This window comes from Ascidiella aspersa, chromosome 9 (assembly GCF_963924565.1).
Source record: "Ascidiella aspersa chromosome 9, kaAscAspe10.2, whole genome shotgun sequence".
Taxonomy (NCBI): Eukaryota; Metazoa; Chordata; class Ascidiacea; order Phlebobranchia; family Ascidiidae; genus Ascidiella; species Ascidiella aspersa.
Window position 1 is genome coordinate 2,948 of NC_139455.1, and position 121,896 is coordinate 124,843.

The window sequence follows — 121,896 nt, forward strand, 5'->3', positions numbered from 1 at the left end:
CCTAACCCTAACCCTAACCCTAACCCTAACCCTAACCCTAACCCTAACCCTAACCCTAACCCTAACCCTAACCCTAACCCTAACCCTAACCCTAACCCTAACCCTAACCCTAACCCTAACCCTAACCCTAACCCTAACCCTAACCCTAACCCTAACCCTAACCCTAACCCTAACCCTAACCCTAACCCTAACCCTAACCCTAACCCTAACCCTAACCCTAACCCTAACCCTAACCCTAACCCTAACCCTAACCCTAACCCTAACCCTAACCCTAACCCTAACCCTAACCCTAACCCTAACCCTAACCCTAACCCTAACCCTAACCCTAACCCTAACCCTAACCCTAACCCTAACCCTAACCCTAACCCTAACCCTAACCCTAACCCTAACCCTAACCCTAACCCTAACCCTAACCCTAACCCTAACCCTAACCCTAACCCTAACCCTAACCCTAACCCTAACCCTAACCCTAACCCTAACCCTAACCCTAACCCTAACCCTAACCCTAACCCTAACCCTAACCCTAACCCTAACCCTAACCCTAACCCTAACCCTAACCCTAACCCTAACCCTAACCCTAACCCTAACCCTAACCCTAACCCTAACCCTAACCCTAACCCTAACCCTAACCCTAACCCTAACCCTAACCCTAACCCTAACCCTAACCCTAACCCTAACCCTAACCCTAACCCTAACCCTAACCCTAACCCTAACCCTAACCCTAACCCTAACCCTAACCCTAACCCTAACCCTAACCCTAACCCTAACCCTAACCCTAACCCTAACCCTAACCCTAACCCTAACCCTAACCCTAACCCTAACCCTAACCCTAACCCTAACCCTAACCCTAACCCTAACCCTAACCCTAACCCTAACCCTAACCCTAACCCTAACCCTAACCCTAACCCTAACCCTAACCCTAACCCTAACCCTAACCCTAACCCTAACCCTAACCCTAACCCTAACCCTAACCCTAACCCTAACCCTAACCCTAACCCTAACCCTAACCCTAACCCTAACCCTAACCCTAACCCTAACCCTAACCCTAACCCTAACCCTAACCCTAACCCTAACCCTAACCCTAACCCTAACCCTAACCCTAACCCTAACCCTAACCCTAACCCTAACCCTAACCCTAACCCTAACCCTAACCCTAACCCTAACCCTAACCCTAACCCTAACCCTAACCCTAACCCTAACCCTAACCCTAACCCTAACCCTAACCCTAACCCTAACCCTAACCCTAACCCTAACCCTAACCCTAACCCTAACCCTAACCCTAACCCTAACCCTAACCCTAACCCTAACCCTAACCCTAACCCTAACCCTAACCCTAACCCTAACCCTAACCCTAACCCTAACCCTAACCCTAACCCTAACCCTAACCCTAACCCTAACCCTAACCCTAACCCTAACCCTAACCCTAACCCTAACCCTAACCCTAACCCTAACCCTAACCCTAACCCTAACCCTAACCCTAACCCTAACCCTAACCCTAACCCTAACCCTAACCCTAACCCTAACCCTAACCCTAACCCTAACCCTAACCCTAACCCTAACCCTAACCCTAACCCTAACCCTAACCCTAACCCTAACCCTAACCCTAACCCTAACCCTAACCCTAACCCTAACCCTAACCCTAACCCTAACCCTAACCCTAACCCTAACCCTAACCCTAACCCTAACCCTAACCCTAACCCTAACCCTAACCCTAACCCTAACCCTAACCCTAACCCTAACCCTAACCCTAACCCTAACCCTAACCCTAACCCTAACCCTAACCCTAACCCTAACCCTAACCCTAACCCTAACCCTAACCCTAACCCTAACCCTAACCCTAACCCTAACCCTAACCCTAACCCTAACCCTAACCCTAACCCTAACCCTAACCCTAACCCTAACCCTAACCCTAACCCTAACCCTAACCCTAACCCTAACCCTAACCCTAACCCTAACCCTAACCCTAACCCTAACCCTAACCCTAACCCTAACCCTAACCCTAACCCTAACCCTAACCCTAACCCTAACCCTAACCCTAACCCTAACCCTAACCCTAACCCTAACCCTAACCCTAACCCTAACCCTAACCTAACCCTAACCCTAACCTAACCCTAACCCTAACCCTAACCCTAACCCTAACCCTAACCCTAACCCTAACCCTAACCCTAACCTAACCCTAACCCTAACCCTAACCTAACCCTAACCCTAACCCTAACCCTAACCCTAACCCTAACCTAATCCTAACCCTAACCCTAACCCTAACCCTAACCCTAACCCTAACCCTAACCCTAACCCTAACCCTAACCTAACCCTAACCCTAACCCTGAAAACATGCAAATACAACGGTAAGTTATTCTCTTGCTCTACTTTTAGTTATTTTAAAGATTTAAACAGAATATATTGGACTTTATTTTATTAAAAATTCAACTGTTTCTTCTTCTGTATAAACTATCAAACGATGAATTCTGCAACTGCGGTAATTATTATGTAACCTTATATTTAACATTTATTATTACAATTGTAACAGATGCTGAGTCAACAAATCAAACTGAGTTCGTCCAAGATTGCTTTCAGCTTTATCCAACGATGAACTTCACAACAAATTAACAGAGAGAGGTTCGTTAACGTTTTATTTCGTATATACAAACCCTACATATGTTTGACTCGCATGTTGTAAGTAAATATTTCCGGGCCGGATGCGCCAATGTAATTCATCCGGCTCGCCGCCTCTTTGAAAAACTGGACACTATTCCATTACGAATACTTTTTAACTACTTTAACTATTCCCAAGTGCGCTTAGCGCGAATGCTATTTCTACGTCCGGTTTGTTTACGTTTTAATGCTTTGAAATAGATATGCGCTTCTTTACCGTTGCGCCGTGGGAGGCTGCCAAGTGCGTCGCGAACAAACGGAAAATGTATTCAAAAATAGTGGGCATTCGGGCAAAAATCGGGCTAGCTTAGATCGCCAGCTGCGTCCTTCTTTAAAGATATTAACATTTTACTGAACAACATTAACTATAAAGGGCATCGCGTTTTCTTAAAGTAGTTGTATTACACTATTCACTATTAGTATGGTTGACGACGTGTGGACTCGAATTTTAAATCAATCAAACGCTTTTTTTTTCGCGCTTTGCGAAAAAGTCCGAGGCCCGCCTGATTCACAGTTAACTATTTGTGCGACCCGCAGAGACCTTTCTGAGCTTGGTTTTGGCCCGCGACTAGAAAAAGATTGCTTGATTTAAAGTAAAAAAGTTGAATTTTTTCTGGTAATAACATACAACCTTGTTAAACAATGCCCTAACCCTAACCCTAACCCCAACCCCAACCCCAACCCTAACCCAAACCCTAACCCTAACCCTAACCCTAACCCTGAAAACATGCAAATACAACGGTAAGTTGTTCTCTTGCTCTACTTTTAGTTATTTTAAAGATTTAAACATAATATATTGGACTTTATTTTATTAAAAATTCAACTGTTTCTTCTTCTGTATAAACTATTAAACGATAAATTCTGCAACTGCGGTAATTATTTTGTAACCTTATATTTAACATTTATTATTACAATTGTAACAGATGCTGAGTCAACAAATCAAACTGAGTTCGTCCAAGATTGCTTTCAGCTTTATCCAACGATGAACTACACAACAAATTAACAGAGAGAGGTTCGTTAACGTTTTATTTCGTATATACAAACCCTACATATGTTTGACTCGCATGTTGTAAGTAAATATTTCCGGGCCGGATCCACCAATGTAATTCATCCGGCTCGCCGCCTTTTTGAAAAACTGGACACTATTCCATTACGAATACTTTTTAACTACTTTAACTATTCCCAAGTGCGCTTAGCGCGAATGCTATTTCTACGTCCGGTTTGTTTACGTTTTAATGCTTTGAAATAGATATGCGCTTCTTTACCGTTGCGCCGTGGGAGGCTGCCAAGTGCGTCGCGAACAAACGGAAAATGTATTCAAAAATAGTGGGCATTCGGGCAAAAATCGGGCTAGCTTAGATCGCCAGCTGCGTCCTTCTTTAAAGATATTAACATTTTACTGAACAACATTAACTGTAAAGGGCATCGCGTTTTCTTAAAGTAGTTGTATTACACTATTCACTATTAGTATGGTTGACGACGTGTGGACTCGAATTTTAAATCAATCAAACGCTTTTTTTTTCGCGCTTTGCGAAAAAGTCCGAGGCCCGCCTGATTCACAGTTAACTATTTGTGCGACCCGCAGAGACCTTTCTGAGCTTGGTTTTGGCCCGCGACTAGAAAAAGATTGCTTGATTTAAAGTAAAAAAGTTGAATTTTTTCTGGTAATAACATACAACCTTGTTAAACAATGCCCTAACCCTAACCCTAACCCTAATCCCAACCCCAACCCCAACCCTAACCCAAACCCTAACCCTAACCCTAACCCTAACCCTAACCCTAACCCTAACCCTAACCCTAACCCTAACCCTGAAAACATGCAAATACAACGGTAAGTTGTTCTCTTGCTCTACTTTTAGTTATTTTAAAGATTTAAACATAATATATTGGACTTTATTTTATTAAAAATTCAACTGTTTCTTCTTCTGTATAAACTATTAAACGATAAATTCTGCAACTGCGGTAATTATTTTGTAACCTTATATTTAACATTTATTATTACAATTGTAACAGATGCTGAGTCAACAAATCAAACTGAGTTCGTCCAAGATTGCTTTCAGCTTTATCCAACGATGAACTACACAACAAATTAACAGAGAGAGGTTCGTTAACGTTTTATTTCGTATATACAAACCCTACATATGTTTGACTCGCATGTTGTAAGTAAATATTTCCGGGCCGGATCCGCCAATGTAATTCATCCGGCTCGCCGCCTCTTTGAAAAACTGGACACTATTCCATTACGAATACTTTTTAATTAATTTAACTATTCCCAAGTGCGCTTAGCGCGAATGCTATTTCTACGTCCGGTTTGTTTACGTTTTAATGCTTTGAAATAGATAAGCGCTTCTTTACCGTTGCGCCGTGGGAGGCTGCCAAGTGCGTCGCGAACAAACGGAAAATGTATTCAAAAATAGTGGGCATTCGGGCAAAAATCGGGCTAGCTTAGATCGCCAGCTGCGTCCTTCTTTAAAGATATTAACATTAACTGAACAACGTTAACTATAAAGGGCATCGCGTTTTCTTAAAGTAGTTGTATTACACTATTCACTATTAGTATGGTTGACGACGTGTGGACTCGAATTTTAAATCAATCAAACGCTTTTTTTTTTCGCGCTTTGCGAAAAAGTCCGAGGCCCGCCTGATTCATAGTTAACTATTTGTGCGACCCGCAGAGACCTTTCTGAGCTTGGTTTTGGCCCGCGACTAGAAAAAGATTGCTTGATTTAAAGTAAAAAAGTTGAATTTTTTCTGGTAATAACATACAACCTTGTTAAACAATGTATGTATATTAGTAATTAATCTTTTATGTTAAGCTAACGACAAAACTGAATTGCTATGGAACTATATATGTTGAATCGTCAGCAATTTAACTTGGTTAGCGCAAAGTAGTTTGCACCAGTGTCCAGTGTGTTTAAACCCTAGCTCAATTATTTTGTAAGTAATATATATGTCCGGTTACCTGGATGCCCTAATTTTTAAATTTATGCCCCTACGTCGTTAATTTAGTTTAATTTATACACATGCTCACGTAAATTCCTATAGTTAGAGTTAGACAACCTGAAACATGACTGACAGTCAAACTGCGTTAGCAAAAAAAATATTGAAAATACAAATTGCTTAACGGTGACCGGGTTGCGACGGCGCTCTTGCACTTTCCTCAAAAAGATATCTCCCAGCACCCACCGGATAATATGCATTTACATTTTTTGACTCACCATACACAAAAAAGAAACTAGCCCCATTTATACAAATTTGTAAATTTATTTACCTACTCACACACAAGGCACAAATTGACTTGACTCAGTTATTAGTTTTTAAGCAAAAACTGTACTGAACTGATACTGCATCTGTATCACTATCAGCCTTACAAAAATTTAACCTTAAAAAATTGAGGGCCAAATTTTTCCAGGGCCTAAGGCCATAGCCTTATTAGCCTATTGGTTAATCCGGCCCTGCTGTGATCGACTGTTGTGTTTACATTCACGCCAAAATTGGTCCGGCCAAAATCGGTCCGGCCGGATTTAAGGGTTAGGGTTTAAGGATAAATAAGTGATTTTGAAGGCCGGACCAGTTTTAACCTAGCCGGACCTGTTTTAGCGGCTGTTCCAACGCCAAAATTGATCCGACCGGGATCAGGGTTGGCCCCGGATTGAATTTCGCGTTACAGTACTGCTCATAAATGCTAAAAAAAACAAATTGTTAAGACTAAAATATTTTTAACAATTTTTTTGGGGGGGCATGGCCCCTCAGGACCCCTGGCTACGCATAAGGCTGTCAGTCATGTTTCAGGTTGTCTAACTCTAACTATAGGAATTTACGTGAGTATGTGTATAAATTAAACTAAATTAACGACGTAGGGGCATAAATTTAAAAATTAGGGCATCCAGGTAACCGGACATATATATTACTTACAAAATAATTGAGCTAGGGTTTAAACACACTGGACACTGGTGCAAACTACTTTGAGCTACCCAAGTTAAATTGCTGACGATTCAACATATATAGTTCCACAGCAATGCGCGTTAATGCAAATTGACGTAAATTTGTGTCGTCGTTCTAAACATTTTCTTGTCCCCAAACAACATCGTGAATGCGCCGCGACAAATAAAGTTTGCCGACTACTGCTGTAAACCGTTTGTTACTCGTTGTATATGGAGCCACGATATAAAGGTTTTGTTTGTTCGTAAGACACCCACATGATTGCAATAAAATCAATAAAAATAAAACGATAACACGTGTAAATAAATGTTTCCGGTAGCATAAGTAGAAAAGTAAATGCATTGCTTGTTGTTATTATCGGGATGCCTCCATATGAACTCTGTGACGCAACGGTTTGGATAGCGATGTATTTGTCGATTTTTTCTCGATAAATTAGCGCCTTATTCCTGTGTAGATGCGCACATAAGACGCTGGAAACATGATCCGTGTATAGATCTGTTATTGTAGCCACGATAATGTAAATCATTAAAAGCAGTTGTGCAATGTCGCATTACTAAATTAAAAAACCTTAAGTTAATTTAAATGACGTTGATATAATAAAAATTGGGGTTATAACACATCATAACCGTGATGTAAAATATATACAAGTTTAAAAACAAATTTGTCTATTCTATATGTTAGTGTTATGGAAGTTATAGCTTGTAAGTTTTTTGGATTTTAAAACAGCGATTATTTGGTGTATAAAAATAAGGTGTATTCGTGAAGATGCAGCTGGTTTGGAAACTTGCATTTTGTTTGTCGCTGCTTCTTTGTTATGGGAGCTACACTGTTAATGCAGGTAAAATAACTTTACGCTGTGGAGAATAAATAGTCCATATGTACAACTTTCTTCTGTGTTGGTAAATAAGTTGTCTATATAATACACTTATTATTTACACTTTTATGTGTTAGTTGCAGTGACATGTGGTGGAATGTTGTGCGATGAATACATCAATTGTTCGGCTTCGTTGTTTAGTGATGAGAGCAAGAAAGTGGAGTTTACTTCGATCGTCAACGAATTCCGCAACAAGAAAACATGCAAATACAACCGTAAGTTGTTCTTTTGCTCTACTTTTATTTATTTGAAAGATTTAAACATAATATATTGGACTTTATTTTATAAAAATTTCAATTGTTTCTTCTTCTGTATAAACTATCAAACGATAAATTCTGCAACTGCGGTAACTATTTTGTAACCTTATATTTAACATTTATTATTACAATTGTAACAGATGTTGAGTCAACAAATCAAACTGAGTTCGTCCAAGATTGCTTTCTGCTTTTCTCCAACGAAGAACTTCACAACAAATTAACTGAGAGAGGTTCGTTAACGTTTTATTTCATATATTCCCGTTTCATACAAACCCTCCATATGTTTGACTTGCATGTTTCCAGTTTTTAAGGCCTTGTCCCGGTGTACCGCCTGGTTAACCAATTTGTCCCGGATTTTTCAATTTAAGATTTATAACAAAAAATTAGAAAATGTATAGCCATTTAGCAATTCTTTTTTAAAACTAAGTATTACTTTTCATTTTTGGTTGGTAAGGCAATCAAACAAATTATTTTACCACACTTTTTTTTTTCAGCGGGTGTTAAGAAATACTTTTCTGGGGTGAGGTAGCTGGGGCTAGTTTCTTTTTTGTGTATGGTAAGTCAAAAAATGTAAATGGATATTATCCGGTGGGTGCTGGGAGATATCTTTTTGAGGAAGGTAAAAGAGCGCCGTCGCAACCCGGTCACCGTTAAGCAATTTTTATTTTCAAGGTTCGCAAAATTTCGCATTTAATGCGGCGGTTTTAATCGTAGCCAATTTTTAATTTCAAACGAGATTTTACTTTCGTTGGGCGCAGTATGGTACCAGGATTACGTATTTGCTGAATATTACGTAATGCGAACCATGGCTGCTATACAACTTAAGGTTTTATGTTAGTGAGTGCTTCCATATTGATAGGAATCAGGTGGCACTGTATAAAGACAAATTATATTGGATTCTCGTCAAGCTTTTTCACAACCGTGCTTCATCACCTATTCATATATGTCAATGGTTTTCGTTACGCAAAAGATGTTTGACGTGCTTAGCTGTAGGGTATTTAGTCGTTTCATTTCAAATAAGCAGACATTATTTTCAATTTTGTTTCAACAAAATGTAAAATGTTAGTTTGCGAAGACGAACAATTAGATGTTTCACAGTCACGCAGATAAATGCGATAATTTATAACACGCCATCGGATTAAATGCTGCTTCCACACAGGCTAAAGAATGTGACCCATTTGTGTGAAAGCATTTAGTCAATCCTTTTCAGGCACAATAAGCAAATAAAATAGTCAAGGGACGACCAACATATATGCTAATAATTAACGATTAGAGAAAAATGTTTTATTTAGAAAAAATTGAAATGTTTACCACTTTACACATTATTTAGATCTCAAGCCAGGATATTGCGCTAACCGTAACATGTTACCTTTTTGCATTTATTTTTGTTATTTGAGTAAAATTTGACCCAATTTAAATACAATGAAACATTTAGGTACGCACCCGATGACGAGTAACACAATGCTTGAAAGCCACGCGTTTTTATTTTAAAATTGTTGGTGGAAATTTATTACGGCCCGCCGAGAACTTCCTGGGTTTGGTTTGGCCCACGACAAGAAAAAGGTTGCCGAACCCTAACTTAGACAAACCCCCCTTAAAAATAGTTCCCTGAATAATACCCCCTGACAAAATATCAAACAACCGCAACCCCGTTAATTTAATTAATTGCATTAAATTATTTTGTATTAGGTCTACAGTAAGTTTATTTGCAGTGTTCAACATGCGCCCCGGATTGACGTTTCTAAAAAATGGCAAGCCTAGCTGAAACCCTTTGTTAAATATAGATGGCTTTTCTTTTCAAAACAAAGCGCATAATACCTACATTCTACAGCAGCGCTTCTCAACCGGTGCGCCGCGGCGCACTGGTGCGCCATGGAAGGTTGCCAGGTGCGCCGCTAGCAAAAGGAAAAAAATGATAAATAAAACATATATATATTGTTTACTTTCCTATTAAGCTTAGCTCATTGATTTCACAGTTATACTTAAAGTAGAAGACACAATAAGAATAACAAAGCAGCAATATCTAAATCAGATATAACCTATGATAGCATAGTAATGAGACCACCGACATAAACGCCAAATGTGCAGTAATAATCACGACAGAATAAGATCTAAAATAAAACATATAAGTCTTAAGGTGGAAACATTAAAACTTATTTCTATTAAGGAAATCAGTATGTTGACCTTAATTTGATTTGTAATGCTGATAACCCGCGACATTTATCGATCCAGCACACGTTAAACTTTAAGTTTTAACAGCAATTGTTTAGACTTGTGTATATTCAAGCAAATAATCCCGGCGCCAACCTGCGTCAGCAAAAAAAATCCTTAAAAATAAAAATTGCTTAACGGTGACCGGGTTGCGACGGCGCTCTTTCACTTTCCTCAAAAAGATATCTCCCAGCACCCACCGGATAATATCCATTTACATTTTTTTACTCACCATACACAAAAAAAACTAGCCCCAGCAACCTCACCCCCAGAAAAGTATTTCTTAACACCCGCTGAAAAAAAAAGTTTGGTAAAATAATTTGCTTGATAGCCTTTCCAACCAAAAATGAAAAGTAAAAAGTATACTTAGTTTTAAAAAAGAATTGCTAAATGGCTATACATTTTCTAATTTTTTGTTATAAATCTCAAATTGAAAAATCCGGGACAAATTGGTTAACCAGGCGGTACACCGGGTCAAGGCCTTAAAACCGGGACTGTCCCGGATAAACCGGGACGTATGGCAAGCCTAGTTTTAGCTGCTGTGTTGGAGATAACACTACTTGTAAAAATAAAGTTGAACACTGTAACCGTCTTGGAGTTGAGCAAGATATTCTCTGTGCATCAACAGAGCCAAGAATTCTGAATCTTGTAGCCAAATTTCAGAAGCATGTATCTCATTGGAGATAAACTGATATAAACTATTTCGCCTGATTTTGAGTTAAATTTTTATTAAGCAAAGGCTTGTAAATCTTAGGTTCATTAACGTAGCTTAAAAGTCTGTATTGAAGCATATAATGAAAATGCTTTATTTAATAAAAAGCCAACGTCACTTTAGCTAAAAGGAGGAGATATAAGAAGGTTACTAAGCACAAGTCGGTCTTATATTGCAGGTGTACCAGTCTCCACAAAGAAGTTTTATTGGTGGAAGAATGCTAAAACGAACCAGCTGGATGCCGGCGCTTACTGCAATGAAGTTGACCCACGAGCTAAGTTGCTAAAGATAGAAACATCACAAGAGATGGAGTTGGCTGGTTGTTTGGGGAACCCCTCATGGACGGGTCAGTCGTGTTTACCATTTCCTATTAAATCTGCACAAAACATAATATTCATATGCCAAATATATTATCTAACTTAGTTAAGCTGGTAAAACAAAGTTGTTAAACACATCGTTAAAAAAGTCGAAATCCTACCTACAACAACTGATGGCAAACAACGACAAAATTGTGCCGCAAATAACTAGTCACTCTCATAACGCAATAATGCCTGACAATAGAAACCGCAAAACTTTTGATTTACCGCGATGGAGTCAAACATGCGGCTCGTTACAATTTGTGCGGCTCGAGTGTGACGCAAAATACAAAAGAATTAATTATCTTTCCATGTTTCATTGGATTCAGTTTTTCTTTTTTCGAAAATGGCAAGTGCTTTAATCTTTATCGATCTAGGGAAAGTTTTCTATGCATCTAGTGCAGGGCGGTCCTACTATTATGACGTCAAAATTAAATAAATATTATAGAACTCCTGTTTGTATTAGAGAAGTGCTCCGCAATCGGTTTGCAGCAAAACCACGCCAGGTGTGCCGCGATAAATTAGACATTTTGTTACACTATAACCGTTTGTATTTGACCAGGTCTAACTTACCAAGGAGGCAACCAGACTTACAGCAGGAGTTTGTGGAAGTGGCCTGACGGGTCACCGGTCAATCCTGGTCTGCTGTGGGGGCCGATTAACGAGAAACCGGTTGGTGATCGGGAGAATTGGACTTGCGCCATCATATTGTCGTCTCAGTTCGCCTCTTGTCCTTGTTCATGGGAGTTTTTTTATCCTGTGTGCTACATCACTTCTACAGTTACAGGTAAAACGACAACAACATGTCAGCTCGTGGTGGTTCGCTCACAACTAAACTTCCGACGACAATAAACAATTACACGTCAATGCATTTGAACTTAATTGTCATAATCCAAAGCACGCCATTTGCAGCAACAACAAAAACAACAACAACAATAACAGCAACAACAACAACAACAATAGCTATAACCTCTACAGTTGCATGTAAAACAACAACAACATGTCAGCTCGTGGTGGTTCGCTCACAACTAAACTTCCAACTACAATAAACAATAACACGTGAATACGATGGGTTCTGTGTAAAATCAATTAAACATTGTTTTACTGAGCTGATCTGACAATAGAAAATAAGAAATTAAGAGTAGAAATCACAAGATGGTTGTTCATTAGCTTATCGGGAAATTCACCTTTACTATCTGGTGAACTTTCTTCTATCTCACTCGAGTATTTTTCCCCACCTTTAACATTTTGTTTTGTCATATTCCATTACCTGGAAAATAAGTTACCTTTATAATTTTTATTAGTACGTTTGATTACTGGGTATATCAATTTATTTGCAGAATTTCTAGATGCAGTCCCGCCATCTTTGAGTTCGGGGCAAGTTGGTCATGGAATGACAAATATTTTTCTAATCCACAATTTGTATTTTTTGTGCTTAATTATAAAACATAACGGTATGTAATTTAAAGCGACAATAGGCAACAATTAATTACTCTGTTGACCAAACCTTGTCCGACACCAAAACACTCCTAAGAACTCTTGTAATGTACAGCAGGAATGGTATTCCAATGCAAATTAATTCACATTGATTTGTTTATTTATTTGTTCACACCTATTATATGCTTTACGGGTAATATCGTTTCATTGCTTGTGCTATTGTGCTTTAAAATTTTTCATGCTTAGCTGTAGATTGTTTTTGCTGTTTACATCATGTTGGGGTGAGTTTTTTTTATGTCATTTGATGGCGTAGTTTTAAACCTGGGTTCTGCGGTCAAATTAATCAGTCCATTAAATATAACAAGCGTAGATGTGTTTTCACGAAAATTCAACTTAATTATAAGGTTTTAAATAGGTTCATGTTTATACTAATTGCTAATAATGCTCAAGCGAATGTTTGTAGACACATATTTGATATTTTAATGCTGTATTTTATACTTTGACGTTGGCCACGTTAAAAAGACAAGCGGGCCGCATGTATAGTTTAAAATTGTCTAACTTTTATCTGCTGCGCATTCAATCATTTTATAGATTAAATATCGTAAACCATTTTACTATTTTAAATCTTCATTAATTTATGAAGAGAAATAAGAAAGGTAAATCAGTAGTGACCTATTTTTTTTTAAATGGTTGTATTTAGAAATGCTTGTCCGCGCAAACGTTATGGAAATTAATGCGACCATTGCAGTAAAAATCATTAATTGTTTGACCATAATTTGTTTCAAACCAAAACCTTTGTCAAAATGTTGGCTTTTAACTTACAACAGGGGGATGTCTTAATGCACATTAACAAACGTTCATATTTTCATTGTAGGTTATTCTCTACATTGGTTATAATTTTTACGTTTTAAAAGTTTTTTTTCTTTTGTTGTGACTTTCATTAATGTATTGTTTACTGTTGAACATCGTTTTAATGCTTGTGTTATTCTGCTTAAATTTATTTGATGCTTTGCTGTAAGTCATACTTTTTTTACTCAATGCATAGACGTGATTTATTTTATTTTATTCATGTTGTTTATAGTTATCCAATTTTTAAAAGATTTCTACTTTGAAATCGAAAACAGTATTTTATTGATCATAGTGTATATAACACTTTTTAAAACCTTATTTTAAATTGAATCAACTTGGACAGAATGGTTTTCCGACACAAACTTCTGTGTTGGTAAATAAGTTGTCTATATAATACACTTATTACTTACACTTTTATGTGTTAGTTGCAGTGACATGTGGTGGAATGTTGTGCGATGAATACATCAATTGTTCGGCTTCGTTGTTTAGTGATGAGAGCAAGAAAGTGGAGTTTACTTCGATCGTCAACGAATTCCGCAACAAGAAAACATGCAAATACAACCGTAAGTTGTTCTTTTGCTCTACTTTTAGTTATTTTAAAGATTTAAACATAATATATTGGACTTTATTTTATAAAAATTTCAATTGTTTCTTCTTCTGTATAAACTATTAAACGATAAATTCTGCAACTGCAGTAACTATTTTGTAACCTTATATTTAACATTTATTATTACAATTGTAACAGATTTAGAGTCAGCGAATCAAACCGAGTTCGTCCAAGATTGCTTTCAGCTTTTCTCCAACGAAGAACTTCACAACAAATTAACAGAGAGAGGTTCGTTAACGTTTTATTTCATATGTTCCCGTTTCATACAAACCCTACATATGTTTGACTTGCATGTTGCAAGTGAATATTTCAAAATGTTAGTTGCATATCTTAAAAGTACTATGGGGTTAACAAGCTGAGCCAAGAGACAAGTAAATGTGAATGATAAAAATATATGTCGGATAATTTTCCACTGGTCACGGCGCATCTGGCAACCTTTCATGGTGCACTAGGGCAAGGGGAACACTAAGTACTGCAGATCTAATAACCCTAAATATTAGAAGTACTGCTATATGAAACGAAAAATATGCAAGACTTTTTTCCAATTAGTTTGCCCACGCTTTTCAAATGTAATGCCTAATTAGCAGGGCTGGATTTAGACCATAAGAGGCCCCAGGCTATTCCATTTGTGAGGCCCCTCCCTAATTTTGAGCTCAGAATTTCTCTCTGAGCGACATCACATGCCATTGCTTAATGTTAAAAATATAAGTGCATTAAACTCTTCGTCCTTTTCATTTTCCACATTTATGGGTGCAAATTGTAATTAAAAGAAGAACAATTATAAAATAAGATTATTGCTTGATCTAAACCAGAGCTTATCAACGTAGGCGGCGCGACCCCTGGTGGGCGTTAGAGAGTTACAAGGGGGGTTTTGCGTCTTTTTATCATTTGGGAGGGGCCTACGGCCCCCCGGGCCGGATCCGCCATACTAATTCATCCGGCTCGCCGCCTCTTCGAAAAACTAAACACTATTACATTACGAATACTATTTAACTACTGTAACTATACGCAAGGGCGCTTAGCGCGAATGATATTTCTACGTCTGGTTTGTTTACGTTTTGATGCTTTGAAATAGATAAGCGCTTCTTTACCGTTGCGCCGTGGGAGGCTGCCAAGTGCGTCGCGGACAAACGGAAAACGTATTCAAAAATAGTGGGCATACGGGCAAAAATCGGGCTAGCTTGGCGCTTTTTTTTCGCGCTTTGCGCGAACACTTTACTAAAAAGGTCCGAGGCCCGCCTGATTCACAGTTAACCTTTTGTGCGGCCCGCAGATACCTTTCTGAGCTTGGATTTAACCCGCGACTAGAAAAAGATTGCTTGATTTAAAGTACAAAAGTTGATTTTTGTCTGGTAATAACATATAACCTTGTTAAACAATGTATGTATATTAGTAATTAATCTTTTATGTTAAGCTAACGACAAAACTGAATTGCTATGGAACTATATATGTTGAATCGTCAGCAATTTAACTTGGGTAGCGCAAAGTAGTTTGCACCAGTGTCCAGTGTGTTTAAACCCTAGCTCAATTATTTTGTAAGTAATATATATGTCCGGTTACCTGGATGCCCTAATTTTTAAATTTATGCCCCTACGTCGTTAATTTAGTTTAATTTATACACATGCTCACGTAAATTCCTATAGTTAGAGTTAGACAAACTGAAACATGACTGACAGCCATATGCGTAGCCAGGGGGCCCTGAGGGGCCTCCGTTAATTGTACGGTGGGTAAAACTTTATTCACGGCCTTAACTCTTTGTGTATTACCGCGACAATACGATGAAATACGATTTGGAGAATATTGGAAAAATCGTATTTGGAGAATATTTGCTATTTGCACCTGTATAGTATGTTACTCCAATCCAACATATCAACACACAATTTTAAGTTGTGTAGGCCTGGTGTTGATATGTTGGATTAGATTTGCCACCTGATTTCGCATTTAAATTTGCGGCGGTAAAATAAGTTGTTTCTTAACAGCGTTAAGTAATTTTACTAAAGAGAAGCCTCGTTTTAAAATGCAAGTCGCACGAGCCCAGTTTAGGACGTGCCACTTCGCGCAATGAAAGTCTCACGCGCGGGACAATAAAGCGCAGCAGGCGGTAAGTCGCTTCGTCACTTCACAAGCTGGACAAAGCAAGCGAATATGAACGAATTCTGTATGAAAGTTTTTCTGCTGCTAGATGGCAGTCGTTAGCTACAAAGTGCTAAAACGCAATATTTCAGGTTTTTACCCCCCAAGCAAAGGCCCCTGGGAGTGCAGCCTCATAAACTTTTACAAAGCACCTACATACCACTCTACGCCATGTCTAAAAATTTAAAGGTTCTACGATGTCTACTTTTTTTTTTTTTGGAAACCATAGGAAACCATAGGAAACCATAGGAAACCATAGGAAACCATAGGAAACCATAGGAAACCATAGGAAACCATAGGAAACCATAGGAAACCATAGGAAACCATAAGAAACAATAGGAAACCATAGGAAACCATAGGAAACCATAGGAATCCATAGGACACCATAGGAATCCATAGGAAACAATAGGAAACCATAGGAAACCAAAAAAGAATAACGGCAAAAACAAGATATGTCCCGAAAACAAATTTTCGGCCCATATAATAACGGCAAAAACAAGATATGTCCCGAAAATAAATTTTAGGCCCATATAATAACGGCAAAAACAAGATATGTCCCGAAAACAAATTTTCGGCCCATATAATAACGGCAAAAACAAGATATGTCCCGAAAATAAATTTTCGGCCCATATAATAACGGCAAAAACAAGATATGTCCCGAAAATAAATTTTCGGCCCATATAATAAGGCGTAAATAGGACTAATACCTAATAGTCGTAAAATGACGAAATTGAAATCAGACCTAAATGGCCAAAATAAGGCCTATAAAACCTTTTGTCTAATCCCAAATCCAACCCATAAATATTACTGACTATCCTAATATTTTCAGGCCTAACCAAATTGCTAACATCCCATGAGCCAAAACAAGTGCAAAAAATCCGTGGCTAAAATAGCTGCGCCCAAATGTCGACAGCGAACGGCCAATGCCAGACAGGTGTCCCCCAATCATCCTATACCCTTTCTCTACAGTCTTAGGCGTTATTTTGTTCATTTAAGTCTTATTCAGGTTAACTTTTGACTTATTTCGACATGTTTAGATCTTATCTAGACTATTTTAGATCTTATTCTGTCGTGATTATTACTGCACATTTGGCGTTTATGTCGGTGGTCTCATTACTATGCTATCATAGATTATATCTGATTTAGATATTGCTGCTTTGTAATTCTTATTATGTCTTCTACTTTAAGTATAACTGTGAAATCAATGAGCTAAGCTTAATAGGAAAGTAAACAATATATATATGTTTTATTTATCATTTTTTTTCCTTTTGCTAGCGGCGCACCTGGCAACCTTCCATGGCGCACCAGTGCGCCGCGGCGCACCGGTTGAGAAGCGCTGCTGTAGAATGTAGGTATTATGCGCTTTGTTTTGAAAAGAAAAGCCATCATTACCTAACAATAGGTTTCAGCTAGGCTTGCCATTTTTTAGAAACGTCAATCCGGGGCGCATGTTGAACACTGCAAATAAACTTACTGTAGACCTAATACAAAATAATTTAATGCAATTAATTAAATTAACGGGGTTGCGGTTGTTTGATATTTTGTCAGGGGGTATTATTCAGGGAACTATTTTTAAGGGGGGTTTGTCTAAGTTAGGGTTCGGCAACCTTTTTCTTGTCGTGGGCCAAACCAAACCCAGGAAGTTCTCGGCGGGCCGTAATAAATTTCCACCAACAATTTTAAAATAAAAACGCGTGGCTTTCAAGCATTGTGTTACTCGTCATCGGGTGCGTACCTAAATGTTTCATGGTATTTAAATTGGGTCAAATTTTACTCAAACAACAAAAATAAATGCAAAAAGGTAACATGTTACGGTTAGCGCAATATCCTGGCTTGAGATCTAAATAATGTGTAAAGTGGTAAACATTTCAATTTTTTCTAAATAAAACATTTTTCTCTAATCGTTAATTATTAGCATATATGTTGGTCGTCCCTTGACTATTTTATTTGCTTATTGTGCCTGAAAAGGATTGACTAAATGCTTTCACACAAATGGAGTCACATTCTTTAGCCTGTGTGGAAGCAGCATTTAATCCGATGGCGTGTTATAAATTTACGCGTTTATCTGCGTGACTGTGAAACATCTAATTGTTCGTCTTCGCAAACTAACATTTTACATTTTGTTGAAACAAAATTGAAAATAATGTCTGCTTATTTGAAATGAAACGACTAAATACCCTACAGCTAAGCACGTCAAACATCTTTTGCGTAACGAAAACCATTGACATATATGAATAGGTGATGAAGCACGGTTGTGAAAAAGCTTGACGAGAATCCAATATAATTTGTCTTTATACAGTGCCACCTGATTCCTATCAATATGGAAGCACTCACTAACATAAAACCTTAAGTTGTATAGCAGCCATGGTTCGCATTACGTAATATTCAGCAAATACGTAATCCTGGTACCATACCGCGCCCAACGAAAGTAAAATCTCGTTTGAAATTAAAAATTGGCTACGATTAAAACCGCCGCATTAAATGCGAAATTTTGCGAACTCTACCTTAATTTTGCGAGGTAACATACTTCAAGAAGTCTTAAACCTAAAAGTAATTAATTTTACCTAATTAATTTTAATTAAGGCAAAATGCGTAATTTAACTTTTATTTTCACTCAGGCAATTGCTATTAAAGTTTTTCATACAATGCAACAAAGTATGTAACGAAAAGCAATTTTGGAACCACTCACAAACATAAAACCTGAAAGCAGATACTAAATCCCTGGATCATATTGCGTCGAATGTCAGTAAAATCTCGTTTGAAACTGAAAATCAGGTAAAATTAAAACCGCCGCATTAAATGCGAAATTTTGCGCAGGAACAGACATCAAGAAGTTTTTAAACATTCAAGTCTTAAGGTGGAAACATTAAAACTTATTTCTATTAAGGAAATCAGTATGTTGACCTTAATTTGATTTGTAATGCTGACAACCCGCGACGTTTATCGATCCAGAATTACTAACACACGTTAAACTTTAAGTTGTAACAGCAATTGTTTAGACTTGCGTAATATTCAAGCAAATAATCCCGGCGTCAAACTGCGTCAGCAAAAAAAAATCCTTGAAAATACAAATTGCTTAACGGTGACCGGGTTGCGACGGCGCTCTTTCACTTTCCTCAAAAAGATATCTCCCAGCACCCACCGGATAATATCCATTTACATTTTTTTACTCACCATACACAAAAAAGAAACTAGCCCCAGCAACCTCACCCCCAGAAAAGTATTTCTTAACACCCGCTGAAAAAAAAAAGTGTGGTAAAAAAATTTGCTTAATAGCCTTACCAACCAAAAATGAAAAGTAAAAAGTAACACTTAGTTTTAAAAAAGAATAGCTAAATGGCTATACATTTTCTCATTTTTTGTTATAAATTTTAAATTGAAAAATCCGGGACAAATTGGTTAACCAGGCGGTACACCGGGACAAGGCCTTAAAACCGGGACTGTCCCGGATGAACCGAGACGTATGGCAAGCCTAGTTTTAGCTGCTGTGTTGGAGATAACACTACTTGTAAAAATAAAGTTGAACACTGTAACCGTCTTGGAGTTGAGCAAGATATGCTCTGTGCATCAACAGAGCCAAGAATTCTGAATCTAGTAGCCAAATTTCAGAAGCATGTATCTCATTGGAGATAAATTGATATAAACTATTTCGCCTGATTTTGAGTTAAATTTTTATTAAGCAAAGGCTTGTAAATCTTAGGTTCATTAACGTAGCTTAAAAGTCTGTATTGAAGCATATAATGAAAAGGATTTGTTTAATAAAAAGCCCACGTCACTTTAGCTAAAAGGATGAGATATAAGAAGGTTACTAAGCACAAGTCGGTCTTATATTGCAGGTGTACCAGTCTCCACAAAGAAGTTTTATTGGTGGAAGGAAACAAGAATGAACCAGCTGGATGCCGGCGCTTACTGCAATGAAGTTGACCCACGAGCTAAGTTGCTAAAGATAGAAACATCACAAGAGATGGAGTTGGCTGTTTGTTTGGGGAACCACTTATGGACGGGTCAGTCGTGTTTACCATTTCCTATTAAATCTGCACAAAACATAATATTCATATGCCAAATATATTATCTAACTTAGTTAGGCTGATAAAACAAAGTTGTTAAACACATCGTTATAAAAGTCGAAATCCTACCTACAACAACTGATGGCAAACAACGACAAAATTGTGCCGCAAATAACTAGTCACTCTCATAACGCAATAATGCCTGACAATAGAAACCGCAAAACTTTTGATTTACCGCGATGGAGTCAAACATGCGACCCGTTACAATTTGTGCGGCTCGAGTGTGACGCAAAATACAAAAGAATTGATTATCTTTCCATGTTTCATTGGATTCAGTTTTTCTTTTTTCGAAAATGGCAAGTGCTTTATTCTTTATCGATCTAGGGAAAGTTTTCTATGCATCTAGTGCAGGGCGGTCCTACTATTATGACGTCAAAATTAAATAAATATTATAGAACTCCTGTTTGTATTAGAGAAGTGCTCCGCAATCGGTTTGCAGCAAAACCACGCCAGGTGTGCCGCGATAAATTAGACATTTTGTTACACTATAACCGTTTGTATTTGACCAGGTCTAACTTACCAAGGAGGCAGCCAGACTTACAGCAGGAGTTTGTGGAAGTGGCCTGACGGGTCATCGGTCAAACTTGACCTGTGGTGGCCGAATAACGAGAAACCGGTTGGTGATCGGGAGAATTGGACTTGCGCCTTCATATCGTCGTCTCAGTTCGCCTCTGGTCTTTGTTCATGGGATCTTTTATATCCTGTGTGCTACATCACTTCTACAGTTACAGGTAAAACGACAACAACATGTCAGCTCGTGGTGGTTCGCTCACAACTAAGCTTCCGACGACAATAAACAATAACACGTCAATGCATTTGAATTTAATTGTCATAATCCAAAGCACGTCATTTGCAGCAACAACAAAAACAACAACAACAATAACACCAGCAACTACAACAACAATAGCGATAACCTCTACAGTTGCATGTAAAACAACAACAACAACATGTCAGCTCGTGGTGGTTCGCTCACAACTAAACTTCCAACTACAATAAACAATAACACGTGAATACGATGGGGTCTGTGTAAAATCAATTAAACATTGTTTTACTGAGCTGATCTGACAATAGAAAATAAGAAATTAAGAGTAGAAATCACAAGATGGTTGTTCATTAGATTATCGGGAAATTCACCTTTACTATCTGGTGAACTTTCTTCCATCTCACTCGAGTATTTTTCCCCACCTTTAACATTTTGTTTTGTCATATTCAAAATAAGTTACCTTTATAATTTTTACTATGTACGTTTGATCACTGGGTATATCAATTTATTTGCAGAATTTCTAGATGCAGTCCCGCCATCTTTGAGTTCGGGGCAAGTTGGTCATGGAATGACAAATATTTTTCTAATCCACAATTTGTATTTTTTGTGCTTAATTATAAAACATAACGGTATGTAATTTAAAGCGACAATAGGTAACAATTAATTACTCTGTTGACCAAACCTTGTCCGACACCAAAACACTCCTAAGAACTTTTGTAACTTACAGCAGGAATGGTATTCTAATGCAAATTAATTCACATTGATTTGTTTATTTATTTGTTCACACCTATTATATGCTTTACAGGTAATATGGTTTCATTGCTTGTGCTATTATGCTTTAATATTTTCATGCTTAGCTGTAGATTGTTTTTGCTGTTTACATCATGTTTGGATGAGTTTTTTTTTATGTCATTTGATGGCGTAGTTTTAAACCTGGGTTCTGCGGTCAAATTAATCAGTCGATTAAATATAACAAGCGCAGATGTGTTTTCACGAAAATTCAACTTAATTATAAGGTTTTAAATAGGTTCATGTTAATACTAATTGCTAATAATGCTCAAGCGAATGTTTGTAGACACATATTTGATATTTTAATGCTGTATTTTATACTTTGACGTTGGCCACGTTAAAAAGACAAGCGGGCCGCATGTATAGTTTAAAATTGTCTAACTTTTATCTGCTGCACATTCAATCATTTTATAGATTTAATATCGTAAACCATTTTACTATTTTAAATCTTCATGAATTTATGAAGGGAAATAAGAAAGGTAAACCAGTAGTGACCTATTTTTTTTTAAATGGTTGTATTTAGAAATGCTTGTCCGCGCAAACGTTATAGAAATTAATGCGACCATTGCAGTAAAAATCATTAATTGTTTGACCATAATTTGTTTCAAACCAAAACCTTTGTCAAAATGTTGGCTTTTAACTTACAACAGGGGGATATCTTAATGCACATTAACAAACGTTCATGTTTTCATTGTAGGTTATTCTCTACATTGGTTATAATTTTTACGTTTTAAAAGTTTTTTTTCTTTTGTTGTGGTTTTAATTAATGTATTGTTTACTGTTGAACATCGTTTTAATGCTTGTGTTATTCTGCTTAAATGTATTTGATGCTTTGCTGTAAGTCATAGTTTTTTTACTCAATGCATAGACGTGATTTATTTTATTTTATTCATGTTGTTTACAATTATCCAATTTTTAAAAGATTTCTACTTTGAAATCGAAAAAAAGTATTTTATTGATCATAGTGTATATAAAACTTTTCAAAACCTTATTTTAAATTAAATCAACTTGGACAGAATGGTTTTCCGACACAAACTTCTGTGTTGTTAAATAAGTTGTCTATATAATACACTTATTACTTACACTTTTATGTGTTAGTTGCAGTGACATGTGGTGGAATGTTGTGCGATGAATACATCAATTGTTCGGCTTCGTTGTTTGATGATGAGAGCAAGAAAGTGGAGTTTACTTCGATCGTCAACGAATTCCGCAACAAGAAAACATGCAAATACAGCCGTAAGTTGTTCTTTTGCTCTACTTTTAGTTATTTTAAAGATTTAAACATAATATATTGGACTTTATTTTATAAAAATTTCAATTGTTTCTTCTTCTGTATAAACTATCAAACGATAAATTCTGCAACTGCGGTAACTATTTTGTAACCTTATATTTAACATTTATTATTACAATTGTAACAGATTTTGAGTCAGCGAATCAAACCGAGTTCGTCCAAGATTGCCTTCAGTTTTTCTCCAACGGTGAACTTCACAACAAATTAACAGAGAGAGGTTCGTTAACGTTTTATTTCGTATATTCCCGTTTCATACAAACCCTATACATATGTTTGACCCGCATGTTGCAAGTGAATATTTCCGGGCCGGATCCGCCAATGTAATTCATCTGGCTCGCCGCCTCTTTGAATAACTAGACACTATTCCATTACGAATACTTTTTAACTACTTTAACTATACCCAAGTGCGCTTAGCGCGAATGATATTTCTACGTCCGGTTTGTTTACGTTTTAATGCTTTGAAATAGATAAGCGCTTCTTTACCGTTGCGCCGTGGGAGGCTGCCAAGTGCGTCGCGGACAAACGGAAAATGTATTCAAAAATAGTGGGCATTCGGGCAAAAATCGGGCTAGCTTAGATCGCCAGCTGCGTCCTTCTTTAAAGATATTGACATTGACTGAACAACGTTAACTATAAAGGGCATCGCGTTTTCTTAAAGTAGTTGTATTACACTATTCACTATTAGTATGGATGACGACGTGTGGACTCGAATTTTAAATCAAACAAACGTTTTTTTTTCGCGCTTTGCGCGAACACTTTACTAAAAAGGTCCGAGGCCCGCCTGATTCACAGTTAACCTTTTGTGCGGCCCGCAGATACCTTTCTGAGCTTGGATTTAACCCGCGACTAGAAAAAGATTGCTTGATTTAAAGTACAAAAGTTGATTTTTGTCTGGTAATAACATATAACCTTGTTAAACAATGTCTGTATATTAGTAATTAATCTTTTATGTTAAGCTAACGACAAAACTGAATTGCTATGGAACTATATATGTTGAATCGTCAGCAATTTAACTTGGGTAGCGCAAAGTAGTTTGCACCAGTGTCCAGTGTGTTTAAACCCTAGCTCAATTATTTTGTAAGTAATATATATGTCCGGTTACCTGGATGCCCTAATTTTTAAATTTATGCCCCTACGTCGTTAATTTAGTTTAATTTATACACATACTCACGTAAATTCCTATAGTTAGAGTTAGACAACCTGAAACATGACTGACAGCCTTATGCGTAGCCAGGGGTCCTGAGGGGCCATGCCCCCCCAAAAAAAATTGTTATAAATATTTTAGTCTTAATAATTTGTTTTAGCATTTATGAGCAGTACTGTAACGCGAAATTCGCTCCGGGGCCAAAACTGATCCGGTCGGATCAATTTTGGCGTTGGAACAGCCGCTAAAACACGTCCGGCTAGGTTAAAACTGGTCCGGGCTTCAAAATCACTTATTTATTCTTAAACCCTAACCCTAACCCTAAGATCCGAACGGACCAATTTTGGCGTGACAGTACCACAACAGTCGATCACAGGCATGCCACACCTTCAATTGTCATGGATTGTTACATCATGAACAATGTAGCTATTATTACGTTTGCTATACATTAATGTAGTTTTACTACATTTAGACAGGTTTTTGCTCTTTCAATGACTAAGCCAAACAAAAAAGTTCAAACTTTTTGCCCCTCTCCAAAACTTTCGGCTGGCTACGCCACTGCTGACAGCTCATCGAAACGAAAGTGCAGACAGTCTAATGTTAGACAACGATTAATATAAAACTTCACTGTAAAGCATGAGGGGGGGATATGAAATAATATTGAGCACAAGGGGCACAAGTGTAAAAAGGTTGGGAAACAACGCAGGTTAGCAATACCAAGGCGTCTTATAATAAAATAGGTCGTCAACATTAGTAAATTCCAATTGATGAAACGTATAATTTACCACTTTAACGGTAAAAAACACAATGTCTATTAGTTATTTCAGAAACTTGTCAACTGCCGATACTGTTTTTTGCAGAGAAGACTACATCACTTTAGCATAGAAGCTTCCAGCAGAATGCGCGTAATAATTGTCTTTATTATGATGCAAACGACGTCATAAAGACTTTTACAACGTAGTTGAATACAGTTGTGTTTTCTACTCCGAAAAGTCTAATATATATATACTTTAGGTAGGGTTTAAACTTGTCAAGGTTTCAAAAGAATTGCAAACTTCGAAACCGAATTTCGAGGCCCCTGGACGTTGAGGCCTTAGGCTTCAGTCTGCCTCGCCTTTTGGTAAATCCGGCCCTGCTAATTAGCCACCAAGACATTATCAATGGGCCACAGAGCCATTTGAACAGATTCTACTGTTTTGCTATACTGTAGAATGTAGATATTATGCGCTTTGTTTTGAAAAGAAAAGCCATCTATATTTAACAAAGGGTTTTAGCTAGGCTTGCCATTTTTTAGAAATGTCAATCCGGGACGCATGTTGAACACTGCAAATAAACTTACTGTAGACCTAATACAAAATAATTTAATGCAACTAATTAAATTAACGGGGTTGCGGTTGTTTGATATTTTGTCAGGGGGTATTATTCAGGGAACTATTTTTAAGGGGGGTTTGTCTAAGTTAGGGTTCGGCAACCTTTTTCTTGTCGTGGGCCAAACCAAACCCAGGAAGTTCTCGGCGGGCCGTAATAAATTTCCACCAACAATTTTAAAATAAAAACGCGTGGCTTTCAAGCATTGTGTTACTCTTCATCGGGTGCGTACCTAAATGTTTCATGGTATTTAAATTGGGTCAAATTTTACTCAAACAACAAAAATAAAGCAAAAAGGTAACATGTTACGGTTAGCGCAATATCCTGGCTTGAGATCTAAATAATGTGTAAAGTGGTAAACATTTCAATTTTTTCTAAATAAAACATTTTTCTCTAATCGTTAATTATTAGCATATATGTTGGTCGTCCCTTGACTATTTTATTTGCTTATTGTGCCTGAAAAGGATTGACTAAATGCTTTCACACAAATGGGTCACATTCTTTAGCCTGTGTGGAAGCAGCATTTAATCCGATGGCGTGTTATAAATTTACGCGTTTATCTGCGTGACTGTGAAGCTAAAAGGAGGAGATATAAGAAGGTTACTAAGCACAAGTCGGTCTTATATTGCAGGTGTACCAGCTCCCACAAAGAAGTTTTATTGGTGGAAGAATGTTGTAATGAACCAGCTGGATGCCGGCGCTTACTGCAATGAAGTTGACCCACGAGCTAAGTTGCTAAAGATAGAAACATCACAAGAGATTGAGTTGGCTGGTTGTTTGGGGAACGGCTTATGGACGGGTCAGTCGTGTTTACCATTTCCTATTAAATCTGCACAAAACATAATATTCATATGCCAAATATATTATCTAACTTAGTTAGGCTGATAAAACAAAGTTGTTAAACACATCGTTATAAAAGTCGAAATCCTACCTACAACAACTGATGGCAAACAACGACAAAATTGTGCCGCAAATAACTAGTCACTCTCATAACGCAATAATGCCTGACAATAGAAACCGCAAAACTTTTGATTTACCGCGATGGAGTCAAACATGCGACCCGTTACAATTTGTGCGGCTCGAGTGTGACGCAAAATACAAAAGAATTGATTATCTTTCCATGTTTCATTGGATTCAGTTTTTCTTTTTCCGACAATGGCAAGTGCTTTATTCTTTATCGATCTAGGGAAAGTTTTCTATGCATCTAGTGCAGGGCGGTCCTACTATTATGACGTCAAAATTGAATAAATATTAGAAGTCCTGTTTGTATTAGAGAAGTGCTCCGCAACCGGTTTGCAGCAAAACCACGCCAGGTGTGCCGCGACCTCCTTGGGGTGTGTTACTTGCGTTTGTAAGGATATTTTAATAATGAGTCAAATTAACACGAAAAAAGCATCAAAGAATACAAACATACAACAATTGTGTTCAATCGCGAAAGTGGAAAGGGCTATTAATCTTACGCTTAAAATCCATAAAATATGATTGTAAATTTAATATTGGCATTTTGTGATTGTTTAGTTTGTCTTGGGAGCTAGTTTCAATGTCAGGTTTCATTTTCCGTTATTAAAATCTCTTGTTTTCTAATCGGCTAAGCTAATGCAAGGTGGTACAATTTTCAGGAATTTTTATACCGATCTTTTTCTCTGAGCAGCCAATAATATTTGCTAACGTTGTCCATTGTCAAATGGCATATAATTTGTAGGTGTGCCGCCGAATTGTTTTGTCTCTGTTGGTGTGTCGTAAGTGGAAAAAGATTGTTTTATTTAGAGCACCCTGATCTAGCCCTTAAAACATTAGGTCTTTTGGATCCTTAATTTATGGAAAAACGGCCGTGATGAATACAAATTAACATAACAGAGGTAACAAACCTTTGATAAATTAGACATTTTGTTACACTATAACCGTTTGTATTTGACCAGGTCTAACTTACCAAGGAGGCAACCAGACTTACAGCAGGAGTTTGTGGAAGTGGCCTGACGGGTCATCGGTCAACCTTGAACTGCTATTTTACCGGGCTAACGAGGAACCGGTTGGTTATCAGGAGAATTGGACTTGCGCCGACATAGCGTCGTCTCAGTTCGCCAATAGTCGTTGTACATGGGATTTATATCCCGGGTGCTACATCAACTACACAGTTGCAGGTAAAGCGACAACAACATGTCAGCTACGATGGGGTCTGTGTAAAATCAATTAAACATTGTTTTACTGAGCTGATCTGACAATAGAAAATAAGAAATTAAGAGTAGAAATCACAAGATGGTTGTTCATTAGCTTATCGGGAAATTCACCTTTACTATCTGGTGAACTTTCTTCCATCTCACTCAAGTATTTTTCCCCACCTTTAACATTTTGTTTTGTCATATTCCATTACCTGGAAAATAAGTTACCTTTATAATTTTTACTATGTACGTTTGATTACTGGGTATATCAATTTATTTGCAGAATTTCTAGATGCAGTCCCGCCATCTCTGAGTTCGGGGCAAGTTGGTCATGGAATGACAAATATTTTTCTAATCCACAATTTGTATGTTTTGTGCTTAATTATAAAACATAACGGTATGTAATTTAAAGCGACAATAGGTAACAATTAATTACTCTGTTGACCAAACCTTGTCCGACACCAAAACACTCCTAAGAACTCTTGTAATGTACAGCAGGAATGGTATTCCAATGCAAATTAATTCACATTGATTTGTTTATTTATTTGTTCACACCTATTATATGCTTTACGGGTAATATCGTTTCATTGCTTGTGCTATTGTGCTTTAATATTTTTCATGCTTAGCTGTAGATTGTTTTTGCTGTTTACATCATGTTGGGGTGAGTTTTTTTATGTCCTTTGATGGCGTAGTTTTAAACCTGGGTTCTGCGGTCAAATTAATCAGTCCATTAAATATAACAAGCGTAGATGTGTTTTCACGAAAATCCAACTTAATCATAAGGTTTTAAATAGGTTCATGTTAATACTAATTGCTAATAATGCTTAAGCGAATGTTTGTAGACACATACTTGATATTTTAATGCTGTATTTTATACTTTGACGTTGGCCACGCTAAAAAGACAAGCGGGCCGCATGTATAGCCTAAAAATGTCTAACTTTTATCTACTGCGCATTCAATCATTTTATAGATTTAATATCGTAAACTATTTTATTATTTTAAATCTTCATGAATTTATGAAGGGAAATAAGAAGGGTAAACCATTAGTGACCTATTTTTTTAAATGATTGTATTTAGTAATGCTTGTCCACGCAAACGTTATGGAAAATAATGCGACCATTGCAGAAAAAATCATTAATTGTTTGACTATAACTTGTTTCAAACCAAAACCTTTGTCAAAATGTTGGCTTTTAACTTACAACAGGGGGATATCTTAATGCACATTAACAAACGTTCATATTTTCATTGTAGGTTATTCTCTACATTGCTTATAATTTTTACGTCTTAAAAGTTTTTTTTCTTTTGTTGTAATTTTCATTAATGTATTGTTTACTGTTGAACATCGTTTTAATGCTTGTGTTATTCTGCTTAAATTTATTTGATGCTTTGCTGTAAGTCATACTTTTTTACTCAATGCATAGACGTGATTTATTTTATTTTATGCATGTTGTTTGTAATTATCTAATCAACTTTGGACAGAATTGTTTCCCAAAATTTGTTTTAAAATCTAAAGCGATTATGTCCAGTTTAAACCTAAACAGTGATGGAATTATATATTATGTCACAGCATTGTGTTAATTTTAATGGTTGATTTTTACACTTTATTGTGTGTTTTGTTAACATTTGTCAGCCTTACTTTATGATTCGCAGTTTTTTATGCTTGTTTTATTGTGCATTGATTGTTTGCGGGTCGGTTTTAGGTCGTTGTTCGAGTTTCAAATCAAATATTTAATTATTGTGGGGTGGGGGGTTAATTAGGATTAATATAAACAATACATTACCCCTTTAATATTTTTCATGTCGTCAAACAACAATCTTGAATGCGCTTCTCACCATTACAGGATCCCTATAAAAGTAATTTCGGTTTGGGTTTAAAACCTTTAATTTTATCACTGAATATTTATTCATTTGTTGTATTTTAGAACTTTTACTAGCAACCGTACTATTCTCTAAATTGGAATAAGTTAGGATTCTTTACATCTTCATTTCTTTAAATTTGTGCGCAAAAACAAAGTAAATGGCATAAAAAATGCATTATTGTTTTGTATTTTGAGCCTGTTGTTGTAAATAAAATGTAGTGTGCACAATCATTGCTGTATTGTATCAGCTCAGCGTTTCTATATTCGGCGTTTGCGATGTATTGCGTCACTACCTGTCGGATCGTGACGCCTTTACTTTACCGAGAAGTGACTCTAAATGCCAACGAATCGAAAAAACAGAGCACTGTACATACGCATTGACCAATGTATAGGTTTTACATATTTGTCAATAGATTTCTTGTAAGTAAAGGAAAAACATTCTTGATTAACGCTAATTCGAAATTTATAGCAGCTTGTACCGAATAACCTTTCCAACGCGGTAAAACCGAAAGTCGTGTTCATGTTTTCGTTTAAACGCCAACGAATAGAAAATCACTGCACTGGGTATATCGACGAATCTATAACTTTACATATTTTTAATCGGTTTCTTTTGAATTAAAGGAAAAACATTCTTGATCAATGCTATTTGTAAATTTAATACAGCCGGTGTCAAACACTTAACGCGACAAAATATAACTTCATGTTAATGTTTTATTGATAGGTGGATAACAGTAATATAAGCATATCCAAGAAATTAATGTTGTTACTTAATGTTGTCCGAGCTTTTCCAACTTAGAGCTCAAGCAATGCGCTCAACCCTCAACGATTCAAAGTTTTAAATATGGGTTTCTCAAATTATATCATGTCAATTATTTGCCAACATTATAACACAATGCACAAATGTTATAAGGTGATATATAACACGCATTATTTGCACGTTATGGATGTATTTTTAACAATATTTTTTTTTATGATTTATGCGTTAAATCTCGCAAAGGAATTAGAAGTTGGGAATAACAAAGCAATCAAGCTCAGTTCTGCTGCCACAGAATTTCTTTGTTGAAAAAAGTATTAAACTGCGAAATAATATGGTGATCAATGCGTTTGGTAAGCCTCAGCGCAGTGTTTAAAGGTGGTTTAAAAATCGTGGGTCAAGTGTAATTTTTTATCTTTTGTGAATTTCCAAATTATCTACGCCAGGACCTAAGGATTCAATTAGTGCATTAATTGCCACGTACTCAAGGTCTAGATATCTGACTTGTCAGCCTTTGGATGTCCTTATTTTCGTAGACCTTTTTGGTTAGAAATGCACTAAACGGATCGGGTGTACAATGAAACGCGCCTACAGCAAGAAACTGGTGGGCGACATCTAGCTGTGGCTGGGCGACACATTCTACTTAAACGTCAGGACCGTCGCTCTACTAACTCAGCTACACGGGCTCAGAGAAGAGTACGTCGAAGAACGTCGCCTGCTGCATCATGTTTGCAAAACTAGTGTGCTATATCTACTTTAATAAACTATAATGACATTAACAAACAATGACTAATGGTACCTATTAAAGCAAAATTTGTTTAATTTAATTTGAACTGTGGTAAAATGTGGTAGTATACACTATAATTGTAGTGAATCCATATAAAACAAAATTAAAACTGTTTATTAACTGGAATAAATTACGATTTGAGTGACCAGTATAGGTGATTCCCCTCTATTATTTAATATTTCAAGGAAATTTTCCAAACATCAAAAAGTTTTTCGATAAAAATTAAAGATGGATATTTATTCGGAAGATGAAACAGAAGGGCAAGATGAAAAATCTCAATCTTCATTCTTTAGTGGTAGGGACGGAGTAATCTTTGCAATAGACTGCTGTAAAGGTAAGACAAAACAAACTGGTTAGATTCTAGTCCAGCGCCATTTGCATTATTAAAACATGTCGTAAAATGTCAGGTATGGATAAAACTTGTTTCATTAATGTTTTACTTTTATGGTGTTTAACCCCATTTCCGTCAGTGTGCACAAAATGCTATATAATGTAGATTTTCATACTGGACCCTCTATTAGTTTCTAATAAAGCATTTCTGTTTATGAGGTTACAGCAAGGGTATTACTAACTACCGAAACAATTGAAAATTTTGGCATTGTTTAGCGGAGATTATAGTAAAAGTACCACGAAACACAGTCTTGAGTCAGACCAATATATATTTGGAATGACGAGTTTCCCAAACAATATGTTTTAAACCATATTAATTGAAGCATTTAAATATTTGTTTGGTCAATACATCCATATTTACCTAATGGATCACAATGCACTTGGATCAATGTCTCACGTTACTTTCGTCCAATCAGACTTCACCAGATCAAACTAGCTTTGTTGTTAAAGAGTGTCACCTCATTTCCAGATTTAGAATTAGACAAATAGGCTACCAACAGAATATTTATGAAGTTATTTTTTTTCTTCAGAGATGTTTGATTTGAATGGAGACGTTGAATCACCATTTGTTAAAGTTATCAGCGCAATCCACGACATGTTTCTCAACAAGATTATATCAAGCGACAAAGATCTTCATGTAAAATTGTTTGTTTATTGCTGTATGTGTTTTATTGTTTTCTTTCACACTTTAACTAAAAATAATTTCTTAAATAGAAGGACTATAAATTTGATTAGAACCATTAGATCAAAAAATTGGTTATTTTTTTTAAATGACAGCCCTAACAAAGAATTTTTTTACAAAATAATAAAATACTTTTGACATACACCACCTAGTGAAAAGATAAATACATGACAATGTTATTACTAATAGTTAGCCAAGTGTTTTAATGTAATCTTACCATAAGCTATATTGTAACACAGCACATTTTTGACTGATTTTAGTAATGGCCTTGCAAAGGCACCTAATATATTATTATTAGTAGGCCTATACCATAATCGTTGGTCAATTCTACTTAGGCATGCCTTGTTTGATTAAATCAACTGAATAGCACAAATAAGATTGTTTTTTTTCAGGGTATTGTTTTCTTTGGTACAGAAGAGAAGAAGAATCCCAGTGACTTTTCCCACATTTACGAATGGTCAGAGTTTGACGTGCCCTGCATTAAAAGTATCATGCAACTTCGCGATATGCAAACTGTTGAGTTTGATGATTTCAATAAACAAATTGGCTTCAAACCAGGTGATTATAAACACAAAGTTCTAGCTCTAAATTGTATCGTTATTAATGGTCATACCTTGAAGACTGTTGCCTGATTGTCTTTAAATTAGTACAAAAAATATTTTAATTAATGAAAACTAAGGCTCAGAAGTTGGTTGAAAACAAAACAAGTCCGCCACTCTTGCCTTTGGCCTTGAAAGTAAAGTCCAGAGATAGACTTTGACCTAATAATTGACTCCTTTGAGTCTTAAGTCCGCAGCCTTGGTACATTTATTATAATAATTAAAAGTTTGCTGAGCTGCTGGGCATTCTACCTATTATGAAATTGTTTGTCTGACCAATAATAATATATTTTTGTATAAAACAAACAACCTCAGGTCTAACGATTTCTTAGAAGTCAATCAAAATTCTGTTACTGCCAGGCATTGTATAAATTATAAAATTGTTCGTTAGATAAGTAAATTTTTTATTAGTGTCCGACGAACAATTTCATAATTATGTGGCCCGAAAAAAAAAAAATTTTTTTGGACAGATGTTGTTTTTGTCCGAATTATGTGGCCCGAAAAAAAAAATTTTTTTTTGGACACATGTTGTTTTTATCCGAATTATTATTTTTTTTTTTTTTTTTTTTTTTTCAGTCAATTTTTATGGCTACCTTTTTGACAAGGAAAAAAACATAGTTGGAACATGAAATTTTCACAACTGTTAAATACCCTCCCAAAGTTGTTTCTAATATAAAAAAAAATTGCCTAGGTTCTAAGGGGTGGTTTTTAGGGGGGTAAAACTGTCATTTTTTGTTAATTTTGGTTTTCGGCACTTTTCAGAGATGAAAAAATGTAAAAAAAATCTGATATATTTATGGATGATGGATACATGACATATACAATGCTAAGTAACAAAATTTTAAACATTAGCCTTGAACTGTTTATCCGGGGGGTCAAAATGCACAACACTTTAGGAAATTTCAATGATATATTTACACTAGAAGGAAATGACATAAAAATCTGAAAATTTCACAAATGTTAGAGAACCATTTAAAGCTGATGTTAAAATAAACATTTTACCTCTTGAAAATAGGGGAGTATTTTAGGGGGGCAAAATTAAAATTCGGCCATTTTTGTGTTTAGAGGTATCTTAAAAACTAAAGAAAACATTGTTAAATAGTTTTCAATTATAAAGACAAATTATAGGTTGCTTCACAGCAAAATTTTGACCTTCAACTCAAAATAATTAACCCATGGGGGAAAATAATTAACCAAAAATATAGAAATTAAAGTGATTTTGTGATGGAAAAAAAATTGCAAACAAAGTGGTGTACACTGCCTGGCAGATTTTTTATTTAAACTTGCGGCGGTAAAATATGTTGTTTGTAAGAGCAATAAGTTAATTCACTAAGACGAGACACTTTGCACAATGGATGTTGCACGCGCTGGACAAAAAAAGCACAGCAGGGAGCCAGCCGCTTCGCGGCCAGAATAAAGCAAGCGATATGAACAAATTTTGTATTGAAGGTTTTATGCCGCTAGATTAGAGTAGATAGCTGTAAAGAACTAAATCGAACACATCACACTATTGATTTTTGTCCCCAATTAGAGGCGTATAGGGGTGCAAGAAAAAATTGTCAAATATTTTTCAATTATAAAGACGAGTTATAGGTTTGCTTCGCAGCCAAATTTATATTAAGACCACTGGCAATCAATCTTGTAAAAGTACACCATGTCCAACCTATAACACGCAACTTCGGGCCACATCCGCTTTTGGCTGCTAAAGCACCGAAACTGGAAGCACAACATTGGGAGTATATGGACACTGACAAAAAGACCCGTTGAAAGAATATAGAATAACCAAGGAATAACACCCTGGTAAAGTATAGTGGAACTGCGCTATACCCCCCCTGGTATAAAATAGTAGAACCGCGCTATAACCCCCTAGCAAAATATACAAAAACCGCACACCCTGTCTAGTTTTTTTTTTTTTTTTCAGTCACTTTTTTATGACTCACTTTTGACAAGGAAAAAAACATAGTTGGAACATGAAATTTTCACAACTGTTAAATACCCTCCCAAAGTTGTTTCTAATATAAAAAAAAATTGCCTAGGTTCTAAGGGGTGGTTTTTAGGGGGGTAAAACTGTCATTTTTTGTTAATTTTGGTTTTCGGCACTTTTCAGAGATGAAAAAATGTAAAAAAAAATCTGATATATTTATGGATGATGGATACATGACATATACAATGCTAAGTAACAAAATTTTAAACATTAGCCCTGAACTGTTTATCCAGGGGGTCAAAATGCACAACACTTTAGGAAATTTCAATAATATATTTACACTAAAAGGAAATGACATAAAAATCTGAAAATTTCACAAATGTTAGAGAACCATTTAAAGCTGATGTTAAAATAAACATTTTACCTCTTGAAAATAGGGGAGTATTTTAGGGGGGCAAAATTAAAATTCGGCCATTTTTGTGTTTAGAGGTATCTTAAAAACTAAAGAAAACATTGTTAAATAGTTTTCAATTATAATAGGTTGCTTCACAGCAAAATTTTGACCTTCAACTCAAAATAATTAACCCATGGGGGAAATTAATTAACCAAAAATATAGAAATTAAAGTGATTTTTTGATGGAAAAAAAATTGCAAACAAAGTGGTGTACACTGCCTGGCAGATTTTTTATTTAAACTTGCGGCGGTAAAATATGTTGTTTGTAAGAGCAATAAGTTAATTCACTAAGACGAGACACTTTGCACAATAGATGTTGCACGCGCTGGACAAAAAAAGCACAGCAGGGAGCCAGCCGCTTCGCGGCCAGAATAAGGCAAGCGATATGAACAAATTCTGTATTGAAGGTTTTCTGCCGCTAGATTAGAGTAGATAGCTGTAAAGAACTAAATCGAACACTTCACACTATTGATTTTTGTCCCCAATTAGAGGCGTATAGGGGTGCAAGAAAAAATTGTCAAATATTTTTCAATTATAAAGACAAGTTATAGGTTTGCTTCGCAGCCAAATTCATATTAAGACCACTGGCAATCAATCTTGTAAAAGTGCACCATGTCCAACCTATAACACGCAACTTCGGGCCACATCCGCTTTTGCCTGCTAAAGCACCGAAACTGGAAGCACAACATTGGGAGTATATGGACACTGGCAAATAAGACCGGTTGAAAGAATATAGAATAACCAAGGAATAACACCCTGGTAAAGTATAGTGGAACTGCGCTATCCCCCCCCTGGTATAATATAGTAGAACCGCGCTATAACCCCCTAGCAAAATATACAAAAACCGCACACCCTGTCTAGTTTTTTTTAGTTTTTTTTTTTTTCAGTCAATTTTTTATGGCTCACTTTTGACAAGGAAAAAAACATAGTTGGAACATGAAATTTTCACAACTGTTAAATACCCTCCCAAAGTTGTTTCTAATATAAAAAAAAATTGCCTAGGTTCTAAGGGGTGGTTTTTAGGGGGGTAAAACTGTCATTTTTTGTTAATTTTGGTTTTCGGCACTTTTCAGAGATTAAAAAATGTAAAAAAAATCTGATATATTTATGGATGATGGATACATGACATATACAATGCTAAGGAACAAAATTTTAAACATTAGCCCTGAACTGTATATCCGGGGGGTCAAAATGCACAACACTTTAGGAAATTTCAATGATATATTTACACTAGAAGGAAATGACATAAAAATCTGAAAATTTCACAAATGTTAGAGAACCATTTAAAGCTGATGTTAAAATAAACATTTTACCTCTTGAAAATAGGGGAGTATTTTAGGGGGGCAAAATTAAAATTCGGCCATTTTTGTGTTTAGAGGTGTCTAAAAAACTAAAGAAAACATTGTTAAATAGTTTTCAATTATAAAGACTAATTATAGGTTGCTTCACAGCAAAATTTTGACCTTCAACTCAAAATAATTAACCCATGGGGGAAAATAATTAACCAAAAATATAGAAATTAAAGTGATTTTGTGATGGAAAAAAAATTGCAAACAAAGTGGTGTACACTGTCTGGCAGATTTTTTATTTAAACTTGCGGCGGTAAAATATGTTGTTTTGTAAGAGCAATAAGTTAATTCAGTAAGATGAGACACTTTGCACAATGGATGTTGCACGCGCTGGACAAAAAAAGCACAGCAGGAAGCCAGCCGCTTTGCGGCCAGAATAAGGCAAGCGATATGAACAAATTCTGTATTGAAGGTTTTCTGCCGCTAGATTAGAGTAGATAGCTGTAAACTAAATCAAACACATCACACTATTGATTTTTGTACCCAATTAGAGGCGTATAGGGGTGCAAGAAAAATTGTCAAATATTTTTCAATTATAAAGACAAGTTATAGGTTTGCTTCGCAGCCAAATTTATATTAAGACCACTGGCAATCAATCTTGCACTGACAAATAAGACCCGTTGAAAGAATATAGAATAACCAAGGAATAACACCCTGGTAAAGTATAGTGGAACTGCGCTATACCCCCCCTGGTATAATATATTAGAACCGCGCTATAACCCCCTAGCAAAATATACAAAAACCGCACACCCTGTCTAGACATTGTTTCTCAAATTATTTTTATATTTTTTTATCTCACAGATCATCAGATTAGCAATGTGCTTTGGGCATGCCTGAACATGTTCAGTGGAACTTCATACAAACTTGCAAACAAGGATTTAATAATTTTCACATGGAATGATCAACCTCACTTCGGTAAGCTAGGTTTACGCAATAAGCTGAAAAAAAAGCAATGCTAATGTATGATTCTAAATTAAAAGAAAATCATCTATGAGTAGACATTATTTTGAACATTGCAAAAATCTCTTTATTTTAAAAAAGATATTCAAAGCATTTACAAAATGCTTTCTTATTCTAATTGGGCTTTAATATTCATTCTGTGTCTAAAAACAACTTGTAGTCATTATCTTAAGATTTATTTTAAGGGTTTTCAAAATGCAACCTACTGCTGTATGGTTTTAATATTCTTACTACGTTTTATATTATGTTTAACATCAGCACTGACTTTTAAAGTTGTCTCTTTCTGGGCTCATGTATACATAAAGTTTAATCAACTCTCTCATAGTGGTAATCGTATAGGGTAGTTTAGATTGTTTAAGGGGTTGATGGGTTGGTTTTGGCGATCATAACGACAAAAACAACAATTTTTTTAAGGGCAATTTCACTTTTGAGGGGGCATTTTACAATTACTAATAATCTGGCATATTTTGCTTTTGCCATGAGTATATTAATATATAAATGATCGATTCTATTTTTTATAAGTATTGTAATATAATATATTTTACATTATCGGTTTGCATAATTTTTCAGGAGATGCAAATGCTTGCAAGAGAGCAAAGGCCAAAGCAAGCGATCTCCACGATCATAACGTCAACGTGCAGGTTTTGTCTTTCAACAAAAACTTTAAACACAACCTGTTTTACAAGGTCTGTTATTGTTTTGACATATCTTTTTAGCCATTTTTTATCATGTTGGTAGACTTGCTATTTCAAACCTTTTTATAAAATACTTGTTGTGTTTGTTAGTCAAGAAGCGCTTCTTTAAAAACAGTGGTTTATTAACTTTTTACATGGCGACCCCGTTTTGCTTCTTTGAAAGAATGACGAACCCCATGAATTTTTTAAACAATCAATTTATTTTAAACCAGCCGACAATAAATACTCTAGCAATCAAATTAGTTGTTATAAAAAACTACTTAAATATAAACTGTCAAATGACCTAACATCATTAAAATTCTGAACGCTTTTGTTCCAGCAAACATACTTATGAATGAAACCATGTAAATTTGTTGTACAGTAGTTTAAGTTGGAAAAACAACAACATATAAAGTCCTTACTTATAAAATAAAACCATCTTTTTAACCCTATAAATTGCCTATGGAGCCTACCATTTGAACATACCCTAAATGCAGCCGATATTGTTTGATTGCAGGATATTATATCGGACCCTGATGGTATTTCTGAACTTTCTTCGAATCCACTTGATTCCATTACAAACCTTTACAGCTATTTACTTCAGAAATGCACGAAGCAGAGACCATTAGCAAGGTTGGTGTGTTAATAGTTTTGTTCTGACTTCTCTGTGTCAGTTTACACGGTAATCTTTATAATTTGAAGTTTAAATTAAGAGAATGAGACCATAAAGTTATTCCATTTTATCTGCTCATATTTAATAAACTTTTACTTTGCATTTTACCTCGGCACGATGCTGAAACCAAATGTTTTTGTGGAAAAAAAATATAATTTGTTTGTTTTAGAGCAGTGGTTCTTAACTGGGGGGGGGCGCGTTCCCTATGGGGCGCCGAGCAATTCTAAGGGGGGCGCGAGCTCGACTTCAATATTTTAACTGTTTGCAGTGATTTTAATGGTTTCGTTTGGGTTAGGCATAATTCCTACATACAAACTCTGTTTTTCGCCAACTTTAACGTTAAAACTGCCAAAAATTTTCTTCTAGTTCCTTTTTAGAAAATCCACGGTATCACCGCCCTATTAAATTAACTTATAGATAAACGATAAAAGCTATCGCCCTTTCGGACTATTTTCCATCCATATTTTATATTTGATAACAGGCTATAGCAACAGGGGAGTCAAACTTTTTTTGTGTGAAAGTATATTGTTTTTGCAATATTACCGTTGTATTGTGTGTCGTTACATCTTTTGAAACGCGATAAATTATTTGCGCTTGACATTTTTTGCGCTTGACATAATACAACTCTTACAACTGTGGAGTAAATGCCTTCGCAACACGTTTGTCAAAATCAGCTCGATAAAATCAATGTGTCGAGCTAGCGCAATTTGTTGTGTGCCCAAAGATCCGAAACGCCTCTTTTCTTCTATTGCAGTTTAGCCAATTCGACCAAATAAAACTCAAATTTTTTTCGCGCTTCGCACAACCAACGACACCCTTCACTATTTTCCTGTTTTCTTTGTGATATTTAATTGCAAAATGTCGAAATATTATCATAGGGGGGTGCAAGGCATGAGAAAATTACCAAAGGGGGCGCGGCTGAAAAAAGGTTAAGAACCACTGTTTTAGAGGAAAAGTATATTACAGTGTGATATATCAATAGAAACGAAATATCGGAGATAATATTGCTAAATCAATGTTTTGGTCTTCGGTTAAATCCTTTAAAATTGATATAGCTTCTGGAAACTTATTACACAATAAAAAGTTTAGCTCTTATTATGCCACTTTTATCCAGGGTGCCTTTACAACTGGCCGAAGGTTTGACTCTGTCGGTCGGGGTTTACACGGTGACACGACGAGCCACTAAAGCAGCGGCGGTGTGGCTTGACAGCGCCACTAACAAGCAGGCAGTGTCAAGGACCAACCTGGTTGACACAAACACCGGCGAAATCCTCATGCCAAGCGACATTAAACTCAAACAGGTGGATGACATTTGGTTTTGCAAAATACAGTGTTGTTTTATGTGTACACCAAATAAACTTCGGAAATTTATTTAATATGTCGAAAAAAAAGTGAAAAAATGTAAATCTACATTAAATTTAATGTTTAGAGTTTGGACAGTTGTAGTGTAACTTATATATGATAAAACATTCCTAATACAACAAATAAACCATAAACAACTCATTTACCATGTAGCAAACCATAAATACAATCAGCTTATTTATAATTGTTTAATTAAAACGTAAAAACTTTTATGTCTGCAAAGTTACATTGGTATTTCTGTCAATAATTTATACTGTTCTTTAAAACGGAAAACAAGGTTTGTTTTGTTGGATTTGAATACCCAAGTTAGTTTGTTGCAGGTCGCATCAACAATATTATAACATATTACAACAACCACAGGCAACAATATATTTTTTGCTGATTTAATAATAATTCCTTTGCTAGTAGAATAATTTTAAATTATTTTTTTCGGTGAAAATTGGTAATTTCGTATTTTGTTTCTGAACCTGTGCATTCCCTTACAAACCTACATCTGTATGTGTGTGTTTGTGTTCCATATGTCTGTATGTCTGTGTGTTTGTGTTCCATTTGTCTGTATGTGTGTATTTTTGTGTTCCTTCTGCCTGTATTTGTATATTGTTGTGTTCCATCTGTCTGTATGTGTGTGTGTGTTTGTGTTTTATCTGTCTGTATGTGTGTGTTTTTGTGTTCCATCTGTCTGTTTGTGTGTGTTTTTTGTTCCATCTGTCTGTTTGTGTGTGTTTTTGTGTTCCACCTGTCAGTTTGTGTGTATTTTTGTGTTCCATCTGTCTGTATGTGTGTCTTTGTGTTCCATCCATATGTCCATATGTCTGTATGTGTGTGTTTATGTGTTCCATCTGTCTGTATGTGTGTCTTTGTGTTCCATCCATATGTCCATATGTCTGTATGTGTGTGTTTATGTGTTCTATCTGTCTGTATGTGTCTTTGTGTTCCATCCATATGTCCATATGTCTGTATGTGTGTGTTTATGTGTTCTATCTGTCTGTATGTGTCTTTGTGTTCTATCTATCTGTATGTGTCTTTGTGTTTTTGTGTTCTATCTGTCTGTATGTGTTTTTGTGTTCCATCTGTCTGTCTGTATGTGTGTATTTTGTGTTCCATCTGTCTCTATGTGTTTTTGTGTTCCATCTGTCTGTATGTTGTGTATTTTTGTGTTCCATCTGTCTGCATGTGTCTTTGTATTTTTGTGTTCCATCTGTCTGTACGTGTCTTTGTGTTTTTGTGTTCCATCCTTCTGTCTGTGTGTGTGTTTTTGTGTTCTATATGTCTGTATGTGTGGGTGTGTGTTTCATCTGTTTGTTTGTGGTCCATTTGTTTGTTTTTGTGTTTTATCTGTCTGTCTGTCTGTATGTGTGAATGTGTTTTTGTGTTCTATCTGTCTGTATGTGTCTTTGTGTTTTTGTGTTTCATCTGTGTGTTTGTGAGTTTGTTTTTCGTTTATATGTATGTGCGCAGACTTGGGCTGGAAGGGACGCCGTGTTCGAAAAAGAGGAGGTTGAATCCATGAAGAGAATCGAACAGTTTGGTCTCAAAGTCCTTGGATTCAAAGCAAGGAAGAAAGCGATAAAGTTCGAGCACCACGTCAGAAACGCTCAGTTCATTTACCCCGATGAAGATAACATTAAAGGTTGAAAACTCAACTGTAATCCAACTGTTAACCAAATACGTAGAATAGCTTTTGTAGGTAACTTTTTTATGTTTTCTTAAAGCTAAAGACAAAGTTAGGTGCGTAGCAGACTTTTATTTTAGCTTTTTAAAAATACTATAAGAGGTAGATCATTTCAGTTTTTCCAAATAAGCCTAGAATTAAAATAATCAACTTCTCTAAAAATATAAATTGGAACTGAAATCGCATTTATACAATTGACTATCAATTTAGTTTAAACCGCAATTTATTGTCACAAAATATTGATGGAGAATATTTACTTTTTTCGAATGTCGTTGGACAAAACAACAATTAGAGCACACAAGCAGAATACAAATTAGAATAAGCCACATTTATCTTTAATTCTTTGTATTAGCTGACTAAAATTATCTAGTTGTGCAAGTCTGCTTTGTAGAACAGGAAGCGTAATTATATAAATCATATTTTCATATTTACAGCCAACTTACAAAATCGAGTGTAATAAATAAGAGGGAGTCACTTTTAGCCTCTAGTAGTATTGGTCCTTATTCCAATGTTTTAATGATTTCAGGAAGCACAGCCCTGTTTGCAGATCTTCTGACCAAGTGTTTGGAAATGGACGTGGTCGCCATTTGCACGTGAGCAACTATTCAATCAAATATTTAAAAATAAGTAGATCGTTTAAAACAGGGATGGCCAAACTTTTTTCCCAAGGAGCAGGACAACATAAGATTAATGACCGCGATCCGGATACAGTTTTTTTGTCGCACTTTATTTACTTGATTATCGTTAAACAAAGAAAAATGAAAAAATATGTCTTATTTTTGAAGTGAAATATCGGCCAAACTTTTACGAAATATGTTTATCAATAGAAACAAAATATTGGCCGATATAATCGCTCAACTGATATGTATCGATCTATCTTTAAATTATAGAGTCCAGCTCCACCTTTAACATAAAATTGTGTGACACTTTCATAAATGTACGTAAATCGAATGCTTTTGTTTTGATTCCTTTGCCTGCATAAAGCAGGATGTGTTTTATCCGTAATTATTATTGTCCGTAGTTTTGTTCCGCGAGCTAATTCCGCTCCACGCTGCGTCGCTCTGCTGCCCCAAGCGGAAGAAAACGACCCAGAAAGTTGTGAGCAAATTAAGCCTCCGGGATTCTACGTCATATTTCTGCCCTACTCTGATGACATTAGGTCGGTGTTAAAATAAAACAAAATTAAATAAATGTCGGTGTTGTTTTAAAGAGGCAAAAACATACGTTTGAATTTTTTATGATGTTACCATCAAGGTAACTTAAAAAATAAATAAAAGTTTTCCTGAAGCTAGCCAGTTTTTTCACAAGGCCTAATTTTCGCAAATAAATGTATTCTGTGTTAAAATTCAAACTCATGACCTCGGAAAAGTGCAAAATTTACAATATCATGTGTGTTCGGATATAACATTAAATGTAAAACAAACGTTGAAGCATAATGGCTGAGGTTGTAGTTAGACTTAGAATGAATATCAAAGTCAATGTAGGGGACACTTTTGAATAAATTTTAACATAATGGCTGGAGGTTCTCACTACGTCTTGAAAACGTTGATTGTCAATTTAGGTTAATTTTTAAATATTTTTAAGGGAAGTCAAAATGGACACAAACGTTCCGAAGGCGAACCCTGAACAGATTGCAGCGGCAGAAGCGGTGATAAGGAAGCTTAGGTTCACTTACAAACCGGAAAACTTCGACAACCCGGCCCTGCAGACACACTTCAGGAACCTGGAGGCGATGGCACTAGAGAAAGACGAACCAGAACCTATCGAGGACCATACAAGTGAGCTGACCGCATTATTAACTCTGATCAGCTGGTATCTGCTGCCGAAACGTCGCTTTATAACTTCCTTTACATAAGAAGAGCGATTTCCATCCAAGTCACCATGTTATTTATACTGTTTATTTTCGAATTATATTTAAAAACACGCCGAGCGATACAATTTTAAGTCTTTTAAAACCTACGAGTTTTCTTTGAAAAGTCTTGAAATGTATTTTCCTAAAATTGTCTAGCAACCTTGTTTCACCAACATAAAAAAATGTCAGTTTCAATATCGCTTTTAATTTTTTTCCTTGTCCAATGTTATTATATTTCCCCTTGTAAAAAATCTATACCTGGATTATTGTGTGGACGCAGTACACTCTAATGTGTTGTCGAAATTTTAAATGTTTTTTGTTAGAACTCGTTGCTTCTAGTTCATTAGTTCGAAGATCAAGATTTACGAGAAACACTTCCATTGTTGACACCAGTGCTGTTCACAAGTCAAATGACGTTATTCGCAATCAAGTCATAATTAGTAAAAGTCAATTCCAAGTCAAGTCCTTGTCGTAAAAATTAAACAATAAACTATTAAAATTGGTAAACTCGTCCGATTATGACGCAATAACTCAGCTAATTAATAACAAAAACGCAACATATAGTAAGAAAATCGTTTATGTGTGAAAATTGCGATAAATAGCTCAATTTACAAAAAAAAACTGCTCGAAAACCCTTCATTTCAACCCAAGTCATTTTGCCCAAAAGTCATTGACTTGAGTCACAACACTGGTCTACTTCATTGTTCCTTTGTTCCAGACCCGGACTTTGATAGGATCGAGAAGAAGGCGGGAGATTTGATCCGGAACTTCAAGGATCTTGTCTTCTCTCCAGGATACGATCCCAACAAAGTGAAGAGCAAGAGGAGGACAGATGCGGATGTTGCTGGTGGAGCTCCTGCTGTAAAGAAGCCCAAAGCAGAGCTGTCGCTGGTAAATTGGGATGTATGCTTCGATGACCTGATATTTCTTCTATCATCATATTTTTTTCACAAATGATTTCCTGTAACAAAATGTCTATTTCTAGACGTATTACCTGGGCTGTGAATTTGGTTAAAAATAACCCGAGTCCGTTTTTTGCCTGTGTTTCAACCATATACGTAAATACTTAACTAAAATACAGAGTATGTACAGCCATCCACTCATATGGGTGCCATATAATTCATCTACCCACAATACAAGGTTGGAAAATATTCCATAATATGCTATTCCACCTTTACAATTTTAAGTTTGCGACCATATCTTTTTCAACTCGGTACTGCGCATGCGCACGTCGGACTCGATAGTTTCACCCAATCTGATTTGAGTCTGAAGTCCGACTTCAGCAAAATAAACCGACTCCGTCAAGTCCCGACTCCACAGCCCTGGATAAAATACACAACTTTTTTGTTTCCAGGACGAGATTCAAACGCACGTGGCCAACAACACTCTTGGTAAGCTCACTGTTCAAACGCTCAAGGAGGTTTGCAAACTTCTCCACATCAAAACTGCCGGAAAGAAGGCCGACGTCATTTCCGCAATCACTGAACACGTGCATTCCTCTTTTTAGTATTTTTTAATAAATTATATAAACTTTAATATTTTGTTATAATATATATAGTTACATTATACTAGTGAAAAGTACTGTAGTTAGAGCAACGAGACTACCAATATTAGCTAGTATTATTGGAACGTAGTATCATCGTTAGTTAATGCAGTGCTCTTCAACCTTTGGTTTAGGAAACCCTTAAAGTTGTTGTGACAAACTCCTGCACCCTGTTTACTTAAAATGCAAACGGAGGTAAAAAGCGATATGAAACATCACTATGCAATATGCATATCAATATCATCAAGTAAATTAAACCGAGTGAAGCTGCCGAAGTTTTACACACTGTCGGTGAGAGTTATTGTCACTGCAGGCTGCTTGCGAATACTTTTGCATGTGATAAAACAGCACTCAAACAAACTTGAGATATTAATGTTTCATTACAAGTTTGTCGTGCACCCTTGTGTACCTTTTCATACTGGTGCACCCCATGCACATTTTGGTGCAGCTTAGGGTTCACCGTGTAAAACGGTTAAAGAGTACTGAGTTGGAGGAAAGTGTGGATATTCTACAAAAGTAGCCTAATTCAAAAGAACCTTGCTGCTCGAGATCTTCGGGTGGATTGGTTTATCCCTTTTTTACTTTTTATTGATTGTTATAATTTAAGGATTCTTTTGGAAAATATACTGATTATTATTTTTCGGATGTTCTAAATTCAGCTAAAGTGGCAAACACGTTGTGACGTCATCTCTTTTTATGCCCCCACAAACATAGGCCTTTTATATTGATAAGCATTAGTCCATTATTAGTGCAAGTGAGTTTAAAATAGAGTCGTTATAATTTTTATTACGAAGCACCTGCGCTAATACCGGAGTAAGAAAAAACAACACAAACGTGAAGACAACAATATTGCAAACAGGAAGAAAGTGGCGTCGTAGCTTCCAAATGAAAGTAACTCTCATCCGTTCACTTGTATAGGTCAAGAAAGTTCCTGCAATATCAACAATTTGTCATGAGCATCTTATCTTGGCCATAGCTACATTTTGTCAGAATACAACATTTGTTGTACCACAGCGTTTGTCATCAACCTATTGGTCGCTAATATTGTGTGGCCGACTGCAGTAGTTCATATGGTTGGATTTCTCGAAAAATCCCAAAGACATGATGGCTTTAGCCTTATATTAATTAAATTCTAATTTATTAAAGCTATTGTCTCGTTTTTTTTAGAGATAATTGGGTCGCCAAAGCGCCGCTGTTGAACGTACGCTTAGCATTTGGCGGAAAAAAAGGCGAGAAATACTGATTTAAATGTACAAGTAAACGTCATGCCTGGGTGGATGATATTTTCTGAGTTGCGAGTGTTTTTAACAAAATCTCATCCACTCACTTGTGCAAATAAAAGAGTAGATACGATGTTGATTGACGCCCCACTAAAACTTCTTCCTCTGTCATACATTCGACACGATTGTCGTCGTAACAATGCCATTTGTGAGTTGACGGGTTCAAAAGAACGTCACTCACGTAATGACCTGAGTAAAACAGCAACATGGTAACTGACATGTTTATATTGGTTTCAGTGGGTGTCCAGGGCGAGGGATATAAGGTTTTGTTGCGAAAATCAACACTATGTATTTAAGTTTCACCCCGGAGTGTTCTGGATAATTTTTGCATTACATAATATACTCAGTTAAATCTACTCACCAACATTAGAAGATCCGCCTTTGTGGCTTACAACGCTGACAAGATGATAACTGTTAGGATCGTCTACGTCAACCAAAGGTTGGACATCAGTCTGAACACAAATGTTTAAAAACAAAGTTAAAATCTTAGCGGGACAACGCTCTAAGTCAGCGGTTACGTCATAAAACAGTTAACTACAAATTTAGCTTTTTAGCGTTTATAAGCCACGCGGTCCAACATGCCATAGTATGCATAGCGTTTTAGGGGTTAACCAATTTAATAAAGTATAACTTTTGGGGGTGCATAGCACGGCGGCCCTATGATGCCATAATGAGAAAAACTAACAAATAAAATTAGACACAACATTTTCAGGATACAGAACAGGAATATATGGCCACTAAAAATTGCTCAAAGGCTCGCAGTTTGCCGAGCACTGCTAAGTTATTTTACTAATAAAAAAGAATTGTTATCCAGCGTATCGGCGACCTGTTCAAGTCGCCTACATAAGAGTGAAATACACCAAGTTATATTACATTTGGTTGTTTGGAGATAAGTTCTTGCGTTGATTTTGTGTTTGTTCCATTAGTAACCTCAGTAGAGTTAGAGTTGGTTTGTGGATGTGGGGATGTTTTGGTCTTTGGTGATGTTGAGTGGCTCTGGAAAAACAAATTGCCGACAATTTTGCTTTAAATTTGAGGTAGGCTTTCTTAAATGTTAATTGGTGATCATTGCGGCAAATTGAAATACAATAAAATATAGGAGGGTTTTTCTTGGATACCAAAGTAGTTTAAATCGAGCCTAGTATCGGACGAATACCGATACCACCCAAGTATCGGACGAGTACCGATACCACCCTAGTATCGGACGAGTACCGATACCAGCCTAGTATCGGACGAGTACCGATACCACCACCTGGTATCGGACGAGTACCGATACCACCCTAGTATCGGACGAGTACCGATACCACCACCTGGTATCGGACGAGTACCGATACCACCCTAGTATCGGACGAGTACCGATACCACCACCTGGTATCGGACGAGTACCGATACCACCCTAGTATCGGACGAGTACCGATACCACCCTAGTATCGGACGAGTACCGATACCACCCAAGTATCGGACGGATACCGATACCATATCTTAGCATCAGGTATCGACCACGATCCGATACTATCGGACATCCCTAATATAGATTTGAGAAATATAGAGTGTTGAATTAACAGAATTTAAACACAAACCCACCGAATTAAAAACCGGGAGTTCCCCGTCATTAACCTCCGACTCATCCGACAAAAAGGCGTCCAGTTTGGTTGACCCAACCGTTGTGAAAGATTCTGCCGAGTTGTAACCCACTGAAGCAGAACCGAGCTGCGAAGAAAGTCCAGAGTCGTCTGACGTCATAACTGACGTCAAAGGTTTGGTGGCTATGACGTCACTGGGTTGTTTGTTGCGACACAAAACTGTTAGATTTTCGTTGGCGTCTTTGTCGCAAGTATTATTGTTGTTGTTTGTTGTTGTTGGAAACAAGTTGCTGGTATCATTGTTGTTGTCGTTGTTGTTGTTTGTTGTTGTTGGAAAAAAGTTGCTTGTATCCTTGTCGTTGTTTGTTGTTGTTGGAAATAAGTTGCTTGTACGGCCGAGTCCAAAGTCAAACACTTTTCGATTTGGATTCTGAAAAACAAACATTGATTTACAGAAGAGATAAAAATGGTGTTAAACAGATTATATTTAGTTTTGTATGTCGTCTTCGTTCATTTTTCGTCGAATATATTTTCAAACCTGATAATATCTTAAACTTAATTCGTCTTTGGGGCTTATGAGGTCAACAGTGTATGCACATTTCCAACAAAACCTTCCATGTGAATTGTTAATTAAAGTTCTATTTAACCTAACACACTTTCACAAAAAGTGTAAAACACAAAGTTTATGGGTTCAACTCACATTAAACTAAATATATGTTTAATAGTCCACATTCAGTAAAAGAAAACAAACGCCTTAGAAACCTTATTTCCGAAGTTTTCTCCTTCCAATGATAGCTGCATTGCAATCATCATCTAAACGTAAAACATTTAATTAACGCATAGATATAGAAAACAGAAGCATACATAAGGAAAGTTTTAGGTTTGGCGATTACTTAAGAGCTGGAGAATGTTAGGGATAGAGTGGCCGGCCCAAAGCAAAACTACTAAACTAAACCAGATGCCTTAGGAGAGCTTACTAATGTCAGTCGGCCTCATCAGGGTTGTAGTACAAGCAAGGCAAGGCTAAATAACACTAGCCTGCTGTAAGGCTCCAACTCACGACCTCCAGTCATGATTGTTTCTAGACTCGCTCCCCTCTGAGCCTGTGTAGCTCGGTTGTTAGAGTGACACCCCGGTATGACCGGATTTTTCTAGCCTGACCTTGCTGGCACTATAATTCTGATGAGGCCTGCTGATTTCGGTAATAACCTTTCCCTTCGCATGTTGTGTTCTGCATAATGTTTGCCCTTATCGTTGATTAGTAAGACTCCAGAAGGGCTTGATCACAGAATACACATTGTGGATGTATCTTTCAGCAACAGAACTAAACCAATAATAAATATATAGTTACCTGATCCTCTTCTGTCATACATTCCAGGTTAGTCTCTCCCTTGAAACAAAAAATATTGTTTATTAATTTTTATAAACACAGCAATGCAACTCGCCCCTAGTGAGTGCTGATTGAACCATCCGGACAGGTGAGTGCCCTGTTTTTGTGTTGTTATTATGTCTACTGGACTTAATTTGTTAATCTATGACAAATTTAAAATAACGGCAGTAACAATAGAGTTTTTTTTGTTCTTTTTGGCAGATTTAAAAAAAAATTGAATATAGACAACGTAAAAATGTTTTAGATTTTCATCTTACGGTAATGTCATATTTTTGGTTATCTACGTTTAATTCCTTGTTACTAGTGTTTTCTCCGCTGGGTAAGATTTCTATTATTCCATCGCTGTCCAAAACTTTTGACAATTTGTTGTTGTTGCATTCTACAAAACGAGGAAAAAACAAAAAAATAAATTTTAAATTGACATAATATAAATATTGGTAAATTCGTAAAAAACATCAAACATTAAAATTTTCGAATTGTATGCATATTACATAGAGTTCGTCAAATTAGAAGTTGAATTATTAGAAAACATGAAAATAATCCCGATATAGCCGACTGATTTCATGAGACCTTTCCGGAGGCATCGTGTGTATTAAGAAAGATGTTGCTTTACGGAAATGCTATACGACTTCTCGACAGTATAATTTTGAACAAAATTTAGTTATACTGGTATTTCATCATCTATAATATTTACTTACCTGGATTATTTTGAGATTTCCTTTTCGCACTTTTTACAAGACTCGGAAGACAACTGTAAAAACACAGATTTTATAAAAATACAAAAAAATTCGTCGAAAAACTTACTCGAATTCGTTGTCAGTGTCGCTACACAGGCTTATGATTTCTGGGGTAGGTTTGGTCGGGGAAGGATGCAACTGCAAAATACTTTGATCAATGTTCGTTGGATCAGGTTGAGCTTGAGGGTTGCTGAAACGCTTGACGATCACAGAAGTGGAAAGTACAACTGGTTGCCGCAGTTTCTCGCTGTGATCGTTCGCTTGGTTGTAAGAGTAACGTTTCAAGTACATCATGATTATCCTGCAGTAGGAAAAAGATTTGAAGCCAAACTAAACAATATCCTTATTATTATTTTCAGGGGAATATAAAACACTGTCCCTAAAAGACAATCTTTCTAAGCCCATATATAAGTAGGTATCATTTTGAACGTTTCGAATAAGTTAATGAATAGAGAGTTGTTCGAAAAAATGACACGTTCTTCTGTATGGGCTTAGATATTCTTATTACGTCTTACTAAATCCTCCAACCATTATGCCCCTAAATCTTTCTACTTTTTAACGCTTCGGGTATATCATGATTACCCTAAAGTTAGGAAAATTGGGTAAAGGTAAACCAAATAATTTACTAATAATTACTTAACTAAAGAGCTTTTTTTTTAATAACAGTGTCCTAAAAACGTATACATGGTTGGCAGTAAAATACCGTTACCATTTTTAACTATATATCTATTAAATCTTTTTTATTTTTCATTGGGTCCTTAAGTCATTTTTTTAATTCCTATAATATTGAACTGTGTAAACAGGTGATGGTTAGGGTTTCTCATGTTTTTCTTTTAGGTTTTCTCATGGTTTTCTCATGTTTAAGTAGTTAACCTCGGTAGTTTTGTGACTCTGTGCGACACAGTTGCCTGGTTTGTCTTGCATTTCTCACACGAATATTCGATACATTCATCTTCAAACGCAGCGTCCAGCAAATCTTGGAGCTGGATCTCTCCCGCGCTGTGGGCAGACCTGAAACATTTGGTGGTAAAACGATAAAATGTGACGTTTATGTGCTGTAATGCAGCTGTAGTGTTTAAAAGTTATGCAGTAACCAAATTCACAAAATAGTAAATTGCATTTATTTTAGTTTATTTTGTTTAATTTGTGGAAGGTTTAAAAAGCTCACTTTTGTTTTATTTCCAGTGGAAGGTCGTACCAAATGTCGTGCGCATTTGTCACAGATTTGCATCTAAAATATAAACACTTTTAAACTAAAGTATGTCATTCAATAATAAAAACATAAAAAAAGAAAACTGTTTTTAAGTGCTACAAAGAAATGTGGCATTACGTGTCACAAGTACCTGGCAAAATCTAACTATTATTAAATACTTTTTTAAATATTTGCAAATGCTGTGGAAAGGTTCAAATTTTGTTAGATTAACCTGTTACATGTAATTTGGTGAACGACTGAAAATGAGAAATTTTGAGCGACCGGGCGTTTTTGTGCCGATTCGTCTTTTTCGTCGAGCACAATTCTAGGTTTGTTGTTGTTGTTGTTGTTGTTGTTCGACTCCTCAACTTGCTTTTCCTTGCTCAGTTTGATAACCTCCTCTTCCAAAACGTCAAGACACAGCCTTAAGAACTCATGGGCATCCTTTGTAAAGATAAGACTAGTTCATGTTTTTTTACCGATAGGAACTGATTTGAAACACTTTGTTATTTAATTCGAGAAGACAAAATTCAATTTAAATAGTTTATTTAGTCTACCCTAAAAATTTAAAGAAAAAAAATTCGGTAAGACATTGAAGTGATTTTATATCAAAATAAATTAAATAAATCCTTCCTTATTGAGGGAAACAATCGGAGAAGTATAAACACCACCGCTTATTATTATCGGGTATCGGCTCCGATCCGATATTATCGGACACCCAGTGTATTACAAAGGTACGAACATGTTGCGAGAATCCGTGGAATTGTTTTGCGCTTGCGCTGATAACCTGCTTCACTTTCTTCAACAACAACCTTTTCTCGAGATTGCTCGCAGATTTGAGCTTCATCAATTTCACCATAGTCCTAAAAAGTATTGAATGTTGGCATTTAAACATGGGGCACTTATTATTATGTTTTGAGATAACTAATATTTTATTTTAACTATTTGTGCCCCACAATTTCACACAAAAAGCAATTATACACCAGGTTAAAACGGAATACTACATTTCACTTACATCAGTAAACTTCCGTCTGTTTCAGTAATTAAGTTCTTGAGTTTATCTCCAAGCACAAAAAGATCATGTTGAAATGGCAAAAGACCAAATAGGGATTGTAAGGCTGAATTCATGTAGCAAGTGTTGCCCAGGTTTTGAAAGCTGAAAAAAACACGGTAGTTCATCGTAACAATAACATAGCACGAATATCTGTAAGTTTTTTTTTTAGCAACAGATAATAAGTCAGGAAACAATTTGTGCAGGAAACATAAAATCGGGTTTAATTTTGAACAGATTATATAAAGGTTTATATAAACTGTTGGTATCTACGGACGCTTCCTTATTTTATTTTTTTTTATTTTCCATGTATTTACCGTTGTTCCAAAATAAATTTAAATCTAAATCTATCTATCATAACTACATTTAATCAAAAACCATCTGGCAATTAACGTTGAAACGTTTAAGAACAGAAATTACCAAAGGATCAATTTTGATCAATAGTTCAATTGTTGATTTTTTTCTGTAGGTTTTGTGTCTATACCCTGAAATATAAACTCACAAATAACCAAGGATACATTTACCATTAGTAGCAACAGCAAGTTGTATATGCTACTAGGGATGTCAGGTACATTCTGATTGTTCAGGGATGTTGTTTTTACTTTAGCATTTAGAAGTTTAATTGCCTCCAGTTGTAAACATCCTATTTATAGAAAATTCTTCTATTAAGGCAGAAACCCGCGTAGCATCGCAAATTCAAGCAGAAAGTCCAAGTTAATTTGGTTTCGGATCAGCACCGATGCCGCCCAAGTATCGAATAAGTTCAAAATCACCACTTTGCATCGGGTGTCGGCTTCTACCTATTATCGGGCGACCCTGTTATATATTTTTAGCAGGATATTATTTGAACTCTCTTACCCTTCGCCAGAATCCAGGAAACTTAAATTAGCGGTGTCGGTCAGTGGCTGGAACGACAAAGCGTTCTCTTTATTTTCATCATTGTTGTTTTTGTCTCCAAGTAAGCTTTCTTGCCTTGCGTCAACACTTTATTAAAAAACAAGTATTTAAGCACAACAGCAGTCGTCAGTTAACCTATGATTAATATGCTATGGACACAAAAACATATTTAAAACTTTGGAGCATTATGGAAGTTTTAGTTAGACGTAGTAGGAATATGAACGCTCATACAGAAGTAGCAGCATTTTCTTCATAATGTTAAAAATGAATAGAGATAATCCAAATGGTCAAAATGTTACCAGCTTTTATAAAAGCTTTCATGTTCCTACTAGATATTCAAGACGCATTTGACTTACTCTTTTTTGCCAAACTGGATCGATTTTTTGGGAGATGCGCTGAGCACCAAAGATCTTCGGGCTGCACTGCCAAATGCCTACAACAGTCAATGTTGGTTAATAATAGTCTTTATTTAATAGAATTTGTTTATGAGTAAATATTACAAAAGTTGGTGCTTTTTTTCGTAATGCTGATATCTCAACGTAAAAAAAGATTTAAAAAAAAATACACAATATATTTTTTAATTTCTATAAAACTCAATATAAAGCACCGCCAGAAGTGGTTTTAGTCCTTTAAACTTACAACATACTGGGAGTTTGTTTAGTAGGATATATCTGACAATGACATACGTGTCTTTCAGCCAATGTTGGCAACTTACAGTGAGCTGAGCAGATTTGGTGGGAGTGAGCATCCTTCTGTTTGGAGAAGGACTTGAGTAGATTATTCTAACTTTGTCCATCTCGCTTGCAAAGTTTGGAGTGGCACGCTTCGAGCCGTAGAATGACTTCTTGCTCAAACCTGAAACAAGAAAAAAAAATACACTTGAACTGGGACCCTTAGGGTAACGGCCTATCATTGCCTTGAAAGGTGTCAACTGTAACTGTCGTGCGCGATTCAATTTATTTTACGTAATGATTGTGACCACAAAATTGTTCTCTATAGCATGTTTAAAGACAATCAACTAAATAAGAATATTCCAAAAACACAATTTTTGTTGCAACTATTTTACCAGAAAGTGAGTTTTCTTGCGGCGGAGTCGTGTTCTCCTTTTCTTCTGTGCGATTGGTGGTCGCTCGAGCATGACGAACTTCAGCATGAGCTTTTCTGAAAATGAAAACATCATGTTTTTTTTTACTGTGGACAAATATATAGGTCTGACTGATCATTTTTATAAAAAAGCAATCTTTAATAATTAGATAAAAGTGTTTGATCAACCATGTTTAAATTGTCGATTTAACCAGTAAAACATAAAATCCAAGTCAGTTTTTAAGACAAAATAAATGATTTTTTAGATTTTTTGTGATTCTCTCATGTACCTGAATTCATTCAACATTTTTTTGCTTGCACTTTTTCTTTCTTTTGATGGTGATTGTAGTGGAGGGTGATTGGAATCTAGAAAAACAAACTATGTATATATATATATAAACACTGCATTTAGTTGCTGGTACTGTGGGAAAAATTCCTTTTCTCACAGAAAATTTTAAAAAATTATTGTATTACAAAACAAACATAACAAGCATCTATGTTTTTTAATTTTTAAATAATAATCAATAAACCATTTTTTTCACATTAACCAAAATAATGACCTTTTTTAATAGGGGTTAAATTTCCATTTTCCTGTTCATGACTTGTTGGCTTGGCATCAAGGGTTTTCCTAAATAATTAAAAGCTTTTTTTTAGTTTATATAGATAGAAAATAGCTTAAAAAAGTAGGAAATACTCTTGCTTGTCGTATAATTAAACTGCGGAACAGGCTCTAAAAGTTTTTGTTAATTAAATTAGTGTATTGTCGCATCTAGTTGAATTTATACTAAAACAAAAAACAATTGTGTTTGGATTGTGTTGCTTGTTGCAGAACATTTGTATTTAACCAAACTTACCTTTCATAACTTTCACTTCGGTTATGTTCAGCTGGAGATTGCAATGGTGGTCTTACAGGGCCTGCAATAAATTGTGTTTTTTTACTCAGCAAATGTGTATAATACATAATTGGTAATTTTATGCTGAGTTGAAATACCAATATCTGTTTTGAATCAAAACATTTTACATATATTGTTTGTTACATACAAAAGTGTTTCAGTTACGCAATCCAACATTAAATCAATATGGTTCTACTTGATTTTTTAAGCTCCCGAATAGAGAACAACAAATGTACGCTATATTCTGACCACAAACTCAAAAAACATATTGGTGAAAGTAACTATGATAAATTGCTACTAATAAACACAGGAATTAAATACATATTTAGTAAATGTATCAAACCAGCTAAAGCAGTTTACTTACTGATAGGTGGACTTCTTTTCTTTGGGGTTCGTTGCGGTTTTGGAGAACAAGCTCTTATTGTTTCTCTCGACTGACTTTGTCGTTTTTGCGATAGTTCCCTTTTATGCTTCTCATCTAAACGTATATGCAATTTATTTAATTCGTTTGGAAATACAATGCTTAACAATTAATTAGCTTTCCAAAACTGCATGATATATACCAGGGGTGGGCAAATGTATTCAATGGAAGAGCGATTTGCAAAAAATAAAACTACCAGACAGCCACAAAATTATTTCAATACAAAAACGGTAAATAATGTAAGTTCAGCCATTATAACAGAATTGTAATGTAACAAAACCGTTTCAATGTAACACAACAATAATAACGGTAATAGCAAATTAATGAAAACCTTAGCAATGAAATTGTGTTGACTTGCTGTTAGCTAACTTTTTTGATCTATGCCTAGTGTTACGTCATAAACAAAATGCTGGCCTAAATAAAAAAAATAAAAAAATAGAGACGTTCATCGACGGCACTCTTGGTAGCCGTTACAGTTTTGGGGGAATTTTACGATTAACCTAGAAGAGCCACAAAAAACATGCTGACAAGCCGCAGTTTACCCACCCCTGATAATATACAATTAAATCTGGTTAAATTGTAAACATCACCAACGTACCAAGAAGTAATGCAAGGTAATTTTGAATGTTAACTGCAGAATTCTTTTTCACGCTTTGCAAGCAAAAAGTTGAGCGCTTCGTGTGTGAGATGATCGTTACACGTCCGTACTCACACTGAACTTGAAACTTGTCCATTTCAAGATGAAGCTAAAGAAAACAAATTATGGTTAAAGTGGCTGGTGGTTTATAAACGATCTTAAAAATAAATTCCAATGTTCATTATGATTTTTGGCCCCTCTTAATTAAGGTAAGTTTAAAAGCAAAAACATCACTACAGTAGGACTAATTTTAAATAAAAATAGCAAAATCAAGAAAAAACTTTTTACCGGAATGTCAATTATCTTTCCATATTTGAAAGCCACTGTCATGACATGTTCAAAATCCACCGAAGCATTTTGGTTAAAAGAGATGTTCGCTGACTTCCAGTCTCTGTCGTACATACGACTTGCCGGCCCCGATTTAAGGATTCGAAACTGCACTTCGGATGCGCAGACATGGAGTATCCAACGATTTGGCATTTTACTTTTTAGTTATAAATTTAAGTCTGACCTATATGGATAATGATTTTGTGATGTTAAATAAACATATTAAACCAGCAACACTATATATTTTTTGCTAGATATGAAAGTTAGGTTTGTGCGAGGACACAATAGTAAAACTTGACTCACCCGAACCCAACGTCGCTCAGTCGCTGGTCTACAATCCGACCAAAGTTTCGTCCGGGTTTTCATATTGCTAACATTATTTGGGTTTGGTTTTGAAAAATCGTTTTTTTACTGTGAAAATGTGGTTGGATTCTAAACATCACTCGTACTTTTAACAGCACTGCAATTATATAAAGTAATAAACATATTTTTCAATCTTGTTTTTTGGGCACAATTCGTTATTCTTAACAGATCTAGTCAATTGTTGGCAAATAAGTATAATCATTAAACAGGAAGAGATTTTTCATACCTGTTAATTCTAACACCACATATTAAGGAAAAAACAGCAAATAGCGAAGAAAACATTGAACTACTTGAGATAAAAATGCGTTTTGCAAAAACTTTCCCTTTGCCGCGAAATTTCGTCACGCATGAGTACCTTTGTTAAAAACAAATAAAGCAATACATAGAAATCATACTCATTAAATAAGAGAAATAACAGGGATGGCGAACCACTGTCCCGTAGGTCACAGTGACCCACCACAGATTTTTAACGACCCACTTGTCTTTCTAGAAATACCGAAATGTTTTTAATCATTTCCATGAAGGGATACATGTAAAAAACACTTCTTCGTTAGATAATACTGTTTAAATTAGGGCGGGCAAATCTGTGGGTCGTACAAAAGAGTTTCAGGGTGACGAGTAGGCCTTCTTTAAAACCCTGGTTAAACCAATAAACCATGCTAAAAAGTATACATCGTGTAACTTTCCAATTTCCGGACATGGCGTATAGTGGTATGTAGGTACGTATGAGAGCTTGCTTGGGGGACAACATCCTAAAATACTGTAACCAAATCGTCTCAGCTCTTTTTAGCGATCGACCACATAGCTATAGGGGACGAAAATTCATTTTCGGGACATATCTTGTTTTAGGGTGACGAGTAGACCTACATTTACATTAACTGCACTTCAACAAATCCGTGCAGAAAAACTAAAAGCATTTTGTTTATCGCTGTAAAACGTAAAGGGTGATGATCTTTTAAGCCTAAGGAGTTTAAGGGAAGTTAAGAGTTCGCAACATAAAAGTTCTAAAAACCCTGGTTAAACCAATAAACAATGCTAAAAAGCTTTCTGCTGAACTCCTGTAAACCCATAAAAAATGCTACAGCATTTGGTACGTATTCAACTTCTTAATATTTGTGGGAATCCGAATTTGGAAATCATTCAAAAACCATGAATTACCAACCCAGACAATAACACTTAAAACCACGCAGCAGCAAAGTTTCGCATTAAATTAGCAAATAATTAAATATATGAACCACTTTTTCTGCATTTTGTAAGGATTAAGGTTATGTTTGTGACCCGCGCGAAGAAAAGGTTCGCCATCCCTGATATATAACATAGCAATTTGTATTATCAGTTTGTAATATTAAAAACTGTTTGCTGCTAATACTTTTCTGTAAATGGCGATTTTTGTTTTACTGGATAGCAGAGGAGGATTCACTCGTTGGATTGGCAAAATTGCTGGCGGCGATCAAGCTTAAGTGCATTTCACATAAAGCGCCTACATTGTCAGTTGTTATTGTTACTGTTACTTTGTCTATAAATACATTGTTTTTGAATTCAGTCAGTGTAAACGTAGTAGGTGTTTTCGCCGATCAAAAGTTGATGTTGGTTGTTCTGTTATCAACAAATGAAAGTGCAGCAGTAATCGTCTAAGAGTGAGACACGCAATTCACAGGTCAAGATGCTGATAGGTATTGTGTTCTGTGTTTTTGCGTAAAAATTTTTAACCAACCATTCTTGAATGTGGAGTATTTATTCAATTTTTCATCAAACCTTCCTGTTGGCCACTCCAAAGGAAGACTGTACACTATATTTACAAACTGGTTTAGGTGGATTTATTACTTCCGATGGGATAATTTAAATTTTAAATGTATCTATATAAACGCTTTAATAAATTAAAAACAGTTTATTTTGGTGGAAAATTAGTTGCTGTAATTTCACCGCCTACAATAAATATAGGGAAACAGTCATATTTATATTCATAGAGATCGCCGAAAACAACCGGTTTCAAACTTTAAAGAGCCACCTGCGGATTAAATGTCTCATTAGCGTAAATAACGGCTTGATAATTGGAACTTTCTCTATCAAAAATAATCCGTATTTTTTTTTAATTATTGAAAATGTTTTGTACACTTATAAAACTTAATTATTTCTTTTTCGTTTCAAGCGAATCCAAACCCGTTTTGTTGCGGTTGGGTGAATTTGCTGTAGCGAAAAAATTAATAAACTTATTACGTTTACTAAGAAACAGGTTTGCTTTAATATTATGGGATGTATTAGTTTTAAAAGTAATAAACAATTAAAATAAACATTATTTGAGTAAGTTCAGGAATTTGCTTAGTAGTCCATTGAAGTTTAGAACAGCAAGCGTTGTACTAATTGTATTTTTTTCTGTTTGCTTTCTTACTCTTTCGTTTGCTGCAAATGTGTTGGTGGTACTCAGCAATTTGCTTGTGACTACGGTATACCAAGAAAATAAAAGAAGTTTTGTAGCAAACTTGACCATCGCATATAATGTGCTACAAGACAATAAGTGGCGCTGGTCTAGAATCCTACCACAACGTTGAAATGATTATTAAGCAATGCATAATATGTGGGTTAGGGTGTCGGTTAGTGTTTGGGTGTGGGTAGGTCAAGTAATATTGTTTAACACTATTACTGGACTCACCCAAACCCAAACGCTAACCGGCACCCTAACCCAAATAATGTTCGTTGTGGTAGGATTCTAGACGAGCGCCCAATAAGTCCCTGGTGGTTTATTTTCAGCCGCGCAAGTTTAAGTCGAAATTTTATTTTCAGCCGCGCATTTTTTCAGCTGCAAAACATCTCCCCCCACAATATCCAAAGTTTCCAATCTGGGTTTTCACTAGATGGTTCTCTACAAGCAATTTGTTTGCACACTTTAGTAACTTGCACACCTAAATTCCAGGAAAAGGTTGAGTTGTGCTAGATTACCGAACCTCAAGTGTTCAAAAAACATGATTGCACATCTGCATACCTCAAAATTTAGCGCTTTACGCACTACATCACGGCTTGAAGTGCCACGAAATGCCAAATGGCACATTTATAACTTTTTTTTAACAACATATGTTAATCTACTATTTGCTCTGAAGTTAGTTTTAATTGTCTCCTAACCAAAAAGTGTTTTCTTGTTGGTGAAATCTTGTTATTTTTGGCATTAAAATGTTATTGAATTCTTAACAGGGTTTTTTATATTTGTCTACCTATTTTTGTTTGTCAAAACCTAAAGTACTGTATCTTTTTTTTTTTGTCCCAAAGAAAACTAAGCAGCTTCAAAGTTTCATATCTCTGCAAGTATAATGTAAGTTTAACACTGAGATATACAAAGAACACCTTATACCAAGTGGATGGATTACAAGCTTGACGTTCTTTGATCAGCTAAGACATAACTTTTCCATGCAGAGATTCTTGACTTACTACTACCCAAGCACACATCAGACTAAATAGCCACCTATTCATGTAATTAAAATTGGTTAATTATGAAAAGATCCACTCATATGAGCTAGAGTTAACCGCCCACAAAAATGTGGTTGAAAAATATTTCATCCTCTATATACTTTTTCTTCATGATTTATGCAGTCTTTTGAGCGAGGCAGACTCCAGACTGAAATAAATTAGCTTATTTTGTAGAGTTGGACTCAGGACTTACTACCCGAGTGCGCCATGCACTTGTACACCAGCAAATTTAAAGTCTAATAGGGTTGTTTTCTTTCAGTAAATGACTTTACAACCCTGCTGGATTTAATGTACTTTTTTCCTGTTGGGCTTTCTTGAGATTTTGCAAAAATGCTCCTCATGTTGGAATATGGTACAGATTAATTATTGTTGAGGGGTAACCTTTAATTCAATGTGCCTATTTCCTGCAGCAGCATTCAACCAATTTTAATTTAGAATTTGTAGGGTCTGGTACACTATAGTCAGGATGCTTCTTTCTTAGTCTTATGGTTTGATCTTTGAGTTACTTAGTTTCTGGGACCTAATTGATTGATATGTTGTTCAGCTACACTTTAGGAATGAATTTACCATAATTTACAATGAATATTAAGGAATTGAAGTCAACTTATGGGCGTTTCTTTATTTGTTTTACATTTAGCGGAAGCAACTTTACGTACAATATATTGGCTTCAATTGTTCTGTGATTTTTTTTAAAAGTGTAGTTCTGTTGACGTAAAAATATTTAAATCCCAATTTAATTTTTCATTATTCTAACAGGTATACATGTTAAACTCATGTATTGGTTGTTGTAATGGCTAATTGCTAATCACATTTACGGACTTAACAAATTCACAAAACTCCACAACATGGATGGTTTGGAATCCAGTCATTACCTCAATGAACTCTGGGACCTACACAAGTCAAGGGTAAAACATTTTATAAAATTTATATCAATGTTAAAATTGTAGACTGACTTTTGTAAAATTAAAAGTTGTGTATTAAACAGTTTAGTTCCAACAGCAATAGGTTGTTGTTGCCGTTCAACATTTCTAATGAAAAAGATTGATGAATCTTTTGTACAAACAAATGTTTAATCCCTTTTATTTATTCCATGATTCTTATTTAACACAATAAGAAGCGTGTGGCTAATGATGGAAAAGTCTGTTAATCTTAGGCAAAAAAGCATTGTACACACCAGGGTTACTATAGATTTAGGAATTGCACTCGCCAGTTGGACGAGTTCCACCAATTATCACTCGACTGAAAGAAGTTAGTCGCCAAAATTGTTGCTATGCCGGATTGCCGTCTGCTTATTTATACATACACAGTCTTTTTACAGGTCTTGGTTGTTAACAAGACTATTAAATGCGTAGAACTGTTTACCATGTACAATACACTGATTTATTTCTGTAGCTGCACAAGTGTGTATCATTAGCATTTTATGCAATAATTGGCCTAAATTCTCTCGATGGCGCAAACTCACTCCAGAAGGGCTGATGAACAATCCAGTTTGCTTTGACGATCGCCAATTGGGCGATTTGGTGTCCATTAGCACTCGCCAAAGTTTTGTGACCTCTAATTAACGCTCGTTATTTATCGGTAATATTATTGTTTTGTGCAGGGTGACCGAGCTAGTCTCCTGCAGTACCTTGAAGAATTTATTGGGGTTTACAGAGAACTTCTTATTTTCAATATCGATGGACCTACTCAAAACGTAAGTTTAACAGATTCATTATCTATTTTGTATATACTGACCATAAATATGAAAGTTTTAAAAGCATGCTGATGTTAATTTTAAACATTTAGAATGTATTATGTAATTTCTGTAATGTAATAATAAATTACATTATGGAGTGATATTATTTATAAATTTATTTTATAACCACATGACAAATTATGTTTTTGTTGTAGTCTAGACACCCCTTCACAATCCAGGCAGATCACACAATCAAACTTGACCATCTGCCGTTAAGTTTGCTTCAAGTAAGTGAATGATTTTTATTTTTCTTTACACACCCTTTAGCAATCTAAATATAAAACTAATTGTTTGTTTTTAGCTTGTACAAAATCAACTAATGATGCTACAAGACCAGAATGATTGTCTGGCTCTTAAAGATGTAAACTTTACGAACTACTTTGTTCAAGTACTCATTGTGATATGCAGGTATATCTTAAATTTTTGGTATATGTTTTTATATTTCTCTTATTATGATTTTTTTATATGAAAATTTTAATTTGTATTATAAACATATAATTGATAGATTGACAATTTTACTTTACTTTTTGTCTTTCAGCTTGTGCCTAATTAGAAAGCAAGCAGTAAATAAATTAGTAAATTGTTTTTTGTTTGTAGATCTCAATATCAATCCTTTGCTAAAACATCTTCAGTTATTGTTGGCCATGTTGTTTTTATCGCAACGCAAGTTGTTTCTATGGTAAGTGACGGCAGTATATAAATGAAAGGTATGATGTCAAGCTTTTATTTCAAAAAAGTGTCCAAGTCATTTTCACAGACTACTTCAATTTATAACCATACTATATTTATAACAATATTTACTAAAATGTTCTTGTTGCCCAAGATAAATGTTTGTGTTAAGCTAGTTCTTACCATGCCAAGATGTTAGCTAATTAATGTTATGTCTACGTTTGGCAATCCAACATATTTCACCAACATTTCCAATTTAGTTTTTCTCTATAAATTTCTGACCACGCCCTTTAACACATATTTAAATCATATGCAAAAAAATAAAAGATGTTTAGTTTTATAAAGCTGCGTTTATGTACCAACGCTAGGTGTTAAGTGTGCTATGTTGCCTTAAGTGTTCACCGGCAAACTCCAATAAACCAATATTTGTTTAGTTGGAAAATTCCCCGAACTTACAAGCGCGAGATGTTTCTAACCTCAAAGATTTTCTCGGCAACGTGCTGCGTTTGTTCGAGAGATTGTACGACCCACAATCTAAATGGAGAAGAAAACTCAAAGGGTAAAGCTGTATTATTTAACACTTTTTACACATGTACCACCTATTTTTGACATTTGACACGGTTATACGAGTTTGAATAAAATTGTAAAGCGAGGGCATTCACAAAAACATTTAAGTATAAGGATATGCAAAACAAACTATCCTCAATTGACAAACTAAGTCCAAAATAAACCTAGAAATCCTTAATCTGCTTGCTTCAGCCTGGTAACATAGGTATAAATCAATTGATTTATAACTATCATGGCTTATAGGCAGAATTTTCTTTCGAATGACAGAATCTGCCTGAATTCGAACCGTGGAACACATCAATGATAAATGAAGTAGAAAACTTTGTAAATTGTATGTTTGTTACTTTTAGCAGTTGTGGCTTGGGTAGTGCATCACGTGGTTGGAACCTATTACATTGCACTTCCTCTGTATTTTGTCCTGTTTTTAGATTATAATGATTCCCATTTAAAAGTTAGATGTTTTATAACATAAAAATAAACTTGTTTTCAAGTATATTTAATTGTTGTAGTGGCTTCTTGAATTTTATTAAATTTGCTATAAAACCTTTTATTTTGTACCTAACAAAAAATTGTTCAATATTTTAACTGAAGATTGTTATTTTCAGGTTGAAAGTTAAATCACACAACAATAACATTGCACCTTTAATCAATGCAGAATTGATTCCATTCTTTTATGGTAAGAAACCTGTGTTATCTTGTGGTTCACCTTAACGATAGGCTTTTTAGCCTGGCATATTACCATTGCGTCTGCTATTGATTATATAGATTTACTGAAATTGGAGTATGTCAGTTTAAAACTTAACTGGTTTGTTGACCTCAGGCTAAGTCATACTCTATGCTTGTGTCCAACTAAAATGGCTTGCAATAAAAATTATCACATGTTTAGATTGTAGCCAACCTCTCGTTGTTAACTTCCAAAGAATGTCGATTGGAGTTTTTATTTAGAAATAGGAGTTTTATAAAACCTGGCAGTGTTTTTATAATGAAACTGCCCATTTCAAGGTTGATTATAAATGCTTTTATGCAGTTCCTTTTGAAATGAAATGCATAATAAAGTTTTTGCTAGTTTCAGACATAAAACAAACTTAAGTTAAAAGAAAAATGGATGCCTTAAAAATAAAACTGGCCGCACATTTAGAATGCTGCCCAGCTAAACCAGATAAAAATAATCATGACAATCGTACAATCGTTAAAGAAGTTCTCAAAGTTAAACAAGCATTGTACTTAAAAAACAGGTATTAGGATGTGGAATAATGTTAAGCTATGTATATTCACTGGCAGATTTTTTTGGGTACATAAAAACTCATTTTAAATATATTTCTTAATTGTAATAATTGTATTATTTTTTTTTTAATTATTAGTTTAAAAAGTTCATTATTTTCCTTGCAGAGAGCCTTCAAATGCATGCCGTTAGTTTGGGATCAGAACTTCAGCAAAACCTGCTGCACATGTTTGGCTCGATACTTTGTGGGTCGTCTCGTAACGCTTTGCTTGCCACCTCCGCTACTACCCTGGAAATATTGCTCGGGTGGATATAAGTTCCTTGTTTCCTTGTATGAAATAAATCTTGGTTGAGTTTAAGCATAGAGACAGACCGATACGATAAACTGTTTAACCGATAATATCAACCGATATTTCAGCTTCTACCGATATATAGCTATCAGTAAATTTAGCCGACATTTTCCCATAAAAATATTATATAGTTTTCCCATAAAAATAGATAAGATTATTTTTTGAACTTATTTATGCTTTGCTTTTATTTTCATAGCTGACTGATTTTACATAGTATTTTATTTAAAGCATTATGGGTTGTATGATACCATAGGAGATAAACTGAATGTTGTATTATATTGTCGATTAATTTAAATTTTAACCATATTTTAGGTTTAAAAAACAAACACATATTGAATATCAGTTGGTAAAACCTTTAAAAATCTGTTAACGGTATCGGTTCAAAAACATGATGTCGGTCGATCTCTACTTCTAAAGTAAAATAAAACTTAGCGGCATTAATCGTTAGACCAGGTCAAGGATTAACCAAACTGCAGCTTTTGCGCTAGATTTGACCTGTCGGTTTATTTCTTCAGGTCCACAGCATACTTTATAAAACAAAATGATTTAAAAAATAAAATAATCTTTAAAGTAATTTCAAGCTAAATTACAATTACATAACGCCATGTATTATTATGATAAATCATTATGCCATCCTTTAAGTTTAAGTAAAATAAGGTCAATATAAAATTTTAATTCTTGCCCGCGATTTTCAATTGTTACATACCTGGCCCTTATAAAACAATGTTAGTAACACCTGAGTTGAATAATAAAAAGTTTATATTCATATAAAGGTAACATTGTGATTCATAAAATTGCTGTTATTTGTTTTCACTAGGATTATTTGGTGCACTTTTTCACAGTTACAACAAACATAAGTGTATTTAGATTTATAACATTAGTAACTGGAATTATTTTACTAATGGTTCGACAAAGTTCGCCAAACTTTTGTCATAAAGTGCTGGATAACTGTAAGGTTTGAACATCACAGGTCAGATTACTATTAGGACTGCGATCACAAGCCGGACTTAAATATTTGGTCAATTTTATTAACTTTATTATTGTTAAGAAAAGTAAATTTAAATATGCAATAAAAGTGCTCCATAATAAATTGTCGCACAGTTTAGCATTTCTTTAAAAATTTAGTGTTGAGCCCTGCTAGATTTAACACGGTGGTCGGTTGTGGTCCACAAGTCTAGTTTAGTCACCTCTCGATTGCAAGTTTAACTATTTACTTCAACTAAAAAAAATCAACATTCAATTCTATGTTTAATTAAAATGTAACCAAACATACTAATTTTTATCAGGTACCTTACTCAATATATGGGCCTTTCGTCTGACAAAGATGATAATAACAAGAACACAGCTGTGGGTGAAGATTCGAAGACCCACAGCGAGAACGTGGATTGTGGGACGAAAGAGATTGAGAATGCTCGGTTATTATTGAGGCTTCTTATTCAGATGGTTCATGTTCTGCACAATTCTGGACCTGACCATGTAAGATCTATGCTATCTGCGAAGTTACTTTTATTATTATTGTGAATAGGGGATAGCTATATAAAAAGTCATACTTTCGAATACTTATTCGAAACCATACTTACTTTTTTTACTTGCATTTGAGGAGTATTTTTTGTAACAACTTCCGTGAACCTTGCCCCATTAATAGTTTTAATTATACAAAAAAAAATAGTTACATAATTTTTATTCTAGTGATTGTTTAATTTAAATCAGAAAATATTTATCTAAAATCCCGAAGAAAATTGCTAAGGTCTTTTGGAAAATCGTTTGTTGCAATTGAATAAGATACTTTTTAGTGTTGAACAAAGTAACGAAGGGATCAGCGAACAAGCGCAATATGGTTCAGTTGACTTTCAAGGTATAAGGGATTTAGGTTATAACAAAAAAATGAGAAATATTGAAGATAAAGTTAATTAAAAAAAATACGCAACTAAAGCCTCGTAATTTCATTTTCCCCTTTTAGTGCCAACTTGATGTGAAGACGATTGTTGGCGAATATTTTCAACTTCTGTCGAAAGCTCATTCGAAGCCCGACTTGCAAGTAAACATGATAAGTGAGTTGCTGGTTAACTTCGAATATAGAGTTAAAAACCAAAGTCTTTAGCTCTTATTCATCAATTCTATTTTTGTCAGTTGGCGTTAACATTTGATGAAAATAATTGACAAGGCATGTTTTTCACTGTAATTTTTTTGTTAATTTTACTTCCGAAGATTCCCAAGGTACTGAGTTATAAAGCCAAAAAGGAAATTCTTTCAAGTTTTGTTTCACCTTTTTATAAGTGAGGTTTGATTCGATTTCAGTCGCATTATCTGGTGATAGAAGTGCTTATCGAAACGTCGTCATCAAGATCTCCTTGACCTATTTGGATATGCTATTCCTTGGCTACATAACAGACCCGTGCATAGCGCACATAACTAGATATGTTGTTGTTATTATGAAGGTTTTATTCCCGAGTTTCTTTCTACGTTGGATCGCCCAGCTCTCCAAGTGATGTTGCTCCAGCACGGATGCCTAGATCATCTCAAGAAAGTCTTGCAAAACTTCACCAAACGTAAGTCCAATAATAAAAAGTTTGCTTCTTAAAAATGCGATTTAATTCCCAGCCTAAGTCATCAGTTGCCCAAGTCAAGTCTCAGTCAAATCAATATTACAGCAAGTCATTTCAAAGTCAAGTCATTGATATAAAGTAAAGGGTTGACATTTTAAAATTGACAACTCGTCCGATTATGTCTAATAACTAGGGCGATTATTTTTTGACTTGTCAAAAAAAGTCAAAATTTTGTCAAAATTTACACGTTAGGTCAAAAACGTTGTTAACGACATTTTTGCGCGTTTTTGCCAATTAAAAATAAATAAATTACTAATAAAAAAAACGGCCAATTTTACAAAACTTAAGATATGCAGAACTATATTCTTCAATTATTTTTGTCACAACAAAGTCCGTTTTTTTTGGTGAAACTCTAGCTTCAAACCGCAGACATCTCCGCATTGTGTGGGTTTAATCGATTTTCCGGCCACAGATTGCTTTAAACCGCCCACGCTTAAATGGTGAAATGAATGCTCTGCTCGCTAAAAAATCAATGTTTATAGAATCCAAATTAAGTGACTGAGTCGTAGAATAAAATCAGCTGTTTTCAATAAAAATACCAAACCCCTAATGCTCGATAAAATCGACATTTCGTTGTTGACAAACGTTCTGGTAATACCTCAATGCCATCATCTGTGTCTGAAACGTTTGTGAACATCGAAATGGTGTTTATTTGTCAAGTATTTTATTAAAATTACCAAGAAAACCCATGTTTTGTGCTCCAAGCAAACAAAGCCAAACTTGGGAGAATATGTTCGATAATTTTGGGAAATGTACTTGGCACCATTATTATATAAAGTATTTGCCGCCTCATATTTTCAGCGGTTACTTGTTCCACCCTTCGCTAGCAAAGAATGCTCCAGTCTATATTCGCCAAAGGCGTTTATTTAAGTTGCCATTCAACGCAGATACCCAGCTTTTGATAATTGCTGCCAACTGTTGTTAGAGCCCAGAAAAGTGTTTCTCGACGCTTTGGCTGCTGCCAACAATTGGTTCGCGTTCACTTCTCCGAGCTACATTACAGATCCGTGCATGGTTCACCCACATTTAACTTATGCCCCTCAAGAAATTAAGACCGTGTCCAAGATATGGCGTCTTAAGTACATATTTTTAGTTTTCTAGTTGTATCAATGGTTTTAACTGTTGAAAGAGGTATGCCTGGTGTAGCTCTACTTTTTTCCTGATACAAACATTTATTACCTTAAGTTAGATGCAGTAAATCCAGGTTGATATTGCGATTGGATTATCTTCCAATCCACCGCTTTAATTCCTGCATATCGACCCCCTTATGTTGGCTGACCGACCCACGCCTAATGCAAGCGGCACAACGAAGAATAAAAAGCGCTTTTTAATTCGCAAAAATGTGTGTAAACGCGATTTAATCCAGTTTTCTTGACTGGGTTCTAACACCGGTTAATTTTTATTGTTTTAAGCTGCCTTAAAATGGATGTTTTTACCTTTCTTTACACCTTCTCTTTCTTATTTCTTGTACAACAACCGGTGGCCCGTAAAAATAAATTTGTTCTTACCTTATTTACCCGTGTTTTCATTCGACACGTTTCCCAAAGAAAAATATTTTTTGACTCACGCCTAAAATGGCTAAACGTGGACCTAAAAAAGCTATTTGTTAAAACCTGTACAATGCTTTAACCTGGCTATACCAAGGGCCACCAAGCTACGGCCCGCGGACAAGATCCAACTGCCGATCCAAACTTCAGCCCCCGACATGCTCCTGTTACGATCCGAAAATATGGAACTTGTTTCATTAATTTCGAGAATTAAATTTTTAATAAACAGAAATTTCATAAAACTCGGTTTAAATTTTGGTAAATATTTGTTTTTTCTATTCTTTATTATAATCTTATATAAGTGAAATAAGGTGAATCAAATTTTAATCTAATTTTCACAGTTTTTCAGCCCGTTATAAATAGTTTGCTTAGTGCAATAACTTCAATAGAACTGCTGATAAATTTTAAATTATCGCCACTATTTCACTAAGTATACAATATTAAAATTCTGCTGAAGTTACAAAAGTAGTTCATATATTTAAACTGTTACAGATATAAGAGAAATCTCGTTGACGGACTCAAGCCTTAAACCGAGATAAGAAAAACATCAGCGTCAAATAAAACACAGTTCGGAATAAAAACAAAATAGGGTCAATACCTAATAGTCGTAATAACGTTTGAATTTTACATCCCCTTATAATTGCAATCTTAACCCAATTTCTAACCCCACCTATTACCCACCCCTGAAAAAGAGGGGCAAACAACTTGGTGCCAAAACAGCGGCGCGCTATTTTGTCCGTTTACAACGTATTTCGACAATTGTTCTTCCGGCAAAAAGTTTATGAAGTATCAACGTTTCGAACACATATTCAGGCAATTTTCTTCAGGGCAATATTTATATTTTTTTTTTCGATATATTATCGGACGCTCACCCGATATTTCACCGCAGGATCGGCCCGAGGCCCCAGTGAAGAGGGTGACAGGTTCGGGGTCCAGTTCGTCAACATCGTCAACTCGCTAGTGGCCGGATCCATGAGCGCCAAGGTACTTTCCCTTCACCCACAATTGTTTATCATCATTTCTGTTTGCCTGACATTTTGTGTTTTTTTGTTGTTTTTTTATTCATTTAAAAATTACGTTTTTTCGGGAGAGTATCTGGAACAAGTCACTTGATTAATTTTTTTTTTCACCGACTTATTTTAAATGACTTGTTCACAAAACTTAGCGAACCCAACTTACCTAAATACGACCAGAGATTCAAAACACCATATCTGCAATGACAATGACTTAATTAACTTCAAAATTTTCAATTTTAGTACAAGTCCAAAAAAAAAATAAAAATAAAAATAAAAAAAAAACAATACGTTATATAATAATATTAAGAATTATTTAGTTTTACTATGTAATATAAACCATGTCACACCATTATATTTATGTGGTACGTTCCGTATTTTAACAATAACCAGCGTTTTTTAATTCAACCTTAAGAAAAACAATATATTACAGCCAATTTTTTTTTAATTAAGGTATTTAAAATAACAGGTGGTCATTACTTAATGGCATCAGGCAACATTCAAACCTGTCAAGGCAATTGGCATCTTGTGATTTAAAAAAAGGCAATTTGTCAATTAGTGAAATCCTTAACCTATAAAGGTTAAAAAATCGGTAAAATTTACCCCTTACAATTTTTTATTTTAAAGTTTTGTTAAATAAGGAGACTTTTATTCGTCAAATCCATTTCCTTTAATGTCAGTTGTTTTTCATCTTCAGTTTTATTTTATTTTGCATCTTTCATTTTTGTTGTTCTGCATGTGCGTGTTGTGGTTGCCATGCCAACAGGATCAGTGCAGTCACGTGCTCGATACGTCATTCCTCTTACGTCACTTCAAGGTCATTTGTTTGCCCTCCAAGGAGCTGTTTGTCTCCCTCTTGCGGATGGTTAGTCGCTGGCCTCGTTCGGGGGAATACCCCGAGTTGTTACTGCAAAGAAAAACTTTGCAAATTTAATATACATTGGTTTTGGCTTCATTTTTATTCCTTAAACTTTTTTAAATTAAAAAAAACATTTTATTTCATTTTATTGATTTGTTTTATTTTTCGACCTAACTTTCTACTTTTACCTACAGAAATATTATTTTGTAATGATCTTACGAAACAATTTTATCTATAAGCTGTAAGCTTTGCTATAATTGACGTTTTTGTTATCAATCTCATGACGTATCTTATGACGTATTTATCCAGGCTGTCGAAAGTGATGACGTCATGTCGGTGCCTCGGCCAATCAAAAACGTTTTCATTATTTTGATGCTGTTTGATTGGCTGCCCGAAATCACACAGGTGAGGTTGAACGAGTGTTGTGACTTAAGTTCATGGCTTCACCTAAACCCACTGAACTCACTCGTCTTAAATAACTTGACTTAAATTAAAATGTTTAATCAGTAATAAAAAGGACAGTAACAACTTTTATGTGTATATTACATTTGAGTTGAATTTGGTTCCAAGCCAACTGCTTAATGTAAAAAATGCTGTTTGTTTCATTTTTTAATATTTTTAACTTGTTTATTGCGAAAGGCCAGAATGCAAGGCGTTCACTAGTTCTGTAAGTTCAACAATCCCATTTACGGCAAATAACGTAACTTGTACATAACTTCAGATTGGACTTGACTTGCTAATTTTCTTACATGAATATATAGGCGGTCAATATTGCTTTTCAAGTATAGAGTAACAAATCACATTATATACGATTGGTGTATATGTATCACCCGCTAAACTCTTTCTAAACTTCACCAGCCTTAATTTCACAGGCAACTCTTGTATTTATGAGGTTGGTAATAACTACTGAATAAACAATAAACTCAAAGTTTAAAAAACCGAGTGAAACCAGGATCAGACATTTTTAAGGAATATATATATTCCGCCTATACTTACATTAAGCAGAAACTTACTGCCAATTTTGGAATCCATAAAGGTACGCACTTTATATAACTACTGCCATGTTTGTATGCAGCCCGACAAGCAAGTTTGGTTGTCGTCCATATTACTCCGCCTCTTTACCTCGTGCGCCGCCAACAAGATATTGGCCGGCCACTGCAAGATTATAACGAAACTAGTCGGTAAGTCTGTGATAGTAATTTATTTCTGAACTTTGGCAACTTTGGAGTAATAATGAAGTTTTTAGAAGTAAAGGACTGTGTATTGAAAATCCTAATTCTGAACTTCATGATTTCGGTCCCGCCTAGCTACTTTGTTTAAAAAATGATTTAGTAAAAAAAAGTTATCTAATAAATGTCACATAAAAAAAATCCTTACTTCTACACTGTACTATGATTTCATCATTAAATTTGCGGCCAGATTCTGTTTTGTTTTTCATTCTGGTTCGATAAAAAAAATAAAACGACGACAGTAACTGTGCTTTAAATAACCCTTTTTATAATATTTTCAACGTGTTTTGCCGCAGCTTGTCTGATCAATCATCCCAACCTTGACGAACAAACGGTTCTCAACCTTCTAACCTTGCTGGAACGACTCGGCTCGTTCTCGGTGACTCCCCGACAAACACTCGCATTCTTCGAGATGTTGAGGCAGGATTCTGCAAGCCACCAGCATATGGTCGGTATAAGGCTTGTTTGAGGTTTCATATTGGATGTAATGCAATGCCAGGTGTTGTGCTTTATTGAAGGGCTTTCATATATTCATTCTACGTCTAAACACAACCTTACAGCATTATGCTTTACATTTGTTATTTTTTTAATTTGTTGTATTATGTAACAACCATGCCGTTTGTTGAAGAACAAGTACTTCGATCGAATGCTAACAAGCCTCTCTGTGATGTCACACAAGGAGTTGGAACATAGGAAACCCTCCTACTTTTTTGACCTCCAGGAAGAAACATCGGTAAATATAATCGTTGGAAGATTTCTAGAATATCTAAACTAAAAAAACATCTATAATTCAAACCTTACTTCCCGTTTTCTACCGCTGCATCATTAATAAGTTGTCACTATGGTGTATATTAACAAAATATTGGTAAAATATAAATTAATAAATAAATCAAGATCAAACTAAGATCTTTCATCTCTTATGCGCCTGTTTTATCGTTCGCTGTATAATTTATTACCGCGCTTATAAATCAATGGAATGGGAGGGTAACGATTTATTTTTGTTGTTCCAGGGCATCACGGCCCCCACGATCAAGAAATGGGGGGGCAACGGTTTCTCCCTTCACACGTGGGTCTGTTTGGGGTACTTCCCCTTCACCCATGGGGCCAGACGAAGGAGACAGTTGTACAGGTAGCAAGCGCTTTTTGTGAGATAAAAAGGCGTAATGAAATAAGTTTTATGCGATATATTGTGGACAGCTGCTTACTATTGGGAGTTATTTAAGACAACCATATTAATATTTTACGGATTATCGTTTAATCCAAGATTTTTTTTTTTATTAAATATCGAACTTCTTGCCGCAGTTTTTCGACCGACAGTGGAACCGGGATGGAAGCATTCTTTACTCAAGACTGCCAACTTGTGGTGGCCGTGAGCACCAAAAAGAGCTACCACACGGTGGCGCTAAACGAGCATCCGCTGACTGACAACAAATGGGTGAGGGGTGTGGTTAGGGCTTGGTCACCCCAACAAGTGGGTGAGGGGCGTGGTCACCACAACAAATGGGTGAGGGGCGTGGTTAGGGCTTGGTCACCCCAACAAATGGGTGAGGGGCGTGGTCACCCCAAAAATTGGGTGAGGGGCGTGGTCAACCGCAAAAATGGGTGAGAGGCGTGGTCACCCCAAAAATTGGGTGAGGGGCGTGGTCAACCGCAAAAATGGGTGAGGGGCGTTGTTAGGGCGTGGTCACCACAACAAATGGGTGAGGGGCGTGGTCACCACAAGAGGTCGCAAATGGGTGAGAGGCGTGGTTAGGGCGTGGTCACCACAACAAGTGGGTGAGGGGCGTGGTCACCACAAGTCGCACAAGGGTTAAATGTCCCAGTAGTTTATTAGAAATTGACAAAGTTATTTTAAAAGGAAACAGGTCGTATATTTTTTCTAAAAAATTTCGGCTCCTCAAACTTAATAACAAGAGGGCGAACGTAAAAAAGGTTGGGAACCTCTGTCCTTACCTTTGCAAAAACACATGGTTCTAAATAGTACATCCTTTACAAAGTTATTCCAAGAATCTTTTACCTCGCCAAGACGAGGTTAGCAAATAAAGCAGAGATTTGAGCTCACGACTGAATATGACTCATTTAAAAATAATAAAAAATCTATTTTGTTTCTTTTTAATTTGTTATTGAAAAGCGGATAAAAATATTGCAAAGCGCAATAATGCCGAGGAAACAAAAAAACACCTTTAATTTTTCATTTTATGTTTTCTTGGTCGTATTGTAGTGATTTATGTTGTATTTTGCAGCACTGCATCCAAATAGTTCACCACCCAGCCCGTAAAGTGTTTGGGTTCAACGGAACGTTAACTGTTCATATTGACAACCAGCTGAGAATGACAACATCCATAAGGTGACGAGGTTATCTTATTTTGATTGACTTGGGAATTAGGTAGAGTTTACGACACTGAAGAAACGCATTCTATATATGTCGCGGTACAGTTTTGGGAGCAACACGTTATCAATAACACAAAAGTGAACATAATAAGGGTTGCCACAAAGACTCTTCAAAAATATTTCAATGGCTGGGTCTTACTTTGTTTATTGAAAAGTCTTTTAAAAACCCTGTTTTTCCGAAAGTCCTTCAATAACTAACAGATTGAGCAAGCATTGGCGTATGGTTGTTTCTCGACTCGTTCCCTTCTGAGCCTGCATAGCTCAGTTGGTAGAGCGACGGTCCCGGCTTGACCGGAGGTCGTGAGTTCGAACCTCACCGCAGGCCAGTTGTTTTTCTAGTCTGCTCTGCTTGCATCACAGATCAACAGATTCGGTGAGTCTGCGATGGCTTGCGGTCCTTCAATAGTTTTTAAATTTATTTTATAAAAGTAAAACCTTCAAATTCATTTTTTAATCCCAATTTTTTTTTCAGGTTTCCGAGTCTTTCTTCGACCTTGACCTTGTGTCACGTGGGTTCGTCGGGTCATCGCACCAACGCGGGTATGACGTCATCAGATGGACCTCAACCCAGCCGCAAGTGAGTGACGTAGTAGTGACGTCATTTCGATCGCTCGCTTTGCAGAAAATGCCCCCTAATGGTCCAATCGGTATTAATGATCCAAATTACTTGGGAGCAATGTTTTCTAGGCTGGTATTTCGCTGAATTGCGTCATAGAAAATAATGCGTTGCTTTGAGTCCCAAATCGCACGCTTCGAACAAAATGTACAAGATTTTACAGGAAAATTATTCATTCATTAGAGGGGACTGAGCCCCCCAAGTTTCATCTAGTAGCCCATCATTGCCAGTATAGACTTTCGACTTTAAAATAAAATGGCATTAATGTTACTATTTGTTCGTTGTTCGCATGTAAATCGGTACTTTCCCCTCCAGTGAGAACAATTCTTCGAACGCCGATCGCGTGGTTACCATTGACAACGGTTGCCAGGACGACGTGTGGGGGCAGGCGACCTCGTTGCTAGGGCAACTGGGATCGGTGGTCGTGTTCAATGAAGCGATGAAGGAATCAAACATGACGTGGCTTTATAACGCAGGTTTGTCAGATTGAAAGTTGGCATTTTCTGAACACGAACGGAATGTTTTGGTTTAATATACCTTCACAATAAACCAACTTCGATGAATTTGGGTTCGAAACCCTTAATTTATCGACTGATTCGAGCAGGCTTTATGTGTACAGGGCCGTTATGGTTGATAAAAAAACAACTTCCAGAAGGGCTGAATCACAGTTTTTGTAATATGCACGTATTTGTATGTTTGTTTTACTGATAATTTAATTTCAGTCATTTTTTTGTAAAACAAGAAACCATTTTTGGTGACTGCTGTTTAGTTTAAAACAAACTGCCTTTACGACTGCCCAAATCCCGAGTCCGAAAACTGGTAAGGTCTCAAACTGTAAATTGTAAAGATGGACTAGCATATGGTGGATATTTACCAACCATGTATTGTGTAGGTGGATGAATTGTTATCAGACACCCCTATGAGTAGATTGCCAAATATAAAAAGTAAAGAAGTAAACTAAATGCTGTAGAATCCGACCAAGATTCTGGGCGAAATCAGCATATTTTGCCCGGGGTTGGACCCTATTGTAATGGCTGGAGTTAGGCTAGGGTCGTTTTTAGCCGACTACGCAGGCCTTGTCTAAACAATCAATGCTGTTGTTGACACTAAACCACCCAAACATGTCTAGATGTCAATAATTCGAATTGATTTTCTGCAGGTCTTGATATGTGGAAGTCTAACCGGTCGGGGGACAGCCCCTTCGAGGAAATCCCCTCTTCGAAGATAGTGTTGTACTACGAGGCAAAGGCGTGCTACAAACATGTGTGTAAAGACCTGGCGTGCAATATTCCTCCTAAGGATGGAAGGCTTACTGGCCACAAGATCTACACTTGGGACATCAAGGTTTGTCTACACAATGCTACTTCCACTTGCAACACAGCCACACTCTTGAGGAATGATGTTTTTGGGTTACCATCTTGGTTTAAATCCATAACGGGTTTTGTTTGCGAAGCATTTACTTACAACTGCTATCAGGTTTTGTCGGAGGTTGTTGGTTCGAACCTCACCCCAGGCTAGTCTTTTTTTAAGAAGGAAATTATTATTAAAAATATATTAAAAGGAATTTCTTCCCCCAAAATATTGTAGTTTAAAAATGTAGTAAGTCAGCCTAACTAGGGGTCACCAAACTACGGCCCACGGGTCAGATTTGGTTAATTCTACTGTCCCGCGGCATATTTACATAAATGAGATAAAGTACAGAAATGTTGCGATTTCGAAACTAAATTTTGATAAAGGTTTAAATTGAACCAAAATTGTACGACAGAAAATGTTGTATCCGCCCGCATTTCGTCAACCTGTAAAGTTGTTCGACCATTTTGGTAATAACTTAATGAATCCTGGACCAAGTTAAAGTGTTTAAAAGTGACAGCATTCAAACATGGCTGATTGTCGACCTTGTGCAAATGTGTTCAGGATTCGATAAATTGCATCGGTGGGATGGCGGTCATCACCCCCCTCCTCGAAGTCGTGCACGCGCGTCACATTGTCAAGTCGCCATCTGTCTGTGACGTCACAACAGACAAACACAACGGAAGGTATTTAACCGTTTGTTCGTACTTTTTAATAAACAAGGAGTTGGAATTACGTTTGCTTCTTTAACGATTTCTAGAAAAAAGATTTTTATGAAACGTAAGTATGAATAAAAAAAATAATAGTATTAATAAGAAACTCGTTAAAAACAGTGTATTTCTTGTGGTATGCTGAAAACAAAGAGACCAAACTATCCACAAAAAAAATCTGGCCTTTTGAAAAATCGTTAGTGAAAAAAAAACGTTTATTTTGTTGTTTTTGATGAAAAATACGTTATAAATTATCATATTTTGTGTTTTATTTTAGCTCCACCGAATTTGAGGAAATGTCGCAAGAAAAGAGCGAATCAGGTAATAACAAAAAATAAGTTAGAATCGAGTTTCGAAACCGATTCGATATTATCGGACACTGTAATCTTTAAAGTTGTGCATTCTTCAGTGACGTCCAGTTACCATGGCAACCCGGTGGCCAACTGCTTTGACGTCATCACCAGCTTTCTGACGAGCAGCAACGATTCCGCTAGGTGGCACCACATAAACGCTGACGTCATGATTCGGTGCGCTAGTTTCGCCACTATCGGCGCCCTTCTACAAAAGGTGTGGTCACGTGATTAGTATTGAGATAAACCAGAAATAGTTTCAACTTTAGTTTAAACCAGAAAATATTTTGCCAAAATATGACCGTACGCCTAAAAGTGATTCTTTTTTTTAATTGTTGGCAATTGATTTAAAAATAAAAATAAAACCGTACCACCTTTTATAAGTGAGGGCATATTTCAGTCACATTTCGTATCAAAACATCTTAATAGTCAAAATGATGTTGATTTACTTTTTGGCTTTGCAATTTGTTATTATGCTACATTCCAGTTCCTTGCATATTGTACCTAAAAAATTCCCTAAGAAAGTAAGGATTATAATATAAGTGATACATAATCGCAAAAACTCAATTTCTCCTCAGCTTCCTGTCGTTTTACTCGATCAATTCCTGCTCAAAGCAATCCAGAACCTAGTGAACTCAACCAACCGTGACCACAGCAACGGAACTACCCTCATCACTGACGTTTACCAGTACATTCTATTCGACTTCAGGTTGGCAAACAAATGTTTACTTTTTTACTTAAGTTTTAAATTACACCATCTTATAAAACCTAATTTCAGCAGCATAAAGTTTGTTTTTACCTTACATAATTTTAAACCATGTTTTTATGCTAGTTTGACCATTTTATTAATAATAATTCAAAATTTATGTTTCCTTGCTAGTTTTCATTACTTGTACAAGTTGTTGTTAATCATTCAAAGGCACATTATGCACGAATTGTAATGTAGCTTGAGCAAATCGACATTATCTTATAAAAGCCGCTTCGGTTAATGCGACTGAAATCTATCCAGAGTTTTGTAAGTCAGGATATATTTCAGTCAGATTAACTGAAGATGATACAAGTTTGTATCGAAACTTCTTTTTTGAAATGACGTCGATTTACTCGACTTTTTTGGCTGCGACATTCATATATATTGTTAAAACTTATTGCACTTCGAGATTGACCATTGTTACGAGTGCAAGCTTGACCCTTATTAACCCCTACTTGTTGTGCTGATTTGACCCCGATTAACCCCTCTCCCCCTAGGATCTGGTCACTTACCCACCCGACCGTCCAGTACAGCTTGGTCCAGTATCTTTCCACAATCATCAAGGACAACAAGAAATTGTTCCGATCAACTTTCGGGGTTCAGTACATCCTCGACGTCATAAAGACTTATTACTGGTGAGTTGGTGATAATACTACAGTGGTCGCGTATTCCCACGGGCGTGAGTTCGAAGCTCACTTCAGCAAAACAATTATTAACGCATTGTAGAATTTAATATATATTGATACCATAATTATACGTTCGAAAGTCTTAGTTAGAACGACTGATTTCCATATATGTTGTTTTAAACTATTAAAGCCTCCTAATATTAAATAATGTCACAAACTTTGAAATTGAAACAACTTGTTATATTAGACTGCACAATGTAGGAAAATATTTGGTGACTTATTGCACTCCAACAAGAGAGGCTGCTTATCAATGGGGTAAACTCGAAAATTCCTTAAACCGCTCCCTTTTTGTCGGTGATTCCCCTACTTACCCCCAGCAACGAAAGCATGGGTGAAGACGACGCTCGTATCCTCCGATCTTCGCTGCTCGGCCTCGTCAAGTATTACGTCACTGATGACATCACCGCTGACGAAATGGAAGCCTTGATCAACTTTGTGACGTCATCGAACGCGGAGAACGAGGCGCAGGTTGGTTCTAGTCGAAACGATAAAATATCGGTCGGTACGATATCGGTTGAAAAAATACTTTAAAATTGATTTATACGTATTTCGAGGTTTTGTTAGTTTTACGAGATAGACCACAGGGCACTGGTAGTAAACAATAAAAAATTGTCAGAATAAACACACCGTATGCTCAGAGTTTAAGAATTTATTCAAGTTTATTTTTTAAACAAAAGTTTGAAATGCATTAGTTGCTAAAGTTTCTAAAATATTTCTACAGTTTCATATCCTCACTCCTAATTTTTGTTAAAAGGCTTTGTGTGTGAGTTTTTTAATTGAAATTTGAAATGTTAGGTTTTGGTATAGTTTTTCTATGACAAGTGCTTTATTCTGTACTACAAAAAAACTTTAAATAATTATTGGTTTGTTTTCAGATTTGCGAGATCCTGGACGTGTTGAAGACGTTAATGTTGAGCCAGTGTAGAGAACAACTTTCCAACCTTCTGTGTGAAGCGAGGTTCGCCGGATGCATTTACTCTATGCTCGGAGCACAAGACTTCGCAAACTCCATCAAGGCTTCTGTGTGCGAGGTATTGTTGATAAACATGTAGAAATACTTGGGATTCTGATTTGTTTAGGGTATTTGTTTGGATCTACTAAAACTACAATGCAAAAAGGTGGTTATTTTAACGTCTCATATTTCTACACAATTATCGTCTGTTGGCCCGTTTTTTTGGTTTGTATTCGTTTCTTGTTGTACATTTCAATGAATTTTATTCTGAGCAATCAAATTAAGAACCACCCAGAGTTTACATAAAATGCAAACTTTTCCTTCTAATTATCCTCCAGCTCCACAAATATCGACTCAAACCAATAACCCCTAACGCCCGAGTAGGGATGCCCGATGCTTGACATTGTATTCCGATGTTTTGCGACGCGATCGACTACCAAATGACTCCAGTCCTAAGCACAGACAATCAATAAAGATTAAATTGAAACGTTTTTTTCAGTTTTTTGCCCAAAATTTGCTTTATGGTTACATACCTAGCTACCGGTTGTTGACCTAATGTTGAAATATATATTCATTTAAAGGCGAAATCTCTGCCTTGAACCTCAAATGATTGCAATAATTCCGATCTTAATTTGGTATCGTATCGAGACTGATACCGATAGTGCCAATTGGTATCGGGTATCGGCTCCGATCCGACATATTCCGGACATCCCTAATCCTGAGCGGCAGCCACCTTCAACTGTTAATACTCCATGCATGACCCCGTTTAACCTTTGAACTTTTACCGATGTCTTTCCAGTTGCTCATTCTTCTCTTTAAGTCGTCACGCATGGTCGAGAAGCACAAATCATTGTTGCGTAACAATGGGATTGGTTTCCATGGCATTATGTGGCAACTGAAGGACGTTCATTTGCACTCTGACCTCTGTCAGTTCATTCTTGACATCATACAGCTAATAGGTGAGCAAAGATGTTCTGATAAGTGTAGCTCGCAACAAAAGCTGTTTGTTGTTGTATAATATTATGGATTGCGACAGTGTTGTCTTGTGTTGATTCAGATTGTGACAATGCTGTGTTGTGTTGATTCAGATTGCGACAATGTTGTGTTGTGTTGATTCATATTGTGACAATCTTCTGTTGTGTTGATGATTCAGATTTCCACAATTTTGTGTTAATTTAGATTGCGACAATGTTGTGTTGTGTTGAGTTAGATTGCGACAATGCTGTGTTGTTGATTCAGATTGTGACAATGTTGTGTTGATTTAGATTGCGACAATGTTGTGTTGTTGATTCAAATTGTGACAATGTTGTGTTGATTTAGATTGCGACAATATTGTGTTGTTTTGATTTAGATTGCGACAATGTTGTGTTGTGTTGATTCAGATTGCGACAATGTTGTGTTGTTTATTCAGATTGTGACAATGTTGTGTTGAATTAGATTGCGACAATGTTGTGTTGTGATGATTCAGATTGCGACAATCTTGTGTTGATGATTCAGATTGTGACAATGTTGTGTTGTGTTGATTTAGATTGCGGCAATGTTGTGTTGTGTTGATTCAGATTGCGACAATGTGGTGTTGTTGATTCAGATTGTGACAATGTTGTGTTGAATTAGATTGCGACAATGTTGTGTTGATGATTCAGATTGCGACAATGTTGTGTTGTGTTGATTTAGATTGCGACAAAGTTGTGTTGTTGATTCAAATTGTGACAATGTTGCGTTAATTTAGATTGTCACAATGTTGTGTTGTGTTGATTCAGATTGTCACAATGTTGTGTTGTTTTGATTTAGATTGTGACAATGTTGTGTTGATTTAGATTGCGACAATGTTGTGTTGTGTTGATTCAGATTGCGACAATGTTGTGTTGATTCAGATTGTAACAATGTTGTGTTGAATTAGATTGCCACGGTGTTGTGTTGTGTTGATTCAGATTGTCACAATGTTGTGTTGATTTAGATTGCGACAATGTTGTGTGGTGTTGATTTAGATTGCGACAATGTTGTCTTGTGTTGATTTAGATTGCGACAATGTTGTGTTGATTCAGATTGTGACAATGTTGTGTTGAATTAGATTGCCACAATGCTGTGTTGTGTTGATTTAAATTGCGGTAATGTGTTGATTCAGATTGCGACAATGTTGTGTTGTGTTGATTCAGATTGTGACAATGTTGTTTGTGTTGATTTAGATTGCGACAATGTTGTGTTGTGTTGATTTAGATTGCGACAATGTTGTGTTGTTGATTCAAATTATGACAATGTTGTGTTGTTTAGATTGCGACCTTGTTGTGTTGTGGTGATTTAGATTGCGACAATGTTGTGTTGTGTTGATTCGGATTGCGACAATGTTGTATTGTTGATTCAGATTGTGACAATGTTGTGTTGATTTAGATTGCGACAATGTTGTGTTGATTTAGATTGCAACAATGTTGTGTTGTTGATTCAGATTGCGACAATGTTGTGTTGTTGATTCAGATTGCGACAATGTTGTGTTGTTGATTTAGATTGCGACAATGTTGTGTTGTGTTGATTTAGATTGCGACAATGTTGTGTTTATTCAGATTGTGACAGCGCCACATTCATCGCTGCCCTTCACGTCATGCACCGAAGTCACGTGAATCTCAAGCGCTCGGCTTGCCAACAGTTCCTCACACTCGCTTATTCAAAAGCTGCTTTTCTACAGGGATGCGTACAACAATATGGTTGGCAGGTAAGGTCGACGAAAACATATTATGACAAGCCACAGCTATGTCTTGCTACATCGGAAGTAAAACGTAACAACCTAGATTGCATGTTCGACGTTACACTAACAGTTTTATTGTTATTATTTAAATGTTTGTTAAAATGCCTTATTTACAGGAAGCTTTGGCGAGGTTATTTATCGATGGATTTTCGCCGCAACATAAGGTAATTACTTTATTCAACTAAATTTAACCCTTTAACCAACCCTTCTGTTCACTTACATTTCTCACTTATAAATGCTCATAGTAACAAAGTGTTACGCTTGGTTTTTCCAGAGGACTGCAAGTCAAACAATGGAACGAACCGAATCCACCATTGAGGCATCTAAGGCTGAAGTTTTGGAAAAAGTCTTGAAAGGTTCGTTAGAAGTAACTCAGTTAATTAAAAGTAAATTCAATTAACTTTAATTTGAATTTGAAGGTAACGTAAACAAAGTTGATTTAATTTTAAAAGTCACCAAACTTTAAAAAGTAAGTTTTCATCTACTTACTCATTTTAAACAACCCCCGATAACAACACTCTCAGATGTCATATCTGTTTAAATTTTACACAGTTCGCGACAAAATAAACTTACATCCCTAGTGCTGGTTAAACTACTTTGTAGGGAAGGTTTTTCTTTATATGTACTGACCACTACGATCCTTGCAGGCAAAACAGCAAACAACAACCGTGTTAGCGCCTCTAGTGAAAGGTAAGAAAACCCAGAATAAAACTCGTTCTATTATCGCGTGTTTTTGTATATATTTAATAAGTTAAGTTTTTATTAATATATTTCTTCCGTTTCTATTGTGTTCTCGTAGTAATCTGTTGTTACAATTTAATTTGGCGTCAAGGTTTCAATTGTGTGATTTGGTTGGGTCACAACTGCAGTAACTTCATATGGTTAGATTTATTGAAATTGGTTATTAGCAAGATTACTCAAAAGCATAAAAAAACTATGAGAGTAACACAAGACATCAGTCATATTAATTAAATTCAAATTTATGATATTTGTGCTTTGTTCTCTTACAAATGAGTCAGTTCGTTGGACTTGGTCGCCAAAAGCTTCGCTGTTACTTATCGCTTGGCATTTGTGTTGTGGCGGAAAAAGGTTTAGAAACACTTTTTTAGGGCCACGATGAAATATTTAAAACTATGATAATCACGAAGTTTTAATTTTAATTTTTTTAAGCTGAATTAAATTAGCGTTAGTTTTATTCGCTTTTAAAAAGTTTTCGTTTTTTTGAAGCCCGACTCCCAGCAATGATGACGTCATCACTAATAGTCCCAGCAACGGATCTGCCCTGTTTGACCTTGACACGGTGAGAGAGCGATTTTGCTAATTGTTGGTGGGATTCGAACCCAACCCTCGGAACTTTGTTTCAAAAGGATGAGCAGTTTACTGTGGTGGGATTCGAACGCCAACCCTCCGAAATCTGCTCCCATTTAGGATGAGCAGTTTACTGTGGTGGGATTCGAACCCCTACCCTCGGAACTCTGCTCCCATTTAACCTGTTATATTTAGGATGAGTAGTTTACTGTGGTGGGATTCGAACGCCAACCCTCGGAACTCTGCTTCCATTTAACCTGGTTATATTTAGGATGAGTAGTTTACTGTGGTGGGATTCGAACCCCTACCCTCGGAACTCTGCTCCCATTTAACCTGTTATATTTAGGATGAGTAGTTTACTGTGGTGGGATTCGAACGCCAACCCTCGGAACTCTGCTTCCATTTAACCTGGTTATATTTAAGATGAGCAGTTTACTGTGGTGGGATTCGAACCCCTACCCTCGGAACTTTGCTCCCATTTAACCTGGTTATATTTAGGTTGAGCAGTTTACTGTGGTGGGATTCGAACCCTCACCCTCGGATCTCTGCTCCCATTTAACCTGGTTATATTTAGGATGAGCAGTTTACTGTGGTAGATGCTAGCGAGGCTCGTATGGACGGTGATGCGGTTGATCTTGCGGTGGAAAGCATATTTCTTCTTGTATGGAGGGGAGTTCGGGGATCTTCAAACCAGGATTGGATGGTGAGGAAACTTAATCGGATAAATGTACAATTCACTTCCAACATAGTTTTTACTATGTTTATCGTCATGAATTCAAATCGACTTTTTAATTAGGTTATTATTTCCAGCCGCAAATAACGTCATTAGATTTTCAAAAGCGTCGCCAGATTTATGACATCATTATATCCACTATTACCGTAACTTGTTTAATGACGTCACATTGTTTCCAGAAGCTTCGGAAAATTCACTTAATGACGTCGTTATTCAAATTAATAACGAAAGGTTTATATAATGACGTCATCATATCACGATTTTTTTGAAATGTTATTTAATGGCGTCAGCAACGCCACAAGATTTATTTAATGACGTCATAATATTCCCAGGAGCGTCGCAAGATTTATTTACTGACGTCATAATATTCCAGGAACGTCGTAAAATGTTCGCGGCACTGGATGAGGTCGCTAGAGAGCACCAGTTGATGTTGGACAGGTCAAAGGTCAAGACCCGGGTCCTCGAGGCCTGTCTGGAGGCCGCACTCAGTGACGTCAGAGAGGCGTCGGGCTCCAGTGGTTCCAGTGGGGTCAGCTTCGCCGTGGCAAATGAGAACAGCGAGAAGTTGATGCAGTTTATTTTCGGCTTTCTGAGGGGAGAAGCGGAGGGGAATCCCCAGTTGTGGACAGAAACTGTGAGTTTCTAGATTTTATTTTTTTACAGTTTTGTCGCCGTCTCTGTTTGTTTTTTATCTTTTGCCTAAAGTTTGGAATTTAAAATGCGATTAGGATTTAGTAAAATAATGCTCATTTGCTCTAATGATTGTGTGTGGGTCCTAAATGTTGCAGAACCTATTGATTTACTTCAAACTAATGGAAAAAGTGATTTGAAGTAGTTAACATTCAAAACGTTTACAAAACACATTTTTTTATGTGCGCTTTTATATTTTACCACGTATTTCAACAACCTTCATCCATTATGACGTGGACAATGTACATTGTTTAAACTCGAACGTTGAAACAATGCGAGATTTTTCGACCTACTTGTCCAGCTAATGGAGAACGTGTTCGCGTTGTATGACGCTCTGCTTGTATGGGAACACCGTTCCGACACCTCGCACGGCAACGAGTGGGGGGAGCTGGCCCGCATCGGGATCAACCTGCTCCTCGGTTGCCTGGCAACCAGCAAGCTCGAGATGGTTGCTATGACGTCAGCTAAGCTGCACAACCTGCTCCACTCGCGTGAACCTTCGTGCACAGGAGAGGTGTGCTATGTGCTGGAAGCTCTGCACGGATTCGTCATACAAAGCGTCAAAGGTCCGTGCATTAACTTGGTTTATATTGTGGTTTATGTAGATGATAGCTGAGCTGATGCAAAGTATTTGTTAGTTTTTTGCCTCTCGCTATTGCTCCATTTCTCGCTTTTGCGCGCGCATAATGGCGCGACGCATCGCATACGCACACTCACTTAATTAGGCGTGGTAGTGCGCGCCTCTCACGTAAAGAATGCAACTAGCTTCTAGCCTTTGGGGCCAATTTAGTTGATATATAAAGCCTTTGTTTTGCGGTGCTTGGTGCAGTCACCACCAGCATCATTACTGAAGACACTATACACGCCAGACATCAAACTTTGAAAACCTGCACCGATTTCTCTACTGTTTTGATTTGTACCGTGCGAAAATTGTACGTTCGCTATTGTCCTTGTAGACGCAAGCAATAATAGAAAGAAGTGTTGAGTATTGCAAAGCTTGATTTCTACAAAAGTTTTCAAAGTCTCCCGTCTTACAGCTGGTGAGGTTGTCCCGTTGCACCGAAGTGCATCGTACGAAGTACCGTCGCTCGGCAATAAGTGCCCGCGACTCCTGTTGTCCCGTTGCACCGAAGTGCAGCGTACGAAGTACCGTCGCTCGGCAATAAGTGCCCGCGACTCCTGTTATCCCGTTGCACCGAAGTGCAGCGTACGAAGTACCGTCGCTCGGCAAGAAGTGCCAGCGGCTCCTGTTGTCCCGTTGCACCGAAGTGCATCGTACGAAATACCGTCGCTCGGCAATAAGTGCCCGCGACTCCTGTTGTCCCGTTGCACCGAAGTGCAGCGTACGAAGTACCGTCGCTCGGCAATAAGTGCCCGCGACTCCTGTTGTCCCGTTGCACCGAAGTGCAGCGTACGAAGTACCGTCGCTCGGCAATCAGTGCCTGCGACACCTGTTGTCCCGTTGCACCGAAGTGCAGCATCAGTGCTTTCGACACGCTCAAAGTTCAGCACGTTGTGCCGTTCGCGCTCTTTGTTTCCGTTGTAGTAAAGCACAACGTCCGTCGTCTTGTGTCACCACGCGTCGTGCCTGCAGGGCTCTGCTGAATTTCCTGCAGCATTAAGTTTTTCATTGCCCGCTCTGACCCGAGGCTTCTCCATTGTTACCTGAAGTACAGCACATTGCGCATACACCATGGATCCCATCATTGTCGCATGGCAAGCGCTAAACCGATTGTACGTAGACGTCGAAAGTGAGATGAAGCAAGCCGAAGGTCGCCCTACAGTCATCTCGTTGTTACCGGATGTCAACGCCCAATACCTTCACCTTATGTCTCTATGTGGCAATATCCTCGACAACCAAGTCGTGCCAGGATCCAGCTCTACGAAAGCACAGTGTATTATTGGCTACACTGAATTTCAAAAGCGCGTGCAAGAGTGGCTTGACCTCGTGAGAAGTTCTTCCGCCGGCCCATTGCATACGCCGCTGCCTGACAGCCCCGCTGATGATGCAGCTCGTCGTTCAGTCCGAGGAAGCATCACAACAAGAGCATCGTCGAGGCAAAGCAGCACTCGACAGCGGGAGAGCCGAAAAAGGTTGGAAATGGCACGCCTTACTAGAGTACACGAAGAGGAACGTCTCGCGTCGCAAAAGCAAGCCGCCGAGAGGCAACTTCAGCGTCAGGTAGAAGAGGCGAAGGAGGAGGCTCAACGTCAGGTAGAAGAGGCCCGGCGTCAGAACGAGGAGGCGAAAAGAGCGGCTGAGCGGAAGACCCAACGTGAACGAGAGGCATTGGAGCTTGAGTTTCAAGAAAGTTTACGCGAGACTCGTCATCGCCACGAGCTATCGGAGCTAGAAGCTGCCTGCGACGAGGAGGAATCGAACTGCGGCTCTAGTCGTCGAAGAGGGCTCTCTCTATGTAACTATTCGGATTCCATAAATCCGATTAACCCTCCAGTGTCAAGAAAAGAAGAAGCTGCGGAGTCCAACTGTGGTTCAACTCGCCGAAGAGGGCTCTTGCAACGCAACTTTTCAGGTTCTATAACTCCGCTTCTTCCCGCAATCGAGTTTCCGCACATATCTTCTTCTACTCCCAGATTGAGCGGTCCGGCTAGTCTTGGCCATGTCCCCCGTTCAACTCTTTCTGCTTCCGTTGCAATTACGACGTCAGAACGGTCGACAGTTCCAGTTTTCACTACAACAAGCCACGCACCGGATTTCCGCTACGTTACCCAACGCTCGACCAGATTTCACCCGACCGTCGACACTTTTCGTTATAGTCCTCCGAATGAACCCCGACACCTTCAAAACCCCTCGAAAAGCTTGTACAATACGGGGTCACGCCCACGTGATCACACGAATCATCCACGTGATCACACGAATCATTGTTGCAGAGGTGAAGTGGGCGAACGCTTTCTACCGAAACCTATAGTGGAGAAGTTCGACGGCGATCCGATGGACTATTGGAGCTTCATCAATCGATACACCATACATATTGGCAGGAAGGTCGATTCGTTTGACTTGAAGCTCAACTACCTTCTGCAGCACTGCCAAAAACATGTTTGCGATAAGGTAAAGCATCATGCTGTAAACCGGAATCCGCAGGATGCTTTCGAAAGTACTCTACAAGATTTATACAACCGCTACGGGCAGCCACACATAGTAGCTCGTCGCTGTGAAAGCCTTCTAAACGAACAACGAAAGCTAGCTGCTAACGATGCCGAAGGTCTAGAGAGATTCGCCGTCCTTCTAACCAACTGCTGCGCAGCTCTTGAGCAAATACGCGGCGCCTCTACAGTCGATTCTGTTGGCTTTATAACGGCCATAGCAGCAAAATTGCCAACTAAATTGAGGGACCGTTGGGTGACTTTTTCTCTACAAGTACAAGATACAGCCGGTCGAGTTGCAGCGTTTTCAGACTTTTCCGAATTCGTCAACCTTCAGAGTAAGGAGGCCAACTCAACTTATGGAAGAAGTTTTTTGGCGGATCAATACAACAAAGATGTAGACCCGCATGGCAACAAAGCTGCCACCTCCAAGTCTAAGCGACAATTTGCTACAACTTACACCACCGTCGTCGCACCAACTTCTACTGAGAGCGAGGCTGTTCGACAATGTCCACTTTGTGAAAAATCCCATCGCCTGGAGAATTGTGAAGAATTTCGTAGAAAGGCCATCTCCGACCGAAAAGAGTACTTGCGAACTGCATTTCGCTGCTACAGATGCTTGCGCCACGGCCATACTGTTCGAAACTGTCGCAGTGACGTCACTTGCAGTCAAAGTGGCTGTAGAAGCCGTTTTCATCATTTTTTGTTGCATTTCGTCAAGACTGAACGTCCCAATATCACAGAAAAGATCGCAGCTCGTCAAAGCTCTGCACGAAGTAACTGCCTACATTCTTTATCGAAGGATGCGGATACGAAGCAACTTTCTGCTTATCTAGACATGGTTCCAATATGCGTTCGTTATGAAGAAAAAGAAGTTCAAACTTATGCGCTGTTAGACTCCGGTTCTAACACGACGTTTTGCGAACGAAAGTTGGCCAGCTTACTGAACGCTACATCTACTGAAAGGTCAACAAGCATCCACCTAAGCACGTTGGGTTCCGAAAAGCGGGAAGTCAATACAGCGTCTATATCGCTATCAATACGCCCCTTGGATGGCAGTGGGGAGATCTTCTTACCGGATGTGTTGCTCATCGACCAAATCCCCGCAAAGCCAACTGTTGCCCCACCTCAATACGAATTGGATCGGCATGAATACCTTCGCGGTGTTAATTTGCCATGCATTACTGGCGGGTCGGTAATGCTACTGATCGGCAACGACAACGCCCTTGCTCATCGTTGCCTGGAGAGTCGTTTCGCACCAAACCCTCGTTATCTTCCAGACGCTATCAAGACACCCTTAGGATGGCTATTAAAGGGACCTTCACTCGCAACTCGATCAACCGAGGATAGCGCTAACTTCCTGTTAAGAACATCGGGTATACCACGAGAGGTAGACGAACTTGCAAGCGCTATTGTCAATGACGAGGAAGAAGTTATTCCCTCTCCACACGAAACTGACGTAACGCACGTGGATTCTCTCATGCGCTGGATAAGTAACCACAAGGAAGCGGCCGAATTCGGTTTACAGTATTCCAGAGAAGACGTTGTAGCTTACAACATGATGTCCAGACTGGTGGAACTTGTAAACGGCCATTTCCAGCTCCCTCTTCCATGGAAGAACGACTCCGCAATCCTCCCCGACAGTATACAGATGGCACGTCGACGATTGACAAGTTTAAAGAAACGCTTATCAAACGACGCAAGGCTTCGCCAACAATACATCGAACAAATAAAGTGTCTACTCGATAAAGGATATGCAGAAGAAGTACCCTCCGATCAGAGTGATACAACGAGTCGCACTTGGTATTTACCGCACCATCCAGTCATAAATCCACGGAAGCCGGACAAGGTTCGAGTCGTCTTCGACTGCGCTGCAAGATGCCAGGGAATCGCCATCAACGATATGCTAATGAAAGGTCCTGATTTAGTGAACTCCCTGGTTGGTGTACTGATGAGATTTCGGAAAGGCCGAATTGCAATAGTGGCAGACATAGAGGCCATGTTTCATCAGGTACTTGTCGCGCCTCGAGACCGTGACGCTCTGCGGTTCCTTTGGTGGCCAGGAGGAGATATGTCCAAAACGCCCTTCCCACATCGCATGACCGTCCATATTTTCGGCGCCCGGTCTTCTCCCAGCTGTGCAACATTTTGCTTGCGCCAAACAGCCAAACAGTTCGGCAAATTATTTCACCCTGGAGTTGCGCAAACCGTATTGAAGGGTTTTTACGTAGACGACTGCCTTGCCACAGCAAACGACTCGACTACAGGAGTCCAACTAGTAAAAGACTTACGAAAGCTACTTGCTAAAGGCGGATTTAAACTGACAAAATGGCTGTCAACAAGTGATGACGTCATGGAATCCGTTCCCGTTGAAGAAAGGGCAAAGGCTGTACAGGAAGTAAAACTGGGCGAAGCAACGCAGCAGCGTGTATTGGGAATCATATGGAACGTAAAGGCCGATGAGTTTCAGTTCGAAATCAGCTTCCCCGAACAACCTCTAACACGCCGTGTCATGTTGTCCATCACAAACTCCTTATTTGACCCGTTGGGGTTCGTAGCGCCGGTCATACTCGAAGCAAGGCTGATCTATAGAGACCTCTGCCATAAGAAGGTAGATTGGGACGAACCAATAACAGGCTCCGAAGAACAGCGATGGAATACATGGCGCCACAGCCTACGTCATCTTCATGACGTAAGGGTTCCTCGTTGCTTCGAACCATTGAATATCCGTCCTTGGACAGGAACTCAACTTCACTTTTTCGCTGACGCTTCCAATTCTGCACGTGGCGCAGTCTGCTACTTACGAAAGTTTAATGAACAAGGTGACGTCAAATGTTCACTCGTTATGGGAAAGTCCTTGCTGTCGGGTGCTGGAAAACACACTATTCCAAGACTGGAATTGGAGGCTGCACTGGACGCCGTGAAGCTATCCCGCCGTATCCAGGAAGAATTGGAAATCCACGATTGTCCATGTATCTTTTGGACAGATTCCTCAATTGTACTTCAATCGTTAAGAGCAGAAACCAAGAATTTTCCGACATTTGCACGAAACCGTCTATCGCAAATCCTCGAACATACGAAATCCTACGACTGGATGCATGTTCCAACCGAATTAAATCCGGCCGATCAAGCTTCACGAGGAATGTGCGCCCAAGCTCTGGTAAAGTCTGGAATGTGGTTCAACGGTCCGCCTTTCCTACAGCTTTCTCCCGACAATTGGCCGAACCGTTTTGCCCAACCACCGACCGCTTCCCCGCAATATGAAAGCTTCAACCTCGATAAGACACCAAAGCAAGTGTTCCTGTGTACGTCCGACGTCCCGGCTACCGATCGCATAATCTTACACTTTTCTTCGCTCTACCGTCTGAAGGTTGCCGCAGCGTGGTTCTTACGAGTGAAATCATTTCTATTGTCCCGAAAACGAAACGAACCCGAAGCCAGCCTTGATTGCTCACCCCTTCCTGTTGAAGAGTTACAGAGAGCAGAAGAAGCTCTAGTGAAATATGTACAACACGAAAACTTCCCGCAGTGGATGAAGTCCGCGGTGCCTAGACTAATGGGAAAGCCCACGCCTCTCTACAAACTTAACCCAAAATTGATAAACGGGGTATTACGTGTAGGAGGAAGGCTGCAAAAGGCACAAATTCCCTTCGATTCCAGACACCCAGCAATTCTCCCACAGCTTTCGCGTCTCGCATACCTCATCATCGACCACGCACATCGAAACATAACCGGTCACTCTGGCGTCAATCACACGCTGAATGCTTTGTGTCAACACTACTGGATTTTAAACGCCAGAGTAGAAGTCAGTCGCGTCATACGCGAGTGTTTGTTTTGCATGAGAAGAGGTGCCAAACCAGGGGAGCAGTTGATGGCCGACTTGCCCATTGCTAGACTTCAAATCCGACAGCCACCTTTCTCCCATACCGGAGTAGACTACTTCGGACCGTTCAAAGTTAAACATCGAAGAAGTACTTTGAAACGATACGGATGTATCTTTACGTGCATGACCACTCGTGCAATACATTTGGAAGTCGCCCCAGACCTCACTACGGACTCTCTTATCAACGCGATGAGGCGCTTCATTTCCAGACGAGGTCCAGTCACCAACATATATTCCGATAACGGAACTAACCTGGTGGGAGGAGAAAGAGAACTGCGTGAAGCAATACGAGAATGGAATCTGGTTCACGTACAGACCTTCTTCAGGCAACGTGAGATTAATTGGCACTTCAATCCTCCGAGCGCTAGTCATTTTGGAGGCGCTTGGGAGCGTATGATTCGATCGGTACGCCGAGTTCTATTGGCAGTGGCGTCCGACAAGCAACTTGACGACGACGCAATACACACACTGTTCATAGAAGTTGAAGATGTCGTGAACTCCCGCCCATTGACGAAAGTTCCATTGGAAGCCGGAGAAGACCTTCCTCTTACTCCAAATCACTTGCTGAAGATTAACCCTGCGATAAGCCTTCCCCCGCTCGTCACCGATGCAAGCGACTGCTACACCCGACAACGCTACCGACTTGTACAGTACGCCGCCGACGCATTTTGGAGGCGCTGGGTAATCGAGTATCCGCGTACTATAATTGCAAGAGGAAAGTGGCTAGACAGAAACGGAAACTTACGACAGAACGACATCGTTCTAATAATGGACCACTCCACTCCTCGTGGTCGTTGGCCTTTGGGCCGTATCGTTAAATTGCACCCGGACAAACACGGAGTTGTCCGCAGCGTTGATGTTACCACATCCGGATCAACATTGACCCGACCAATCGCAAAACTTTGCGTCATCCTTCCAGCAGCCGCAGACGATGACCAGTGACGATGATCGGAAACGGTGATCCCCGATGTACATCCATTATCCCTGACGTCCATCCATGCTACTCTTTGAGTAGCAAACCTCCACGCTACATCCGTAGCAACGAACATTACGCTAGCCGCGAACGGCAAAACTTTGTTTTTGTATAAAAAATATGTTACTTATCGTACCCTATTTTTTGGGGGGAGTTTGTTAGTTTTTTGCCTCTCGCTATTGCTCCATTTCTCGCTTTTGCGCGCGCATAATGGCGCGACGCATCGCATACGCACACTCACTTAATTAGGCGTGGTAGTGCGCGCCTCTCACGTAAAGAATGCAACTAGCTTCTAGCCTTTGGGGCCAATTTAGTTGATATATAAAGCCTTTGTTTTGCGGTGCTTGGTGCAGTCACCACCAGCATCATTACTGAAGACACTATACACGCCAGACATCAAACTTTGAAAACCTGCACCGATTTCTCTACTGTTTTGATTTGTACCGTGCGAAAATTGTACGTTCGCTATTGTCCTTGTAGACGCAAGCAATAATAGAAAGAAGTGTTGAGTATTGCAAAGCTTGATTTCTACAGTATTATTGACACTTCTTCGACACCTGCTCGCTTGGCTTCCAACCCCTTTTCTTAACAGTAACAATATTCAGGAAAATATTTTCACCAGTCATCCCACCATCTTGAAAATATTAAAACTAAGATTTGAGTTGCGTTTTGTGACATGAAACCACAACCCTATCTAAAGATCACATGCTTTAGACTCCGGTCACGACGTAACTTTGTGACGTCATCTCTAAAAATATTCGTGCGTTCCGTCAAGAAAAATATTTTCTACTTTTTTAATACAAAGACGTGACCAGCAACTTAAACCTTAACATTTCGATTTGCTCTAAACTATTGTGTATCGTACAGAGGACAATTACGTGAAGGAGTTCGTTGTTCCGATCATCCGAGATCTACTCGACAAGAATTATGAACGACTAAGCATGGGGCCGCACCTACCGGGGCTTCCCCCTACCAAGGGGAGTCCCCGCTTCTTCGAGGACTTTCTGGAATATTGTTCATCCAAGGAGTGGAAGGCGTTCATCAGCAACTGCGTGAGTTAATCGAATTAACTGATGTTTACTTGTACATAACAACACATACGTACTTTACAACTGGCAATATGGGAAATTAGAAGCTGACACACGTTTAAGTTGTCCAGGGTTGCCACAAAGTCTAAATCTTTGCAAGTTTTGAATTCATTGTGTATTAAAAAGTTGTTAAACACGTCGAGCGTGATTTTCTGCGTAAAAGGAGATCAATTTCTCCCAAGGGTTTTTAGTAAATCTCTAATCGTTTCGTACTTTTAAAAGCTGATTGGCATTTTTTTTAAATCGGGCGATAACCGATACTACTACGAAAATTATCGGACAATAACCGATACCAATGCAAAGTACAAGACAAATACTGAAATTACAACAAAGATCGAACAATTACCACGTAAAATGTCATACTTATACACATCGATACTAACTTCAAAATATCGGACGAATGCCGATATTTTCGACCCTGGATCTAATCCTCAATTCGATCGTTTTATTGGTGCCAGGTCATGCAGAACGCTCAGCAGTTCCGCACCAGTAGTTTCGCCGACCTAACGTCATGTGTGACGTCATACGCGGAATCTGCGTCCGACGAACTCAAGGTTTCCCACCACAAGAGTGCGCGAGAGAGGGGAGAGGTCAAGCTCAGGTTCAAAGCCGAGGTGATTGTCATCAAACAATCTATTGTTCTAGTTTGAAGCTGTTTTATGATCCCTTATTATTCATTATCCCGGTTTTAATTTTTTTTTTTATTATTATAATTAGTGCTTCGTTTAACAATGTTTTATTATGAATTTTCCAATTATTAATTTTTAAAAGAAACCTCTTAGTTAAAAACTTTTTCGGCAAGGCTTCTATAATAACTTTTACTCCATATATGGATTTGACTCACTGCTTTGTTTGTTGAACTTCAAATAAAGATGAAACATTATTATTTTCACTCTGCGCGTGTCAAACAATTTGAATGATATATGGTTAATAATTTTAGGTATTCTTTCAATTAAAGAAAGTCTATTTTTTTGAGTAAATTGCCAAAACGTTTGAGATTTTATATTTTTATACTTCTGTTATTCATCTTGCTCTTAATTTGATTTTTCTTGGTACATGTGCATATAATCATATTCCTAATGATTCCCAGTTCGAGTCTGACTTGTACAAACGGCAGCAACATGAGGAAGATCGTCAGTTGAGGATCGGGAAGTCGCTCCACAACCAGAACACAAACGTACTTCGTCAGTGGAGAGCGACCAAGAGGTTCCTGGCCAGCGAACGCGGGCTCTGGAGGGACAGGTCAGTGACGTAATGTGTTCTTGTGATTACGTAATATGTTCTTATATTGGCGCAACATCTGCGTCGTAACTTCATTAGGAGAAGTGCTTCTCTGTAGAACACATGATGACGTAGTTGCGGGCAATGGGGAATAGGGACGTCCGATAATATCGGATCGGGGTCGATACCCGATACTAAGTGGCAGTGTGGCTGAGAAAAAAACATTTTTTGCTCGTCCGATACTAGGGGTGAATGAGTTGGGGTTGGGGGGTGACTTCGTAACTTTGACGTAATAACGTATATTTTTAGAAATGTTTATTTATAACTGTCACCTAAGCAATGTTTATCCTAAAGTAAACACTGAAAAATTTTACTTTGTTTAAATTGAATTTATTTATTTATTTGTTTGTATTCGTCACTGAGTAAATAAAAATATGACATAATACATTGAAACACAAAAATAAACAACGGTTATTAACATAGTGAAATGATAAAAGTAACAGTGAACGGCTTCTTAGGGTCACAACCCTAGAGGTGTTAACGTAGATTGTCCCTAAAAACACAAAGTGAGACACTAGGAAATTAAAACGTGTTTGTGATTCTCAATTAGTACAATTTTTCTTGCTCGTTGCTTCTCGGGCGTATTGCATGTCAGATGTCAATGTATCTACTCACAGTGTATATGATCATAATTTACAAAAAGGTTTGATTTATACGATTTCCTACCCCAGTAATAAAGATTTGCAACCAAGCCAGTGTTCCGATCTAAACCCGGCAAAAAACATAAATAAATTTGACCCATGAGGCTAAAGTAGTAAATGTGTTAACACTACATTCAATGTGCGATAATGTTTGCAGGAACCCTGAGAAAACCTACTGGAAACTTTCAAACGCCGAGAACTTTTCGAGGATGCGACTCAAACTTACTGAGAATTACAACTTCGATCTTCACGAGGACGCAAGCAGGCTGAGAGACAATCTCGCACCAACCGTTGTCAAGGTAAGCCCTTGGTTAAATATCAAACTTCAAATAATTGATACAAACTGTTGAAACACTCCCCCGTCAAACAGTTCTTTAAATTAAAGCTGGAAAACATATTGCCCAGCCAATGAAGCAAAACCGTCGTTAGTTCGAAGATTTGGTGATCTCTTAATTCTTTGAAGGTCCATGAAATCTTTCTCTTTTCTATTTTATAAAAGTTGCGAACGTAAAACCAGCATCGAAACTTGAAATTTGCTCTGAAAAACACTAAACAAACAAATAAGCACCAGAAGACCTTACTTTCAGTTAACACGATGCCTGTTATCAACAACATATTCACTCAAACCCCAAATTAACAAACAAACAAAAAAGAACAGTAGTTTTGTTACTTAGAATTGTTGCGTGTCTAGTCCATATAATTCATGTAAATGTGTTTCTAATAATTTTAAATCCTATTCCTTTAAGCTATAGTTATTTTAACATAGTTGATTAAAATACTTATCGGTCACCAAAGCCAAACCTTAGAAACCGCGTATAATCTATTCTCAGGTTGATTTGTCGAACCAAGGAGCGCTTGTTCCCGCCAGCGCGGTGCTGCCCTCCAGTGACGCGTCAAAGGAGGATGATAGTGTTGGTGACGAGGATTGGAGTATGCTGGCTCCAAACATCAGGTCCAACAATATGTTGGCAAATACCCGCCTGTACAAAACTAATGAACCTCCTAAACATTTTGGATTCTGATATTAAATAGTTCTGTTAGATTTGATTTTAGGTCTGTTCGAAATGAACCTTGAATAGTAATTAGCTAAAAAAGTTAGAGTCATGATTACTGTTCCACTTATACGACTTTAAATACGACATGTTGGACAATAATTATTATCATCATCCGATCCAAAAAAACGTTGTTACCACGACATTAAAGCAAAGTAAAGTTGATAATGGAGCATGCTTTTGCGTTAGGAAACCTATTTATCTTCATTTGTCAAAATCACCTCCCAAGTATAAACCTCTACGTTGGATAACTATGGCTTGAATACGAACGTCAATCGGCACCGATGACACCTGAGCTTTAAACCAATTCATATATCGGTTATATTCAACCACAAGTTACAACCGGCCCTTTAAATAATGACTCGTGTGTTATAGCGCCTCCAGCGAGGAGCAGGTTGCCAAGGAGAAGCAAGTGACGTCAGTTGATTGTCAGCTTGTGACGTTGATGGATGTTGTGCTCGGGAAACTTGAGATAACCACAACTCACGTTTACTTCTACGATAAAAGCAACGACGAAGGTGCTTTCGTGTGTTGTGTGTTTGCCTGAAAAACTAGAACACACCTTCAGCAGAATTTAAACTTTAGCGTTTTTAGTTTTTTTTTCAATTTAATTTTAATAAAATCTGAGATGTTAATCGCACCTCGTTGTTTAGGATTAGGCGTTTGTCTGAACTTGGTAATTCATCAAAGCAGGTCATGAATTTAAAATTTATTACGGGGGTTTCGATATAACTAATATAACTATCTGATTTCATTTGATAGTTAAAAACAGTATCAAGTAATAATTTGTGTTTTTTTGAAAATAGTTTATGGAAATCCAAGTCCTTGCTAAGGGAACTAAGTTCTTAACATTACAAACAGTTAAAATAATAATAAACATGTCCCACCAAAATATCAACATGGCCCTTAACATTTGTTCTTCAACATATTAGTTAATGTTAACCCAGGTATGATGTTGTACTCTCTTGTGTGACGTAACACTATTGTTTAACCTTTAACGTAACACTTTCTTTTTATGACGTAATATTCTTGTATGAATCTTTAATATGCTCAGGTCCGGAGCCGAGTCTGGACTTCAAGTGGTCACTTTCCCAGCTGCGCGAAGTCCACTTGCGGCGCTATAACCTGCGCAAGAGCGCCCTCGAGTTGTTCCTGGTCGACCAGACAAACTACTTCGTCAACTTCCTGGAGCCGACACACAGACAAACAGTTTACAAATCCATCCTCAGTGTGCGACCCCCCAACCTTATGTACTATGGGATGCGAACTCCACAAGAACTTTTAAAGGTTTGCTAAGTTTACAATATGAATGGGATTTGTTAAATCACGTTGCTTTTTTATGCGTGTTCTTTTTTAAATTAAACCTTTTTTTAATGTTGTTTTAATTTGCAAATAAAAAAAATCGCAGATCGAATGTTGATTAGTGGTACTGTTTTTTTCTTAAGTTCGTTTTACCTTGAATAAATAAATCTTGCTGAAAACAAATGTATTTTTTTCGACACCAATTCTTATCGGTAAAATTGTATTACCTATACGTTTGACTGCATATACAATAAAAATGGAACAAACAATTTTATCTTGTGTTAGAATGATGCCAAAATGGATATTTATAGGGGCCTAAGTTTATTGCGACATTTTATAATTTCGAACAGCACAAAATTACCGATATTTTTGCATTTATTTTTTCAATACCTAAAATTGTGTACCATTTTTTGATATTTTAAATACCTAAATTGTATAAAGTTGATTATTTCTGCGTATTTTGTCGACCTTGCGTTCACACAATTGTGTTGTAATAAGTTGATTATGACGTCATTACATCGCGCGCAGGCGTCAGGTCTCACACAGAAGTGGGTCCAACGTGAGATCACAAACTTCGATTACTTGATGCAGTTGAACACGATTGCGGGGAGAACTTACAACGACCTCAGTCAGTATCCTGTGGTGAGTTGTTAATAGCGGGATAGGAAGGATGGATTGTCAGACTTTTGCCTACATTACAATTAGGATTACATCTTCTAAGTTTTTCCTAATTAAGAATTTACAATTAGGGCTTTTTTTAGTTTTCCAAAGTATTACAGAATCAAATTAGACCTCAAACATTTTAAAGAAAACAAAAAATACCACTTTCTAGTTTTTTAAAATTAGATAAAAAAGTTTAAGTTTTCAGTTCCATGAATTATCTAAGAACTGTCCTTAGGATTTGAGCTGACCCAAAGTAGACAGAATTTCCGGGTTTCGGGAAACTTAGACATGAAGTAAGCTTGGAGCTTGAATTTATTTTGATAAAATCTAGTTTATTTTACAATCAATTTCAATAAAATCACAACCATAAACAAACGAGATAGTTACGGATGGTAACTTTCTATTTATACTTACTCAACGTACTAACAAGTATCCCGCACCTACTTATTTTTTTTTTTTGGTTTTCAGTTCCCGTGGATTTTGAAGGACTACACATCGGAGAAACTTGATTTAAGCGACCCTGATGTTTACCGAGACTTGTCCAAACCTTGCGGGATTCTTAACCCAAAGAACGAAGCTGAAGGTTGGTTGTAAGACAAAAGTACCAGACTATTAAATTCGTTTTAACCACTTTAGTGGAGAGAATTTGACAGAAATTAGGAACATAGTATTATGCGATATTCTTCGAATTCATTTTATGAAAAAAAAAATATTATTCCGAGCATAAAGTAGAAAGCTTATGAAAGTAGTTGTATTGATGTTTTAAATAAGTTGTCAGTGGTTCTTTTTTATATAAGCAGTAAATTGCAAGATAAAGCATATACCTTGTTTATGTGCTATATTCTCCATTTGTAAATAATGTCAGAAAATAGTTTAAGTTTACTTAACGGTCACTTAGTACAAGTTTATTGACATTAGTCAACCGCCAAGAAAATAAGTACACGCTACAACTGAGCTTCGTTGAGGTTCGAACTCGCAACCTCAGCCAGTTGCCGCTGCATCCTGCTCAACATATTACAACATGTTACAACAAATTACTGCGTCGCTTTATACAAACTTGCTCGTGCAGTTCAGGAGAAGTACGACCACTTCGAGGATCCGGTGGGAGTGATCAAGAAATTCCACTACGGCTCCCATTATTCCAACGCAGCATCCGTCCTATTCTTCCTCATACGGATGGAGCCATTCACAACTCTGCACATTCAACTGCAGGCTGGAAGGTTAGTTACCAATGTAACACACTACTGTAATGCATTACAACAAATTACAACACACATAACAACACACATTACAGCATATGTTACAAACGTTACAACTCTACAATAGTGAAACACATCCAACGCAAAAATTGGCACTTTAGCCAAAAAGGTCTGATTCCAATGGTTTAGGATTCCAAATTACAACCAAACCATAGCTGGGTTTCTCAATTTTGGGGCATAATGGTTGGAGGTTGTAGTAAGACGTAATAAGAATATTTCTTAATTGATTTTTCATGTCAGATACACGTAAAGGTCATATTATGAAAGTGATATATAATGTGCACTAACCGAAAAACAATCCCGAAGTGAAACTTTGGCCAGCGAAGAAAAGCACAAGTAATCTATCACTCTTCAAGAAACTTAATAATTTATGTAAAAATATTACGTGAACCACTTTGATAGAACAAAATAGAACCCCATCCCGCATTAATGCCAATATGTTTTACTCCAATTCGCTCATATTCGCTCATATTTCTTCCTTTAGATTCGACTTGTCTGATCGTCAGTTCCATTCGATCCCAGCAACCTTCCAAGCGATGATGGAAACAAGCAACGACGTGAAGGAACTCATCCCCGAGTTCTTTTACATGCCAGAGTTCCTCAACAACTCTAACAGTGAGTCCATAAACAATAAGTGCAATAAAACTTTAAACCCTAGTGGAACCAGGATGAGGCATTTTTAGAAGGAATTTATAATTCACCTTTACTAACTTCGTCAGTTTCTCAAAATAAAGTTGTTGTTCCACACTGCTTCAACCAACGTCTGGAATTTGTGTTTGGACATATATTCAACATAGGAATTATTCCAATGAATACTAGAACATTTTCTATATTGATAAACATAACACTTATGACTTCAATTTTAAAATCTCTAGCGTCTTGCAACAGTTTAAAAAGTTCTACTTTCTATGCTTGACGTACATTTATAATTAAAAAGAACCAACATTTGTATGTGCAACTAGTGGCAAAACTAATTTAAGCACCTTAACTCACCTTAACCCTGTTTACCCACTTAACCCACTTTTGCCCCCAGACTTCGATCTTGGCAAACTTCAATTCTCCAAGGAACGTGTCGGTGACGTCATACTTCCGAAGTGGGCGAAATCTCCCGAAGACTTTATTTATCAGGTTCCACAAACTTATAACACAATATTTTAAAAGGACTTTAATTATCAGGTTCTTTTCATCTTATTTTCCACTTTTTTATGAAACATTATTTTATTACTAACTTTGTTTATTCATTGAAATTTTTAATGTATTTAATCACTATTAATTATGACGTCAGCACCGTAAGGCCCTTGAGTCTGATCACGTGTCAAACAACCTCAACAAGTGGATTGACCTCGTGTTCGGGTTCAAGCAGAGAGGCGAAGAAGCGGTGAAAGCGTTCAACGTCTTCTACTACTGCACATATGAAGGTAAATACAAGCGTCTGTGAGTTCCATTTGAAGAAATTTACTGCGTAATTTTGTTTTAAAAAAATTAGGATTATATCAGTTTGTTTGATTGTTTACTGGGCCACAATTTTTATCGTAATTTATCGCAATATTTTTCCAAATTTATAATTTTATTCCGCTTCAACTATTGCAACTTTACAAATTTTTCACAAGCGTTAGTAAGTGTTACATCGACACTTTTATTTATTTATACTGAACATGGGTTTGCACTTTTATTTAATAACAAGAAATCAATCAAAAGTTAATATTTTTACCTTCACCTCCAGTGGCAGCCCCAAAATAATTTATAATTCCGTTTTTTTCTGCCATTTCTGCATTTTATTGCTCTAACAATTTTGCTTGCTTCCATTTTGTCTTAAAGTTCCACATTTCAACCTCAATTTGCGCACAACTTTACCCAAATCTCAAAGTTTCCATTTATCCTGAATTTTAATTTTAATTAGAGTGTTTATTCTATTTTTCTTTAATTTACTTTTATTTCAAACGTTTTAACCTAACAACGTGAAACTTGCCCCACAGGAGCGGTTGACCTGGATGCAATAAGCGACCCGATCCACCGCAAAGCAGTGGAAGGGATGATCAACAACTTCGGCCAGACTCCGACCCAGCTCCTCCGCGATCCGCATCCGAGGAGGATGAGCCAGGAAGAAGCGGCGAGGAAAGTTGCATCTGGAAGGATTATGTCGACCCTCAGTGTGGGGGATGTGAAGACGCCAAACGTACTCGAGCAACCTCAGCAGCTCAAGGCCTTCTTCGTCGAGGTTTGTATTGACTGCTATTATAATATTGGGGTTAAATTCGATGATACCAAATCTATGATCGTATGTTGTCCGATAATATTGTTGTTTTTTTATCTAATTCCTGAAGAGTTCAATAGTCCAGTATGCAAGGAGCGTCATTAATCGTTTCGAAGTTAATGTTCGGCAATATTAAATGGCAAAATTTTTGAAAGTAAACAAGCTTAACTTTCTCTTAACAACAGAGCTTCGTTTTCTTCAGCATTTTTAATTTAACTCTTAAACTTAAGGATACTGCTATAATATACGCTTTTGTATTTAGGTGAAGTTAAGTATCCAACTCATGTGAGAATTTTGTATCTACGTTAGGGTGCCTATGTTTAACCTATCTTAGCAGTTTTATTTGTTAACCCATCACTATTCTACCTTCCATTAATTCTCTTCTGACTAATTTTTTAATCTTTACCTGATTTTAAATCTTATTTTGTTATTCCTATTGTTACGTCAGATAATGGGCAACAACGACCCGCTTGTCTACGTAGCTGTTCCCAGGAGCCAATCACATTCCTTCATTCAGTCCGGGATGCCGGATGCCATGGTAACCGTGAGTGAGGGAAGCGTCATCGGACTTCACGGATGGCTGCCTTATGATCGAAGCATCACGAACTACTTCACCTTCGAGAAGGACCCGGCTGTTGAGCATGTGTGAGTTCGTGATGCCTTTTCATGAGTTTATGAGTTCGTGATGCATTTCATGAGTTTTTCACGGATGCCTTATCACGAGGTTATCACCAAGAGAAATGCATTATTATTTACCTATCGCCTTGTTGAGTAGCAACTATTCAAATTTGCACAATAAAGTTTTTTTCTTAATCCGCCGAAAGTTTAAAAATAGTTGCTCTTATTCCAACCCCTGGTTTACCCTCAGTAAACTGCGAAAGACGGTGAAGGGGCTTTTGTCGCCGGGACTCCACCTCTCGCCCCATCTCTTTATAGTCAGCCACGACGCGAAGTTCCTCATTGTGGGTGGATTCTGGGACAACACGATAAGGATCATGACTGTCAAGGGGAGAACTGTAGCCTGCTTGGTGCGGCACCTCGGTAAGCACAATGCTGGTTTACTTTATGCGGGTTGGAGATTGATTTATTTGCCTGAAATTATTCTAACGTTAAAATATTAAAATATTAATAGGAATGTGTTTAATTTAGCTTTTCCTTTTAATTGATCTTACAGTTTAAATGAAAGTTAGTAGTTTGTGTATTGCTGTAACCAAAATTGGATAAAATCAAAGTTCAAACACAGTTAGGTAAATATTTTTTATACTTAATCAAAGCCAGTCGTTTATAAGTTTTTAGGCGAAATATATTTCGCCCCAAAATAAGGCGTCATCAGTCTCTAGAAATAAACAAAACAAAAGTCATTGTCGTCATTTACCTCGAAGGGCGAGGAGATTTATTTTCTTTTCAGTTTGCCACAATTCTTTGTAAATGTCTTGATCATCTCATCCTAAATAATCAGGTCATACGCTTGTGTTAATCTACAGACGTGGTGACTTGCTTGGCGTTGGATCACACTGGAAACAACCTCATATCGGGATCCTATGACACAACCTGCATCATTTGGAAGGTAAAATCAAAAGCAGCGGGTTTACTGCGGATATGACTAACTTTCCTCTACACAATAAATACTTTGTTGGCTACACTATGCACGGATCTGTAAGGTAGCTTGATAATTATTTGGAAAGCAAAAAATGTCAATCTTGATCAAGTTGTTTCGATACGCAATTGTATCTTCTTCAGTTAATGTGATTGAAAAGTAAATCAAAACAACGCTCATAATGATAAAAAAGAAAAATAAGTTGCAATAATTCAATCTAATATTATTTTGTCAGTGCATTTTACAGAGGCAATACTAATTTACTAATTAACATTACAAATTACGTAAATTACGGCCAAAATTTAGGAGGAACTTTTTTGTGCATTCTCAATATTGTTGAAATATCACAATTCAAAAGTGCGCCTTGATTTCACTTTTATAACAAAAATGCAGAGAATAAAATGAATATACTGTTGCTGCCAGGCAAGAATAAAAGTCAAACTCGTTAAAGCGATTTTTTTGTTTGAAGTTTTGCGCGATTTTTATATACAAGTATTTTTTATTTTTCATATATTTTGACAAACCTCACGATTGTTGTTTTATCACAGATGACGTCATCAGGGGGTATATCGGGCGGACTTTCCGCTCATCCGGTTCACATACTTTACGGTCACGAGGACGTTGTCACTTGTGTCGTCATAAACACCGAACTCGACGTCGCCTTGTCGTCATCAAAGGTAACAATCGTTGTCAATCCAAATTTAATATAATAAGGAATTAAATCTGATGATTTTTTTGTGAAGCCAAATATTATCAATAGCGCGCTGTAGGGCACGAAAAGGAACCTTTAATTTAACAAGAGTGTTTTTTTAATTCAAATCTGCTGAAGGTACTTGAGATTTTATTCCGTAACTACATAACTACAACCTGAATACTATAACCTTTTTTACCCAGCAACGCTTTCAACATATTTAAACTATGTCAAGTTCTAATCATAACACATAACCAGCACATACACACAACCTTACACACATACCCCTCACTTCCAGGATGGCACATGCGTCATCCACAGCGTCCACAAAGGCAACTACGTGCGCACAATCCGGCCAGAGGTCAACAACCCAAGGTCACATAATGTTCCCGCCATCGCCATGTCTGGGGAGGGGAGGATCGTCCTCTACGCAAGGTCAAAGGACGAAGCCGGCAAGGTGGTTCCCCTAATATTTATATAAGCTGAATATCTTGGCAATTCAAAATTTTCTCCGGCTTTTTGAAAATGGTGAAATTAATATTGAACAGCTTTTCAGCTGCAGTGATTAAAAGCAAACTTGGGTAACTTAATGTTTTTTTTAGTTTTTGGTTCAAATAGTTAAACTAGAGTAGATTTTACTTATTTAGAATAATTTAAGTGAACCACAATTACTTACAATGCTTAGAACAAATTCTGTTTTTACGAAAAAAATGCTACTTAAAGGAAAGAATTAACACAATTTACAAAGTATGTCTGTGTGTTTGTAACCTGTGTGTCTGTGTATTTGTAACCTGTGTGTCTGTGCGTTTGTAACCTGTGTGTCTGTGTGTTTGTAACCTGTGTTTGTAACTTGTGTGTCTGTGTGTTTGTAACCTGTGTGTTTGTAACCTATGTGTCTGTGTGTTTGTAACCTGTGTTTGTAACTTGTGTGTCTGTGTGTTTGTAACCAGTGCGTTTATAACCTGTGTTTGTGTTTGTAACCTGTGTGTCTGTGCGTTTGTAACATGTATGTATGTGTGTTTTTAACCTGTGTGTCTGTGTATTTGTAACCTGTGTGTCTGTGCGTTTGTAACCTGTGTGTTTGTAACCTGTGTTTGTAACTTGTGTGTCTGTGTGTTTGTAACCAGTGCGTTTGTAACCTGTGTGTTTGTAACCTATGTGTCTGTGTGTTTGTAACCTGTGTTTGTAACTTGTGTGTCTGTGTGTTTGTAACCAGTGCGTTTATAACCTGTGTGTCTGTGTTTGTAACCTGTGTGTCTGTGCGTTTGTAACCTGTGTGTCTGTGTGTTTGTAACCTGTGTTTGTAACTTGTGTGTCTGTGTGTTTGTAACCAGTGCGTTTGTAACCTGTGTGTTTGTAACCTGTGTGTCTGTGTGTTTGTAACCTGTGTTTGTAACTTGTGTGTCTGTGTGTTTGTAACCAGTGCGTTTATAACCTGTGTGTCTGTGTTTGTAACCTATGTGTCTGTGTGTTTGTAACCAGTGCGTTTATAACCTGTGTGTCTGTGTTTGTAACCTGTGTGTCTGTGCGTTTGTAACATGTATGTCTGTGTGTTTGTAACCAGTGCGTTTGTAACCTGTGTGTTTGTAACCTATGTGTCTGTGTGTTTGTAACCTGTGTGTCTGTGCGTTTGTAACATGTGTGTTTGTAACCTGTGTGTCTGTGCGTTTGTAACATGTATGTCTGTGTGTTTGTAACCAGTGCGTTTGTAACATGTGCGTTTGTAACCTGTGTGTCTGTGTTTGTAACCTGTGTGTCTGTGCGTTTGTAGCATGTGTGTCTGTGTGTTTGTATCCTGTGTGCCTGTGCGTTTGTAACATGTATGTCTGTGTATTTGTAACCAGTGCGTTTGTAACCTGTGTTTCTGTGCGTTTGTAACCTGTGTGTTTGTAACATGTGTGTCTGTATGTTTCTAACCTGTGTATCTGTGTATTTAAAACCGGTATGTCTGTGTGTTTGTAACCTGTGTGTCTGTGTGTTTGTAACCTGTGTGTTTGTGTGTTCCAGGAGAAGCACTTCCTCCATCTTTACTCGATCAACGGACAACATCTGGCGCTCGACTGCTTGGAGGCTAGGCTCGGTCACATGACCATCTCGGGGGAGCACCTTGTGACAGGAGACCTCAGGGGGGTGCTGGTCGTCAGGGAACTTGTCAGGTGAATATTAGGGGGGTTAGTGGCAAGTTACTGTTGGAAGGCTGTGAGACTCGTTAAAAGTATTCGAGGAAAGGAACAAGAACCTCACTGCAAGTTTGTTGTGTTTAGCCTGCCTGCTTGCATCATTTATCGACAGATTCGGTGAAGAGTCTGCAATGGCTTTCGGTCTACTAATGATCTGAAGCCGTAGATCACAGTTGTCGTACACATATTTGTGTGCATCTTACACTTCGTAACAACCTTAGCTTTTCCTTAACAAAGATAAAGTACAGTTAAATTTGTTTTGGATGCAATTACGAATTCAATTTTGATAACATTTTTATCTGAACCACAAGTTAATAAATGGGTGGAACTATATAAAGACAATTTGTTGAATTTGAAATCCCCACAATATTTCGCACAATCGTGCTTCATCAGGTCAAAGTAGAAATAAAGACAATTAAAATGCGCGAAGTATAGACGCACAAGCGCGAGTAAAAAGCGATAATTGATGAAGTCTATCATATCGTGTGTTACTGACGCAAAAAAAACAAAATAACACGATGTCTGCGCTTCAAAGTACGCTGGGTGTAAAAGCCTGCTATGTGAAGCAATTTAACATAAAATCCAAATCGCGATTAGGACAAATACGGCCATTTACAAAGATTAGTTGATAAAAGTTGTTATTAAATGTTTTTTTTTTTTTATATTTTCTTTGTCTGAAGATAATCAAGTTCGACTCAAAAAGTTTACATCCAGCCTGTGATCGCCAATCCTTACAGTTACCCGACCTTTAAAAATAAAAACAAAATGAAACTAATGTCTGGAGGTTGCAGTAAGACGTGCAATGAATACCGAACCCCGCACACAAGTAGGGAGCATTTTGAACGTTTCGAATAACTTTTAATGCGGAAAACAAATAAAGAACTATTTGTAACGCTCGAAGTGTTCAAAATGTTATTCCTACTAAATTCCTAATCAACAAAAGAATCAATTTTTTTAGTAATTCCAATCAACTCACTTTTAATTTTCCAGTTTCAATGAGATTTCTTGCCTTCGTTTGTGTCGACCAATCACGTGCGTGTTCGTCACTAAGGGGATGTCCCACATTTTAGCCTGTCTCCACGATGGAAAGCTCATTGTGGTGGGGGTGGACCGGCCCGCTAAACCACGTGGTCTCTTCACGTCATAAGGTGTGACGTCATATGCAAGATATGACGTCACACTCATTGCAGTTTTGTTGCTGGTGTCTTTTCAAGGCAAATCGTCGCAATATTGGCATTCTAAATGCTTACGGGCGGTTTAAGACTTTCGGTTGAAGTTAAGATGCTTGTAAAACGCAAAAAACTACTTTTTAGTGATTTTATTTTATAAACTCGACAGAAAATGCGTCCGGTGTTGTATTATTGCGTTTATGTGTTTATGTTAAAAGATATTTTAGTAGTGTTTGAGATTTGTTCGCATTCTGCTGTTATGTAGCTTCTTCTTATTTTCTCCTATTGTGTAAATACCTAATATATGCAAGAAACTTGCACTTTTTAAATATTTGCGATTCGTCTTCCGAAGAAGGCGATTATTTCATTTCACACCAAACCCTAAATCGGTCTTTCAAACCAACCCTAATATTTCGTAAGTATGAGTCGAGTTACAAATGCACTTCATTGAATATTTTAATTTAATCTCTTGTTATAAACTAGAAATTTTGCACCTTGTGAATTAAAAGTGAATTCCAGAAACCTTACAATCATTTAAACATGACCTATCGCATTTTTTCACAACTCAGATTTTCACAGTCACTTGTTATTCTCATCTTTATCGTTTTTTTAACGCGTTTGGTTGAATCGTTTAATTGCACTTTATTTTTACGTTGTTGCTCGAAATCAATCGCCAGGATTCAAACCCCGAACCCTCAAACTTCTAGTTAAAAAACTTAAAACTTGGCTTATTATGTAGTGGAGCCTTGCAACAGAAATGAGAGTCAGGGCATTTTGTAACTTGGTTGAACTGAGTATTTTCTAAGTAAAAGTTTGATGATTCTCCGATGTTGTGTGTTACAATATTCCTAAAAACTTAATCGGATAATTTAGTCTTTTAGGGGGATATTACCCCAAAACCCTCTCTAAATTCACGACTCTATTGATTGACATTATTTTTAATTATTGACTTCATAAACGTTTACACCAACATCCAACTATTATTGATCTAAAAATGTGCGTCATAAAAAGTTTTTTAGGATTCTTTTATAAAAATGCCTATTTTCCAAAATAAAATCTATCATATAGACAATCGCCGATTGTTGTGCAATAATAATTATCGAACCCATTCATTGTTATCTGATTTTGCGCAAACAGGTTGATTGTTATGACATAAAACCAACTACAAAGCTTGCAATATTCACATTTTACCGGCACGCGTTTTGCAACTTGCACTCGTTCCATTTTAAATCGACATTTTGCGATTTTACAAATATTTATCTTTTTGGGTGGCTAGTTTATTTGTTATTGTGATGTCACAGATTCGATACTGTATTGTTACGTCATTATATAGCCGCACAATGCAGTGTGTTTCATATTCTCGAATAGATGCACCTTTTCTACGTGAATTGATAAATACATAAGATTTCTATCCTTTGTGATGTTTTAACCAAGTTGATTGTGACGTAATATCGAGGTGATTGTGACGTTAAACATGGAACAATAGTCAAGTATCCAGGTTTGATGCGAATAAATTATTTTCAGTAGAACATCAAAAGGCAACATTTTCCATTATAGTTTTTTAAATATTACGAATATATTTTTATTTTTGTCGCTTTTAAACTGAATGGTGGAATATTTCAACAAAATCCTTTAAATTGCTGTCAATGTCATTTTGTTATTTTAGTTGATTCTTCCGATCGATGCTCGTTCATTTTTTCGACCACGTTCAGCTTAAAAGCTTGTTTTAATTGACAGTAAAACCCACTTTTCGCGTTCGCCATCTGCCAGCCAAGGTAAGCTTGAAATAACAACATTTCTCGCTGTTGTCATGGTTTCTTGGCAGAACATTCGCTTGGCGAGCAGCAATTTGTTTTCTGCTGTGCAAGTTGCAAGATGGAGTTTGGAGCGATCAAGATTATGTTGCATGTGATGTGTTTGGGATCTTTAAACGCACAACCTGGTAAGTTTGTAGCTTGGATATAATTTAGACCAGTGGTTCTTAATCTTTTATTGGCTCTCAACGTATCTGCGAAAAATTAGTTACTAACTAATATATTTAAAATAGTTAACTACAGGGTTGTTGTTCGAATTGTTGGTTTTCAAAACGCAACAAGAAAAAAATATTTCGATAATTATTTGGGAGCTAAAAAACACCAACCTACTAAATTTGTTTCAAAAAAGTAAAACCTGGTGCTTAAATTCGGAAGCAATTGTTTTAGTTGATTTATTTCACTTAAAGTAAGTTTCAACTGGCCATTTAAGCCAGATTTTTATCGTTTTTGTAAACGCTATTTGCCTTCTAAAATGTTTTCCATTTTTCAATTATCCACTGATATTTCTATTATTCCACGGACCCCCGTAAACTACCCCACGTACATGAGGCTTATTGATGTTCCAGATTGCAACATCGACAAGTTCTTCCGCACAAGTTGCCCAGTTGGGTCGGAGGCGAGTTCCGAGTCTGTGTGCAGAGATCGTGGATGTTGCTGGGATTCCACCTGGAGCAACCTTCCCCACTGCTTCCTCGCCGCTGGACGTGAGTTAATTAAACATAACATATAACCATAAACATGTATATGTTTTACAATAAGCATATTCGTGTATATGTTATGAAATAAGCTATTGATGCCAAGCATAATGTTTATTCGAGTATTGCTCATCCTGTTGGAAATAACATATGCACGATCGAAAATACCATCAAACTACGACTAGCGATGCCCGATACTTGGCATTTTGATACCGATACCCGTTATTTTGGACAAAATTACTGCGATCCCATCCAAATGACGTCACAACTATGCTTAAACGAGCAAAATAAAGGGATTAAAACCACCAAAGATGTTTTGTCATGTTATTAAGCAAATTTTGCTTCAACACTCCACAACTTAATTTGTCAACCTACTGTTTAATAAATTTTCCCTTTAAAATTGAATCGATGCTTTGAGTCGCAAGTCAGGTCTGAAATAGCTTTATTTAGTTGGGGTTAGGGCGATACAAATACGAGCACTTGGTATCGGGTATCGACCCCGATATTATTATATATCGAACATACTTAACTATATAACGCTTAAAGCTGAGATATTTCACACAAATTGTTTCATCCAGGTGTTGTGTATAAAGTTAAACCACTTCTAAAGTGTAAATGTACCACCAGGTATTTATACATTGATTCTTTAGACAATAAGGGAATTAGTTGTTTGTAAGCATTTTCGACAAAAGTAAAAAACATCTGGCGAGGCAATTGACAGTTTTCATATAAATTAAGATTATTATGTTTTGGAAACTAACTAAAAAAATCAAGTTGCAAACCCTATCCTTGCGATAAATACAGTTTATCTTAATTCAACTTCGCACCAAACTAATTTTATTATTTTACCTCAATTCCCAGCCACAACTACAACAGAAGCTTCAGATAAAGTGACGTCATCAGCTGGAGCGACGTCATCAACTGTGATGTGTTTGGGATGTTTAAACGCACAACCTGGTAAGTTTGTAGCTTGTACATAACTTAAACTAGTGGTTCTTAATCTTTTATTGGCTCTCAACGTATCTGCGAAAAGTTAGTTACTAACTAATATATTTAAAGTAGTTAACTACAGGGTTGTTGTTCGAATTGTTGGTTTACAAAACGGAACAAGAAAAAAGTATTTCGATAATGGTTTGGCAGCTAAAAAACACCAACCTACTAAATTTGTTTCAAAAAAGTAAAACCTGGTGCTTAAATTCGGAAGCAATTGTTTTAGTTGATTTATTTCACTTAAAGTAAGTTTCAACTGGCCATTTAAGCCAGATTTTTATCGTTTTTGTAAACGCTATTTGCCTTTTAAAATGTTTTCCATTTTTCAATTATCCACTGATATTTCTATTATTCCACGGACCCCCTTAAACTACCCCACGTACATGAGGCTTATTGACGTTCCAGATTGCAACATCGACAAGTTCTTCCGTTTTTTTAATATTTTACCTCAATTCCCAGCCACAACTACAACAGAAGCTTCAGATAAAGTGACGTCATCAGCTGGAGCGACGTCATCAACTGGAGTGACATCAGAAGCCACCTCAGGCGGGTCGACCATTGTTGCGCAATTCACCACTTCCGTCCAAACTACGTCCATTCCCATTAATGACTTAATCGATGAAATTTTAGAAAAACAAAATGCGAAGGTTGGATTTAATTTTAGTTTTAGTTGTTTTTTAAATACAGAAGAAATCAATTGTTAGTAAGTTTTGCTGCAAGTAATAAATCGTTACAATTGATTTGGATGAAAACATCAACTAAGAATGTCCTAATGCTTTATTTTTACCATACTTGCAATTTAATTTAACTCTAAATTAGTCGAGCATTGTTTATTGTTAATAACGCGATTTTTGGGGACTTTATTTGGAATCCGGCATTTTACAATACAATGCCACTGGACTGTTTTCTAAATAGTTTTAAATATACGGCTTAAGCCACTGGTTCTTTATTCATAAACTTCGACTTGAAAATATTTATGGGATAGAAATTTGTTTCATAGTTTCTCTCAACACTTTTTGCGGCGATCCAATTACTTAGAGTTAGAATATCAGCAGAGCGTTGGCGACCCCGTTTACTCTTCACTGAACTTTGGAAGCGAAGAAATCATAGGACATTAATAATGTGTTTTAATTTGATTAATATAAGCAATGTCTTTGTTTTACAATTTTATAAAGTTTGGAGAGAAATTTCTCCTAACTTAACCATCACGTGAATTATATTGTAGTGGGCCCAACCAACTAAAACGGCCACACAATATTAGCGGCCAATCGGTTGAGAAATATTGGTTTAACACTTCAGGTTAAAAACGTGTTCATAATATTGGGAATAGCTTGTATATTTTAATTCAACGGAAAAGCTAAATAATGTTGAACCAAAATGGCAGCAAAATATCACGTGTCAGACATTTTGTGTCACACCAACTCAGTTCGTTGAACTTAAGCCGAAGACTTGGCTTGTAAACAAGCTGTGGGGAAAAAACAGTGGTTCCTAACATTTTTGCTGCAACCCGAAATCTTATCTGTGGGAGTGGTGATGGCCTAATAGTAATAAACGAAAAACCATTTCAATTTAATGATAATAAAGGATATTTAACGTTTCGAAAATCTCTTTTTGAAAAAGATCGAAACGTCCGTAAAATGCTTCCTACTTCTGTGAGGCTTTGATATTCCTTCTACGTCTCACTACAACCTTAAAGCATTATGCTTCAAAAGAGGATATTATTTCGTAAGAGGATCAATAAGCTTTGTTTAATGCTATTGGTTTAATGTAAAAACAAAAATGGCGTCCAAAATATCACGTTTCGTACATTTTGTGTCGCTTCAGGCTGATGACTTGGTCGGTTTACTCAACCCCGGACTCAGTGAGAACGAGTTAACTCGGATACTCGCCGCTGCAACTCGTGTTTCTGATGCCAGTGGAAATCAAACCAATGATCAGATCAGCCAATGGACAGCTTTGTTCGACGAGGTTCTGGAGGTCTTGGGTTCGAACCCCACCCGAGTAGCGGCAGAGGTATTTGAGGATTTAGAAGCATAACTAATCGAAAGTACGCGAATAACCTCTTTTAACATTCCACCGACATTTTTTGGATTTTTTTTACTTTTCAAGTATTACTTAATATTTCGGTTACGTATTGCTTTTAAACATAACTAGCTGGTTTTTATTAACCTAAATTTATTTGTAATTTGAAAATCTTCCAACTCCATCTCAAATCGGTATTTATTTCATAGGTTTGGTGAGTAATTTTGAGATATTTCTATTTCAGTCCTTTGTAATCTAATTAATCGTTATTTAAATATCAACACTTTGAATATGACCAGTCGAAACAGTTGCAAATGTATGCGTATTCATCCCCCACTTTAAGGACAGACCCCGTTTTCTAAATTACTTCCTTTAAAGTTTAAATATCCCGTTGTGACTTAACTTTGTGATTTAATAATAGGAAAAATTTTCTTTCGGGGAGAAAATTATTCTGCTTTCTCCCTTACACCTGGAAGTTTTTTTTTCAGATTACTGACCAAATAATTGCTACAGCGCAAAGATGGACTTTTTACAACTAAAACACAACAATTTATTTTTATTAATTTCAATTAAATAGAGCAATAATTACACATTTACAAAACAACGATTTACTTTGATCTTTTATTTTCCTGAAATTATTAAAACTAACAAATCACAGAACTTCCTCAACACTTCAAGCTACGTATTACACAACGAACTGTTACGTCACAATACCACCGTCAACCAATCGCATGCCATTGACGTCATCAATAGTTTGGAGGAATACGCTGTTGCCATGACAACCGCTGTTTTGGAGGAAAAACAATCGCTTGTGATTTCGATGGAGTGAGTTGTTCCCGGGATTTTGTGTCGATTACAATAAATAATTTTATAATTTTCCACAGAATTTGTAAAAAGTTTTGTTTTTTATAAAATATTGTGACGAACATTATTTATTCTAATAATTTACGAAACATTATTTGAAGTAATGCTTTTACAATTTCATTTTTTTTTAATAGAAGAAAATTAAACTACTAATATTTTTTAAAGTTTGTTTAGTTTTGTTAAATTTAAATTTAGCAACACTTTAAAAATAATTATATTAAAATTTACTTTATCTTTCCAAGACACAACAACTTTACGTTCTGCAACGTCACTACTACGTTATCGAACTGTGACCTCATCAGCGATTACGTCACAGCCTCAGTTGACACAAACGTCACAGGTGACCTCTACTTGACCTACGTGACGTACAAGTTCAAGAGCGACTCGTTCCTGGCCGGGGGTCAATTCGGGAATTCCCCGGCCAGCCTGGGTACACCTGTGTACTCTGTGGCGACACACAGTGGCGGAGTTGGTGTGGATCGAGTTAAAGTGGAAATGTCATTTAAACTTTTGTCGGTGAGTTGAGTCTGACTTTTTTTTCATTCTGTTGTAACTTTGATTTAGTTTCCAACTCAAGGGGTGCTTAACCACGGCCTACAGTTAATTATACAAGCTGCGTAATATTTCTAACAAAGATAAAGCACAGACCCTTTGATGTTGAACCCTTTTTTCTTAAATTTAATAACTTTTGTAAGATTTTAACCTTGTAGGTAATTAGAGTATTTTGTGTTTCTTGAACTTTTAATAATTATTCGCAACCTTGTATAACTTTTGTAATGATTTCCGAAAAGTTAATATGTTACTATACAAAAATGCCGATGTCGACAACCATAATAAAAACAAATGGTAAGGCTTCTTAAAAAGTGTTAAACTAGTTTACCTTTAATCTATCCTTGTTTTGATTTAAATTTTGTTCAGTAAGAAACTTGTCTTTTTCCCTGAACTGCTTCACGGAACCCGAATAATCCATGAGCACCATTTTAAGAAATTATTCCGCGATTAAATCCTTTTTGTGGCAACATTTCAGCGGATCGATTAAAAGCAGCGATATTCACAACAATGTCGATTGTTATATCAATGCACCCTTTATTGCGACACATAATCGATTGTTTCGTCACAACAGTCGGACGAAGACAATGGCAGCGCGAAGCCGGTGTGCGCCTTTGTTGACGCGGCGAGCGGTGATTGGTCGAGCGACGGATGTACTGTTACGTCACACACGGCGTCGAGCGCCAGATGTAGCTGCAATCACAACACCTCGTTCGCCATCTTGTTCCTGCATTCAGATTTAAAGGTCGGGTTTTTCTTGTTTTTCTTGTTTTTCTTCCAGACCTTAAAGAATAAATTAAATGAAAACAACGCAAGGTTTTCGAAGCGAACCTTATTTAAGGCGAGGTTGGGTTATTCGAGTTTGCAAAAATCACATTTTTTAAGATGTGACATCCAAAATTTCAATTTATACCAAATTTAAAACCCAAAACCTAAACAAATATATAATTTAATAGTTTTTTTTGTGTATCAAATTTTCGAATCTTCTCGTTCTACAAGTTTTAGGAATATTAAAGAACTAGTAATTGTTCTGCGGATATAAATAATTAAAGATTTATTTGAAATTTTCGCTGTATCATTCACTATTTCATAAACTGGATATTAATCACGACGTTAGTCGTAAACAAAAAATTCAGATAATGACGCATTGTAAACACAATAAAAATATGTCTAAAACTAGTAGTTTAATTTCGGTTTTTATTTTTGCTTATACTTTTAGTGCGCCCTTGATATCACAAAACCTGTATTCAACATTAAATCGAACAGCAAGAGGTTCTGGCCACAGTAGTCGTATTTCCATTAAAGAAAGTGATTGTTTGCGAAAGAACAGTAATTACACAAATAAATCTCAAACATGATTTGTTGTTGTTCAGCTTTCTGCCGAGGAAGAGTCGATCTTCGAGATAATAACTTTCATCGGATGTGGAACTTCCATCACAGCTCTCCTGCTCACAATATTCACCTTCGTCTACCTCAAACTAACCAGGGTCAAGGTGACATTAACACGAGTAGAAAACTGCACATTTAAAATCATAAAGTAGCAAAGATTGTATTTCCATTCAGTGTCAACGAACTTGAAGGACTGTTAAATCTTCTAATGCGGTATTAGTTGTTTTGTTTTTTGTTAAAAAAAAATTGTCCACCTTTAGAATCAGTCAGCCACCTAAAATTATTTAACTTTGTACATCTGATAAAATGTTTTTTGATTTGTAAATTTAAGTTTTTAAATTACATTTTCTGTTCGGAAAAAATAATTAATTTATAAAACATAATCTTAATGTTAATTTTATCGATTAAAGAACGCAAATTAAACGCCAACTCTAAAATAAATCACGTTTCCACTTTTTACTCGCGTTTTCTGTGTCACGTGGTGTGCAGTGAAGAGCGTCGCATCCCTCTTGCTCCCTTTAAACTTTTTCCTTTTTTGTCCAGAGGGTCGTCCTGCACTTGAACCTGACCATCTGCTTGTGCTTGGGTCAGATCGTGCTTCTCGTTGGAACAAACGCAAGCACAGGAACGGTGAGTTGGCCCAGCCTGCACTAAACATTGTTTCATCAAGATATTGCAGCAAACTGTCGCTAGGCTTCGTTTTAGCGATGTTTATAATTTGTACAGCTTTGGTAATGTATTCAATTATAAAAGACCCTCTCTTTAACTTGCAAAGGGCCTACCAAAACTTTCAAGTTTATCACCCAGGTAATAAATTTTACTTGGTTAAGTATGAAATAAACCACGCGTATTTACCACCTTTGGAAGCAGCGAATATACTAATCGGTTGTAGATTGATTCTTTTTGTTGGAAGAGTCAGGAAAATTGTAAAAAAAGTATGCATTATCGCAGATTAAAATAGTGTAGAATTGCAAACAACGGCAAATTCTTTTTATTCGTGTAAAAGTTAACAGTGTCGTGTTTAGGATTGGATCCAGATTAGATAAGATAGGACTTCCCTTGAATGACGCGTTTATTATCAAAATAATTCGCAACAAATCTTTCTACTTCTTCCTGTACATCGATTTGTTCCTTTTAAAATTGCTCCTCCAGGTTTAACTTCCTTATTGTACACAATTGTTCCATGTTTATTCCCCATGGTTGCTTTTGCTCCTCCAGTTTCATCTTCTCCCGTGGTTCTACTGCTCCTTTTTTCAGCTTTAACTGTTTTATTATTCCCATTGTTCCAGGTTTCCTTCATTGTTCCGATTGTTTTTCCATTGTTCCAGGTTTACTGCAAGGTGACCGCGGTGTTGCTCCACTTCCTCTTCCTCGCCTCCTTCTCGTGGATGCTCATGGAGGGAGTCCTCCTCTACTTTCAGTCGGTCAGAGCAGTTTCCGGGCAAGTCAACTTCAACCTCGTACTCAGTAAGTCTTCAACATCTTTATAAGTGATCCTCCGATGCTACTGGGGTCACTTTAGGTCGTTGACCCCTTTGAACCCCGCCTAGTGAGCTGAACGCATCCGATGCAAAGCTCACTAGCTTTTCTAGTTTTTAGTGCAAATGATACTTGGCGATCCTGTGTTCTGCTCACCAATGATACGGAGCCATAATCGTTGGTTATTGCGATTCATGACGTGGCCCGTATTAGTTCCGAGCTTACAGTTACAATAATAAATCAGGTCAAAGTAGAAATTAAAATTCACGAAGTAGAAGCACGATCGCTAGTAGAATAATAAATAACTTGTCCTTAGTTTTAAGTAAAAAACTACAGACTTTCCTTTTAAAATCCTTTCCCGAAGAACTAACACCACCCTCATGTCAGAAAAGAAAAACCTTATATCTTCAAGAACCCTTTAATCCTATAACAGTGGTTCTGAAACTGTGTGCCAAGGTACACTATGTGCCTCGAAAGATTGTTAAATTTGTAGTAAAACTTTTTGTAATTTTTAAAAATAATTTATTTTCATTACAAAGAGGCATACATGAAAGCCTTTGAGATTTAAATACGCACAAATTAGGTGCTAGTAAAACATTTAGGTATAGGCTACTTTATCGTTTGTTAAGGGCGATTGTAAAGCAACTATATTGTTGTTCTGTTAAAGTGGGCCGCGAATTATCTAAGTTTTTGTCAACCTCTGCCCAAGGCCTAGACCTAGAGCAACAGTTTCAAAAACCTTTCCACAAATTCTCCAGTTTTGCTTCGAAATGCTTACATTGATTCATATGTTTGAACGTAGCTTTGTTCTCCCACCAACTGACCTGTAACGTTTGCTGCAGCCTTCGGTTGGATTCTTCCCCTTATCATCGTGGGGATTTCCCTGGGGGTGGGGTTTGGGGGTTACGGAAACGACAAGGGGTGCTGGCTGTCAATCAACAACGGACTCATCTGGGCCTTCATCGGACCAGCGCTCGGCTTTGTTGCTGTGAGAATTTCATCAATGTAGTTTGTGGTGTTCAACTGCACCTGTGTAACATGCTGTATGTAACTCGATTCATCTTGTTGAAGATTTTGTCTAAAATGGTCTAATTTAATCCCATTCATTTCGTTGATTGCATTTTCTTGGGTTTAGTTTAACAAAATTACCTTTTATCAACGATTAGGTTTATTTTTTACTTAGACATGACATACTGTCTGTTTTAATTTTTAGGTAATAACAATTCTGCAAACTTTAGTAAATATAGTTTTCTTTGTGATTTACTTATTTTAATTTGGTTTGACTTTTCGGTTTGTGAAAGTGAAAATATTTAAACTTTAGTAACTTAACTATTTGGATAAAGGTTTTTGTTGGCCAAGGTATTAACTTGTTTTTTTTTTTTTGGTTAAACACACTCAACTGATATTTGCACCTTCTTTTATCTTAATTAAACACGTTTATCTCCATTGAATCTCCAGATCAACTTGATCCTTTTGATCCTGATCGTCCAGGTCTTCCTCAAGTTGAAGACCAACAGCAAGTCTGGTGAGTGGGAGAGGGCCAAGCGAACCATCCGGGCCATCGCAGTGCTTACCCCACTGCTCGGGATTACCTGGATATTCGGCGTGCTCGCCGTCAACGACGCCACCAAGTGGTTTCTTTACCTATTCAGCGTCTTCAATTCGCTACAGGTCGAAATTTTTTAGATTAAAAATATGTTTTTTACCAATTACTGTTTAATTTTCATCTGAAACACAAAGATATTTGTTAGAAAACCAAGTTGCCAAGGAATAGTGAAACCAATCAAACTTCCCGCTTGTTATTTCATAGTTTTCTGTTTTTTATTTAAGTCAGAAAGCGTGTGTTGATATTTAACCAATTGGTTGTGTCAAAGATTTTATTTTCAACTTTTATCGACATACAGCACACGGTTTGACCAGCTACGGTATTAATTGTTCCAAAAATAAAGCGTATTAAATAAAAGTCAACTTTTGGATGTTCGGTTTTAAACAACATCATAATAGTTCTGAGCTAAACTGCAGCAATTACAAGCTGCTGTACAAAAATACTAAAATCTCAGCGCCAATAAATATAGTAGTGGGCAAAATAATTCACGAGGGCCTCAGTAATCCATTGTCAAAACTCGTATTTAACTCTTATGTTTGAACTTGACTGTTCAGCAGCAGCAGCAGTTTTGTTTGCCTAACTATAGGTCAAGTTTGTAGGCTTATTTGTAAGGTGTTATTGCGTGTCGGTGAACTTGATTGTACAGTCGTTTTTTGTTCGCGTAACTGTACAACATGCCTAGCAAAATATTGTAGTTTCTACGTTTTTTGTGTTTTTTTTAAACCTTTCAAAACGTCGATGTTTTAAACCAAATTTCGATTCAAAGCTACGTTGCACTTTTTGTGATTAGTATGTGACTTCTTTGGTTGCACATTAACGCACATCTTGTGGTGCGATTTTGTGCAACCATTCAAAAGATGTGATTTCCAGGGCTTGTTCATCTTTATATTCCACTGCCTGCGCAATGAGGATGTGCGCAAGTCGTTCATGAAGCGATATCGCAAATCCGTCAAGAACATAGGACCATTCTTTAGCGCAGTCACGCCGTCTAGCGGTAATTCGACGAGCACTTTTGTGAGGAACACTTCAAATTTCGCGTCATCGCCCAGAATGCCGCAGAAGGTAAAAAAACTATCTATTTTATCATAAATTTCTAGCTTTTTATAGTGACCTTCAAGCAATGGTAATGTAGATTTTATCTTAATTTTTGTGCTTTTAAATCTAGTGCAAATACCGCACAAAGCTTAAACGTACAGTTTTTTAATTGTTTGGTTTTTAACCAAAATTATTTTAGTAGGAGCAACGTATTGTTTTTTCATGTAGCTTTTAATTTGTATCTATCAAACTTTAGTTTTCCACAGAAATTTTCATGTTGATTAGTTGGATTTATTTTGTGTTTAATATTTTTTGGTTTTAAATCTAACGAAATGTTTTTTTCCCTAGTCAAGCTGGTGAAATGACTGAGTTGGAACTTACAACGGATACAACGATCACGTGTCAATTTGTCCATAGCGTACTTAACATCGCCTTGTGTAGCCGTAGCAATTTTAACTCTTTAACAAATATGTACTTATTTTGATTTCCGTAGATATTTCTAGATGTAGTTGGCATTAGAAGCCTTAACGTAGCTTGTAGCAACTTCTAACGCATGCATCAGCAGACATTGACAAACTGCTTTATCAGTTTCTTGCGAAACTGTTAATATACCTTGAAAGGGAAATTAATTCTTTTTTGCCTTCAAGCTACGTAAGACTCATATTATCCTTTGTTTTTATTGGTGATATCGATGGCAAAATTACCTTGTAAATAAATATGATTGTTCATAGAAGCTTTATTTCTTGTGGTTACCAATTAGACATAAATCAATTTTTCTCCGTTGCA

General features: G+C 37.0%; 4 protein-coding genes across 4 annotated transcripts; 3 read left to right on the plus strand and 1 right to left on the minus strand.

Annotated features, from left to right (window-relative positions):
* The first annotated feature begins 31,203 nt into the window (after nt 1-31,203).
* On the plus strand, nt 31,204-45,109 carry LOC146131726 (DNA repair protein Ku70-like). Its single transcript, XM_083397027.1, has 13 exons — nt 31,204-31,345; nt 31,932-32,038; nt 32,476-32,641; nt 37,211-37,324; nt 37,940-38,055; nt 38,561-38,676; nt 39,831-40,017; nt 41,537-41,708; nt 42,277-42,343; nt 42,772-42,909; nt 43,335-43,528; nt 44,321-44,493; nt 44,957-45,109. The coding sequence occupies exons 1-13, from the start codon at nt 31,240-31,242 to the stop codon at nt 45,107-45,109; spliced, it is 1,809 nt and encodes a 602-aa protein (XP_083253153.1). The 5' UTR covers nt 31,204-31,239.
* Nucleotides 45,110-45,892: 783 nt separating this feature from the next.
* On the minus strand, nt 45,893-56,789 carry LOC146131727 (uncharacterized). Its single transcript, XM_083397028.1, has 25 exons — nt 56,598-56,789; nt 56,271-56,418; nt 55,616-55,729; nt 55,213-55,273; nt 54,919-54,986; nt 54,649-54,724; nt 54,342-54,436; nt 53,991-54,130; nt 53,632-53,708; nt 53,237-53,362; nt 52,343-52,483; nt 52,070-52,190; nt 51,560-51,771; nt 51,304-51,366; nt 51,009-51,146; nt 50,203-50,436; nt 50,097-50,149; nt 49,656-49,777; nt 49,360-49,398; nt 48,771-48,821; nt 48,010-48,438; nt 47,299-47,421; nt 46,787-46,877; nt 46,473-46,614; nt 45,893-46,076 (listed from the first exon to the last, which is right to left on the minus strand). Exons 1-25 carry the CDS (start codon nt 56,787-56,789, stop codon nt 46,052-46,054), a joined length of 3,081 nt encoding a protein of 1,026 aa, XP_083253154.1. The 3' UTR covers nt 45,893-46,051.
* Nucleotides 56,790-61,221: 4,432 nt separating this feature from the next.
* LOC146131728 (neurobeachin-like protein 1) lies at nt 61,222-110,077 on the plus strand. Its single transcript, XM_083397030.1, has 60 exons — nt 61,222-61,363; nt 62,059-62,151; nt 62,349-62,420; nt 62,495-62,601; nt 62,791-62,872; nt 63,297-63,421; nt 64,035-64,105; nt 64,819-64,957; nt 66,288-66,477; nt 66,962-67,052; nt 67,440-67,550; nt 70,044-70,138; nt 70,934-71,032; nt 71,336-71,431; nt 72,102-72,207; nt 72,552-72,703; nt 72,884-72,988; nt 73,266-73,384; nt 73,558-73,690; nt 74,499-74,602; nt 75,119-75,223; nt 75,578-75,738; nt 76,422-76,606; nt 77,177-77,298; nt 77,600-77,643; nt 77,732-77,889; nt 78,251-78,381; nt 78,918-79,055; nt 79,424-79,574; nt 79,982-80,137; nt 80,858-81,017; nt 82,617-82,765; nt 82,915-82,962; nt 83,073-83,154; nt 83,446-83,488; nt 84,026-84,098; nt 84,681-84,809; nt 85,213-85,473; nt 85,831-86,095; nt 94,358-94,542; nt 95,037-95,192; nt 95,669-95,820; nt 96,658-96,799; nt 97,331-97,452; nt 97,928-98,070; nt 98,607-98,839; nt 99,383-99,496; nt 99,986-100,100; nt 100,587-100,737; nt 101,261-101,391; nt 101,810-101,904; nt 102,062-102,194; nt 102,753-102,994; nt 103,479-103,675; nt 103,899-104,071; nt 104,515-104,597; nt 105,176-105,304; nt 105,617-105,778; nt 107,326-107,474; nt 108,489-110,077. The coding sequence occupies exons 1-60, from the start codon at nt 61,304-61,306 to the stop codon at nt 108,643-108,645; spliced, it is 7,875 nt and encodes a 2,624-aa protein (XP_083253156.1). The 5' UTR covers nt 61,222-61,303; the 3' UTR covers nt 108,646-110,077.
* Nucleotides 110,078-110,532: 455 nt separating this feature from the next.
* Nucleotides 110,533-121,552, plus strand: LOC146131729 (adhesion G protein-coupled receptor L4-like). The gene is made up of 15 exons (XM_083397031.1): nt 110,533-110,609; nt 111,048-111,185; nt 112,038-112,133; nt 112,626-112,813; nt 113,991-114,179; nt 114,847-115,013; nt 115,295-115,568; nt 116,176-116,346; nt 116,975-117,094; nt 117,534-117,620; nt 118,319-118,457; nt 119,312-119,457; nt 119,928-120,140; nt 120,946-121,137; nt 121,459-121,552. The coding sequence occupies exons 1-15, from the start codon at nt 110,543-110,545 to the stop codon at nt 121,468-121,470; spliced, it is 2,199 nt and encodes a 732-aa protein (XP_083253157.1). The 5' UTR covers nt 110,533-110,542; the 3' UTR covers nt 121,471-121,552.
* The last annotated feature ends 344 nt before the right edge of the window (nt 121,553-121,896 follow it).

Bases quoted from the DNA above. Each gene is read 5' to 3' on its own strand.
- LOC146131726 (XM_083397027.1), top strand. From the start codon at position 31,240: ATGGATATTTATTCGGAAGATGAAACAGAAGGGCAAGATGAAAAATCT. The intron at 31,346-31,931 runs GTAAGACAAAAC...TTTTTTCTTCAG, and splicing joins TGCAATAGACTGCTGTAAAG to AGATGTTTGATTTGAATGGA. The intron at 42,910-43,334 runs GTCGGTGTTAAA...AATATTTTTAAG, and splicing joins CCCTACTCTGATGACATTAG to GGAAGTCAAAATGGACACAA.
- LOC146131727 (XM_083397028.1), bottom strand. From the start codon at position 56,789: ATGCCAAATCGTTGGATACTCCATGTCTGCGCATCCGAAGTGCAGTTT. The intron at 51,147-51,303 runs GTGAGCTTTTTA...CAAATGTTTCAG, and splicing joins CCACTGGAAATAAAACAAAA to GTCTGCCCACAGCGCGGGAG. The intron at 47,422-48,009 runs GTGGGTTTGTGT...TTGTTTTTCCAG, and splicing joins AACTCCCGGTTTTTAATTCG to AGCCACTCAACATCACCAAA.
- LOC146131729 (XM_083397031.1), top strand. From the start codon at position 110,543: ATGGAGTTTGGAGCGATCAAGATTATGTTGCATGTGATGTGTTTGGGA. The intron at 114,180-114,846 runs GTATTTGAGGAT...AACAAATCACAG, and splicing joins CCACCCGAGTAGCGGCAGAG to AACTTCCTCAACACTTCAAG. The intron at 117,095-117,533 runs GTGACATTAACA...TTTTTTGTCCAG, and splicing joins TCAAACTAACCAGGGTCAAG to AGGGTCGTCCTGCACTTGAA.
- LOC146131728 (XM_083397030.1), top strand. From the start codon at position 61,304: ATGGATGGTTTGGAATCCAGTCATTACCTCAATGAACTCTGGGACCTA. The intron at 67,053-67,439 runs GTGAGTTGCTGG...GTTATTATGAAG, and splicing joins CTTGCAAGTAAACATGATAA to GTTTTATTCCCGAGTTTCTT. The intron at 105,305-105,616 runs GTAACAATCGTT...CCTCACTTCCAG, and splicing joins TCGCCTTGTCGTCATCAAAG to GATGGCACATGCGTCATCCA.